Source organism: Fringilla coelebs (genome assembly GCF_963513975.1).
Source record: "Fringilla coelebs genome assembly, chromosome: 18".
NCBI classification, from domain to species: domain Eukaryota; kingdom Metazoa; phylum Chordata; class Aves; order Passeriformes; family Fringillidae; genus Fringilla; species Fringilla coelebs.
In genome coordinates this window covers 336,402-454,026 of record NC_140044.1, presented here as the reverse complement: position 1 = coordinate 454,026, position 117,625 = coordinate 336,402, and the positions used below count along the sequence as shown (strand labels likewise).

The 117,625-nt window shown below is 44.3% G+C and overlaps 4 protein-coding genes across 12 annotated transcripts; all 4 read right to left on the bottom strand.

The window, feature by feature from the left end:
• Positions 1-7,527: 7,527 nt before the first annotated feature.
• LOC311160741 (somatomedin-B and thrombospondin type-1 domain-containing protein-like) lies at positions 7,528-10,636 on the bottom strand (the record flags this gene model as incomplete). The annotated part of the gene is made up of 5 exons (XM_084217791.1): positions 7,528-7,645; positions 8,187-8,351; positions 8,850-8,928; positions 9,864-10,058; positions 10,276-10,636. 5 exons carry the CDS (start codon positions 10,634-10,636, stop codon positions 7,528-7,530), a joined length of 918 nt encoding a protein of 305 aa, XP_084073917.1.
• A 9,486-nt stretch (positions 10,637-20,122) lies between these two features.
• On the bottom strand, positions 20,123-46,848 carry STAU1 (staufen double-stranded RNA binding protein 1). 5 transcript variants are annotated; one of them, XM_084217986.1, is made up of 15 exons: positions 46,732-46,848; positions 38,530-38,806; positions 37,608-37,732; positions 36,713-36,869; positions 35,679-35,817; positions 34,834-34,999; positions 29,994-30,092; positions 28,423-28,653; positions 27,727-27,870; positions 26,375-26,521; positions 25,482-25,554; positions 23,758-24,077; positions 22,898-23,020; positions 22,505-22,590; positions 20,123-21,831 (listed from the first exon to the last, which is right to left on the bottom strand). In XM_084217986.1, the coding sequence occupies exons 2-15, from the start codon at positions 38,720-38,722 to the stop codon at positions 21,744-21,746; spliced, it is 2,091 nt and encodes a 696-aa protein (XP_084074112.1). In that variant the 5' UTR covers positions 38,723-38,806; positions 46,732-46,848; the 3' UTR covers positions 20,123-21,743. The 5 variants fall into 5 exon arrangements, with proteins under 5 accessions (XP_084074112.1, XP_084074114.1, XP_084074113.1 ...); XM_084217988.1 differs by having other exon boundaries at positions 20,123-21,817; XM_084217987.1 differs by having other exon boundaries at positions 28,423-28,635.
• Positions 46,849-48,352: 1,504 nt separating this feature from the next.
• Positions 48,353-68,992, bottom strand: CSE1L (chromosome segregation 1 like). 3 transcript variants are annotated; one of them, XM_084217801.1, is made up of 26 exons: positions 68,897-68,963; positions 67,901-68,025; positions 66,618-66,713; positions 65,932-66,074; positions 64,821-64,922; positions 64,266-64,411; positions 63,883-63,973; positions 63,514-63,621; positions 62,527-62,619; positions 61,185-61,352; positions 60,961-61,090; positions 60,215-60,280; positions 58,501-58,703; positions 57,417-57,501; positions 56,615-56,676; positions 55,772-55,908; positions 55,511-55,614; positions 54,818-54,915; positions 53,797-53,947; positions 53,054-53,262; positions 52,445-52,542; positions 52,152-52,237; positions 50,993-51,074; positions 50,421-50,567; positions 49,400-49,631; positions 48,353-48,865 (listed from the first exon to the last, which is right to left on the bottom strand). In XM_084217801.1, the coding sequence occupies exons 3-26, from the start codon at positions 66,700-66,702 to the stop codon at positions 48,776-48,778; spliced, it is 2,916 nt and encodes a 971-aa protein (XP_084073927.1). In that variant the 5' UTR covers positions 66,703-66,713; positions 67,901-68,025; positions 68,897-68,963; the 3' UTR covers positions 48,353-48,775. The 3 variants fall into 3 exon arrangements, with proteins under 3 accessions (XP_084073927.1, XP_084073926.1, XP_084073925.1); XM_084217800.1 differs by lacking the exon at positions 67,901-68,025 and having other exon boundaries at positions 68,897-68,992; XM_084217799.1 differs by lacking the exons at positions 67,901-68,025; positions 68,897-68,963 and adding an exon at positions 66,939-67,032.
• A 402-nt stretch (positions 68,993-69,394) lies between these two features.
• ARFGEF2 (ARF guanine nucleotide exchange factor 2) lies at positions 69,395-104,165 on the bottom strand. Of its 3 annotated transcripts, none has more exons than XM_084217760.1 (39): positions 103,916-104,165; positions 97,381-97,411; positions 96,444-96,567; positions 95,730-95,876; positions 95,266-95,445; positions 94,583-94,850; positions 93,868-93,939; positions 93,451-93,599; positions 92,936-93,066; positions 92,148-92,382; positions 91,789-91,888; positions 91,426-91,565; positions 90,836-90,944; positions 90,128-90,329; positions 89,349-89,460; positions 88,542-88,747; positions 87,582-87,666; positions 87,319-87,490; positions 86,054-86,205; positions 85,737-85,865; positions 85,248-85,406; positions 83,995-84,142; positions 83,054-83,153; positions 82,250-82,290; positions 82,010-82,179; positions 81,231-81,382; positions 80,909-81,081; positions 80,333-80,493; positions 79,398-79,528; positions 79,160-79,289; positions 78,595-78,730; positions 77,670-77,808; positions 77,474-77,528; positions 77,106-77,220; positions 76,705-76,835; positions 75,519-75,687; positions 74,992-75,130; positions 73,922-74,039; positions 69,395-73,253 (listed from the first exon to the last, which is right to left on the bottom strand). In XM_084217760.1, the coding sequence occupies exons 1-39, from the start codon at positions 104,052-104,054 to the stop codon at positions 73,077-73,079; spliced, it is 5,427 nt and encodes a 1,808-aa protein (XP_084073886.1). In that variant the 5' UTR covers positions 104,055-104,165; the 3' UTR covers positions 69,395-73,076. The 3 variants fall into 3 exon arrangements, with proteins under 3 accessions (XP_084073886.1, XP_084073887.1, XP_084073888.1); XM_084217761.1 differs by having other exon boundaries at positions 80,333-80,397; XM_084217762.1 differs by lacking the exons at positions 69,395-73,253; positions 73,922-74,039; positions 74,992-75,130; ... (2 more) ...; positions 77,106-77,220; positions 77,474-77,528 and having other exon boundaries at positions 77,704-77,808; positions 78,609-78,730.
• Between the last annotated feature and the right edge of the window lie 13,460 nt (positions 104,166-117,625).

The following is a 117,625-nucleotide window of genomic DNA, read 5'->3' as shown; positions in this document are numbered from 1 at the left end:
CCTGGGGAATATCTGGGATTTCCCTAGACTTCCAAGTCTCAGGCTTCTGTTTTAACTATTAAACATTCTTTCAGGAGAGGGAAGCTAGAAAACCTCTGTTGGAATACTGAGCCCACACACTGGATGTATTAAGTCCATCCTGCCTATTGCGTATCTCCCTCACTCACTCTCCCTTCAGAGGAGAATCTCCCAGAAGCTTTACCAAAGTTTTTCTCATATCATTCTCTGCCTGGAACAAGAATTTTCTCCACCATGGGTGACAAAGCCTGGTAACTCTCCTTTCCTGGCTGTTACTTAAGGTATAAGATCCATATCCCCAACACAAACCATGCTGGGACTTCTAATTGGGTTTTCCTCCCACTGTAACTCCCTCTGCCATCTGTTCCTCTTTTTCTCCCAGATGATGCATCCCTCAGTCACTGAGCAGTGCCATGGCAAGCCACCCAACCCTGGAGGCTCTGCCAGAGCAGCACCTTCCCCTTCCCTGGGCCCAGGGGAGGTGGGACAGGAGGGGATCGTGTGCTGTGGGTCACTGCATTCCAGCCCCCATTCCTGGCTGGGCTGTGCCTCCAGATTTGCCACAGGGTTTCTTCGAAAAGCAGGCAGAAACCTCAGTGCCTCTGAAGTCCAGAGCAAACCTGGTTTTAAGCAGCAGCAGAGCTATTTAACCTCTGACACAATCAATTTTTCTGCTTAGTGGAAATTGCCCATCCCCAGCGCTAACGAAGGGCTCTGGAGCCTCTCTGCTGAGATAATTGGTAGCCCCAGGCTTCAATAGGATGCAGGAACTGCTTTCCACTGCTTCATCTGAGGAGACAGTAATCTGTTGGAAACATGGCAACTTCTTCTGGCCTCTTTCCAGACCTCCAGTCATGTTAGAGTTGAGCTACAGCAAATGAAAACACATTAGAATTTTAAAACGGTACATAAGTGATTCTTGCTCATTGGGAAACTTGAAGCTAATGTTGCCTGCAGCTCATACTAGTGTTTTCAGAAATAATTCATTAGCTGCAAAAATCTTCTCTTACTTCTTGGAAAATGAAACAAAAAATTAGCTGTTTCACTTTCCTCGTGGATCGCTTCCTTTCCATCTCCTTCAGCACTCTCCAGGCTGCAAAGCTGAGACAGGAGGTCTTGGAGGCTGTGGAGACACAGGTGAACTCTCAGCTACCATGAGCCAGTCCCTTCCAGCAGTCCTCATTCTCCCGTGGTGTTCTGGGCAGGTTTCTCAGCCCCGCCTGGCAGAGCAGCAGCAGGAGTGTCAGAGGGGGCTCTGGCTGCTGCAGCTGTGGCTCAGAGACAAGCACTGGTGGGACCGAGCAGACTCTCCCAGCAGAGGCACACGGCCAGCCCTGAGCCTGGGGCACTGGGGAGAGCCCCTGCTTTCACCCCAGAAATTCTTACAGCTCCATTGTCATGGGCTAAGGCAGACACAGGAAGATTCTTTTTCTCTGCGCTTCAGTGCTTTTCGTTTTGGTCCCAGAAGAAAAGCAGTAGATGCAACTCAATGGGAGAGCAAGAGAGCAGAGTTTTGTAGATTTTTTCTCAAAGGAAATAGATGAGGTGTTGGCAAGCTTCACGTGCCAAATGTTTCGGTCAACCTCATAATCTCTGAGAAACACAAAACTGCATTTATTGTATTCTCTGTAAGGCTCTGAAGAATTGAAGGCCTTTCTGAAAGTTGTGGAGAGCACCAAAAGCTCTGAACTAACTGCACCTACCCTGGCTGCCCACTGCAACCCTGGCTGAGGCCCCTGTTCTGCACAGAAGGGCGCAGCTGCCCCAGCCCTCCTGGGGAGAGGTGGGGTGGGAGCTCTGCCCCGCTGTCCCACTCACACAGCTCAGCTTTGCTGGCAAATTTAAGGAATGCTCTTTTTCCTGGGATGAGGAATTGAAACTTCAACATCTGAGCAAAACCTGAAGAACGTGTGAGTGATTTGTTGTCTGGGAGAGCACTTGGCTGAGCTGCTCGTGCAGCAGTCAGGGCTCCCAATGCCACCTGCAGACGGCCCCTCTGGGGGCTGCTCCTGCAGAACCCCTGGCAGAGACACAGCCCTCTGCTCTGCTCTGCTCTGCTCTGCCCTGGGGTGCCCACCCTCAGGGCTCCCTGCCTGGGCTGCCTGTGCCCCCTCCCCACGCAGCAGATGTGTCTGGTGGCATCTGGAAGAAACTCATTTTTTCTCCTTAGTGGTTTGACACAGCAATTAGATTGGGTTCAATTGCTGGGACTTTACCACCTGTGCTAATAGCCAAAATTGCTTTCAAAGATAGACTGCAATGTTTGGAATTTGGAGAGAGATTGCTATCCCTTTTAATTACATTTTCTGTCTCTAATGAGACAATTATAAGCATTTCAATTGCTCCCAGTCATCAGCTTTCCACTGTATGAGAGCACAGGAAAAAAAGACATCCTCACCATCCCTTTTCTTTCCTCTCCCACCCACTAAGCTCTTTGAGCAATTCATAAGTGTGTCCTGGATACTCACCTCCATCCTGGCAGAGTCCAGCAGCACTTAGGCTGCCCAAAGCCACTCCTGGAGCCACTGCACTGCCCCAGCTTTGCACCTGAGCACCAAACTCCCAATTCAGTGACCCTCACACGTGTAAAGAGCAGCTGCACACCCCCCCTCATCCTCTTTCTCAGCTCAGGTCAATCAAAGACCCTGTCCCTGGCATGGAGAGCAGATTGTCTGAGGAGCAGGAGCAGCACAGGAGGTGCCTGCTGCACCAGCACCAGTCTGTCACTCCAGGGATCTTCTCACAAAGGTCAGAGACTTGAGTGTTGGAAACGGTCCTGGAAAATGAACTGGGAGCTCAGGTTCCTGCTACGTGGTACCTAAGCACTGAAGGGCTGGTTCCTTCCAGCTAGAAATCCTTTCTGCCCTTGAAACCAGAGCCCTTTAATCTAAGCAGCCTCAAATGTTATTGTAAGATTGCATAGCTCTGCAGATAAACACTGTGTTAAACATTACTGTAAAATGAAGTAAAACACTCTGGTCAAGAATGGAGGTTTATTCAAGGCAATATAAAAATATTGCCATTAATCCAGGATGCTTGTGCCCCACAGACCAGGATGCTGGAGAGCAGCCACTGTAAGCAGGACTGGTTTAAGGGCTTCCCATGTGCAGCTGTCGTGGAGCCCCAGGGCATCCTGCACCAACAGCAATGAATGGCACACAGACAGACAGACAGACACCCATGCACTGGGGTACCCCAGCCTGGGGACTGCAGCCAGCAGAGCACAGAGCAGGAAAAGCAGGAGGAAGGTGAGAACTTGACCAAGATTAAGCTTGGGAGTAGGAGCAAGCAGAGAGACAGAAGCTCTCGGGATGCTTGCCCAGCCCTGCGCCCCTCTTGCCCCACACACCACAGGGGAGGTGCACATTCCTGTGGCTGCAAACATCACCCACATCTGACATTTCTGCACTGAGAGTCCTTCAGGACTGGCATACCTGGTTTGTGATGCCAAGAGACCAGGGAACAAAGAGCTTGGACTTCTGGAAACAAGGAATTTCCAGCCAACCTGGAAATACCAACTGATTTTCAAACCAAAATAATTTCCTTTATGTTTCTTTTTTGCTTTTTTCCTTACAGCTTCTAGAAAATCAGTGTGAAAAGCTTTGTTAAGGTTCAGAGCTGTCAGCTGCAGCCCTGACACAAACACAAAGGGTGTTAAACAGTTTCCATCACAAACCCCAAGCAGTGGGGCCCGGGTGTGCAGCTGCTACCAGCACCCTGTCCTTGGGGAAGCTCCTCCAGGCACCAGCAGGGGCTGGGGTTTACCTTTACCTAGTTGAACATGAATCACTGCTGTCTGATTAGAGATGATCTTCCCGGTACTTTTCTGACTAGATCATGCTGTTTTGACACACTAGTTCAAGAGCTGTCACTTTAATTATGAGTGGTGATGCAGAAAACCAGCAGTAGCAGCAACAACAACAAAAAAAATTACAAATCCCCAACTGCTAAAACCAGAGCTTTAATGAGATCAGGGGAGAGGCTGGAGGAGCTGCTCACTGCACATAGATGCAGGACTGGATGAGCATCCAGAGCATCTTCCTGAGGGGCCCTGAGCCCTGCACAGGAATGGTGAGGTTTGACAGCTGAGAAGGTGAAACAGAGAAGAGCTGCAGTTTGTAAGAGGACAGGAGCTGAACACGGCAGCAGGGCCCCAGCCTTGCCACCCTGCTGCACTGCTTGTGAGACATCAAAGTGCTGAGCCTGATATCAAATTATTGACATTTTCAGATAAGGCCAGGTAGCAATAAGGAGCATTTGATACTCAAACCTTTTGGGGGATGAGTGTTGTTTAAAAAAAAAAAAAATTAAAAAGGAAAAAGAAAAAAAAAAACGGGGGAAAAAAAGGAAAAACAAAGAAGAGAGAATCAGTGATCTTAATATTTAAAGACTCAAAATAATCAAAATTAAGAATAAAGGACAAAAAATGTTTAGAGAGCTAGAGATAACAGAATAGTCTTGGTTATGGAGAAGGATTGCTAACTCCTACCAGTCCAGCAGAATATGCTCAATTTGCAAAAGGAACAGTTTGTCATTAGAACAACACAGCTATTTAAGAAAATTAAATTTTTTGTTGTTCTTTGTCTTTACCTTTGGCTCCACTTCTGGGGATATTTTATCTTTTGTTTCTAAATGTGCCAGGGCTCTTTCCTTATGGAAGGAAGCAGATCCTCATTCTTCAGATGAATGCAATCCCACATACCAGGACACTCAGGGAGTTGGTGGGCCTATGAAGGTGCAATGTAAAAAATGGTCTTTAAACACCTTCTGTTTCAAATGCAGAAGAAAACTGCTTAATCCCAGGCTGGACATTACAGGGTTAGGGTGAGGAAAAGCACAATTCCCCCACGGCCTCTCTCTTTATCCATCCCATGTCAGTGAAAGATTTCTCTACAAAAGAAAATCACAGGGGCTCCTCGGAAGGTTGTAAAAGGATCTGGATTTTTTTACACGACTTTGCATCATTAAAAATTGAGATCCTTAGCTGGAGAGCAGGAGGAAGTGTAGGATCATCAGCTGAGTTTAATTTTGCTTTTGCACGAGCCCGACCGGGGGTGCCGGCGTTGTTTGCTGCTGTTGTGCGGAGCCGGGCGGGTGCAGGGGGAGCAGCCCGGGCAGTGCTGCACCCCAGGCAGGTCTGGGCACGGACCCAGCTCCTGCCTCGGGGCTGGCTGTGGGACCTCTCCTGCCGCTCACCAGCGATGCAGGGTTCTCAGCGTTGTCATGGGAACGGCTGCCATCCTCCAGAACAGCCTCTGCTCCCGGCCAGCCTGCCCTGCCTCTTTACAGCAAAGACATTTTCCAGCAGTGCTTTGCTTTGGATTTCCAAAGTTTCACTTTTTCAAAAACCCAGGTAGTAGAAATTATGGAGATCATAAAGATGAATGGTGAAAAAACTCCTAAAGGGAAGCAGGGAGGACCCAGTAAGTGTCAACACCATGAGCTGATTTTCACTTGCAGGGAGAGGGATCTGACAACTTCATTACCTTCTACTCAAAAGGCTCACTCCTGCTCTCTCTCACACACTTCCCGCAGGAATTTACCAACAGGACCTGTTTATACAGTCACAAGGTGTGGAGGTGAAGCCAGCACACTGCACAGCCCTTTCTAGGCTGTGCTGATGCAGAGACGTTTGCAATGCCTCGTGTCATCAAGTGACAGTCCGTGCAGGAGCACAGCTGCTGTGAGGGTCCCCTGGGGGATCAATCTTTCATACTCCTGCATCTGCAGGCCACAGTGAAAGAAGGAAAGGCCTGGAAGTCCTTCCATGCCACCAACAGTAGCTCTTGATAAAACCTTATGTTGTCAACTCTCAGAGATGAGGCAGCAGCAAAGAAAACCCTTGGGGAAGACCAGTTTTTAAAAACTGCTACACAAAAGCTGCATCCTTTTTAGCCTCAGTACTCAAGTCTGAAAGAATGTGGTAAAAGCAAGGTTTCCCACGATCAACAGTTTGGGTAGATTTTGAAAGTGAAAAACTTTTCCGATAGCTGTTTCCATTCTGAAATAACCACCTGCCTTCTTTAGGAGCTGATGGCTCAATAAGGGGCTTCTGCAGGACAAAGAAAATCTTCACTGACAAGATGCTACTGTCATTACAGATCGCCAAGAAATGAAACTGGCTTTCAGCTGGACAGAGATCCTCAGTGCAGAAACCAAAAGTACATGCTCCAGTGATTTATTCCCAACCCACCTCCAGGGTCCACACCCCTCTGCTCGCACACCAGCAAGTGTTCCTGTGCAGGCCACAAGTTAATGACAGGTTATGTTACACAGTGAAATACAAGACCTTTTGGTTTTTTCCTTAAAATCTTCCTCCCCTGGGATGATATCCACCCCTGTGAGTCTTCAATTCACAGACAGCTTGTAGCACATAATGAGAAGCAGAGCCTTGCTCTCAAATCCCTACTGCACTGGCCAAAGGCTCCAGGTGCTCCCAGAGCTCTCCTGGCCCCCCACACCCCTCAGCATCTGCAGCACAAACCCACAGTGCCCCTTGGTGTCTCCCTGCAAGACCTTCAGCATCGTCACTAGTGGGGTTTGTGATCCAGTTCCAGACTAGAGGTGGAGCTGAGCATTAAAACTCTGCTGGAGCCAGCCCCAGCCTGGGTGTGACAAACAGAATGACCTCGATCTCACCCTGCAGTGAGTTCCTGTCTGGAACAAATTAGGTTAAGAAGCTAAAGAGATGGCACCATACAGATTAATCAAACAGACAGACATTGGGAGAATATCTCCAGTCTCCTTTATTTTCATTTATAGAAAAGTATGAATATTAGTAAGCAGAATATAAGGAAAATATTTCAAGTATTTCCCTGTCAAAAACACAAGCCTATAGTCAGCCCTCCTGGCACAGCTGAGCTGACTTCCTGTTTAGAGCCCCAGGACTGCACTGCATTTTGGCCAGCTCAGAGATGTTCCTTGAAGCTGAAGTCCAAGGGCCAGTTTGTCCCTATTCTCACAGCTTTGACAAGCACATTTCTAAGTTCTGTCATTACCTCAGCAGCACAAGATCAACCCTCTGTAAGACTGAGGGCTAAATGAAATTATGAGACCAGGGAGGATGAAAAGAGAAGGAACAGGTACACAAGCACGAGCAGGAAGTATCCACAAAGTGCTGTTGCCACACAAAGAAGGCACTTGGATTAATTTATTTTGCATTGTTGATTCTTCATTAAGACTTTAAAAAAAGAATAATTAAACCTGCCTTCTTATGGCCTTTTTTGTTTGATTTGCTATTTGGTAAATTCTCATTCCTTTCAAGAAAGGAGGAATTGCAAGAAGTCATCAAGGTCAGAAAAGATTCTCTCAGGAAAAAAAAGAGATTGGCACTTCCCAGCCTGATTTTCTTGGAAATTGAGGAGCACACACAGACAGGGAGGGTTCCAGGTGCCCCTGTGCAGCCACCTCTGGGAAGGCAGGGAGCAAAGCCTCTGACAGGGAGCAGTCCCTGCTCCGGCTGGGCTCGGCTGCTGCCGCACCCGGGGCTGCTGGCACTGCCAGGGGCAGTCAGATGAACAAGAAGCTGTGACCAGAAGGGCAGGAACAAGTGTCCACTCGGCGAATTCTCCTCCAGGTTCCCCTGCATCCAGGGCTCCCCAGGGCCTGCCAGTGCAACAGCTGATTCCTGAAACACAGTCATTACAGGTGAGAGAAAATGAGCTGCAGCTCCACTGCAGGGCAGTCACCACGAGGTTCAACAGGGCTTTAATCACCCAGCAAATCCCATTTAGTCTGATAGCATCCATTTTTACTCCATGAGCCTGATTCTGCCTCTCTGCACTGTAAAGCAGCAGCAGCCACAGTGAGGCCCACAGGTTGTACTAATGTGAAGTAAAACCTAACAGTGACAGGAACAGACATTTTTCTGTAGCACTGTGCCCCTTCCTGGATTTTATAATTTAAGGATTTGGATTTTAGGATTTAAGGATTTATCACTTAAGGTTTAAAGAAATTTTTCACATTGGTATCTCCCAGCCCTGATGTCAGGAGAAGCACAGCTACCACAACTGGATCAACTCTTGCCCTGTGCAGAGAGCTGCCCACAGAGAGCCCAAAGACCCCTAATTTCTCCAGAGAGCCGCATGCAGTTCACTGTGACCCTGAAACAAGTGGCTCCAGGGAGAAGAATAAGAAATTCAACATGAAACCAAGGGCAAAGCTCTCACTGCAGGCTGCCGGCGCCGTCCCCAGGGCAGTGCTGTCTCGGGGGGTGCAGGGCTGGGTGCTGGCACTCCACGCAGACCCTCAGCCCCTCCCTGAGCTGGCTCATCCAGGGCTGGCTGTGCAGGCAGCCCGGCGCCAGGGACACCAGCTGGAACTCCACGCAGTACCTGCAACACAACAGCCAGCTCAGCTCAAACGCCAGGGCAGGCCGGCACGGGCTGCCAGGGCAGCACACGCCTGCAAGACCACAGACCCCTGATTAAGAAAAACCAGAAAAACCAAAAAACCCCTCCATCCAAGGTCATTAAGAACAGAACATGTCACATATCTGATTTTTGACAAGGTCAAACGGAATAAAACTACTCTGCTGAGGCTTTCAGCTAACATATAAAAAGTATCAGGTGTGACTGGCGTCTGTTTTTACCAGGAGGGACACAGACTGGTCAAGCATTTGACTAATCTAATTCCGAGTCTGGTATCCACTTGCTGAGCCACATTTCCTCTATTGTCTCCCCTCAGTTACTTAGAATGGATTTTGAAGAGCAGGTTGTGATGGGAGCTAAGATTTGGTCTGTAAAGTTTTTCCTTGTGATGCTCTCGCACCTGCAACCAGAGAGACGCTGTGGGTGGGTACAGCTGAGTCCTGGGCCGAGCCTCCAACTTACCCCGCGCCTTCACTGCCGTCAGCTGCAGCTCTTTTCTTCCTCGCTTTTCCAAACCCTCCTGTAGTTATTAATGCTGGGACTGTGTATACCAAAGAGAGAGGGTACAGAGCATCAGTGGCAATGCTGCTCTAAGGCTCATTATGTCTGCAAAACAGAAAAGATGGGCTTTTAATGTCATAGGGTTTTATCTTTAGCCGGAGACAAAAACAATTCTAACTTTGTATTTTCAGACTATTTACCACTGTCAGCCATTCCACTGAGAAGAGAATCTGTACAGCTGCCAGTTTTTTTTCTTCCTGAGCAGAGTAAGACTACTTACAGGAACACCCAGAGACAGAGAAGGAGGCAATATCCATTTAATGCCAGCTCTCAACAGGTTTGAAGAAGTCACTTGCAGCTGACATCCAGACTGGACAGATGTTGACCCCAAAATACCAACCAAAATGACAAGAAATTCTTCTAAAAAATCAGTGAAGACATTCCATGAGAATCTGATTTGAACAAACTAAACCCAGGCTTTATCTGCAGAAATTATCTCCCTTGCCTGCACTGTGCTCCAGTGCAGGGAAGGTGTATCTCAGCATGGAGAGGTATCACTCCTTTGCAACTTTTTGTAGGCAAGTCATAAAACAAATAATTAATTAAATAAATAAATAGATTTTTAAAAACTGTGCAACACCCACTTAGGGAAGTTTTAAACAGACATAAATCTGCCAATCTCACCAAAATTTCCAGAGATTTGCACTTGTATAAGTGAGAGCACAGCAGACCTGTAACATCTCACTTTTGAGACACAGCGGATTACAACAAACGGTAGGCACCACTTCCACCACTGTCCTGGAAAGGACGTGCCTAAGCTCCTGTGTGGAGAGCTCAGCTCTCAATTAGCCCAGGCAGGCCCATGGAAAACATATAAGGTCTAAAAACCATTCTTCAAACAGAGGAAAAAACAGCTCTGGTGACCCAGACCAGAGTCCTCCCCAGGACTCTCCAGACACTTTTCGGTGTGCTTACTCAGGGCCTGCTGGCACTCTGTCCCTTGCCGAGTCCAGTACTCCACGCAGCCAGCCCTCTCCTCCAGAGCAGGACACGCGTCTCCCCCGTTCCTTGGCCCCTGGATGATGTGCCTCGTCCGGACTCGATAGGTTGTCTTGCAAGGCTCTGCACAGCCGCTCCAGGCGCTCCACTGAGATACGACACAGGGCACAGCTGGAGGAAGAACAAACGGGGATGTGGAAGGTTACAGGAGCGATGCCAGTGAAATGCCTGCTGCAAAATAATGCTCTTTGACATAGCTCAGTAATCCTTCCTATTTCAGAGCTGTCCCATGGATGTCTTGGGCAGTTCTCAGCAGTTCTGCTCCAGGCTCCCCCGCCTTCCCCACAGGCGCCGCTGAGCCCGGCGGGGCCAACCCGCAGTCGCTCACCTGGGCAGGTGTGGGTGTAGTCGTGGCAGCAGTCGAGGGTGCGGGCGCAAGCCTGGTCGCAGTAGCAGGGCCCGGAGGAGCCGTCGGGCCGCCGGCCGGTGCTCAGGCAGCCGCGGTCGCGGCCGGGGCAGCAGAGCCCGAGGGCGGCGCAGCCCGAGAGGCGGCGGGGCAGCGCCGGCGGCAGCAGCGGCAGCAGCAGCAGCGCCGGGAGCACCGGCAGCGCCGGGAGCCAGCGGGCACGGCCGGCCATGGCCCCGGGCGGGCGGGACCGGGCGGGGCCGGCGGGCGGCAGGTGCCGCTCGCTCCCGGCGCTGTGGTGCCTCCATCTCCTTCCCCATCTCCTGCCCCTCCGTGTCCCCATCTCCCGCCCCTCCGTGTCCCCATCTCCTGCCCCTCCGTGTCCCCATCTCCTGCCCCTCCGTGTGCCCAGCTCCCGCCCCTCCGTGTCCCCATCTCCTGCCCCTCCGTGTCCCCATCTCCCGCCCCTCCGTGTCCCCATCTCCCGCCCCTCCGTGTCCCCAGCTCCTGCCCCTCCGTGCCGCCCCACGCTGGCCGCGCACCTCGCAGTCCCTTTCTGTGGACTCCTCAAACCAAAAACTCTTCAGCCCCGACTGCTGCCATTTACCCACCAGATTATCGACACATTATCATCAAAACAGAGGAGAGAGGACACCAATTTTTTTTGCCGGATTTCACTCCAGCACACCTCAGGAGCCATGAAAAATGGAAAAGTGCTTCACTGCCAGTACAGCAGCTCCTAAGGAGAATGATCCAGCTGGCTATGCTAGCTCTCTACAGAATTACCCTGAATTTTCTTCTTAATTCGAAATGCAAGAAGCTTAGAGAGATTATAGACACTCCTGTGAATTATTTAGCTATTCAGTACAAAGCAAAGGGCTTTACTGTAACTTTTTAATCAAAGAGGCTTGCTCTAAAATATTGATCACAACAGATGTTATACCTTGCTGAACACTGAACTGGGATTTATAAAACCCACCCACTTTTTTTTTTTTTTTTTTGCAAGTGATTATGCTATTGTACTAAGACCGGGTATGGACAGAGTGTTCCAACTTCAGGGAAAGTGCAGCAAAGATGTTTCTAGAAAAACAGAAAATAACATCAGAGGACAGGTTAACACCTTCAGCATGTACAATTTTGGAGGCATGGGCACAGAGGAGACTTGGCACTGCATCAGTTTGGGCATAACATGGTAAAATGTTCAAAAAGATAAGAAATAGAATGTTAGCTTCTTTGTATATCACTAGATACCTGCAGCAAAGAACAGGCATCTCATTTTCTTGGCAGTGGTCAGATATTGTCAGCTTGGAAATTGCACATGTGGCAAATCCTTCAGTGAGCAAGAGGCATAAAGGCTAAAGACTGGGAGAGGAAAGAGAAGAGCACTAGAAATCAGTAGCTATGGGATCCAGGAAGCTGGAATTTAAAGACACCATGTTAATTCCTGCCTCTGCCAATAAGTCACTGTGTGACCTGGGTAAGTCATTTAACCAAGGCATGTTTCGTTCTTTATCTAGAGCAGGAAGGACATTCCCAAGGAGATTGCATTACTCAGCTAATTCCTTCACACAACGCAGAGGAGGGCGCGGCTCTGGTGCGATTCCCTGAGGGGCACTGACAGAGCACAGCTCCCAGTCCAGCTCTCCTGGGGCACTGACAGAGCACACTCCCAGTCCAGCTCTCATGGGGCACTGACAGAGCACACTCCCAGTCCAGCTCTCATGGGGCACTCACTGACAGAGCACACTCCTGGTCCAGGCTTCAGTTTAGAAAGTTACACAAGTACCAACAGCGAGGTCTGTTTCTCTACAGCTGATGGAGCAGAGAGACGGGCCTGGCCCCGGCCCTGGCACACGAACTCACCAGCTGACCAGGGCCAGCAAAATCAGGCTGCTTTAAATTCAGAGTTAAACCTCCTCATCCCCAGCTCTTACCAAAGCACTGCAGTAAGAGATTTTCTACCGGGGTTGTCTATCCCCCATGGCTGGTACAGCCCAAGCAGTGTCTGTACCAGCTCCCCATGCCCTGGGAGGTTGTCACGGCTGCTCTGAGACACCGCGGCAGATCTGGGGGGCTCTGGGGGCTCCGCGGACACTCCGGGGACACCACAGAGTCTCGGGGGGTTCCAGGTGCCCCTGAGGGTCAGCAGCGGCAGCACAGCGCCCCCTGCGGGCCGCGGTACCGCTGCCCAAACCCTGCCCCACCCCGGGGACCCAGACCCTGCCCCCGGGGACCCAGACCCTGCCCCACCCCGGGTACCCAAGCCATTCCTCCAGCATTCAGGGGTTGCCTGGAATTAGTAACCTACCAAGTTTCAAATTTCATCCTGATGCGTATGTGCAACAGCAGCAGAGCTTGAAACATGACCTGAGCCAACTGTTCTTGCAGAGGCAATAAAACATGCCAAGAACATGTTTCAGCTGCATCCGTCCCTCCAGCTCCCACTGGACAAGCACTCGCCCCTCCCTACAGAATGTTTGCTGGTAGGTCTGCTCATTACATTAATGACAGTAATTGCATCAGCAGCAGTTCTGGTCCCTCACCAGTAAGCAGTTTTAAGAGATCAGGCAGCTCCAGCACCACACTGGTGCTGGGCTCTCTTAACTCCACAAACCACTGGGAGATCAAGGAATGAGCTGTTAAATGTGAGTCAAGAGAATTTCAGTTACCAGCCAAACCAACCCATTACTCAAGATTTTATTAAAACCAGGCTTCCAACAGTACAGAAACACACTGTGCTGCAGCATCCCAGACACTCCTTGCCCACTTCACAGGCTGCCAGGGATCCACCACTGCAGCTTTCTGGATGGCAGGGGAGAACCGAGCCCTGACTCCCCTTCACACGAGGCCATCCTCCCAATACCTGACAGCTGCTCCCAGGAAAGGCTTCCTTGCCTTGCATGACTATGGCAGGACACGAGCTGCCAGGCAGGGAATGCAGCCCCTGCAGACAAAAGCATCTAACTGCATTAAACATGCAGCAAGTTCCAGAATCCATTCCAGTTACACGCCTTGTACTCAGGGAACAGAAAATGTAACACCCTCCATCTAAGCTGGCAATACACAAATTTATCACTCCTGACAGCTTTGAGAGGTCAGAGCTATTGCAGGGAATGCTGTGGCTTGAATGAGGATCCCAGGCAGCAGCATGGGAGCAGCAGAACCATCCATCTTCTTCAGCAGAACACTCAAACTCCAGCAGGGCCCAGGACAACTCTTTATAAATCTCAACCTGTCAAGAGAACAGACAACATTTTGTCTATCCACTGTATCACAAACAGCAAATATACAGCTTTCAAATCCACCCCAGCCCCCACAAAAACCACTAGACAACAGCTACTCTGTGAAGAGAAGGAGTTTCCTCCTTGCCAGGCACTCCAAACAGGATGAACTCAAACTGCACTGAGGGAGCTTTTATGGCAGGACTTGACAGGAACTAACAGAGCAGAGAGTGCCAGAGAAATGTTCAGTCAGCTCAACCAGCTCCACCATTCGATCTGAGTACTTCCATCCTTTTGCTCAGAGAGGGCACAGTCCTGCTCTTGGGAGACTTCAGCCTCCCTGGAGACAGAGCAGCTGCTCCTAACAGCAACATGAGGCTGGAACTGGACAAGCCAGTGGCAACAGCTTTTGATCTGATGAAGTTCTGTTACGCATATTTTCTAAAAAAAATTAGTGAAATGCTAACTAGACAGACAGGTTTTTGGATGTCACATAGTTTACCTTCAAGTAACAAAAAGAACACCAAAAGCAATCCCTCTATCCCTCTCTTGCAAACAGACACATTGCTGAAAGTATTATTTTCATCCACTTCTCAAGACATTGAGAACTTCCCACTGGGGGGCAGTGAACCCAAAAACTGTAAAGAACAAAAGCTCCCAGACCCTGCAAGAAGTACCTTGTTTTAACACTGCTCAAATAGGACAAGACAAAAATATTACATTTATGCCCTTGAAGTTGAATTGAAATCTTTCAGACCTTTTTGCCCTCAATTTGAGATCTTTGGAAAAAACTTTAATAGGAATTTCCCTACAGGAAACCAAAATTTTTTAACAGGGATACTCAGGTTTTAGCACTTACAAAGGTCCCTTCTGCAATACTAATCCCCATTCTGCCAAACCTCCAGGGACTTTAACTTATTAAGGCACTGCAGAAGCAACTTCCTTGGAAAAATGTATTCTTTTCCTTTCTCTTAATTAAAGCCAGTGAACATAGGTGAATTAAAGACTTACCATTCTCCCCTGACAAAGGGGCACACATGTTGGAACAAACCAGACAACATCCTCATCCACACCTCTTCATTGTCAGCTGCAGCTTTAACTTCAGGTCTCAACCACTAAGGCTCAACTGCCCATTTCTGCCTTCACAGTGCCCTGGGGGTAAAGCAAAGGGAACTGTCAGCACCAGACCCTGTCAGGGTGTGAGACACAGCAGCATTTCCCTGCTGGTGCATCAGACACGATCTGGCTTGAACAGCAAGTAATCAACACTGTCGCTCTGATGGGGAAAAAATTCAGTCATCACTTACACCAGCAAGTCCCTAGGAGCTGTGGCTGCACACCCACAGCAGCTGTGCCACACTCCCATGTCCCTGGTAGTGCCACAGGCACCACGACCTGGTAGCAGAGGAAGTGGCAGAGCCATGCCCACACTGGCAACCCTTTGCATTCCCCTTAACCTGGCCAGCAAGGCTCAGGGCACAGGAGCCTTGCCAGCAGCACCTCCCACAAGGACAGCTTCAGCCAGTGCTTCCTGCTCCTTACTGGGGCAGCTGCTTGGGGCTGCCCATCACCCAGGGAGGTCCATGCACAGTGCCCTTAAAATGAGCCCTCTGAACACAAGGCAGCAGGGAAGCAAACAGGACAGAGCTGTAAGCCACCATGCTGTTCCAGCTCAGCTCACACAGGGGCAGCTGGCAGCTTCCTGGCCTGCTGGTTCCTATTCACTTTGGACATGATGGAACAGGAGGCCCAAAGGACCTCAAAGCAATGCTTCTGCAGGTGGAAAATCCCTGTACTCTCACTTCTACAATACCTAAGCTAACACTCATCAGTATGGTCTGTAGGGATAAACTGGAAGCCACTCCCTTGCAGAAAAGTATTTCTTCCCCTTCTCCCCCATTCTCCTTTATAAATTTAATTAAACGTGATTCACGCCTACTTTAAAGACTTACCATTATTTGCTAGAGATTCAGGCATTGTAGAGCAAACCAGACAACTGCCCACATACCACACCTCTTCACTGTCAGCTGCAGTTTGAACTTCAGGTCTCCCCAAGGCTCAACCCCCCACTTCTGCTTTCAGCGTCCTGGGGGGTAAAGCCAAAGGGAACCATCAGCATCAGGGCCCCGATTCCAATATTTTGGGCATTTGTTAACACCAGGGTGTGAGACACAGCAGCATTTCCCTGCTGGTGCATCAGACACGATCTGGCTTGAACAGCAAGTAATCAACACGGTCGCTCTGATGGGGAAAAAATTCAGTCATCACTTACACCAGCAATTCCCTAGGAGCTGTGGCTGCACACCCACAGCAGCTGTGCCACACACCCACCTTCCCTGGCAGAACTTTAGGGAGTTAATGTAAATTCTTGCCCCAAAATGCGGCTGGTTTGCATTCTCTACAAGTACACAGGACAGGGAAATAGTCCCCCAAAAAATGAAGAACAGCAAAGTATGGGTGTTCTAGAGCAGAGTTCAAGACAGCCAAGACATTGAACAGCCAAGGAGGCGCCAGGAAGAGATTAACATATTATTACTGCCTTTTGCAGCCCCAGGCCTGGTGTCCACGTGGGGCTGCCGTTCCCCGCCGGCAGGCGCCGTGCTGCCCAAGCCATGAGCACCGGGACCGTGCGGTGCCCGGCGGAGGGCAGGGCCCGCACAGCCCCCGGGCCGGCACCCCGGAGCCGCCCCGCACCGCCCGTCCCGCGGCCCCTGCAGTCCCTGCGGGAGGGACCCACACCGGGTACTCTCCAGTGACACCACCCAGGCAACGCGCGGCCCAAGTAACTCCTTTGAAAGAGCAAATCTAAATACGTGCGTTTTCAATTCGGTACGGAACAGTTATTTTGCAGACTTACCGCCTGGCCCCGGCAGAGGCTCGGGCCTGCCAGCGCACGCCGGGGAAGTGCCCTCATCGCCGGCCTGGTTCCGGGCAAAGGGGCTCCCGCAGGCAGCTTGGGCTCCGCCGTCCTACGGGGAAAGAAAGCGCAGTGAGCACCGGGAGCAGCGGACGGTCAGCACCGGCCCGCGGCCGCTTCGCTGGTGCATCAGACACGACCTGGCTTGGACAGCGATAGTCAACACTGCCGCTCTGACGGGGAAAGAGTCATCACTTCTACCAGCGAACGCCCGGGGAGCTCCGCGTGAGCTCGGCGGGAAGAGCGGTCGGAGCCCGCTGAGGCGCCCTTGCGGACGGGCCCGGGGCCGAGCGGGAGACAGGCGGTCACACGGCGCGGCGCTGCCTCAGGACGGGCGGGCACAGAGACGCCTCTGGCCGGCCGCAGAGGCCCGGCCCAGCCCCAGGGAAAGGGCAAAGGGGATCCCCGAACGCTCCCTGCCCGCACTACACGCACCCACCTCGGCCGATCCGGAGCAAGAGGCCCGGGAGCGCCGCGAGAGGGAATTTATGGGCTCCGCAGGCCCCGCCCGGGCCCGCCCCGCTGCCAGCGCTGCGGCGCCGCCATCGCCGCCGTGCCGGGCGGGGCCTGCGGAGCCGCTCCTGCTGCATCAGGAGCTGGGGGCCGGCTCACGGCGAGGGGCCGGGCCGCCCGTCCGCCCGCCGCTGTGGCGAGCTCGGAGCCGCTGAAGGTGGCGGGAGGCGCCGCCATTTCGCGGTGCCGCGCGGGGCGGGCGCTGCGCCGCATGGCCGGGCCTGGCTGCGCTGTGGGCGGGTGAAGGAAGGCGGCCGGGGGCAGGCGTAGGGGGCGACCAGCGGAACCCGGGCTGTTTTCTTTTACAAACTAAAATAAAAAACAACAGTGAAGAGATACTCAGTGCCTTGTCCAACGGCTGACATCCATCACGGCCGTGCTCCCCCGAGCTGCCAGCCCGCAGCCGCAGCAGCGCGGTGGGTGCGCCCGCTCAGCCCTAGCTCGGCTCGGGCCTTGTCGGGGGCCCTGCCCCTGTCTGGGGTACACAGCACAGGTACTTGGCTTTTAGGCGCTTTAGAAAAGTAAATTATGTTGCGTTAAATAGTTTGCCACTGAGTGACGTGAGGAATGCAACAGAAAGCAAAGGCTGTGTCCTGAATGAAAGCAGCCCAGTTTCTACCCCAAGTACCGGCGCGAGCGGTGATTTTTGTAGCTAAAAATTGGCCTTGGGAAGGGGGTGTGACCGCAGTGCCGCGGCTCGGGGAAGCCGTGCCAGCCCGCAACACTGCAGGTGCTCCCGAGCAGCGGCGTGTGCAGCCCGGGCTCGGCGGGCTCAGCCTCCAGGGCTGCCCGCTCTGCAGGAGCTGCCACCGCCCGAGCCCGAGCTGTGCCCTCCGGGGGAAGGCAGGAACTTGTGGCTGTGGAATAACACCAGCGGCAGAGACGGGGTTGAAATGGAGTCACGCAGGCGCACGGGCAGGGAGAGGAACAAAGCCAGAAGCCTCTACAGCAGCTGGGGACTAAACGCAGGAGAGGTAGAGCTCTGTCCTGCAGGAGGAAGCTCTAGTCCAGACTGGCTCAGAATCCTGTCATGGCTCCACGCTTTGCTTTTTTTCTGTTTGTAAAATACACACTGTTTAATTCAGCTCCTGTTAAAATGCTTTTTCCAAATTAAGTGTGTTTGTAGGCAAATAATTTTTGAAAGCAGCTTATCAAACAAGACTTGTGGAATAAATCTCAGTGCTGTTAATCCAAGTACCAGAACACCAAAAGATGAAAAGACAATCAAAGGAAGGACATTTTAAGAGGATTACAGGGAAAACTAATCTTGTTACACTGCAAACCCCTGTCACATGCGCAACGCAAAAGGAACTGTAAACGTGATTTGTGCTGCCTAGCTTGGCAAGGAAGGGAAAGTGTGGGGGGGGGGGGGGTCTGAGATAGTCAACAGCTGCAGCAGAACTTAGTGTTAAATTTATTCAAATTTATGTTTGGATTTTATTCTCCTTGGCAAAACCAGGTGGAAAATATCTTTAGCTAAATGACTTCTTCAGCTCAGTCAGGCTCATTGGACTCAGGAAGTTCCTCAAGAGGTGGCAAAAGTCTCCAGTCCCAGTTCTCCTTGCTCCTCTGCAGTGCACTGGGAGCTCTGGTGCGCCACAGCCCATCCTGGGACATCAGGGGACACTCCCAGGCCCTGCCCAGCCTCACAGGCATGCCCAGGGTTAGAGTAAATGGCTAAAAGACACATTTATTTCTTTTTAAAGTACCACAGCCCCGAAGAATATATTTGTATTCTCTGCCAGCCCTCACAGGGATTCTGTCAGCACCTCCCATGTGCCAGCTCACGAGTGCCAGCACAGAACCATTCTTTTCTCTGGGCAGGGGAGACGGGAAAAGATGAACTGTTCTTGAATTGTTAAACAAATGTTTCATGTGCCATCCTCTTAACTGCTACACTTTTATGTTCAGGGTTCTTTTAAAAACAGAACTCACTATGAAGAAATCTAAACTTTGGTTGGGATACAACCTCTGCTTTCCCAACATAATAACCTAAACCAGAAAATCAGCACCAGATGCCTACAATATTCTTGACATTTCTAATACAGACTGTGATTTTCCAGCAAATAGACTTTATTTTAAAAAAAGGCATTAAGAAAGCCATTAAAAGATCTCCCTGAACTGTTGGGTCAGCAGCTTCACTGTGATAATCAGAACAGTCAGCACACTGATGGGGGCTGGAAAAACAGCTTCATGAGCTTCTGCCACATCACACACACTGTTCTTTTAGAATAGGAAAAATCCCAAACACAAAATTCACAGGATGGATTACTGCTATGCTTCCAGGCTGCTTCCCATTCCCATTCAGCTCTCCTACAGAGCCTTTTATAAGAATTAAAAGGTGCATTTTAGCTGTCTTGCAGGCCAATATTCCCAAAAAAATTGGCACAAATTCCTTCAGATCTTAATCCTGAAACCAAGACTGATGGATCACAAAGTCATATTTCTTCCTTGGGGAGTCAGGCCTTCAGGCACTGAAACCAGGAGTGGAAGATGGTGAGCCCAGCCCTCCCTGCCCTGGGCAGCTCTGCATGCAGAATGGCTGCAAGGTTATAAGGCTGGGGCAATGAGGGGGCAGTTCTGAGGAGAAACAAGGACACTTTCACCTGTGTCTTCTGCCTTCACTGCTTCAGGCACAGAGGAGACAACAGGAAAAGCAAGGGACTGTAGTACTCAGGCAAAGTCCCACTTTTATCCAGAGCTCATGTCAGCTTACCCAGAATCCACACGGTGCCACGGAGTGTCCCACCAGGAGGCTGTGATTGCAGCAAGGTCTGGGAGAGGAGACACTTCTCTTACACAGGCCCAAGAGGGGATCAGGGTGTTTAACAGCACTGAACAGCTCCCTGTGCCAAAGTGCCTTAATCCAGGTTCCTATAAAACACATCATTAGCCACAAGTGACTGCTGCAGAAGAGTCCCAAGAGCAGGCTCTAGTCCCATCCGAGGAGAAAAGTCAAGTGCAGCAGATGAAGGTAGGGAGAACCTGGGCCCACAGCCACCAGTGTGCTCCCTCCTTTCCAATAGGAATGGTTTAGTAAGGAGTTTCTGAGTTGGAAAAATTTGCAATACAAAGCCTCAGCCTAGCAAGTTTCTTTTAATTTTTAAATGTACAGCATTTTAGTTCTACAAATGTAAAAAAAATTAAAACCAAAAAAACCTTTACAATGTTTGGGGGTTTTTAGCTTATAATGATCACACCCAACGTGATTCAATGCAATCTGGTCTGCAGTTCCTGTGGCCCGATTGCTTTTGATGATGCAAATAAAATGGCCAAGACATTTAGCTCTGAGACAGCACCTGCAGGAACTACCCTCTGTGGCAGAAGTTCCCATGGGCACTGCACACAGGTGTAGGAACTGCTCCTGCACGTCACAGGTAAGTAAACACTGACCGTAGCTCACACTGGACGAGACACTGACACATGTCAGCCTGCGGGGCCAGTGCTGGGGCCAGTGCTGCTGCAGGAGCCAAGCTCTGCTCTGCAGCACTGCCCCCAGCATCGCTGAGGCAACGCAAGGCCGTGGCTCAGCATACAAGCAAACAAGGAAACAGAGTTTAAGTCTCTACTTCGAGGAAGTCCCATCCACTGGCTGTGCCAGGTTCCTCGTTTAAGCGAACTTTTAGGTTTCACTTTAAAGTCCAGTTTGAGCTCCCATTAATACAGCTGCACTAACACTGTGGCACAAATAACAAACTGTACCCACATTACTTTGCATTCCCTTGCCCTGCCAGGTCTGCACACCCTGCACAGCACAGAACATAGAACATTCTCTATGCACTCGAGCACCACTGGAAGTTACTCCACAGCTCAACACACTGCCCAGACTAGAGCACAAGCATTACAAACCTATAAAAAAAGCAGCCCCTGTGGTGGTGTACAGGAATAAACTAACCAAAAAAATTTAGTATTACCATTTATTGGTGACAAACACTACGTTTTACTTACATTCCATGGGGAGAAAAAATTCCAGCGTAAACAATGAACGGAAGCAGTACTGAACTCGCGCGGCTATCGTGCTGTACCTGGACCAATGCAAACCTCAGCGCGCACCGACCGTGCGCAAGAACACAACATCAAAAGCAACACAGTTATATATAAACATAGGTAATTTTTTTCAGCCCTACATGGAGATGTAATTAAACAGTATAAAGCACTCAAGGAAAATCAATCTGCAGTTTTATATGCACTACATTGAGATCATATCCTGTGCTGTAGTGAGCTGTGAGCCACCAACACACAGTCCTAAAACACAGCTCAGAGATCACTGAAAGTCACGTTGCATTCGAGTTCCCCTACCCCACACTCAAGAAAACTAGAAATTAACCAAAAATGATCAAACCAAGTTTAAAATTCCTAAAGTGTTTAAATTCATTCAACCATTAGATAATTAGGGTTGGTTTGCAAAAATATGGGGCTTTTTAAAATGGTGGGACACAGCCTGTTTCCAGTGAAACGCTGCTATTCCAATAAAACCAAAATAACCACATACATGGATATGATCTTCCCAAGTTAGTTCACAGGTAACATGTCAGTCTCAGAAGACAAAGTTTCTAAACTGTGCTATGGTTCTAGATACAATTAAGAAACTTTTAAATGAAAAATGTATAGTGTCATTTCAATCAAAACAACATAATGAAACTAAAAATGTATCACTGTTTGAAGAAAAAGCAACAGTTATGATTTAGACACTACAGTAGGTTGTAGAGACTGTAGCACTCCAACAGTTAGGTTACATTAAGAGGAAGCATTTGATTTTCTCTGGTGCTTTCAGGTTTGGGTTCAGTCAAGAGCCTGTTTCAGGCAGTGCTGTCCAGTGTTTGTCCCAAAGGGTTTGCACTCGCCGGTTTGAGGAGAGGGTCACTTTCCATTTCTTGTTTCACACATCTAAAATGAGAAAACACCTGTTACTTAGGGGACAAAACGGTATTTCCACAAATAAGATACTTTAAATTGGATACAAATAATTTGATGTGCCTTTAACAACTTGTTACCATATAACTGTCCTGATTTTTAATCATTTAGCACTTTATTAATCCCACCACTGTTAATTTGAGAGCTTATTATCTCAATGAGAGGCTCAACTTTCTCTCCATCCAAACCCAGCCAAGAGAATAATTTGCACTTCTCCATGCTTCTGCTGAAAATGAGCGTTGACCCCTGCATATCCCTTTACCTGTGACACACAATATTGCAAGAGAGAGAGACGAGCACATGGAACCCCAAGGCCTCTGCAGAGTCACGCTCCTTACAGAAAAATGGGAAGGGGCAGCTGAGCTGAGGGAGGCCAGAACTGCTGGGGCCCAGAATTGTCACGCTGGGCTGGGGTCACACCACAGCCAGCACACTTCACCCGCTCACTCCTGCTCAGTGCTTTGCCTTTTACACATGAAACTGACAGGACTGACCATCCAACCCTCCCTCTGGTCCTGTTGGAGGGCAAACAGCCCTTGGCATTTCAACCTTTCTGGCAAAGCAAACCCCTCACGTATTATTTGTCTAAAAACTCTCACAGGGTTCATTTGCATCAGTGCAAGGGAAGTCGGTGGGAACCACTCACACAGACATTGGTCCATTTCCTGTCCTTGGCATCTCTGTGGTTTGTTGGTCCAACTCAGACAGCAACTTTAATATATTCAATGCAGCCTAAGGAGAAGAGAGAGCACTCAGCAATTCAGCCTCCAGACAGTTCAGTCATGGACTCACACAAGTACTACCAAGACAAAGCAAATGTGCTTTTTGTAGAGCAAAATTGTGATCAAATGTTTAGCACATTAAGCATTATTTAGATTACATTCTGATATTACTGATCATTATTTCTGCAACCTGTGAAATATTAGACAAAAATTATCCAGGGGACCGTAGAATATCTAATTGCTCCCATCAGAGATATAAACCTTGGAGTCCCCTCAGGGAAGACCCAAGAGCAGCATTTCAGCAATGTTCATCATACCATGTCGTGGCAGGACTCCACATCCTTTCCAATCCCATGACTGATCAGCGGTGGCTGAGAGGAACAGTTTATAAGAGATACAAACTCGTTCTTGTTATTTTTTGGAAAGTCCTTATATTCAACCTGAAGAAAAGAGAAGGATTTACTTCTTTTCAGTTATCCAATCAGAAGTATATCACAACTGCTACAGATTACTGGCCCATATATGACACTGAGCCTTTTTTCTCATAATTCTCTCAGCCAGTAGAACCTCTCTATTTGAAGTTTAACCTCACTTACAATGTTTGTTAGCACTCACAAGAGCTTGGTAAGGCTCCTGAATGCAAGTGGCTACTTAATAATGATTGTTACGGGAACCTTTGTTCTGATCACTGCTATCTGCATTTCAAATTTCTATATTATGCTTTTTGATCCACTGAGCTCATCTGTCATATGAATATAGGAATTTAAATGCAATTCCCATTAAAGGGAGCGAATGTGTGAAAATGCAGAGCTTACAGCAAATGTTAATGTATGACAGATTAGTGAAAAAACCTGATTTCACATCAGCCAGGTTCAAGTCCACAATGTCTTCCTACATTGGGATAATTTTCAGAAAATGCTGCTTTAATTTTGTTCTTCCAAGACCTCAGAGTAGCACTGAATTGGAGCTGAGAATGATACAGAAATGCAGACATGAATATTAAATTTAAAAAGATGTAAAATATGGCTCGTGTCATAGGTAAGGCAAAACTGTTACATGAATTCCAGCAAGCTCAGAACTCATCTCTCACCAACAGAACTAAAAAGCTTCGGAACAAACAAAAGGTTAGAGCAGCTCGGATAGCTTTGGAAGAAGTCCTGTGAAGCTGAACATCTACCTGGATTCCTTGGACGTTGGAAAGATAGTCCAGCTGCTCGGAGGGCCGGGTCAGAGGCCCGTGGGGGAAGTGTCCTGAGGAGCTGCTGTTCTTCAGGATGGTCTCGGCAGTGGGAGAGGTGCCCCCGTAGAGCAGCTCCCGGGCGATCATGGCCGTCACCGTGGCCTTGGCGGGGTTGGGAGCTGCCCGACTGAACTCTTTGGTGTGGTGGCCTTGGTTGGCTCCTACAGCCTGTGCAACCTCAGGGACCATGGGAAGAATTCCAGCAGGAAGCTGCTGATGGCTGAGATAAGGCATCCTAAACTCATCTTCTTTATTACCTGGGAGAAGAGAGGTGCACACTGAAGAGCTGCTGTTTGAGAGTCCTCCTGCAGGCACACACAGGCACCAAAAGTCACTTTGGAAAAAATAATTCATTTCAAATTACTTTTGACATACTAACGAACTTGGCGAGTTCAATCAGCCTTTGGAGGGTCAGAGCTTCAGCAAAACAGAGTTTTCTTACTGAATTACTGACTCAGTGCAACAGCTGCTTCTGCCAAAGGGGACACCTTTACCTCCAGGAGGAGCTTCTCCAGGTCAGTCAAGCTCACAGACACCTCAGCTGCAACCATATTCTAGATATATCTTTTGCTTTCAGAATTTTTTATTCCATCATTTAAACCGTAGGAGCAAATAAAGAAACCACAGAATGGCCAGAGCTACCATTTAATGATGCAAAGAGAGTGAAAGTCCACAAAGTTTAAACTGTATATTGTGAGAACAAGCAGGTAGGAAAGGTAAAATGGAATGTTAGCACAAAGAGGCAAGACTATTTACATCAAATGGCCAGCCACAGTCAATTGACAGCAATTTGCTGACATTATGGTATAAGTTAAAGAGGGATAAGAACAACTTTGTAAGGGGAACGTACATAGAGCTATGGATGAAACTTGCACAGGTGTGCTCAAGAAAGGTGGGGAAGATAGTGCCACCAAAATAAACCAAGGAGTCATTTTTATGGCAGAACAGATTAATGAAGTTCTGCAGGACTGAGCTGTTTCAAGTCTAAGGATGAAAGCCAAAATTTGTAAACGGAAGAAAACAGGGATAGCAAAATCTGAATAGGAAGTCGGGAAATTTACCTTAGATCTTTTGGATGCAGTAAAACAGTACTAAAGTTCAAGTCAATTAAAACTTACTATAATTTAAATAGCAAAGTTATGCTTAACCACACAAAGTACCTGAAATATGCTCTCCAGAACAGCAATCTGTGGTGATAGACAAAACTTTCCATAATGATTCCTCCCACCAGATGACATTCCAGAAAGCAATGTCTGTGTACAGGGTGGCCAGGTTTGAAGTGTTTTGGTTCCAGCCTGCTACCCTGGGTGTGACTATTCACTGCCTGAAACAAGGGCAGGCACAGCTCCTGCCCTCAGCCATCAGAGACCAGGCATAGACTGAAGTGGTTCTGGACAAGGCCATTCCTTCCCTCTCCAACTCTGCCCGAGGCAGACCAGTCAGTACTGACACCCCTTCCCATCTTCATGCCAGGAACAGGGCCCTTGGGAGGATTAAGCCCTTTGGGGTTTGAACCAAACCTTTCCAAGGGCTCCATTGGTTTGCAAGGCAGCAGCTGCGCAGCTCTGCTCATCCCAGGGTGCTAGATGGCACTGCTGAAGGGACTGGGAACAGACCTGACACCCCCTACAGGGCCCTGCTGCTTTCACCAGGTTACTCACTAGCTGAAGTCTCTTCAGAGCCCGGCTCAAAGAAGGTTACTTTTCTTCCATCACCTGGTTTCTTCACTGGGGTCTTAAAAATAAAAGGAAAAGAACTCAAACACACAATATCCCTTTAAAACTTTTTTTCCCCCCAAATTCTAAAGTTTTCAAGATGCAGGTGATTTGACCAACCAAAATTTTGCTGAAAAAGTTATTATTCAAAAACATCAATGACTACATTGCTATCAAAAAAAGAGAAGTTCAGTAATTCTTATTCACTGACGGCCTACAACTACCACATCTCAGAGAAGTGGTATTAGGAACAGAGCTACTCAGAACCAGATACCAGAATAAAGCCAGTTTAACTGCCATTAGTCACTGCTACTGCTGAGGGGAGCACAGCAGACACCAATGAGCACATGCGTGGAAAGGAGAAAACGAACCCTGGATTTGCTGTTTGAACTCCCTGGTAGCATCTGCTGCATCACCAGCAGAACACAGAAGGCTCCTTCCCTAAGGGACCCACCAGAGAGACCTGGAACAAACTTTTCACTGCAACTGTGATAAGGCTGTGTAAAACTATTGCTAGCAGAGGACTGTAACCTACAGGTCTGCAAGTTTCTAAGACCAACACATCGATTATCACAGGTTCTGAGACATTTCATAAAGCATGAATACATTAATTTATTCTTCTGATGAGACTTCAATTTACCTGAAAACCCAAACGCTTAATGTATCCAAAACACTGGATATTTAATTTTTTTTTCAGAGAGCAGTCCCCCCAATACAATTGTTTCCTGGCTAGGGCAGAAAGAATGAACTACCTATCCTGTTACTGTCTTGCAAAGCTGCTTCTGTTCAGCTCAGCCTTTGCTGCAGCATTAACCAGCTGCTGCTTCCTCAAGACTCACCTTCTCTTCTGTCTTTAATGCTGGTTTTGGAGGCTGAGGTTGAGGGACTTTGAAACCTAAAATTTCCAACATATTTTCCGCTGCATTGCGTTTAGCAACCTTTTTGTTCGTGCCCATTCCTTCAGCTGTGTGTATACCAACTTTCACCTGGACAGAAGAGAAAGAAAATTCAATTCTTAAGCAGTAGTATGGGGATTCCCTTATTAGTGATCTGTGTCTCCAGCATGCCATGAGTCACAAAACAGTTCAAGTGATCATTGTTCTGAGCAAGTTGTCATTTATTATCAATAATCATTGGCCTTCAAGCACAAAAAACCCAAACACAGAAGTCACACAAAGAATTGCATTTCATCATCTCACCTTGGGAGCCCAGGTTAATGTTAATAAATCCTACATTATGAAATATAAGCAGCTTAGTACCTCTTAGAGTATTAATACTCCTGTTAATTAAAACATTAGGTAGTTACAACATAGACTACTGGTGCCCTGTGCAATTTTTAAAAAAAATTACTCAGATCAATTTTCTTGAACCTTTATCTTCTGTGAATGGAGCCCACTAGATATTTTGTTAAATTATGTCATGGAAATCTGTTAAGCCTGTATATCATCCTGACAACCTGACTGCCATAAGAAAAAAAAATGAGGTGCCAGCCACACCTCCAGCTGTGTGCCACTGTCACAGCCACACCTCCAGCTGTGTGCCACTGTCACAGCCAAAAGCCACACCTCCAGCTGTGTGCCACTGTCACAGCCACACCTCCAGCTGTGTGCCACTGTCACAGCCAAAAGCCACACCTCCAGCTGTGTGCCACTGTCACAGCCACACCTCCAGCTGTGTGCCACTGTCACAGCCACACCTCCAGCTGTGTGCCACTGTCACAGCCACCAGCCACACCTCCAGCTGTGTGCCACTGTCACAGCCACCAGCCACACCTCCAGCTGTGTGCCACTGTCACAGCCACCAGCCACACCTCCAGCTGTGTGCCACTGTCACAGCCATACCTCCAGCTGTGTGCCACTGTCACAGTCACACAGCCACACCTCCAGCTGTGTGCCACTGTCACAGCCACCAGCCACACCTCCAGCTGTGTGCCACTGTCACAGCCACACCTCCAGCTGTGTGCCACTGTCACAGCCACCAGCCACACCTCCAGCTGTGTGCCACTGTCACAGCCACACCTCCAGCTGTGTGCCACTGTCACAGCCACCAGCCACACCTCCAGCTGTGTGCCACTGTCACACAGCCACACCTCCAGCTGTGTGCCACTGTCACAGCCACCAGCCACACCTCCAGCTGTGTGCCACTGTCACAGCCACCAGCCACACCTCCAGCTGTGTGCCATCACACCCACCTGCATGACGAACTCCCTGCGCCTGGGCAGCCCCCGTTCTGTGATGAGCATGTACTCGGGCTCCTTCTCCTTCTTGGCCTGCTGTATCTGGGCAAGTCTGCTAATGGGATTCATTCCTTGACCGTATTCTGGACTTGTTTGCAGCTACATAGAACAGTGTTTAGGAAATAAGCCAAATTTTATAAATATTTGGTTTAATAGAGAGAATGCAGCATGCCTCTGAATTAATTCATCTCTAGATTTTAAAAATACTAAAATAAAAGTTTCTTAATGAAATACTGTCACAGCCAAAGAGAAATACTGAATTTATTTGGCTCCACTGGCACACTTGACCATATGTAACCTACCCTGCTAATAGCTTTACAAATTCTAATCCTGCTATATTAGGAGGGACAAGCTTGCAGGAGAATTTGTACAAGCAAAATCTGAAGCTGTAAAGTCTGAGGCTTGAAAGTCAGAGCTTGATTTTTATGTGGTGCTCTTTCCTTTATAAGGTTTCTCTTTCATCCTGAATTTACTGATAAGTGCTATAAAAGTGGTGTCAGAACCCCATTAGAGTGGGAGCAAAGTACCAGCTCATTTGTTGCACCAGAGGGTTGGTAAAGGCTGAACAGCTGAAGAGTGTTTACAACTGACTCAGAAAAGCCTCTCTGATGACTATTTGCACAGTAAAATTTCCAATCTTTCCCCCCTTACCTTCACTATTGATTTTGTTTTCTTTTTGATTCGTGGCTTCATTTTCTCAACTGTAGGAAGGGGTGGCAATTTTTTCAGTTCTTCTAGGACTGCTATTGCAGCATTCTTCTTTGAGATCTTCTTGCTCTTTCCTTCACCTTCACCCATAAATTCTCCAACTGTTACCTTGGTTACAAAACTCTTCATATGGGGAGGACCACTTTCCTTGGTCACCTGTTTCAGAGGGAAAAACTGAGTGAAAGCGTGATAAACACTTATTAAAAATGGCAGGGCACATTGTTTATAACAAACTTCTCTCAAGAACTAAGGATAAAGAGATTTTAGATTCTCATACAATCCAAAAAGTAAAACATACTCTAATAACATATTCCCACCCAACTATGCATATATTTTAAAAAGATCATATGCAGCAAGCAGTAAACAGAATTTACACAAGTCATTAGCCCATCTTATTTAATTTACTCATTTACTGTTTCAGTATAAAAATAGGACTGTTCTATTTCACCAATGTGTGCTTCCCCAAAGTTAACAGCACCTCATTAAATATATATCATGGTACAGCAATAAAACATTACAGAGAAAGCAACTCTTTGGGATCTAGCATTTTAGTCCAGAAATTCTGATTTCTGAACTCTGAAGTTCTGAAGACATCCAAGAGACAGCTGCCCACTACAGATTTAGGCTTTTAACTCCATTCATAACACATCATGCTCCAAAATATCCATAAAGTCAAAAAGTAAGAATTAATTTTAAGAGCTTCCACCCACAATTGGCTTTGTGTGACAGTGTATTTTTACCAGTGATACTCAGGCTAATCTGCAATAATTGAAAGTTTTATGTAAAATTTCATAGAACAGTTTCAGAGGAAATTTAGTTACACACAATCGCATTTTCTTACTATAATAATTCAGATGGTTGGCTTAAATGTTACTTTGCCAGCTCAGAAAAGCAGCATGATAAATTAATATTTTAGTGAAACAGAGATGCTCCCGTGGAAGCTCCTGTTTTAAGATAACTGAAATGATCAAGAGGGGCAAAGAGGCAGCAAGCAGCCAGGCCAAAGGGAAAGGAAAGTCAGATGCACATGAGGTCACCTCATGGCAAGAAAAGAAACCTACTTATGAGAGTCTGCACTCATGGGTAGTCCAGATCAGTGCTTAATTAAGCAAATACTTCCATATGTGTCCTTCAGAGTGAGCTCTACTCTTTTGCCTCGACTCTGCACTTCCAGGTTCTAATTATTAATGCAGGGTTGTCTTTTGGTTCTTCACTATAACAAGCTTTTCTCAAAAAGCTTGGAAAAAAGATTGCACAGACAACCACAGTGTAGCTGTTCACTCCATGTGATCATTTCAGGGCATGAATATGTGAACAGGTGGATTTTTCCTTTTTCTTCCCTTCACCATATAAACTCCAAGACAATTAGGGTGACTGTCAAAGGTTAAAGTGTATTCACAACTAACAAGACGTGTTAAAAGTCAGTTGTTTGGGTTATCAAGGAGAGACTCAACTTAATGTGCACCCTTAATAGTCTAATAAAAACAAATCTAGAGCTTGTAAAGTAAACATACCTCAAAATTCACAGGCAAGTTCCTTTTAAGTGCAATCTCAAAAACTTGGCTTATTTCAGATTTATTGAGATTTTCATCATCTGGTTCTTTTCCGTTAACCTAAAAGAAGCATACTCTATTTAAAATAAAGATCCTATTAAACTGAATTTTATCCATTCAAACACTTTACTGAACTCTCCAAATTTTAAATACTCTAACCTTTACTGTCATGTTACATGAATGTGGAGAAAAGCAGCCCACATACTACAGAACTGAATCTTAAAAAGCTCATTAAGGTGTATGTGTAAAAGCTTTCAAACCTTCATATTTTCATGTGCTCATTACAAGAAAGAACAAATGGAATAAGGGCCAATAGGTTTAAAAATGTGTTTATAGAAAATGAAACTGAAGTGCTAAGTGCACTGATTTCCAAATGGAAGTACCTTTATGAAATACAATTTTCATATACTGATTGGACATTTGCACCAAAAGCACTAAGACAGGATCAGGTAAGAGAAAGGGCAGGAAAAATAAAGATTCTGAGAGTGGGACCAATGTGAATGAGGGATGGCTAACGAGCCCCTGGCGCAGTCGTGTATTTTCACATGCTCCCTTCTAAGTGCTTCACCTGCAGCTTTGCTTTCTCATGTCAAGAACATCCTATCAGGAGCTTGCCCTAAATCAAATGCTGACCATCTCTGAGAACTCAAACCTGCTGGGACAACACTACCAGTGAAGCTTTCCTACAGGCACATCTATGTATCTCCAGGTAAAACTTTGACTGGGACTCCAAAAGCATCTTCACTGATGCTGGCATCAATATGAGCTAAGGCATGTCAACAGCAACAGAGAAAATTTAGGTGTCCAGCAGTGATATTGGATAAATTATGATAAAGATGAACAGCAACAATATCACTGCACAATATCATGCCACAATACTAGTTATGCAACCAGGTAATAAAAATTATTTAAGTATCTTATTGGAGCAGCAGCAGGCGAGCTGAGCTAGAGAGCTTTCTTAATACAGTAAAACTTGTTGGATGGCAGCAAGCATCCCCCATGTCTGCTACTAACAGGTTAGTTTAAAACACAAAGGATTTTTTTATCCCACCAGTTAAGACAGGCTTTTCCCATCTTAGACAAAAAATAGTTGACTAAATTAATCTCAAGTTTTCACTCCTCCCACAGTCTCCTCAGACTTTGCACTGTTCTCCTCGGCTGCCTCTGTGTACCAGGCTGGAGTGCCATGGCAGGGCAGGGCAGCTCCCTACAGAGCAGCTCCCGGCAGGGCAGCCCCAGAGCCCTGCTCTGCACCACACCCCGATCCAGTGCAGCCCCCTAAGGTCTCCATCACCGTCTGCCACCAAAGGAACAGCAGCATATTCCCAGGAGGAACGTGAACTCCTAAGGCCACGTTCACTCCAGCACTGCCAGGAAAGGTCTGTCCCTGCCCTCACTCACCAACACTGCCGCAACAACTTTGAATACAAGCACTTTTCCTCTCCTTTTAATTTCAGACAGATTCTAGTGTTTCAAATTCCTACGTTTTTCTTTGTGAAGATGACTATGACTTCATTGGATTAAATTTTCCCACTTAATATCCTCTCCAGAGAATACAAATAAATAGAATGGAATTATCTGCTCTATTGCCGTGTATGTTCTTAATACGTTCCAGGTCTGTATGCACAGTGCAAAATGAAGGATCTCTTCCTCAAAACCTTAATCTAAAAAGAGTGAATTATTAGCAAAATAACCCTGAACTGACTACAACTATTTTACGGATTATTTTGACTCTACTTGAGTTCTGGATCAGTTTACTTTATAAATCAAAAATAATAATGCACACACTCTTCCCCCTTTCCCTGCACACTTCAAGGCAGATGATGCATAAAGTTTGGTTTTGAGGTATTTTGCCTGATTAAACTCTCCAAGAATTATGTGTCTCTAAATCTGAATGAGACCCTAAAGCGTTTACCATTCTTAGCTCTCATCACATTGTTCAAGCAAAACCCACAAGTCCTGTACTCCATTACGAGGGACTTGCCCTCTTCCAGGAACTCCTTCCAGTTGCCTTCCCTTCCTCAAAGCTGCTTGTGAGCAAATGCTGAACACCGAGGAGGTGCTGCCCAGCACTACAGTGACAAACTACAGCCATCAGTCTGAGCCTGTCCTTCCACATTAAGGGTATAAAGAGCAGCTGATATTTACCAAGTGAGCTGGCAACAAACACAGAAGCAAATTTTGAAGCAAAATTAGAATTCCTGCCTAAGAATCATGCTAGGAAGCCCAGCTCTCCATGTTTCCTAAGATTTAAGTCAATGTTTTATCATCTGTCTTTGTATATGCCAAGTAACCCATCCTGCTCCTTCAGCAGCACATCCAACCCCAGCCACAGCTTCCCCTCAATGCTCTAACACTCAGCTCAGCTCTTCAGGCATGGCTTGGTCCAGCCAAGAGCCAATATTATTACATGTTTTTTTACTGCCACTTGCTCCTAGATTTGCACCTGAAAAGGTGTGGGAAATGGTCATTCTTTCCCTTAAAGTCTAATCATTTTACTCAATGATTTCTTCTTAGAATCACAGAATCATTTAGCTTGGAAAAGATCTTTAAGATCACTGCGCCAAACTGTTATTATGCACCAAATATTTTCCAATTTAAAAATACAAGAGTAAAATGACATAACAACAAAATAATAAGAACATGTACAAAATTACTCCCCCTTAAAACACGTGAGTTCAAACATCAGAATAATGTTTACACAAGCGTACACTCAAATGGGATACACCAAAATAACTACATTTAAAAGGAAAATTACTGGCAACATCAAATGCCTGTTAGGAAGTATCAGGATTATGTCTGCTTATGAAATCTTCATTTGCCTCTGTTGTATACAGGCATTTTTAACAGCATCTCCCATGACCTCACACTCCTGTATGCTTTCAGGCCCTTGCCTCACTGGAGGCAGGAATGAACAGGATTCACTCAGCACCACAACCTTCCTCATTCTACCTTCCTCTTGGCTATGGTGAAATGCTGCTACAGAAACAATTCCCTCCGACACTCCTAAAACTGCAACAGTTGAAAGACTAAATATCAATGAATTGAAGTACCAAACTTTAAATGAAAACTTGATTATCCAAGTACTTGCTATAAACCAGCACACCCTGTTCCAAGGCCCACTCTCCTCTCCCTAAACTGTATTTCCTACTGTTCCTTCTACAGACAAGTCAAATTTAAATTGAAAAATAAAATGACAAATTCAGTTTTCTCAAGGTCAAGACACCATTCAGGTCCTGTTTTATTAATAAAATAATTCTCCCTTCTTGCAGTCTCCTGCCTCATTTACTTCTGCTACCTCTGGATTTACACCCCTCACACAGAATGAGATATCCTGCAACAACTGCAGTTTGTTCTGAAGACCTCACACTATCCAACTCCACAATTCTATGTATTTTCAGAAAGTGACCTGTATGAAGCATTCCTAGAAGAGTGAACAGAGAATAATTCAGTGACGTGCGAGCCTTGCAGAGCTGCTCTTCCCGGGTCTGTGCTCCCTGAGGAGGAAAAAGGCCCACCAGAGCAGCTCATCTGTTACAAGGGTGGGCACAAAAAGGGGATGTTCTCCACCACTGTCACAGAAAAATATTCCAGAATTTGGGGTTCCTAGAACTGAAGGGGAACATCCTCCTCTGCTTTGACCTCTCCTGCATGACGACCAGCTGGCCCCTGCCCACACTGTGCCAGTCCCCAGTTCAGATTTCAGGGCAGGGCTCAGCCCAAGTCCCAGCTCCTGTTCCCAGCATCATGCTCTTTTCCCAACAGCATCTGCAACCCCTAAGAGCCTCCATCTTTTAGTCTGCATTCCTCCAGAAGAGCCTTCCCTTCAGAGAAGCACCTCCATCAGTGCTTTCCAAGCCTGTGCCCTGAACTCTCAGATCCAGTGCTTTTACCCAATCACCTGGGCAATGCTCACTCCCACACACACACCAAGTTTAACTCAGTGTCCCTTGGCTTCTCGCTTCCTCAAGTCTCTTGCTCTGCCATTCCTGGCAGTTCCCAGAGATTTTTTTGCTCAGTCTGAGACCCCTTGTTACCTTCTTGTCCAATTCTTCATTTTCCTTCTTTCTCAGCACACAGCCAGACTCCATATCCAGCAAGCTCTCACACTCCCCAGATTGCAAGTTACAGTTCTGTCTTTGCCCAAAGCAGCCAACACACACGAAGGGGTGCAGGCTCCCAGCCAGCCCAGCAGCAAAGCAACTCCTGTGCTCACAGTGAGACCTTCTGCCTAAAGCCACTCAACAAAAAAGCACGAAAAACACAATAACGGTATTGGAATGGAAAGTGCTGGGCAGCCATAAATACATGAAGGGATAAAATTTGACTTATTATATTCCTATCAAAATGTGTGTTTGAGTCTACTATTTCTATGCATTTCCTGCTCCTCTAGAACTTCCATGGTTCTTTCCAAAATCATGCAGGAATTTGTCCTAGGAAGTTAATCCATGCCTGAGTTTTATGTTGCCCATTTATGCACTTCTTCAGAAGTTTGTGTATGATCTGTACCTGGTAAGATATTAATTCCTATCTATGCTTCCAGTGCTCATATCTGACAGAGGTCTACAGCATTGCTGTGGAAAAATATGACAGTAAAAAATTAACATAACTTCATCTGGGAAAATTGTAGTTCCATAGAAATTTATGCTTTTACATCAAAGTGTTTTTTCTATTGACATAAGTCACCACTGCTACACAGAATTAGATTTCCCAACTGTCTCCTCAACAAGGAGAAAAATCTATAATAATATCCCAGTTTATTCTAGCAATTTATGCTTACAACACTAAGATTAATTCCCACCTCTGGTTTCTCAGGCAAGGGCTCATTCTGCAGAACTTTCAGAGCTTTAGCAGCTGCATCATGCTTAGCAGCTTGTCTTGTTCTTCCCTTCCCATGAAACTGCTGGCCTCCAATTGAAAGCTCCACTTGATAAAGTAAAGGCCCAACAGGAAATGGGTAAAAGTACCTGCAAAGAGAGAGGGGAATAAGCAAATGATTTGGCCTACAAAGCAAACAGACACCTAAGTCACATGTAGGTCAATCTCTTGGATATCAGTAACCACACCAGCCCTGAAGCACTAGTTTTAAAAAGCCAAATTTTGATTTAGAGCTTAAAAGAATTTAGTGAGCTACCATTGAAACAAATATTGACATTCCTTGCTTTACAACAGGAACACATTAATGACCAAGTGCTACACCAAGACAACACAACAGACTTGGCAAGCCAGGAAGTTTTGAATTTTAAGTTCCTATGCCTACATAAAATTCTTTAAATTGCAACTTTAATTTAAATAGTTTCAGAACAATCAGCATCAACGTGTTTTCTTCATTTTTGCTTTTATACAAAAAGGAAATGCAAGAAATATTTACCTAATATTTAGCTATACATTTAGCTATTTGCTTAATGAAGCCGGCTATACCTGAACACTCTCAAAAACACTTCAACTTTCAGTCCAGCTGCCTTGCCCCACCCCAAAGAAATAAAGCATTGGAAATAAGGCAAGTTACAGATCCTGGTGGGTGGACTTCTCCAAAGCTCCTGCCTCACGAGGGGACTGTCCCTGGGAGGGGGACACAGGCAGTTTCCAGAAGGCAGCAGCGAGGCAGGGGCGCTGAGGGGAGCTGCACCCCGAGCCAACACCTACCGTGGGGGGTAGGTGCCACCTCGCATGGTGTAGCTGTAGGTGGATCTCATCCCCGTGTAAGGGTCGATGGGTTTGTACATGGGCTTCTTCCCCAGCTTCATACAAAGGGCATTCAACTCCACCGTGGGGGTTACACTGTCTACAGAAAAAGGAATAGAAAGGGTTGTCCACCTATCACAAGGAACTGAGACAACTTAAATTCTTATCGCTGGCTCACAGCAGAGAAAAATGAGCTCAACTTTTGCCACATGCAGCATCTTAAATGACTGAATTCCAAACATAACTGCTAATGAACAAAAAGAGAATAAGTCTATGATGCACATTAAAGCGGCCTAATAGAATTGTGACAAATCCTGTTACAAAAAAGTGAATTTTCTGGGAGTTCTTATTGGATTTATTTTGGAGGGTTCTATCATTTTGCTTTTAACTTCTGAAGCTGCTAATTTACCCACGTTTACAGTGTATCTTACAAAGTGCAGAAGAAGAATTTTCTGCAGTGAGGAAATTTCTCCAAATATACTTTTAAGTTACCAGACACGCTACATCCCTTCTGTGTCTCTTGCTTACTGAGAATGATCAAACATTTCACTGTCCTCAATGACCTAGAAGGGTTTCCATGACTCTTCACTTTCATATTGCAACTGGCCTTGTCAAAAGGCAGGGAAATTGCTACTGAGGGCTAAAACATTTCTCTGAGTGCTAGTATTGTGGGCATGAAGAACTGACTCCTAGTCCATTCTGACTGGACAAACACTACTCAGTAAGTGTCACTTTTTCTACCACAGGTCTCACTGGCTCAGAAATCAGCTGTAATCCAGTACATGAGGTCTAGTGTAAAGTAATTGCCAAAAGAAAATGACCTATGGAACAGATGCACAGACAAAATAACTACTTCCTAGCTGACAACTGCCATTGTTAAACAGGCAGAGTCACAGTTTTTATTTATCCTTAGACAACTTCAATACATACCAAAAGCAGAAAGGTATATTCTCTCTATGTATGATTATTTTAAATCAGTTTGTTGTGGCATATACCTGGATTCTTGCCTTCACTACGAGACGGACGAGCCGTAGGTTTAGGGAATTTTGTCCCTTCCAAAGCTTTGGCAGCTGCTGCATGTTGCGCTTTTTTAATACTGGTTCCTTCAGCTTCCCAGTGCTGGTCCCCAAGAGTCAGCTGCACTGTAAATACCTCAAAACCACAAACAAGTATATTGTAAAAGGCTTCTTCAGAATTTATGCAGTTTATCAGACTCTCTTAGACAAGACAATAAGTTTTTCAGTGATGCACAAGTTGAGAATACAGTAATCCAATCTCTCCTTAACTCCCAAGTCATCTCCAGGTTTCCATCACTTAGGACATCAACAGGATTTTCCTGATTACTGAACTAATAATTTCACAACAATTGTAGCTGGCAAGTATCCTGCACGAGATCTGACAGGCTAAAAACTCAGAGCAGGGTGGGGAGAGGTGACAGCCCCAGGAGAGCTGCTGTGCCCATGTCACTGAACACCAAACTGGAAACTCACCCTTCTCTGTAACACATAAGCCCATTCTTGCTTTAATCCTCTAAAAGGTTTATTTAAGATATTTTTCAGCAGTTTGAAGAAAGTTAAGTTCAAAATGTACCATAAAAGCTTCTACATGCCCATAGATCAATGAAACGCAATTGAACAGATGTTCTGAATGTTATTCCAACAATTTTGTAAACATCAACTCCTTCACACCTTGAAGCTCATGTGACATTTTTTGGAACTCAACATTTTACTTCCAAGGTACCAGCTTCATACTTCCCTACCACTGATGCTGTGGGGGGCTTCCCTTTCCTCGCCACTGCTCTGGATTATTGTGCACCAAAATCCCACACATTGCCTTCCCACTCCTGAAGGAGATGAGCAGCAGCAATAAGAAACTGGTATGAACATTTACCTTAGAATGAGCTGGACCTTGCTCACTCAGAAGCTTATACTCAGGCTGAATCTTGTTGAAACGGGCTAATTCATTCACAAGACACATGGGGGTTTTCTCTTTGGGGTTTGCCATGTTTGAAGGAGCTGAAAGGTTACATAAGATCCGATAAATGAACTGATAACTGTGGACTTTATTACAAATTTTAATTAAAAAAAGAAATCTCAGCGGCTTAGCATCTAGTTGTCTGCAATGCTGGAATAGACAGCTCTGCTCACTGGCCAAACTGGTAACAATCTATTGAACTCTGGGTTTTCCTAGCAATGCTCGTGCCTAAAAAGCACCGTCATTAAACTCCAGCTTTTAACGCAAGCCAGAAGCATGAAGTCAGAAGACTCCTGCAAACACCTCGCATCTTATCTAGTATGTGTCAAAGAACAAATCTTCCAAGTATTCCTCATTATCACTTGCTGTGAATAATTTCAAAAACTGAGATAATTTCATTTCCCTTCTCCTATTTTTCCCCTATTAGCTATTTTTTATTACCCTTTATTTGTTCTGTTGCATTTTGATAGCATAATATATATATCATTAAATTGATCAAAAAAGAACTAAAGATAACAGAACTAAACAAACTATTTCAAACAACATTTTTTCATATTTAAAACAAGCTACTGGAAGAAAAGATTGATAGTAATGTTTCAAAAAAATTAATGAAATACAAATAAAAAAATTCTTTACTATTAGAAACATATCAGTTAATTGCTGCAACTTTATGTAAAAGTATGCTTCTACCTGTCTCCAACAGATTTCATTCCATAGGAAGCTACTGCAGTTGGATAAATATTACTTTTAAATTACATGTAGGTGCAAGACATCAGGAGCTTATCATGCCAAACTATAAGCATTAAAAATATATAGAGTTACTGATCCTCTATCTTACCTGCAGCTGCATTGGTGGATGTAACTGAAGCAGAGGGCAAAGCAGAGTTCTGGATAGGTCTGCCTGCATTTTCAGAGGGCAAAGAACTGGTAGTAGAAGGAATACTCAAAGGCTGTGAAAGAGATGGGTTTTTATTCAGTATTTGGCTCCCTGCAAGGGCAGCAGAAGGATTCTGAATCTGAACTTGAGACATGTTCACTTCCAACCAGAGCAGATTACTGTAGGCAAACAGCTTTGAACGCAGACAAACTCCAATTTTGGAAGCCAAATTGCTGACCTAAAATGTAAAGATGAAAAATAGATTATACTAAATATTTAGCATTCTCTTACAACCTACTGAAATAATCCTCCATCAGCGAAAAGGGTAAAAGTGTTCAACCAAGCACCCATTGTTCCCATTTTGTCCAGTTAGTCACTCACACATCAGTTTGCACAGCACAGTTCCACCCGTACGCCCCATGGTGTTTCACACTTCTTTCATTCACAGAAGAGTAGTACAGAAGCTTTATTTATGCTTGTTCATTACTGTCCATCTCCTTTCCCCACGACTGAATCCACTTAGGAAGCAAATCCTGTTACTTAGACCCAGAGCCACTGAACAAAGAGCAGCTTCCACGGACAAGTTACATTTCATGCATTCTACCATTTGAAGTTAAACTTTTTCACTTGGATGGCAAGAAATAAATGCAGCCTTTACAAAAAAACTATTTAGAGAATACATCCTTTATTATTATCATAGAGTTTTCCCCCAGGATCATCAAGAAAGCCAAGCTGCTTATGAGGGGAAAAAGCTGGAGTCCAGCAGGAAATGCTGAAGTAGCTCTGGCTGGGAAAAGCAGAGGTGTAAGAGTTCACAAACTGTATCAGCTACATGTATCCTGAAGGTTACTTCAATTTAAGTCAGGGCATGTCTCAGTCACAGTTCAAGCATCAATTTAGAGTCACTTGGCTCTGCAGCACTGTAAGCAAGTGTAGGAAGTGCTCATGGGCACCCATGGCCATTTAAACCCCCCTGGGAGAACAGCACACGCCCCAGCCCATGTGCGCTGCTGTGACAGATCTTTCCTGTGCTGACAAATTAGTATTAGATTTCTCTTACACATGGATGCAAAATTATCTTCGTGTTCAGCCAGTGGAACCTAAATAGACACAAACAGGTCAGCTGTCCATATCCACTTACAAGCCACATATCAATTTATTTATTAAAAATACATTTTACAGCCAAGTACATCCATTTTACACACCAAGGCACTCGCACATGCACACACACACCAGTCACCTACAGGTCAGATTAGGGCAGCAAACAAAGGTTTATTCTTTACTAACTCATAGGTGAAAAGGAGAAATCACTGCCCCAGCTACCACCAGGGGGCTATTAGTAGCAACACAACTCCACTAGTGCTCTGTGAGCTTCAAATTCTGAACCTGTGAATGAATTTCCAAATGTGAGAGGAGCAGCAATGAGTCAGAGGGAAGCTTTTAGCTAGTTACTGACAAAACAAGCCTAAGAGGAGAACCTAGATTAATACATTCATGGACAGAAAGATTTCATTATCTATTAAATAAGAGGTAAGAAACTACTGGGAAACAACAGTTACACCACCAAATCTACCATCTAGAGTATTTTTACTTGGAAAAAAACATCATAAACATGCCAGACTTATCACACTACCACCTGGATAACTTTGTTTTTACTAGAGAGCAAAAATAGTTCAGGTCTCATTAGTCCAGGAGACACATATGCAGATCATACTCAAAACAAGTCCTATATTTGACTATTAAATTTTCAGCAGTTACACATGGGGTGCATCGTAACTGTGAGAGTGGCATTAGAGAATCTCTCTAAAGGACATCTAAGAAATTGTAAGACAAAGAAGAAAAGTATTTAGAATAAGACTCCAGGGTAATAACTTTACAATCACTAAGTTTCTTTCCCAAGAGCATCACTAGAATCCCTGAAAATTTTCAGACATAACACAACAATAGTAATTGCCTGGCCAAGACTATACCAAAGACTTGCAGATGAAGAAATTCAATGAAATCTTGCAATGAGTAAAGCAAATGCTCCTTTCCTGCTGAAGTGCAATGTCTTTCTAAGGAACTGAAGTTACAGTTTTCAGCCACCCGTTTTAAGAGGACAACACCAAAAGTTGTTATTTTGATGTCAGAAACATCAGGATGTCTGAGATCATGCTGGAAAGGAAGCTTGATACTGTTTTCAGAAAACTTCTACAAAGAGTTTGCTTTTAAAGCAAGGCTGAGCTTTCCCACGCTTGCCATTGCCCGGTGTGAGCCCCAGGACGCAGCAGGGCAGGGCTGCAGGGCACGGAGGAGCAGGGCACCAGCCCCGGGGTCTGCCTGCCCAGCAAGGGGGCCCTGACACGGCCAGCCCAGCCCTGCAGAGCCCAGAGCAGATCTCAGGCAGTGCCCAGCTCTCCCCAACACAGCTCCCTGTAAGCAGGGGCACCCAGGACACAACCCAGCCCCTGCTTACAAAAACCTCTGGGGGCTCCAGGGCACATCCCACCACCTGAGACAAGCACGTCAAAAAACAGCCTGACAAAACCAACTGGAATTTGTGTTTGCATTCACAGCTATCTGTGCAGGTGACAATCCTTCAGCTAATCTGTGGGAAGTATTTCACTCAGGTAAAAGAACTCACTGCCATCGTTGCACATTTAACTATAGATTATCTGGGGATTCTCAAAGGGTTTACATTGCTTTTACAAAGAAATATGCTCTCTACCCTATAACAGGCTTATAAAATTCTAACTATCCAAGAATAAAGCACCATAATTGAGAAAGTTGAAGCTAACAAGTCATAAAGGCTGTTTCAGTGGACAGAGGAACAATGATGCCAGAATTTCAGGGCTTTTTTTCACGTGATCAGGGGTTAGATACTTCAAACTTTTCGAGACACCTCCTGGTGCAAGTAGGTGATCCCTATCAATACTCAAGGTGTTGCTAGAACTAAAGCCCACTCAGATATCCAAGATGTCCAAACATTTTTCTTGTTTGAAAGAACAAACATTTTACTCACACAACCTGAGCCAGCAGCTAATTACAGAACGGCTCCTTTCCCACAGTCGCTTTTGGCTAACTGACCCAAGAGTATTTGCAGGGTTACCACAACAGTGTTGCACCGGAAGGTGATCCCCGCCCCGGGGTGGCTGCCATCAAACTCAGTGACCTGCGGGCAATACTAAACTTCACGGATCTCCAGATGAGAGAGGACTGCTCATCACTTGCTTTTAGATTTTCATTTTCTTTTGGTGCATCAATGCCCAGAACATTCCCAGAAATTTTGAACACGTTAAAACGTAATGTTCAGGCGTCACTGAGGTAACCAAAGAAATTAACAAAGATGTGAGCATGGCCAGTCCACTCAGCCAAAAATAAATTAAGATCTTCATATATCAAAGAATGTAACATTTTTAGGTAAAAGCTTTCTTGGGGTCTTTTTGTGTTATAATTCACACAGGAGTTGCAGATAGAAGACAAAGGACCAAAAAAAAATCAAACACTTCCTATGGATAATTATGTTTTACCACAACTTGTAATTTTTTTTAATATGATGCAAATAGAAAGGTAAGAAACTTTAATGTTTTAAGTAAGTTTCCAGTACCTTTAGGAGATCCAGAGAGTGCAGATTTGTATTTAGTTCTAAATAGGATATTTATGATGGAGAATGCCTAAAAGAAAAAACAGAGTTAGCACTTTGCTTCCTAAAGGCTCAAAAAAATCTTCTCTAGAGAATCTCTCACCCTGAACCGAGTTTGCCTCATCTATTAGATCACAAGGACTTGCATGACCCTTCCATTATCACTGACAAACTGCCCTACACAGCTGCTTTTCCAAGCAGAACTTCCAACCTGCTCCAAGAATCTTCCTTGCTCTTTTCCCCAACCAAGTGATGTTTCTCACCCAAACAATGGAATCTCATAATAGTGCTCTTTGCAGAATTACAAGAGTCACTTGCCAATTTTCCTTGTGTAGTGAGGTTTCCTTTCTGTAGTGAAGCTCTTCTTCCTAAGAGTCGTAGAGATCACCTCCCAAAATTAGACTCAGACTTTCATTCACAAAGCCAAACAAAACAAGCCACAAACTGAGAAACTCTGGTAGTTATTAATCACAGAAAATTATATAAATTCTACCTTTTGGCTACATTTCCAATCTAGTGATTTCACTCACAAATAGGCTGAAACCATTTCAGAACAAAATTATCTCAGTGCTGCATATGAAACCTGTCACTGCACAGACTGCTCTAGATGGAAATCAAAACCTATTTTATTCTGCTTACAAATATAGCACAAAGTGTTTAATCCTTCTTTTCCATGCCTAAGCCAACTGCATGCAGATGCCAGCAACATCATTCCCAGCCACAAAATGGGGGAGACCAATCTTGATCAGGGTTAGAAGAGGACAGAGCTCCTGAATTTACTTCAGACAGGCATTTCAAACTCTTAGGCTGACTCCTAGGACTGTGAGCAGTTCTCCTGCTGGAACCAAGGAGGATGCAGAGCCTGAACCAGGCTGGCAGCACACCTGGCGTTTACCAACAGGAGAGTGAAGAGGGAACACAAGAGGATTACACTCAGCTCAACTCCTCTTCTACAGGTTTTTCTGGAGGCTAAACTAAGCATCTGAAAAACAAGGAAATGCATCATATTTGCAGGCAGGGTCAAGACCAAGTTGCATAAAGACAATAGGATTTTCTCCCCCAGCCACTCCTGGTAACCCTGCCAAGAATGAACCCCTCCACCTCAGCAGAACAAGCCCAAGGGGCTGTGCACGCACTGCCCGCTGGTCACCATGGCACAGACACATCTGATGGGCGCCAGCAGAGTGGAGAAGAGCTACAACCAACACCACTTCCTAGCACAAGCTGATGCTGCCAGGCTGCTTCAGAAAAAGCCCTCCCCATCCTGAGGTGCAGCAGTAAGAACCAGCCTGAGCGAGGTCTGCACTAGTCCAGCTCTGCACTCCGACACTGAGCCCTCAGCTGGAGCCCTGCACCCACTGGGGACCAGGCTGCAGGCAGAAGCAAAGGGGGAAAAGCCCAGAACACTCCCTTCAGAGAAATATAACCTAAGGGAAAACTGCTAAAGGATCTGAACTTGTGTGTTCTGAAGAGGAGAGGGCTGGCTGGGGCCTGAGAACCAGCAGTTCACCTACTCGAAAGGATTTTGGAGTGGAAAAGAACAAAGTGTTCTTTATGGCTAAAGTGACAGGACAAGAGGCAAAGGGCTTAAAATGCATCAAGAAAACCGTTCCTGGCAGCCACCCTGAAGTGTCCTGCTCTGGTGACAGAGGTTCCCCCGCCGGCAGCAAGCTGCAGGTCCCTGACAGCCGTCCCCGAGGCTGTCACACCTGTCACCCTCCGGCACACCTGGCTCCGGGGCTGCATTCCCAGCACTGCTCACACCTCTGTGCACCTGGCTGGCACGCTGCCACCTCTTATCCGAGGGACACCAGGGCCTGGCTGCTGTCAGACAACAGGCCTGGCAGCACAGCATCTCACGTGGGTCCTGCCACAGGCTGGCCCTCAGCTCTGAGAGCCCCTAGCAAACGCAAGAGACTAAACCCTGAGAGGGACGGGTCTCCCTCCCTGTGAGGACTAGCACACAGAAAAGTTCCTGCTCCTCGGGAGGCTGCAGCTCCTGACACTCTCCCTGTGCCCCTTGCTAGGAACCAGCCCTGTCCCCCATTCCCACCCTGGGTGCACACACTCCCCACTCTGCTCCACCAGCACCTGGCAGAGCAGCCTGAGAAGCACGACAAATGCCAGACACAACCATCGACTATTTTGAGGCACAAAAAATAAATATCCACAAACTCTAGGAAATTTGTTGAGATGCTGTAACCTAAAATACCTTTGAAAAACACACATTAGGGGTAGCTTTATAACATACAACATAAAATTCTCAAGCTGCTGCTACAGTGTTTAACAGCATCTATTTACAACTGGAAAGTGTCTCACTGTAAATTGATAAACAATGACTAATTTTACAGAATTAAGGCTATCTGCACAAAATGTAAAACGCTGGTTGAACAATGTTTTCTTCTCAGATAAATCTGCAACATTTCCACAAGACAGGATCCTTCCCAAAAGTAACACTGTAAAAAAGATGCTGCTCTTTTTGGTAAGGGCACAAACACTAAATGTTATGCAAAGTAGTCTTGGAGCCAAGATATGCATTATTAATAAGATGAAAAAAAGGTAAAATTTGAAAGTAAAAGTTGAATGAAAAGAGGTACCTACCAAACATACACATAAACCAGACAGCTCCAAACAAAGCAAACTGATAAACCAGGAAGTGATATAATGAATAAACACCTAACTGATACTTCTAGCTCAATTAGTGTAGTGACAAAACAGTTCACGGGTTTTGGCTTTTTCCCTGCAGTAGAACAGGTCACAGAACCACACACACTGCTGAGAGCATCATGCTCAGATCTCCTGCACTGCCCCGGGGCATCTGTAGCACCTCTACTGAGAGGGCCAACCCTGCCAAGGAGCCTCGCCAAAGGAGCCAGAAAAAGGGCTTTTGGAATGCTCATCTGTCTCCAAAATAAAGCTGCTGTTCTTCAGGAAGATCTGAAAGGCACAAAGCAATTTCCATTTTGTTCTGATTTTGTACAGTCATATCACTTCAAATTTATTTCAACCTATGAATAATTTTGCCACAAAACACATTCTGACTGACTTGTACTGATAGTGCAAAAATGATTCATGATGTTATGAAAAACTCTGGAGTGGCTGCTTAAAATAACATAAAAAGGAATTGTCTCTTGCATGCATCCTTTTAGAACAGTTTGGAAATAAGTTTGTGATACAACTTCAGAAAATAGAAAATATAGTAAAAAAATCAGCTTTTTACTATATTTACTATAAAAAGCCCCTGGGCTTTTTACATCCTCATCCAGATGTGACAGGCCTCGAGTGAATCTCTATAAAAGTCAGAACACACATTTGTTGCATGTATGAAATAATCAACAGACAAAGCAGAAATCACTTTATTACCCTGAAGCCATAGCTGCATAGTCAGAACTCAAATTCTCATGTCCACTAGTATTAAAAAAACAACAAACCCAAAACATTGCCTCCAGTTTGAGCGAGGGAACTGTGCAGTACATTGCACGTTCTAGTTAGAAGAAACAAGATTTTATAAATAAACCATTCCAAAAGCAGACCGCAGACTTCATTCAGATATTTCAGTTCACTGATATATGTGTATGTATATACACCTAGCCTTCACTGACATTCCAAAGGATGCTCCTCCCAGGTTTGCCCTAAACCTGCTGGGAAAGTAACAACAATACCCAGCAGATGAACGCATCATAAAAATGGCTCTGGCACTTCCAGGTCCAGCATCCCCTGGACGGACAACCCAAGGCTGCGCTGTCTCCAGCCAGACAGAGGCAGGGGAGGCATTAAACGGGACTTGTTGCTTTACACCCCGGGAAAAACGAGTGTTCTGCTCAGGAAACAGGGAGAAGTGATCCTGGAGAGCGCCGGCTGCCAGCCCCGGTGGGAACGAGGGGAGAGCCGGGGTTGCCCGTTCAGCTGTGCCGGGAGGGGCTGGCGCTGTCCCCGCTCCCGCACATGCTGTCCCGGCAGTTCGGTACCGCCGCCTCGGCCCGGGAGGATGCCGGGCTCTGGGCACTCGGCGGGCACGGCCGCAGCCGCGGCCCGGCAGCCGAACTGGCTGCGCTGCCCCGGCCCCTGCGCCGGGAGCCGCCGCTGCCGCCCCAGAGTCGCGCCGGGAACGGCGGGCAGGGGGCAGCGAGCACCTCCCGCCCGCGGCACCGGGTGCGCTGCCACCGCTTCGGGACGCCCGGAGCGCCGCTGTCACTGCCCGCCCGGGGTGGCGGCAGCGCCGACAGCCCCGACGCTTCCCCCCGGGCCGGGGCCGCGGGCGCCAGTGCCGGGCCCATCGCGGTCCGGTCCCCGCTTCTCGCCGGGGCGGTCTCCCGGCCCCGCCACCGCAGGAGCGGGCACAACCCGGCCGTGCGCAGGACGAGCCCCGGGCCGGGAATGGGCACAGGGCGAGCCCCGGACAGGCAGGGGGTTCCGGGCCGCCCCCTCCCCACGGCCCCGGCCCCGGCCCCGGTTCCGGCTCCGGCCCGGTGCGGGCCCGCCAGGCCCCGCCGCCCCCCGCCCGCGGCCCCGCCTGGCCCGGGCCGCCCGCGCCCCCTCACCTGCGCTGGGCTCGGCTCCGGGCCGGGGCGGGCGGGGGGTCGCTCAGTCCATGGGCCGGGCGGGACCGGCGGGGCGGCACAGGGCAAACACCAAAGAGAATGAGCGGGGCGGTGCGGCCCGCCGGAACTGACGGTACAGCGCCGGGGGCGGGGCCTCCGCACAGCCAATCGGCAGCGAGCTGACCCCCCAGAGACCCCGCCCCTGGCCGGTCTCCGGACCAATGGGCGCGTAGCCCTGCCGGGAGCACCGCCTTCTCCGCGACGACTACGAGTCCAAGCGTGCTCCGCGCGAGCCGCAGAGCGGAAAACTACAACTCCCGGCGTGCCCTGCGCGAGGCCGGGGCCGAGCGGTACCGCTGCGTCCGGCGTCACTTCCGGCCCCGCCCCGCCCGTTGCCCGCCCGGCCTTCCCCGCACGGAGAGCGGCCGCGCTGTCCGGCCCGTGCTCTCCTCGCGTCGGCGTGCCGGGACACGGAACGGGAGACGAGCGGGCGCAGCCGTCGCCGGGGCGGTCACCCAGCGGGGCCAGCGCAGGGTCGAGGCAGGAGGGAGCGCGGATGTCACCAACGCACGCACGGATGAGCGTTTAACCAAAATGTCACATTTCAAAACACGGGTGGGAAGGAAAAGTGAATGACCCACAAGTGATCCCGGTAGTCACAGAGCTGCCGCAGCCCGCGGACAGACGCGGCTCAGCAGGCTCCAGCGCCGGCTGCACAGCTGCACACGGCTGGCAGGGCACTGCTCCAGCGCCGGATGCACAGCTGCACACGGCTGGCAGCGCACTCCTGCAGCGCCCACAGCTGCACACAGCTGGCAGCACCCACAGCTGCACACAGCTGCACACAGCTGGCAGCACCCACAGCTGCACACGGCTGGCAGCGCCCACAGCTGCACACGGCTGGCAGCGCCCACAGCTGCACACAGCTGGCAGCGCACTCCTGCAGCGCCCACAGCTGCACACAGCTGCACACGGCTGGCAGCACCCACAGCTGCACACAGCTGGCAGCGCACTCCTGCAGCGCCCACAGCTGCACACAGCTGGCAGGGCACTCCTGCAGCGCCCACAGCTGCACACAGCTGCACACGGCTGGCAGCACCCACAGCTGCACACGGCTGGCAGCGCACTCCTGCAGCGCCCACAGCTGCACACAGCTGGCAGCACCCACAGCTGCACACGGCTGGCAGTGCACTCCTGCAGCATCCACAGCTGCACACGGCTGGCAGTGCACTCCTGCAGCATCCACAGCTGCACACGGCTGGCAGTGCACTCCTGCAGCGCCCACAGCTGCACACAGCTGGCAGCACCCACAGCTGCACACAGCTGCACACAGCTGGCAGCACCCACAGCTGCACACGGCTGGCAGTGCACTCCTGCAGCGCCCACAGCTGCACACAGCTGGCAGCACCCACAGCTGCACACAGCTGCACACAGCTGGCAGCACCCACAGCTGCACACGGCTGGCAGTGCACTCCTGCAGCGCCCACAGCTGCACACAGCTGGCAGGGCACTCCTTGACAGTCCTACTATTTCATATTCTATCCTAAGCGTAAAACATCTTTTTTTAAAACAACTATATTCTTCTGAAACAGTAAGAGCACAGTGACAGGCATTTTAAACAAGTACTTCTTATTTATTCACAATTCAGATAAAGTTTAAGGAAAGACAAAAGAAATACAAAGGACAACATTAAAATGAAAAGGAATTTTAGTGACTGAAGTGAGTTTCTACAGCCAGGGCTCTCCACACATTTCCAAATATTATCCAAACACTGCAGATGCAGATTTCAAATCAATCCCATAACAAACTGCTATGACTATTCCCTTGAAATTAAACTGGGAATGGAAGTTAGCCAACTTTATGAGTACACAAACCATCAAATTCTTCAGTTTCAGCTTAAAGCCACACCTATCTTTTACAAGATGGAATCTGCAATACAATTTCAAGCAGCTTTTTCATTGTCTGAGCTCTGCTATAAAAAAGTCAGTGTCGACCTTCAGCATAACCAACCAGCTTTTGATCTTGCTTGTGGAGTCTGTGCAGCTCAGAGCAGACTCACACTTGCAGCCTGGAGGTATCCCTGGAGATACTGCAGTGCTTCTGCGTTCAGGCTGGTGCTCAGCATGGACAGGACCTGAGGCACAGGGGAGCAGAGGTGTCAGTGAGTGCAGCACGAGCCCCCCGCTGCTGTCACCCACAGTACAAACCCAGACACAGAGCAGCCGTCACCCACGGGGAAAGCGGCAGGCAATCTTTACTTACCAACATCCTGGGGGAAACAAACATGATATGGGCTAAAAGAGTTAACTGTAGATTCACCTTGTCTAATTTTATATGAGCTGTCTGAATTCAACAGGTGTGTGCAACCAATCAAACTCAAGACACATATGAGTTATAGACCATCAAGTGTGTAAATTTTCTTTTTAAAAATGGCATATTTAAGCTTATTGCAAAACTACGTGCTGTGAAAATAAAGCCTAAGGCTCCTGAAGAAAAACCTTACAAAAAGCTATATTCCAATGAAGAATAAAACAGCACGATCTTGCATTCTAGTTATGACCCACTTCATTTTGCTCATGATCAAACATCAGCAAAGGGCCCCCTTCTCACGAAGGCATTTCTTCTGTGCACAATGCAGCATCAGCATGCAAGTGCACAAGTCACCTACCCTGCCTGGGCACGCTGTAGACAGTTTGTGGAGAGACTGTGCCAGATGGATTCTAGGATTGTTCACCATTTGACCTACAGGATCGTGTTCTTTCTTCCCAGCAAAGGCTAGCTGGGAGAATGCAGTCTGATAGCCTGGAGTATCTTCTATGTCAATGAAGTGTTCCTCGTCAGGGATCGTGTCATCCTCAGGCAACTCAAAGAGGCCAATGAGGGCCTGCAGCAAAGGAATCCTGGGAGCAAAGAGGGGAGGGCAAAATTGGAGTGCTTAGAATATGTTAGGACAGGCTCAAGTTATTTGGGAGCCCTTATAATTTAGTCTTTGCAGGTACTTGCTTGGCTACTGAAATTGTAAATGCCCAAGGTATGCTGGACCAGAAGAACTGGGGGTCTGAATATTTTACAGGCATAATGTGGGTACTCCTATCAACAGCATGAGCAATGTATGTATTTATCAGATCAAACGGTCATGAAACCTACCTAAAAAGAGCAGTGATTTTCCAGATCACAACTTTCCTCTGAGTATATTAAAAACAAAGTTCTAGTTCAGGGATCTAGTCTGAGATCCAGTGATTGTCATCAAATTCAAACTACCAGGCATGCCTGACTGGTTCACAGTCAAACTTCCCTGGTACCTTCCCCCAAAATTCCACTCTCAAGCTAAGATATTGCAGTTTCTCTGCAAGGTTATGAATATGCTCAGGTCTCCTGACTAGAGAGCTGTAAGTCAAAACTGGGCCTAGCTTTTCAGAAAGAATACAAGCTGGAGGAAAGCAGACTATTTCCCTAAATGCAGGTCCAGCTAGCCAAATCCATGCCATCTCAAACCAGTTCTGTCATCCTCTCTGAAAATACAGTTTCATTTGTTGAGAAACAGAAGCAGCATGAAAGGCCTGAAACAGCCTTGTGGGTCTGAGGAGATCACAATGGAGTTTCCAACAAGGATGTATTTTGGTCTGAGCTCCCATTTTCAACAACTCCAACAGCCTCACTAGCACAGCCTGAAGAAGTGTGTTACCTACCACAGCTTGGTGTACTCAGTGTCCATCATGGGAGGACATTCTGTTAATATTTTTGTAATGCCAACAGCACAGATTTTCTTTTCAACTTGTCCAGACACTTTCTGGATTTCAGGAATTATAATTTTCTCCAACACCATTCCAAACATCCTATGGTGACATTGAGAGAAAAAGTATTAGAAAGCCTCATCAGTCTTAGGGTGACAAGAAAACCAGAAACAACATGAATCACTAGGGAATAGAAAAAACAGACAATTTGTTAAGATGTTGCCCTGTTGCAGTAGACATTTGCACATACAAACTTTTCACGAAGGATAACGACTAAAAACATCAATCTTTCCTTTTTATAATCTTCTTAGATTAGTAACTTGAACTATCAGTGAGGTACTGTGGTCAGAAATTCAGAAAAAAAGACTTTCTAGACAAATAAATGAACCACATTAAGAGAAACATCTGGCCACTCAAATTAGTGATAAATGTAGTCAGATAGTCTAGCTAAACAGACAACTCTTTCTTACTTTAAAAGATAAACACAGCCGTATTAAATATAACCCAAACAAACAAAATATACTAACTTTGGCTGTATGCTGTCAAATATTTCTTGCAGAGCTAAGGCCCCATATCTTACACAATACAAGTTAATGAAGACAAGGAAACCTGTAACAAGAAAAAGGGCAAAGTAAAACTTAATGTGAAAACAAAAGAATAGCTTTAGAGTAAGCAGCAAAATACATTCCATGTTTTTCAAGGGGATAGAAATGGCAGTCTTTATACGTGTTCAGTTTAAGTGAAGTATGTGAACTTGCTGCCTTGAAATTTGTGTGAAAACTGAGCTTTTCACATACCACGACACAAAAACAAGGTGGTAAAACAAGACAAGAGTTATTCCTTTTTCCTCTCATAGCGGTTATAAAAAGGCATTAGAAAAGCCATTTGCAATTTTTTTCAGATCAGGAACCAAAGAATCTCTTCCAAAAACTGTACTTTTAACAGAAAACTTCACACAATGCAGACTCTGAGGTGAGATATGAGCCCCTTTGCACAGGTGCAGTATATTAAAAGCAGCACTTTAACTTTATTTGTGGAAGATCACTATAAGCAACTTTATACTTCTTGTTCCTATCAGATGGCATTAACCAGATTTCATAGGGCTAAGTAATGGACACTGCATAATTTGGGCAGTGATAGTATCATTAAAATAATTTAATAACTGTGACAATCTTCTTGTGACAGCCTGAATAACCAGAATATGCATTGCAATAATCTGTCACAGCTTTGCCAGTTTAACATAAAACCTTATCAATAAATTTAGTCATACTAAGGCCAAAATGACACAAGCATGGAATATTTCACAGGACTAACACAACTACAGGTAACTACAGGACATGTGGTCAGTATTGCTGTGCTGCACGAGAGGGAGTTTGCTGCTATTGGCTGGAGATTAAATGTAGACATTTTCAATAATGACATCACACACTAGGAAAGGAAGAGAAATACAAATACGCAAGTCCTGTTCATTATTTTAATTCCATTCCCTCACTTTCATGAAGTGTCACCTGCTATGGTGACTGCCCCATACACCCCTCTTGATGACAAATAATTTGCAAAAGTCCTAGGAGTCAGCACTGTCCCTGCGTGCGCGGATCCGCAGGGCGCGACAGGGCACTTGTTCTGCACAGCTGCACCTTTGAACTGCTGCTGTCACCAGAGCTTTCCACAGAGCAAGGAACTTACTTTTGATAAATTTTGTTGTTTTGGAATTTTGAAGTCTTTGGAATAGGAGAATGAAGATCTGTTTCCTGTACTGGTCAACTGATTCACTGGAAATTAAAAAGGATAGTTATTCAAGTCACACAAGGATTTTACTAATGTCCGTTCACAGAAAACATATATAGAATTGTTCAAATCTATCTGACTGAAAAATGTGATGTTTTTAGTTGTTAAAAATTAGCATTTGGCATGTTCATACACTTCATAATTAAAGTCTACAGAAGTTAGCTTTAAATGTAATTTCAGCTCATACTCACGGAGGCATATGCTCAATGATACTGTTTAGAAGATAGAACCCTTGATGATCATTAGCTTTAGAGGCAATCAACTTCTGGAACACACCTAACAATCCAGGCTGCAAGAAAAACAGATATAAAATCCTAGACAACAATTCTTCATGTGACCCTACAAGAAAATTAACCATTACCACCTAAGGCATAAACCACAGCAAAAGCCTTCATAACCTAAGCCAGGATTCAGTTTTATGGTTCAGGCCAAGGAAGACACATTTTGGCTTCTTCTCACTCACTCTTCTCAAGACTGTTCTGAACAGAACCTGAGAGCTCTCATTATGCACATGTTTAACATGAGGCAAACAAGACAAGAAAACTGTGGAAACTTACCTGCTTGCAAGAATTAAAAGCTGGAATTTTTCATCTCAGTTGACAAAAGCATAATAGCCTAGAATTCATCTTAGCCATGTAATAGAAAAACACCCAAAAAGCTACATTCAGAGTATTAGTCTGTCTTTGTAAGTAAGCACCAAACTCTGCACAAACCAGCTGTTTGCTGGAGTTCCTCACAATGTGGAACCTCAGATCACCATGTCTCCAGGCCAACACTGTGACTCTGCCCCAGGAACTCACGATTTTGTCAGCGGCAGCGCTGGCGATGGTGCTGGCACCCCGCTCTAGGTAAGCCTGCAGGAGCCTGACCAGAGGGGGAATGTTTCCTGTCCTTTCCCAGAGAACTGGCTGGAGCAGATGGGGAAACAATGCCATATAAGATGATGGGATTTCATTCTTATGCATTTCCAGAAGTAGTGACATCACTTGAAACACATAGGGAATGAACTCTGGAAGAGAAATGGTGACATTTACAAAGTAAGACAACATGGTCACTGTCAGTTCCCAGAAACCACGTATCTATGGATTGAACCCACAATTTAGATATTATCACAAATATTTCAATGAATAAAACTCTGAAGAATCATATCTTCCCATATGTAATTATTCCAAAAATTAACAAGCATTGCATCTATACAATCTTTTTTATGTTCTGAAATATCAACGGGTAGAGGAATTTCTATTTCCTCTACCCCCGTTAATGTTCCAGAACATAAAAAAACCAAACTACTAGAAAAAAGGCAATAGAACTAAGAATAATATTAAGAGGCTTTGGAGCAGTGATTGCTAGGTATTTTAAGAATGCAATTTAAAATAAGTGAATGCTGTTGACGTACCCTATGAACAATCTAAACACTTTCGGACTGTGAAAATGTTGTTTCTCCCCTTGAATTTCCTGTGCTACAAAAAGCCTGCCATAGAAAAAGCCATCCTAGAAGCCAACCCCAGTGCAGAGAGCACAGGCACTCACTGACTATCCTTACCTTGCACATCATTCTGCAGGATCTCTGTGAACACCAGGAACAAAGCCTCCTCAAAGCTCCCCACTGCCTCTGGGTTTGCCTTGCACGTTATCCTTATCGACAAGCAGATGGACTCAAACATATAATGGTTAAAGTGAGGTTTGCTGGGATTCTGAAAACAAGTTATAAACAGATAAATCAACCCAAACTCGCAGACAAGTCACTTTTTTGCTAAATATATTTTTTTCAACTGAAGACTAAATAAAGTAGCATTTCGGACTAGGGATACTTGTAATTTGTGTATTAATATACATAAATTGCTTACAAAATTAATTCCATAAAGGAGAGGGTTTTTTTTTGTAGCAAGTGTTTTTCAGAAGCTCTATATAAACTACCACACAGTTAAAAGACCACAGAACAAGAACCAGAAAAAGATTATTTTTTCATCTTTCAAGTGTCCAGTCAATTCTCTATTGAATACTCCTTATAAGCTGCAGCTGAGTTTAAACTGTACAGAGAAGCAGTTTTCTGGACAATCAATGAAGGTATTCTAAGGCATTCCCTATTGTCAATGGTTAAGAATTTGACAAGTCTAAATAAAAAACGAAGAGAATTTTACCCACCTAAAGCAGAAGGGTAATGTATTTAATTCAATCCCACACTTCAATGCCAATTATTATTAGCTTCAGAAGTTTCATGGACAAAGAACACAGCAGTTGTGATAAAACCAATTATTGTACTGGTGGCCTCTGCACAAGCAAGAATTTATACTACAACAAACTAGCATTACAGAAAGAGCTGTATGCTGCTCTTCATATGATGCTTCTAAATTCCAGATCAGGAGCAGAAGAATGAGAGCAGGAAGAATGATCTATGTTCTAAAAGGAAGCCAGTACCTCACTGCAATGCTATTTCAAATTAACTGCATTAGAAAATACTGAACTATTTAGAGTATTCTAACAGAACACCACCAACAGGACTTAGGTCCTCAGCATGACTGCTCTAAAAGGTAAAAGGTGACCCTTTTGCTCTGTTTCTTTACCTTACTGACAGCCAGCAGTTTCTGTGTGAGCTGTGTGATGACAGAAGGGATGTATGGAATGATGGACTCCTGCAGTAGAGAAAAACTCCTCATGATGGCTGCAAATAAATGGAAAACTTTAGCTTCTGAAGACAAAATACACTGCCACTCAGAATACGCCTAAATCCTTTATCTTTTACTGTTAAAACAGGATCCAAAGGAATTAGGTACGGAACAAAGAGCACCGGCTGCAAGAACATTCCATCTATAATTGTGACAAAGCATAAAACAAACCTTCCTTATTCTCATTCTAGAGATGAACACAGGAGATCAAGTAACTTTACAGAGGCCATCACTTGTCCTGGGCAAGTCTCAGATCTCAGCACCCCCTTAGCCATGATAAATCTATCCTTTCACTAGCCATGGCCACATGTCCTCGCCATGACCAGACCTCGCCCTGACACTGTCCAGGGAGCTGTCCTGACTACAAGAGTACCATTAAGAAATAACTTAGTACCATTATGTTTAGCGTTTCTCCTTGGTACCCTAAGTTTAGTTGAAGATGACTTGACACAACTGATAAGCAACTGCAGACTCTTCAACATTTGCATAAAATAGGCTTTGCAAATAAAAATGTCAGGAACCTGTAACTGTAAGCCTTTACCTCAAGTTAACCAAATTATTCTTATATTGCAGGACTTTTTAGGCATTTACCTTTCATAATGTATTCATTTTCAGATGAGCCAGGAAGTGTCAGAGCTTTGAAAAGGTTTGTTAACAGCACTTCTACAAACGGTGCCATCTCTGCAGCTGTAATGCTGTTAAATGAAACACAGCTCTTCAATGATGAGAGTCCCAAACTTCAAGCCTTATACAATACCATAATATATGACACAAAGGATCCCCTACAGGTATTTCTCATCCTTAATACACAAAATCTATTAGTAATGAATTTATTTCTGCTTGAAAACTTACAGGGTAGCATTATTTGTCCCTCTCATGGTAAACAGTCTTTCAAGAGCATGGGCTGCATAGGTATGGACCACAATACTTTCTGCTTGGAGATGATTGATTAAGAGAGGAATAGACACCAGCAGTTGTTCTTTTGGTACCTACAAAAGTATAGCAACAAATCATAAGTATGTTAAAAAATACAGATGGTTCAACTCTAGAGCACAGCCAAGCTCATCAGTGACACGCAGAGCTTGGCAGAGGGAGGTATCTTGGGAGGCTCCTCCTGTTGCTCCTTCACATCTTGACAACCAGGAGGTACCTACTTCTGTCATGGCTTGCATACTTCCCCTGAACACTAGTGGTACAATGGATTTTACTTTATATTAATAGGTAATTAAAAATATCAAGGTTTAAAAAAAAACAGTATCACATATATTGCCTAAGAAATTAATAAAGGTAATCCAGAATTTAGAATAATATGCAACATATTTTCTCACCCAATCTCATGAATCAGAAAATATTAAGGACAAAACTGCTGTACTCTGTAACAACTACTGCAATGATACAAGCAATCAAGGGTCTTTGGATTAACACTGACTTGGAAACATCTGAGTGTGTCACAGAATTAAGCAGCTAAGATATTCAGTGTTCCCACAGCATATGGACAGCAATAGACTACATGTTAATTGGATATTTATAACAATATCATTTACTTTCTAAACTAAAAATTCAGCATGAAGTGTTGTATATGACTATCAAACACCTGTTGAGTTAGCATATGGCCAAGTGCGATAAATTAGGCTTGGCAAGTATAAAGTAACAACCTACAATATGTTTTTCCATAAGAGTGAAAGAAAAACTTACTTGGTTTCTAAAAATCATGATATATTTGATACCATCTGCTTTTAGCACAGGGAATTCATTCACTGAAATAGAAAAAAATGCAAACTTCGTTGATACTCCTCATACAAATGTGATTATTGAACATGTACTACATACACAAGTGTCACTTGACTCTACGAAATAATTTTCCCCTGTAGAAAATAATACAGACAATGTTTTTCTACATTTCTTAGTTCCTGCACTTTTGTATGGGCACTGTTAGAATATCAGTTTTAGGTACAAATCACATCCCAGTACCATTAAAAGTACAGTCCAGCTCAGATGAAATTCATCTTCTTGTTTCAATTTCAGCAGCCTTCAATTACACATTTTGAGACAACCCACTATGCTTCAGCTGTAGTAAGATAATTGTTAAAGTGTAAAATAAACCACGTGGTTTGAATCTAGACATCCACAACCTCATAATAGGGCCTCAGTATTTTAACTTCTCAGGGTTTTGTAGAGCATAGAAGTTTACCATAAGATCTCAAATACAGAAATAAAATTACTTTGATTCAACAAGTTTAAGCACATAGCTGATAGCAACCATGTGTATACATGCCCTGATCTTGCAGAGAGCAGGTGGTGAGGTGGCAATCCACCTTGCTGCAAGAGCTCCTTCAGTGCTGGCCAAACAAAAATGAATTACTCTGCACCAGGTGTTAAGAGCCTGTCCCAGAGATTCTGCTAATAAAGGAATGCTTGAGACTTCACAAACAATGGTCGCTGTCAAGGTTATGATAAATATCACAAAAATACCCTACCAAAATTAACATTAACTTACCAGTAGCAGACTTTAAGTCAGGTTGAATGTGATTCACAAAGAATTCTGTCAGATTAACGAGTTCATTGGCCTGTGTTATGCCGTGCTGGAAGAAGCAAAAACAACTTACTTTTATATGCTGACATATAAGCTGCTAGTTTTCTTACTTATTTTAAAAAATTACTATTAGTTTTCTCTTACAAAAAATGCAACCTCTTTTTAAACCAGGATTTTTAGATGGAGATTTTACAAGTGTTCTAAATTAGTCCGTATTTGCCATTAAATAGCGTAGAAAAAGACACAAACTTTGCAGTTTCCCAAATGCTACCAGACTGGTTCCCATTACACATCACTAACAACTGCTGGGCAGCAGTATACACCTGGCATCAGGAGAAGACTGAGAACCTTTAGCAAAATTGCATAAAATGATGCACACATTTTACTATGTTTGCCTCAAATCTGTCTTCTAAAGACACTGAGATTTGAACTGTAACAGCATTTAAAATATCTAGCAGTACATCTAAACTTGTTCCATAGGACATTTGATACAATGCTCCTGTTTCCAAATACAGGTTAGCCCAGCTGTTCTTTTTCAGCGTCTCCACCCTATCAGCAAGTAATGAGATCCATTTCCAGCCATTCACATTCCATTAGCATTCACATGTCATTCAAAATCCAACATTGAAGTCGCAGGAAATATTGTGAAATATCAAGAACTCCAAGAGTCATTTAAATTCCTTTTAGTCTGCTTAACACGTCTGATCATTTTCTGTAAAGCTCTATTTGCCTTCCATGGCTTCCAGAGTGCCTCAGGACCACTCAGAGCTCAGAGGCTCCAGAGTTGAGGCAGTTTTGTTTCTTTGCCTAGCTGGATCCCACATGCCAGTCAGGCCTGCCGCAGGGCCACACTGCGCCTCATCTACCTGAAGGTCAGATAGCACCAACTGTGATAGGATCATATAAAGAGCAGCTTTTCACCTCATCAAGGTGAGCTACTGCACACACAGTTACTCCCTTTCTGAAGCAGCTGAAACGAACGTCAGGCCTCATCTGCACTGTAATATCTGAATGCAGACAGGTTACAATGAATAAAATGTACAAATACCTTCTGTGTCTGAGCTTTGGATGCCAAAGATGTTACAAGGTAAATAGCTGCATCTTTGTGCTTCCAGTTAACAGATGGATTCTTTGCATATTCTTGCAGCATAGAATTAACATATCCAGAAAAAATCCCTGTTACAGGTCCTTCAAAAAATTTGCACAAGCCTCTGACCAGATCACAAGCTGCTCTGCGCCTGGTGTCAATATCTGCACAAGAAGCAAAGATTCTTAGGATATGAGAAAGCAGACAGCTTTTCATATTAATAAACAAAATAATCAAAACAGTAACAGCTTCTCAAGTTACAGCCCCACCCCATGTTAATTATTGCAACCGTCCACACTGCTGTGTAAGAACACCTGTAAGCCTTTTATTTACTGTCACAACTGGACAACTCGCACAACAAGGAGAAGGGACACCTGCCCCCGAGCAGCGGCAGCAGGCATGCGGGGGGCTGGTACTGGCTGGACATTATGCACCCAAAGGTACTGGCTCTGGCTGGGAGGGAGCTCTTTTTTGCCCTAGTGGCCCATTTGGTGCCGTGTTTTGTACCAATGACTGAAGCTGCTGGTAACACCCAGGGTTTGGCTGCGGCCGAAGAGCACTGTCACAGTGTCAGGGCTTCCTCTTCCTCCTGTGCTTTGCCTTCCCAGCAAGTGGTTTGGGGCAGGCAAGGAGCTGGGAGGGGACAACCTGGGCAGCTAATCCAAACTGACCAGCAGGACATTCCATGCTGTTATGACATGTTCAACAATAAAAACCGAGGGGGGCGGCTCAGGGGAAAGTAGCCATTGCTTAGGGAGAGGCTGGGCAAAAGTCTGCCTGTAGGCAATGGTGAGTCACTAACTTCTCTCCCCTTTCCTTACTCTTTCTTTCACTTAAACTGTCTTTATCCATGAGTCTTCTCACTTTCAGCCCTCCTTCTCTCACCCCCATCAGACTGCAGCAGGCTGGAGCACAAGCCAGCTATTGGCCCACCACATCTGACAGTGGATTTTTTTTAAAAACTTCACAAATACCTATAATACAGCCAATCCTGGATAAGTATTTCTCATCCACTAATAATAATTTTCTCCACCACTGCAAGCATACAGTAATCTCTTCAATCTATTACGAAATGCCATCGCTTCCAAAGTGTCTGTCAGTGAACTGCTGACAGTCACACAGAGCCAGGTTTGGCTCGCTCGGGCTCTGGCCTGGCTGCAGAGCACAGCCTCCCCCAGCACTCCAGCAGCTGGGCTGGCACAGCCGTGTCCCAGGGCAGGCACTGCTCTGAACACATGCCATGTCCCAGCCTGGCTGCTGGCCAGCTGGCCCGAGCACAGTTTGTGTGCAACCCCAGGCAGAATTTCAGCCTCAACATCAAGAGTCTCTCCCTGTTACTTCAAACTCCACACACAGGAACTAAATACACAACTGGCTACTACTCAGCATTGACTTACAGGCTGTATTTGCCGAAATGAGAATGTGGGCAGTGCAGAAGACATACCAATCCAATTAAGGAAAAAGCCCTATAAAAACATTGTTCAAACCAGAAAACACTATGAGAAGCATATCGTGACAGTAGGCTTGATCACAGACTGGATAAAATCCAGCTGGGGGTGGTGTGTGGAAACCTTCTCAATTTCAAAATGAAGTTATAAAAGCTTCAGTAAATTGCTTCAGCTCTTTAGAGCTATATTTAAAGACCAAGTATTCTTAGTATAAATCTGTGGATTACCAGATCCTTCCAAATCCCTTCTTATATACTCTTCAGAATTATCTTCAAATGCTTCTTCATCAGCCGCTGAAAACACAAAATACATGGAAGTTGAAGTACCGAAGTCTCTGTTTTTTGTAGTAAAAGGATGTATCATTATCAACTTGCTATTTCTTCCAAGGATCTTTCTATAACATTAATATTAATTAACAAGAAATATCCAGCCAGACTAGTCTCTTCAGATTCCGTCCCACAAATTAGTTTTTCATACCCATGGGCTGATGTATTGATTCTAAGAAAAATCTCAACACATTTTCAACACCAGGTGTATTTGAAGAGGCTTTCAGAGTCATAGACTTAAGAGAGAGAAGCTTCTTATCACTGCAATATATTTTCACTGCATTTTAAATAGAGGATCAGTGTGAGAATCAAAACCTGGAAAACTAAACACCACAATTTGGTAGGCCTGATATTCCTGCCTATTTAGGCTCCTTGAATTACTCAAGATACTCACTTTAATTGTAGAAATTTATTGGTGGCACATGACCTAGACTTCCTCCACTGGGATTTCAACATGAAAAGTTAGATATATTCATACAACTCTACAAAGCCCACAGGACAGCAATCTGCTGCAGAAACTTGGGTTTGAATCTAGCACTAAGGTACACAAGAGGGAATCCTCAATTCTTAGTCCTGTAAAGTAACACGTCATGATAATTAGTTAGATTTTTGTTGTGTTTTTCAAAATTTAAGTCTCAAAAAGTTACCTCTAAATTCCATATTGGGAACAATAACTTTTTCACAGATGCTTGTCAATGTATTCTGGTCTTCAAACAGATGCTTGTAATGTGGTCTCTCGCAAACTGAGGCCAGAAACTGGATCGCGTTACTGACCAGCTATAGCACCACAAACAGAAGGCAAAACTTTAGTACGACTGATCCATTTATGATTTATTATTAAACTTGACAAGATCAGATTTTAGCAACTCACCAAGTCATACTTCACTTCCTGGCCGGTTGTGACTAACAGATTCCAGATTGCTGTTACAAAGCGTGGCAGGTAGGGCTGAAATTCTTCATCATATTTTTGAGCATACAAAGCAGCATTATCACAAATTTGTGATTTCAAGAGCTCCAGCAATCCAGCTTCCTCTTCATCCTCACATAAAACAAAACTAAGAACTTAAACATCCAAACCTCAACACTACTTAAACATTAGAAGTATCAATGTATTTACGTTAAATATTTAGATCACTATTTTAGCATGTCCTAAACAGGTGTCCCTAGAACTACTGCATTTGGCTAATCTGTACCCAAGCTGCTTTTCAAGTTAGAAATCATACCTACATTTCATATCAAGTACTTGAAAACAGACACAATAATTCACACAAAATTAATTTACAAATGTAATATGAAAAAGACAATACAAGGCATTGAAAAATACACTTAGAAGCCAGTACATCATGATTCTTTAATTGGAGCAGTTGTAGAAGTTCCTTCCCCAGATCACAGATGTTTATGGAACCACAATGTGAACTGGGAAATTGAACTGGAATTAAAAAAAAACAACTCAACCGAACACCACCCCACTTCTGTCTGCCCCTCTTCCCTCCACCCCCACTTTCCAGCTTTACTGCCTGTCCCAGTTCAGCTGCACGAGTGCTTGTGCTGGGAGTTGCCCACAGACACAAGACAAAAGAGCAGCAAAGCTTCTTTTAGCAGAAGGGTAACCAGAGCACAACATACACTTAATATGCCTCCCTATGTGTTGTCAAGAAATTCATAGAGTTGTTTTGGCACCATCAAGTGTCAAACTACTGTGTTGTGATGATGTGATGATGGAAGACATCAGCACTTAAAATGCAGAAAACATGCACAAAAGCAACTGGAGCTTTGCTGACCTGGTATCAGCTTTCACCAGTGAAATTACTGATTCTTTAACTAGACCAAGACAGCAAATACTGAAGTACTTAAGAGATGTCCTGCCCTCTACGTTCAATTGTTTCAAGTTCTTTAAGATACCCTGTTTTCTAGAACCAGCTGACAGATACAGAAAACCTGAGCCCTGTGATGCTAATGGTCAGGTTACTACAGCAGCTGCTCTTGAAAGAATCAACTCAGTGATGAGTACTGGTAATTTGATTTCTGTGCACAGCTGGGTATACCTGTAACTGTCATACAACTTGAAGAACTGAACCTCAAATTCCTTAGACAGCAGAGCAACTTCTCTTAAACTCCATTTTCTCGCAGTCCTTTGTTTGCCCCACAAAAAAACTGCATTGTTCAGAATTAGAACTAAGTTGTCAGTCCACCCTCTCCCCTACAGTACTTACATCAGTCTGCAAGAGTTTATTATCTAAAGTTAAAAGGCTATGAAAGTTTGTCATCCATGTTTCCATGTTATCTTCAAAAAACTCAGGAAGATCCTGTGAAAGAAAAGCATGTATCTACATTTTAATTTCTGACTGCACTGCTTAGATAACATACCTACACTGGGAGTAGTGCATTCACCTTATAATCTACTGAGAGACAGTAACCTGTGGAAAACAATCTTCAAATTGAAACAGTGCCCCTTCCTCCTCCCAAATAAAAACTGTTCTGGCAGAGCCCTGGAGTACAACTAGCTCCAAATAAACTAGTTGCATAGGCTCTAAACAGCTCACATTTTTATAATGAATGAGCCTTATAACCTCTGAACTCTCAGAACAAGTGAGCACAAGTCTTTTTTAACTCCAGCTCATTCTTCTGCCCCCTACAGAAGAGCAGCCCAAGGAATCCAGGCACAATTGTACTTCACAGACTTGTGTTCATGTTGAGACACTAAATAAATGTCACCTCAGCAAGGGAGCTTTTTACTGTTTCCAATAGAGCACACTTAGTAATGTCCAAAATGTGTATCTGATTCCAAACCCAGACAACTCACAGTGCTCCCAGAATTACTGCTCCTGCAGTGCCACAGAGCTACATGTAATGGACTCTCACCCACATGACCCAGCTCCTGTCAGTACAGGCACATTTATAAAGGGGCACAGTGAACAGAAACTCAGGCACTGGACTCCTGCCTTTCTCTGCTCCTACTCAGAGGCCCCATACAACACCTCCTTGAAGCAGTGCCAGTTCAGACTCTCTTGAACCTTTGCTTTCAAAGGGCCAAGGTAATGTCTTAAATAATCCTTCCTTACTGTGCTTTTACTTCGGCAGATGCACTGGTGATATTTCTTTTTGCCATAAAGAATGGCCTTAAAGGCTGCCTCAAATGATTTCTATAGTACCAGCTTCTTCAGACAAAGTGAAACTATCCCAAGAACAAGGATATTCACCTGAAAATTTAAACTGTAGAACAGCTTCGCAATTAGAATGAGAGAAGAAAAGAGAACCTTCAGGGCACTGGCATCATTTGCATGTGTGCTGCAAAGTTCAATAGTTGCCTAGAAAAAGATGCAAGACTGTCAAGTACAAAACCCACACCAACAAAAAATATTGAAAAGTGTCATGAATGTATTTTTTAAATCAGAAAATACAGTTATTTTTCATCCTCTTATCAGTCTTGTTAGATCTCACTTCATGCCTTGAATTTGAACCCCTTTAAGAGTTTCGAACAGCAATTATTGAGTTTTAATTTTACAGGTATCCAAAGCAAGCAATTCAGAACATGAAACTTGTTTTAGAAATGACTCAACAAGAAATACCTTAAAGAGATTTGTCAAGGGTAAAGCAAAGGCATCAAGAACAAGTTTGATCTCTGTCCATAATTCATTTGACTTAAACTCATGGCGGTACCTGACAAGTAAGAGAGAAACACATGAAAACAGAATAGTCTTCATATTTATTACCAAATTAATTCACACAGAATTTTGTCTTGTGCTGAACCTTGAAAAAAATACAGTAAACAAGAACTAAGCAACATGGTTCAAAACCCTGCAAGGCGTACAACTTGATAACTACTTAAAAGACGTATGTAGAAGTCACAACTATAGGCTTTTGTAAATGTCCAAAATGAAGTCTAACAGTAAAACATGCCAGCTGAACAGAACTTTTACCATCCATACACAAACTCCTTTATTTGCAGTACCTTTTAAATAGAGAGTGGGCAGTGCGCAGAACCCCATTGATGACGTGGAAATCTCCACTCTGGAAGCGATTCACCATTTCTGTCAGCAGGTCTGGCCACTTCTGAGGGAAGTCTTCCCGCCCAATAATACTGATGGCATCACTTAACTGCAAAGGAAATGGAGCTTCACTGACAGAACAGCACACAGCAGTCATGCCAGATGCTATCAACATCCCAGAAAATCCTGGTTATTCTTGTCTGATTCAAAAATCACTGGATTAAATAATATACTACTTTCCACACAAATACAAAAATCTCACCTTTAGCTTACATAGTCTCACTTTCTAGAATTACTGTTTAACTGCCTAATGTTAGAACTTAGCTATAAGATTACACAGTAATCATCTTAAAGAAATGTTGAAGTAGGTAGAAGTACCTGTAACAATATCCTCAAAGTTATTTGGATAAAGTTGAGCTCACTGGTAAGGGAACTGAGCTCTGCCAATAAGCACAGCCTCTAGACATGCTTAGAATATTCCCAAAGTTTCATGGATACAACCAGGAATGACATATTACCTGCTTTTGAATTTGTTCTGGGCTGCTAAGCATCAAGGGCACTATGTTGGCTTTAATGGCTATTCTGTCCGATTCACATATTTTGTTTGGTTCATCCTCAACCTAAAATGAAAACAATAATTAAGTTATGGGCATATCAGCATTCTCCAGGCAATGAGAGATGATCAGCATTTTAGAGACCAACTGTTTATACTGATTTATGTAACTATTACAATGCTGAAGAACCTATGAAGGAAACCTGTTAGAGACACTGCCTTCAATGACAAAATGAATCTGGAACAGCAGTATCTGAAAAAAGCTGAAAGAAATAATATCCTTCTGTAAAACTTTGAAGTTTTTTTCTCTTCCCTAAGGGGTAACTTTTCAGGTCAGCAGATGAGCAGTAGTGAGGATGGGTGCACATGGCAGTAAAATCCCCACATTTAACCAAGTCTCCTCTTCCATCACACCAAACAGCACCTCTGCCAACCCCACAAATTGATTTTGTGTGAGCTGTCTCGAGCCATCCTTTCTAGAGACCATACATGAAGGCGCAGGTTACACAATCAAAACCCTAACACTGACTTTAAGTTATCGAACTAGTTCAAAATACTAATCAGCTCCAAGTCCAGTCAGTCAGCAGCTCCAAGCAGTAGCAAATTGCAAAGTTGCTACTAAAGACATAAAATAATGAGGTGGCTGGTCCCAACCAGTGACAGCAGTGACAGTCACATTATCTGTGATGACAGCACTGAAGTTCAGACCTAAAAATCATCCAGCAATTAAAAGCGAAAAGCACCTCCAAGGAGACACTCAATCTTGAGATACCATGAACCTGATGGTACCACTACCCTTCCCACATCCCTTTTACCATCTTTCCACACACTTAAATCAAAAGTTAGCAATTTCAGAAGTTCAAGGTATGCTTATCTATACCATCAGTCACTAATGGGGTTCCCCCGGGCTCAGTACTGGGGCCAGTACTGATTAATATCTTTACTGATGATCTGGATGAGAGGATCAAGGGCTCCCTCAGTAGGTTCACAGATGACACTGAGTTGGATGTGGATCTGCTTATTGTACCTTAAAAGGATGATTAGTTCTTAGCACATTTCCTCACTAGAATACCTACAATTCTCCAGTTCCTTTTAATATAATTCTTGAACGTTACAGAAGCACAAACTTTGATGACATTTTCCTGTGATTTCTCCAGCAGCGTTAAGAGTAACAGCGGATAGTTCTGGCTTCCTTCCACAGATTCAAGGAACTTTTCCGCTGTAAGGGAATACACTGTGGTTAGCAAAAGCTCAACTGCTTTCTCTAATGGGAATCCTATGATTCCTCAAGTGTTTGTTAAAAATACCCAACACAAACACTTCCCAGAGCTTCACAGGAACATGTCTGACAAAAGGTATCACAGCTTCTTTGCTCCCCAGCTCCTCACCACTCTTGCTGTCAACAACAGCTCTGGACCCCCAGCAGGATGGGGAAATACTGCCTCCTTGCCCTTCCATAACCCGAGAAAAGTAAATCTTCACTTGTTGGGAACAGCAGCACTGTTTTAAATAACAACAGTGCAAAAACAAACAAAAAAAAAAGAGCAAGAATACAGAAAAACAAAATCAGAAAAAGCAGGTAAAATTATTTCTATTTATATCCACCCTTCAGTAGTTTTTTGGGGGGGTTTCATTATAAATGGATACTGAGAACTTCTGTAAAGAGGTTATTGCATAAATATCCACTGAAGTTTGCTACACAGAGACAGGAGAGACAAACAGAAACAGAACTTTTTTGCTCTCAATCGTGAGAATCACTTACCAGGACGCCTTATGGCAGGATCCGGATCTAGTGTTTTCTTTAGATACTCAGTTAAAGTTTGTAAATTGGCATCACTGAGCTCCATTTTGGCAGTACCTGAAACCCACAAGTAGTTTTGTTACAACCAGAGATCAGGAAATCTATGCTGAATCTACCCATCTAACACCAGATCCCAGAGAGGCAACAGCAGCTCTTTTGGACAATACCTCACAAGCACAGTCCCAACCAGGGTGCACCAGGCACAGCAAACATTCCCCTTCTCAAGCTACAGGTAACTGCTAGTGTCTGGTTTATGGACCCCAAAGTCCAGAAAAGGCTTACGCATCCCGCAGACATGAACCAGGTACAGCCAAAAGATGATCTCCTGTCCTTTCAGGACAACAGGAACTTGGCTCTGCTTTTGTTCTGATGCCAGCCCCAGAAACTGCTCCTGACTGAAATAGCTGAACAGTCCTGCCCTACATAATTGTAAACAAAACAATTCGAAGTGTGTTGAAGAGTCAAAGTTTTTTCAAGAAATCAAAACCTCCTTATTAAAGAGAAATCTCAAAAGAAAATACTTTCTTTAAAAAAGAGACAAAAGACTGGGCAAAGCCAGTTAGTTTATCCTCCCTGTAAAATTAGTTCAGACTAGGGTGGGAGCTAATTTAAATGCAATACTTTTTACAGAATAACTCTGCAATAAGTCCATACTGCTCCTCTCTAGTTATCCTCCCACGCATATTCTTATCCGTACCACAGTTATATATTTACTTCACAGCCTGCACTGGAATAATTAAAATTACAGCAATACAATGACAGTAAGATGTGCTTTAATGGATATGTTCCTCTGGACATCATCATCAATCCTGCCCGTCCTTCCCACCACCAGCAGCACAGTTCACTCCCTACAAAGGTTACGAGGAAGGAAATGTTTCCTTTTTTCCTCTGGAGATTCTATTTAGCACAATTGACTGAAATTTACCTGTCCCACTTTGGAGTTGTTTCACGCTGATCACCAGTGCAATAAACAGTTCTGTATAAGCATGCTTGCAAAGGCAGTGAGTTTTAATGACACAATTTTTATGTCAGTTATGGCGTCTATATAATTTAAAACGACAGCAGCAATATCGTTTTAAATTAAATGAATGTTAATAAGCAAATCAGATCCTAACATATTTTGCAAGAAGTAAAAATCTATTTGAACAGTCCTCTTCCATGTTTCCCTGTGCTTTTGGGATTTACTTGTCCATAGTCTTGTTCACCAATTCACACCCACCAACATATTTTGACCTGTTACCTACATATGCTTATTTCCTTCTCTTCTCTAGCTCTTCATGTTTGTTTTCCAGCACGTAAAACAGTGGTACTTTGGCTGGAGTGATATGATGCCTTGTGTTGGGTTGTAGCATGCATCTGCAGAAAAGGCCTCAGAAAACCCATAAAGTGTGCTTAATAAATCACCGACTTTAGTCAAATTAATGCAGACCACTTACAAAGAAACCCAAACCCAGCAGAACGCGGCCGTGCCCCTGGGGCTCGGACCGGGAAGAGCTTCACATAAGTGCATCCCCTCACCCAGCACTGCCCGCACACCTCCCAGCGCCGAAGAACGTTCAGGACCCAGATCCGATGCTAAAAGCCATCCTGGCAGGGCTCAGAGGATGCCGGGGGCATTTCCCGCTTCCCCAGAGCGCGGGCCTGAGACAGCAGGGCCAGGGCCGGCGGCAGCGGGACCGGCCCCGCTCCCGCGAACCGCGGCCGTACCGGAGCAGCCCGCGACTCCGCGGCGGGCCCGGCCCCGCGCCCTCCCGCGGCCCGCCGGGCCGTTCACCCGCGGAAGGGTCGGGGCGGCTCCGTCCGTCCCGGCGCCGGACCGCGCCTGCTCCGCTCGTGCAGCCTCCTGCGGCGGCCCCTGCACAGAGCGCCGGGGCCGGGCCGGGCCGGGCCGGGCGGTGAGGGGCGGTGAGGGGCGGCGGGGCCGCGGCGGGGGCCGGCCGAGATCCCGAGCGGCCCCAGAACCCTCCGACTAACTCGGTCCCCCTCCCCCGCGGCAGCCCGGACTGGCAGCTGCCACAGCCAGTGAGGGGCGCGGGCTGTGCAGGCCCAGCGGCCTCGGACCAATCGCGGGCCGCGAGAGGCGGGCGGAAGGGCCCAGCATGGTGCGCTGCGCCTGTGGCCGCGCCGCGGGCCCAGCGCCGAGCGCAGCGCGGAGTTGGCAGGCGGGCGGCCGCGGTGCCGCCGGTGCACGGGGCCGCCCCATCCCTATCATCGTGCGGAGCAGCGCGTCCCGGCCTTACCTGGCGGCTCCCCCCCGGCGGCGGCGGCGGCGGCTCCGAGCGCTCCGGCTGCGCTTCACATTCAAACCGCCGGGCGAGGGCGCGGCCGCGGCTCCGTGACCGCATCGCGCGGGGCGGTGACATCGCTCTGCCGCCCGGCCAATCAGCGCCCGTGACAGCCCAGGGCGCGCCGCCGGCAGCCAATCCGCGCGGCGCTCAAAGGGCGGCGACCAATGGCTGGGCCCTTCCCACAAGGCCCCGCGGCGCCTCTCGCCGCGCGGCGGCCGAGCCCCGCCCCGAGCCCCGGAACAGGGGCGAGCGGGGCCGGGGGCGAGCAGGGCCGGGCGAGCGGGGCCCGCCGGAGCCCCGGAACGGGGGCGAGAGGGGCCGGGGACGAGCAGGGCCGGCCGGAGCCGCGGAACGGGGGCGAGAGGGGCCGGGGACGAGCGGGGCCGGGGGCGAGCGGGGCCCGCCGGAGCCGCGGAACGGGCGCGAGAGGGGCCGGGGGCGAGCGGGGCCCGGCCGGAGCCCCGGAACGGGCGCGAGAGGGGCCGGGGCGAGCGGGGCCGGGTGAGCGGGGCCCGGCCGGAGCCCCGGAACGGGAGCGAGAGGGGCCGGGGCGAGCGGGGCCGGCCGGAGCCGCGGAACGGGAGCGAGAGGGGCCGGGGGCGAGCGGGGCCCGGCCCCAGCCTCTGCCGCCTGGCCCCGCGGCGGAGCAGGGACGAGGACGGAGCGTGCGCTATAAAACGCGAACCCGAACCCCCCAGCGCCGCAGAGAAGCCCGAGTGGCGCCGAAGCCTCTGAACCGCTTAAGGAAGCACCTGAACAAAAAAGGAACACTTCGTAAAACTTTATTGATTTATCACTTGATTAAAGCATGGAATATTATAACTATTATACATCGTATTTTCATGTAGAAAACTTTACATAGTTTTTGATATATAATTTTGGTATTCTCTCAGAACTCTATACATCCATTGGCAAGGAATAGTTTTTAAATTATTGATAGTAAATGCACTTAATACAGAGATATTAAAACTCAGGCATTTTATATATGTGAAAACATACGTTTTAAATAAAGGTGCTAAACAAACTGACGTCACAGATTAAAGGGAGATGCACTTTTGACAGAGTTAATATTTTTAATATTTTTCCTGAATATTAAGACTGAGCTAAGATGAGGAGGTGTCAGTTGTGGTACTGGACATTGTTTTAGATTGTTCTGTTTGCAGTTTAGAATGTGAGGTACCAGACATAGATAACAAACTGCCGTAAAAACAACCTTTTCCTGGACGGTAAGACACAACAGAAGCAACGTGAAGGGAGTTTTTAATCACCACAAAAGAGCGGGTTTAGGGTTTTCCTTCTTGGCATCCTCTCCTCCCTTCCCTCGGGAGGCTGAAATGACTCATAACAACAAAGCACAGAGTCTCCAGGACTTCTGCCGTTCCAGCTGGGTGAGCTGCAGATCCCTCTGAGCCCGTCCAAGGGGTGACTGTCCCTGCCTGCCTGTACTGCACCGTCCTGCTCTCCACACAGCCAGGGCTGAGCCGTGCTGGCATGCAGGAACCAGCTGGCACCACTGCAGGGGCTGAGCCGTGCTGGCATGCAGGAACCAGCTGGCACCACTGCAGGGGCTGAGCCGTGCTGGCATGCAGGAACCAGCTGGCACCACTGCAGGGGCTGAGCTGTGCTGGCACGGAGGTGGGCTCAGCCCTCCCTGACTGAGGAAAACCCTCAAGCTGAGCACCCCCTGGTTATTGCTGTGCTGGGGACAGGGCTGGGCTCTGACAATGCAATTGCATCCCAGGCCCCCTTCTCCTTGATGCTCTGGCTATCACATACCCAACTTCAGCAGTTCCTAACCGGTATAAATACAACAAAAGCTTTTCTTAAGGAGAACAGTCTCAGACCAAAGGCTGAAGGGAAGCATGGGTTAAATATCCTTATCCTATGTGCAGAGAGAGACTACAAATGCTGCCCCTTACACTAAAGAAAGCCCATGAAGCAACTGTGGAGTCATTAAAGACCTCAAAATTGAGACTTTTTTCAAGACACGACTGTAGGGCTTTCAGACCTATGACATGTGCAGCTGGGCCAGGTGTGTCTGATGGGACATGAGGGAACACATTCTATGAGGCAGTGACACATTCCAAATCTGAAAAATAACGGTTCAAATATTTTTCTTAGGACTACCTACGACCAGAAGAAAAGGAATAGCATATTATTACAGATTTAAATAGAATTAAAATAAATACTTCATTTTCTGCAGTACTCAATGCAGTGACATTCCCAGGGAATGAGCAGCCACACGAGATATAACACAAAAGGGTATTTCAAATGCAGCAAGTTAAATATCAGCATTGCTTATTTTTCAGTCTTCTCCTATTTTCACATATAGCCATTCACTCCCTTCTACTAAATAGCAGTGTACAGATTTAACCTAATGGGCATATAAAAGTAAAAGAGCCACAACTACCACTCTTCTTTGGTTAAAATTAAAAAGTGAAAATAAATTGTGAACGCTTTGTCTCTACTACTGACTGTAAAACCTTTCACAAACAATGCTTACACAGGACAAACTGATGTATTGAGGAGCACCATAATAACCCTTTGGGAAAAGATCACAAAAACAAACCAAACAAATAAACAAAGAACAACAACAAAGAAAAAAAAACAAACAAATGAAACAACAACAAAAACAAACCACCAAAAAAAAACCCCCACAACCAAAAAAGCCTTCCAAAGACTGCACATTCCCAGCAGCTCAGAGCAGCATATCCGAAGACAACCTCACCTGAGGCCATCCTACCAAGAAACTCAACTCAAAAAACAAAATAATGTAATACACTTAGTTCCATTCAAGTAGGTAGGTTGTTGTTGCTGTTTGTTGGTTTGTTTTTTTCTTTCAATACTGTTAGTATTTTTAGTTTGCTACTCTGGATAGCACAGCAGTTAATGCACTACTTTGCATTATTTTAGCAAGCGGAGCCTCTCCTACCGTCCTGCCATACTTTCCTGGTTTAGAGATTTAAAATTATTTCAAAGGTCAAGACAGCATCCTCTCATAGAAACATTGTCACAGACACGTGATGCATTTCAAGGAAAGAAAATTCTCCTGGGCAAGCAAAGCTGTGGTGTCATGTCACATTTTGCTTCACAGAAAGCCTTCAAAGCACAGAATTGTGTTGTTACCTTAGAGCATGTGAATGAGCTCGTTTGATTTTGCTAGAGCAGTTTTTTGGAGATTCAGGGTTTTTAGATACCACTAGGAACTAAGAGTTGAGAACAAAAATCATTTGCACAAAATGACAAATCAGAATTTGCAGATCTGCAGTAAAAGGAGACAAACTTGTGTTAAGAACTGGACTATTTGCTAATCAGTCACCATTACTGCTAAATTATATTAAAGGGTTAAAAAGGTAGGTTTATTTCTTCTGAGCCTTGTTTTGATGTTCCTGTGTATGCTCTATGATCTGCCAATGTATGAAAGGAAAAGGAATGCCTTTTCTTTTTCTTAAATGCCTTTAACTCAAGCCTAATAAGCTAAAGGAGTAGATGCTATTGGCACTCCTGATGTAAAGTCTTCCATAAAACTAAAAATAAGTCTCAGAAGATTCAGTACTGATATTAAAAAAAAAAATTAAGTAATTTGCTAAACAGGAGGAAAACCTTCTCTGAATGTCCTCCAGGCTGTCCACTTCAACAGCCCGGTGCCCTGCCTGGCCTGGTCCTGGACACAAAGGAAAACCCAGAGGGATGTCGGGTGGTCACTGGCCACCACAGTCAAGTTTATTATGAACACTTGCCAACATCACAAGGCTACACAAATACAGTCATTAGTTCCAAGGGGCATAATGTCTGTGGAGACATCCAGCTGATTTATCAGCTCTAGCTGGGATGAAAGACTGAGCAGTGCATAAAAGACTAGAAGAGACACTGGATCATACAAATGATTAGCATTGAAACAAAGAGACTGCACACCTACTGTATTGACTCTGTAAGCAATAATTTAAATAAAACTGCTGACACTTCTGTAGGGTGGACAGAACAGGATTATTTTCCTTGTTCCCAAATGCCATTGTGGTAAGAATTACTTGCTCCTGCGGTGATACACCAGGGTCCCGTTTTTTCCCATCCACTTCAATCCATCTCTGGACACAGCTTTACGTACAGGCCGGTGTACCAGCCTCACTGGGAGCTACCAGGAAGGCAGGTTGGTGCCAGCTGCGCACGCCTGCTCGCCCATGGTGCAGATGTTGAACACCACCCCGATGCGCAGGAAGAACTTGCGCAGCACCGCCCGCAGCTCGGGGATCAGGTCGAACTGCATGATCTCACACAGGTACGGGTAATAGGTGGAAGCATGTGCCCTGAACTAGCCAAGAGACAGAAACAGAATGTCATTCTCGAGTGCTAGAGCAAAATAAAGTGTTGACACATTCATGGCTACAGCAACTTGTTAAACCAGCAGGTCTCACCCAAGCCCTCCCGATGGCCCAAGGGCACCGAGCTCCGTGTTGTTTGTGGCAGCAGCGCACGCAGGGTGTGCTTTGCGGTTACCCCCTAAACAGAGTCAGGGTTTTGTGACTTCTCAGCCCAAAGGTAGTACCAGAGTCTATTTGTAGCAACATGAATATTTGGTTTTCCTCAAAAGGGCCAAGATCCTGAAAATTACTCTTGCCAAGGCTGTCAAGGAAACTGGAATTTCAATTTTACAGGGGTGAAATTCACCCTTACCATTTCTGTGCGGCTGTAATACAGCATAAGCCTCTCCCTTACTGCACACTCCTTGTGCTTTTATATGAAAACTGTTCAGTAATTCCGTCCACATCCCTACACAACTGGGAATTGCACGGATGCAGCCCCATTTCCACAGTGCAGAATGCCTGCAGACAGGGGAGCTGCCACTGTGTATTGCAAGGAGAGCGCTCACTATGAGGAATGGCCCACCTCCAATCTGGATGAAAATAAAGTCTGAACTCAGGCGGAAGCAGGAATGAAAAACATACCCAAAAGCAGACATGACTTCCAGTCCCTTCTTACCTTATCATCACTGATTTTTAGTGTTTTTGTTAAAAGCAACAGCAGGAGACTGGTCCAGGCTTCTCTGTGGCTTTCTGAGTTGACAGTAATAAAATACGCCAGGGCTTCACTGCACACACTGCAGAGATGGCACAGTTCACACAAACCATAAAGAAAACCCTTATAAAGTTTTTGATTACATGCTCTGTTTGTCCTCTCAGTGTACTTTGTTTTCAAGCAAGATGCACATCCATGGGAAAGTTTTCAATCCCAGGCAACAACTTTAACTACACAAATTTGCTTTTTCTGGTACAGGAATTGTTCCAGATGACTGAATTGAAATATTTTTCATGTAACTGAACAGAAATACTTGGTGATAGAGAAGGAAAAGGAAAATTAATCTGCCTGATAAGGTGCTGTCACCTTTAACCTGCAAGCATTATTTCCTGACCCTGACATTGGGACAGCTTAGGCAACAGCACCACCAGAGAGCTCTCCCTCCAAATTTGGATTGGTTTAAAAAAGATCTGCACTGCTCAGCATTATAGATAAAGGAAGAATTATTATTCTATTAGTAAATTTTTGGTCCCTGCTGCAGATTGTCAACACAAGGTACAAACTGTACCACTTACTATGGTTATTTTTAGGACACTCTTTTAATTAAAGAAGGACTAAGCAGATTTACACGTCCATACGTGCTGGTAGATCAGAATCCGTTGATTAGTACCAAGAGCAAGTTGGGAGATCACATTTGATAAGAGACTAGTACTTTCAACTTTTATGTACCAACTCACCCAAATATCTTTTTTTATTAATTTAGAACTATTTTCTACATTTGTTTAAATTCCAGGTGCACAGCAGCTTATACTGCACTCTTTTTCAATTAGTGTATCCTATTACACCTCTATCACCATGTACTCAGCTGGGAAAACTATCCAGACACCAGCACTTCCATAAAGAAAAGCCTGTGTCAAGAAGAGGGTGCTCCCTCTATTCCAGGCAGATTGATTCCTTACTGCTAAAGTGAACTAAGAGAGCAGAGTGGCCACAGCCCCGGAGGGCTGTCCCCAGGCAGGGCAGGGCTGTCCTACCTGAGCAGCCGCCGCTGGACCGCATCCCAGGCCTCCCGCCGGCTCTCGTCCACGTACATCCGGAACAGGATCCTCAGGCAGCATGCCAAGCTGCTGGTCTCTTGTTTTAGGAGATTGGGTTTTGATTTACCCTTGAACCCTAGAGATCAGTCCCACACAGGACAAGAGGGAACATCCAAAGCTGGCATTACTAGCCAAAAATAAATTTTATCAATAATATCTGCACTAATGACCAGTAATGATTTCTTGCCCAGACAGTATTTCCTCCTCCTTGATTTTGATTGAGTTCTGATTTATTTATAAAGATACTTAACTACAGCAGTACCAGCTGTGCAGTTCTACTTTAATGAAAAAAAAATGCAGATAATTTAGCAAACTGAATTATTCAAGTCATCAGGAAGGAGACAAGCAATAAAAGCATGCAACTTTCCAATAAACTCTAGAGGTGATTGCAATGGCACATTGTTGTGTAATGATACTTAGAAGTGTAGTTCAGCATTTTTATCAAATAAAAATAAAAGCCTCACCTGCTCTCCATAACACAGTTCGCTGCTCATAATTTGAATTAAAGGCTTTTGAAAATGAGTGAGACTCTTGCAGACAATCCAGTAACTTAAAAAGGTGATGTGAAGACATATATTTATACATTCCTTGGTCTTCTGTGTCAATGTGGATAACTGCATCCAATGTGTCTCGCTAAAGAGCGGGGGGAGAGGGACAGAGAGAGAGCACATGCCGTGAACTCCAGTAACTCTAATTCCATTTATAGGTGCAATGCAGTATTAGTGCAGTACAAGACAGCAGGGTGGTCTGTCAAAGATCAGAGTTGTACTTTTCTTAGTGGGGTACTTAAGAAGAGAGAAGTTATGATCTATCCTAGTTACTGATAAGAAAATAAGACTCAAGAGTGAGGGAACAACTTCCTTATTGAAACATTGCAGTCACAGCAATATGGTACAGAATATTTCCTCTTCTCTACAAGCTGACTGGGTAGGTCTGTTGAATCAAAAACATCAAAATGAATCACATCAAAATGAACAACTAAACCAGTGTGGTTTTAAATGCCGCCTAGTGCAGAAATTCCTCAGCTTTGGCTCATGTAAAATTTAATAAAATTGGCCAATATTTTCAGCTAATTTCACGAGGAATTTAACTATACCATCCCCAGAACACTACCTGAATGCACTAGCCAGAACTTCCACCTTATGGCATTATTAACAGCTAAGCCAGAGCTACTGTACACTACTACCCAGAATCAGATCTTTCAGGGACAGGGACATCTCTGAGGCCAGCAATGAATGAAATCTTGACCATTGACCTTGCTGAAGTTCAACTTCTGCAACACTTCCATTGCAAACACCCAGAGACTGAGCAGAGCTTCAGCTGTGGCTAAATGAAGACACTCAGTCTAATGAGCAGAAAAGAATGCTTTCCCCCAAACAAACAAGAACCATTTTTGATAGTATGTATTATGGTAAAACAACTATAATCTATTACATTGATAATAAAAATTAAGGTAATAGAATACTACAACAGGCAGAGCACCAGGCAACACTGGAGGCAGATAAAAAAATCACAACTTAAGAGTGGTTTACACACGCATTCAGGGTAATGCTAAAAGTCAGAAGAAGACTCTGTTTTGTGAACAGGTCAGAGTGTTCCATAGTTTGTACTTTACTGTCACCACAAAGTAACAAGTAAATCTGATGGTACCTGAGCTGCAGCCATGTGCTCAGCATCTTCCTTCTTGCTTGTTGCTGGATAGAACACTATGTTGTCAATGGTCTGTATCAACTCCAGCTGTACCACACACTTGATCAGGAGGCCAGCAAATAGTTTTTGGTCTAATGAAATGGAGCAACACAAGTTTCAGAAGTAATTAATGATGATTCACTTACAGCAGGCTAGCAAACTATGACATTCTCCTTAATAATTTGATATTTAGTAATGCTGTGAATTATCTTCTAAAGAGAAAATCTCACTGCAAGGCATAAACACAAATTGCAAAGACTTATCCCAAGTTTAACTGCCCCAAAACTTTCTGTAGAGAGCTACAGAAGTGAATTAAGATTGGCTGTAAAGGTACATTGAAAAAGTTTGTATGTTTTCCTTACTTGTGTAAGGACCACCTTTCCAGCTCTCATCTGTTGGATTTGAATATTGGCTTTGTCCTCTTTCAGAAGCATTTTTATCCATGCTGCTTAAAGACTGGTGATCTAGGTCCAAATCCTAGAAGAGAGTGCAGAGCAATTCCAGCAATCTGAAACACTAACTCCCAACCAGCCATAGCTTTTCAGAGGACTAAGCTAATCCTAGATTCAAAGGCTTCCTGCATCCATTCTTTATGTCATTTTTTTACAGTAACACCAAATACAATCTACTATCAATTCCTTGACATGTGTATTCACTACAACAAATATTTCAAAAGCTAACCTAACACAAAACCCTTCAAGTCAGTTTATCACCCAGAGTTAACTCTTACCAAGTGTTTTTCAGATGAATCTTCCTCCATTCCAACAGGCTTCCATGTCAGCAAGCTTCAAAGAGTTAAAGAAACAAAACAACAACAAAAGACATCAAACAAAAAATCAAGCAAAACAGAAAAAAAACCCAAAAAAAGGTAAATATTGTTGCTTTAGAATTGGGTATCAATATAAGAATTAAACTTATGAACTTACACATGAGGAATAGTTGTTTTGAAAATTTCTAGCATACAATTGCATGTCTGGCCCCAGACTTCGGGGCTGAATTTCTGTCCATTGAGTATTACCAGGTTTTCTAGGCAGTTTGTACCTGATCGTGCCAACTGCTCATTATCTGTAAAAGAAATGTTCCATATTTATCAACTTCTACAATATCAAGGAAAAATTAAGTATTCCCTATTACTGCTCCATTGAAATTTTTTACCAATACTGTGAAATGCACAGTCTCTTGGCTCAAAGCCTACCTATACAATATGTTACAACAATATGAAGCTGAAGAACCTACTGAATAAAAAAGACAGTTTCAAAATACCCTTCATGAGATGAAAATCCAACCAGGGAAGACGTAAGACAGGGCAGAAGCAGAAGAGAAGCACAGAGTGAGAAAAAAGAAGGAAAAGCAGCAATTGGAAACTTATGATTTGCTGCAGGATTTCAGGTGTAAGACTTGGAGCCAGAAAGAGAACATGTTCTTTACAAAGCTGTATTTAGAAGTACTCATTGGCTGGGAGAAGGGGGAAGAAGCAGGTGCCAGAAAATAAGAAAAAAGAAAAAATCAGAATGCATGCACATATCTCTATGCGTAAAAAAAGGAGGTCGTGTATCGCTGCAAACTACAAAAGGTTGTTGGCAGAAAGTTCAGAAGATTGACGCCATTCTCCAAAAGCTTTTGCTGTGTTACAGTAACACCATGAGCCCCTTATGAACACAGTAACCAAAAAGTTGCCTAACTCAATAAAAAGATTTATGCTCAGATATTCAAGATACTGCATCAATCTACTGCAACACATATTGTCCTAATGGGAACTTTTATTCTTCCAAAATTCAGTTAACCTTCCCCTTCTTCAGTAATAAACATTCAAAGCTACATTTAATCAAAAAATACAGGTAAATAAGGTACCTTGTTTTACACACCAGTGTAACTGTGCAAGTATGTCAGGAAGAAGGATCTCATGCAAAGCTTCATAGAACTGTGTGAACACATCACAGATGGCATAAAGGGCATGGTTGCACGTCGTGGTCATCCACTCTGATTTCTGGGACAGAAAATGAAAAGTCTTTGGTTTTATGGGGATTCTTCCATGATGACATCACTTGGCTTATACATGGCTGATCAACAATAGACACAGCTCTGAGGAGAGGGGAAGTCAGAACGAAAGGCTCCTGACCACAAATGTCTTGTCAGAAGCACTTAGCTGGCCACATGGACACTAGTCAGAAAACTGTACATGTTCACAACACAGGGAGAACGTTCTCCTTGAAAATAATCAGATGGACACACACACAGGTCATTGGACTGTGGCAAGCTTCATTCATGCCACAGAGTTTGAAGGAATACAAAATGTGTTTAGTTAAGTCTGGGGCAGTATGGGGTGGCAATAGCTGATGTCAATAAAAACTGGTGACTCAGATGTGCAAGTTCTTAAAAAGACAACTCTGCTTATGAGGTTTTTTTTTGGTTTTACCTCTGTTTGTTGCTCAGGGAGTTTCATGTTATCAAAAATCCGAAACACAATTCTAAACAGGTCTTGCCACCAGTGCTTTTCAAAGGTATGCCCGTAACTCTTCATGATTTCAAACATCACTGTTAAGCCTCTATAAACAAACCCAAACAAGCATACGAACAGATGTTAAAATATGTTCCTGTGATATCTTCACTAGACAAATTAAAAGAAAAAAGGAAAAAAAGAAAAGCTTTGTTACCTTGTACGAACATCTAACTTGCAACGATTGATGATACAAGAAAGTTCAAACAAAATAGGAAACCATCCTCTGACCCATACTCTGTCCCCAGGAGCCACATTCATGTCATCACTTGTGTATTCTCTTAATACCTTGAAGATCAGTAGGAAAAAAGATTTAAAGAAAAAATTATCTTAAAAATCTTTACATGTAACAAATTCAGATACTACCAACGGTAGTATCTAAACTACCACAAACTTGGAAAGTTAGCTTAGTTCCTACTGTAACACTCCAATTTTGCAAAATATAAGTACAGCAAAAATACTAGAAAATAATATACGGAAATAAATACTTCAATCTGTTTTTACTTCAGTCCAGGTAAAGGCCTTACAAATTGCTGAGGTTTGGACTTAGAAAGCTACTTTAACAGTGACAGACAATTGTTATATCAATACATACAACAAGGAAATATAAAATTGGCAGAAACCAGTTCTACAAGTCTCTGATACGCTGAATGCAGCATGCACTGGGGACATACAATTGCAATGTAACTCCAGGCTCTCCTCAGCTGGTGATTATTACATTCAGTATTCACACAACAGGCTGATGGAGAAGAATACACCTTTGTAACCAACTGAACTAGACATGACTAGGATGACAGAACAGGAAGCACTGCTTTCCAAGTCATCTTAACACCACAAAAACAACACAAAAAAACCCCAAAGGCTATTTAATTCAGTTATTTTCCATTTGGACTTACACTACTTAACTAGCCCTAGTTTACCCAGTATTTGGTATTACTTATATAATACCAAAATTTCTCCTTACTCCAAATAAGCTTTGAATACAAACACTTGCAATTGAAGTTTGTGTATGAAAGCTCTTTCTTAGTAATTAATCTCCATTTAACAGTAGAAGAGAGTATGAAAATGCAGCAGGGGTAAAAATTAAAATACCTGTGGTCTTTCCGAGACATATTTTGCACAATAGCGAATAAGCCTGATGGCTTCCATGCTGGTGTCTGGGAAGGCAACATTACAGGCAAACTCAGAGAGGCATTTTACTGCATCTTGAAATGAGTCAATTGCTGCTGGAAAATGCTGCTGAAAAATATTTGCTGTGAAGAACAAACAAATACACTTTTTAAAATTTACTGATATTAAAATGCATATATAAACTGCATCAATCCAGGCATATCACTTATGGCATACTGCTATGGAAGAGACAAACACAAAAGGATCAGATCTTCTACATTAAATATGGTTCTTTGCCCTCTCTTGCATTCTTCCTTGTCCCACCTCACCAATCACATTCCTACGTTCTACAGCAGAATATCTGTATCTAGTTTGTCCTGTCCATAGCATTCAGGAGACTTAGAGGGTATGACCCAGCTGCAGAGTTTAAACAGTCTGGCTGCAAGACTGTGTGCTATTTGCCTGGAAATACAAAAGCCTTATTCAGATGAGCCTTTTGAAGCAGACTCACAGCAGCCAGGCTAATTTGGGTGCATGCATCTGTCAAGCATTACTTACTAACTATGTGTGCTGTAGTCTGAAAGGCCAGCTCTACGATATTCCCATCATGGTCTGACGCTGCTTGATGAAACACAGCAAAGATATTTTTCCAACCTGAACGAATGTTACCAGCTTGAGAGTTCACCATCTGAGCAATACAGCGGATCACCATGTCTCGAATAGTCGGAGATCTTAAAAAAATAAAAAGAGAAAGAAAAGCAAGACTACTTTACACTGACACAAAGTAACTCCCCCACTTCCCTGCACATGACCATGACCCATACCAAGTGACATCCTTAAGTGGGACTAAAGCTAAAGCAGAAATTGCAGTGCCTCACACCTGTTTTTCTTCATAATATGCTCAAAAGGCCTTAGGAAGTCTTTCTGGAAGCGGAAGTTGGCTAACTCTCCCTTCTCAAGAAATTTCATTGACAGCTGCCTTAATGAGTCTACAGCAAAGATGGCAACATCTTCGTTAGGGTTACACCCAACCTAGAAGAAAAGCATATTTTCAAACACTTATCAATTAATGTTTCATTTATATGAGTAACAAATTTGTCACTCAAGTTCCATCTCATCCCATTAAACACTGCTAGCACATTCTACTGTTCTGATGCTTGGGAAAAAAGGGGTTCTTGTTGAAGGGGGCTTTCTGTTATTTCATCCATCCAGACAGACCCATGGATTTTGAATGCATCAAGCAGAATTGTAATAGCCAGCCAGATGCTAAAATTAAAATAGTAGAATAAAATAAATTGAATCTTTGGTTTAAAATCTCATCCTAACATGATTCAATTTCCTAAGGAAAACAGCTGTTGTTCAAGGATCACCTGTGTACATTTTAGAGGAAAACTAACTTGGCATTTTATCCAAAGGAAAAGACAAAGAAAAACTACAAAAACACCAAATGATATAATGAAGATTATATAATGAAAGATCATTCCTATAAACCTTTATATTTGTACACTTTAGATTTTTAAGTAGATGCTTCTTTTAGGTGCCTCAAATGGAACGTCTTTTCAATATCAGAGTTCAAGCCACTAACAACACAGAAGGGAAAAGCTGATTAAAGAAGTCCCACTATTTATGCATACTGTGTAACTTGATTTTAAAAAGTACCTTATTGAAGTGATCTCCAATCACATGCCAAATCCTCGACCACTGCAGCCTGATGCGGTTCATGTTGTAATAGGAGATCTCCACGATCTTCTGCAGGCTGAACATGCGCGGGTGGTGCGGGGACGCCAGCTCGTCCATGGACACAGCACACAGCCACCGCACAAAGTCAACTGCACGGGAGAAGCCGGCTGTGAGCCAGGCTGCTCCTGTGCCAGGGGCCCTGGAACCCCCCATACGTACCTATAGCATTCCCATCCAGCCTCGTGGAGCCCGTGAATATCCTACAACAAACACAGGAGTTGGAGTTTCAGCTGCACATCCACAAGAATCGATTACAGCTCAAAGCCGCAACAAAAGGTCAGCACATCTGGAGGTACTTCACAGTCCTCCATGCCATGAACTCGGCACCTCTTGTATTCTTGCTCCTTGGCAGCAGTACATGCATCTTTCCTTAGCCTAAGCATCGTCTTTCCGGCACCAAGTCACAGTCTACCATGCTCCTGGCCCCACTGCAGCAACAGGCACAGGCTCACAAGCTTACCCAGGCCAAGTTATACTGGAACACTCATTTAGGTGACAGCGTGTTAAATTTCATGGGGACAATAAACAGACAGAAAGCTTTGCTACAAGACTTTACTGGTTATCAGCCACCTTTGATCTTTATATCCTCTAAGAATATGGTCGGCTGTGACTGTCAAAACAGACAGGACAAAGACTATGGATGCACTCTTGTCCCTTCTTGCCCTTCAGCTGTTTGATCTTGAGAGGAGTTCAGACTGCTGATAGTGGTCCATATAAAACACTGATAAAGCAGATTCCCAAACGTCCTGGACTTTGATGTGGTAACAGACATGTTCATGGTTAGAATAAACACTGCAAATCTGAATATATGATTGTGCAGACTTGCACCATTGCATCAGTAGTTAATAAGTTACATTACAACACATAGTTTAGGAGAGAAGCATGTCTTTAGACAACATTTCAGAAGGGCAGATGAGAAAGATGGTGATTTAGGTAAGAGTACAGAGGTTACATTGTCAGTACCTGTCTACTGCTACCACCACACTCTGCGAGCTGGTCTCCCCCACAGATTCCTGGATGCTCGCCATGTGCCGTTTGTCAGCCCCACTCCCAACGAGGTTCCCTGCCATAAATCCATTAAAAAACAGTATTTACCATTAGGAAATAAGGACTTTATATTAACTCCAACATCAAACAAGTAGACAAAGAGAAGTGACTACTGCTTCTAGCTACCATGTAATTTATATAGAGCAGATACTGCCTTTGCCAGATCTGTGCCAGATTATTGCACAGCTAAACATCATATTTATTAGGTTAAGGTGATGATATTGTTAATGAAATTGAACAGATAAAATTCTATTTTAAAAGATGAGCTCTAAGTCAGCTACAAATCGTTAATGCTGAACACAGTTCTGTATTCATTGTAATCATCATTATAGCATCCACTCCAAAGTTTTAAAAATTAAATTGTTTCCTTAGTGGTTTTACAAAGATTAACGCAACTTGCCTTGTCCTTCTAATTTAAGACAAAAATCTAAGATTCGTTTCTTATACACACTGCAGAAACAATACAAACTGAAACAGCAAGCCCAACATGTAAAGATAAGAAATTCCTTTGGAAAACCAATTGAAACATCTATTAATTCCTAAAAATAAATGGCTCTTTTTTCTATTAATTAATACTTTAAAGAAAACCATGAGTTCATATGGCAAAACAGTTTTGACAACAACATATTCCAACAAATAAATGTTGAGTAGTTATTAAATAGCTTAACCTAATTCTGTAGTTACAACAGATTTGGTAACTATAAACACATATTGGAATACACAGTTTCATTAATCCAACACAGCTTCTCCTGGAAGCAAGCGAATATATTCGAGTATGTTATAACATTGAGGATTCTTTAACATCCTTACTCCACTCGTATGTGCATCGTTGTGAAGTTCAGAATTAATAATCTCACCTAATCCCAGGCTCATAAACTCTTCTCCTGCAGAGGCATAGCTCTTAATGCTGCCTTCCCTCTCACGCCCAGAACCAGACAAATATCGAGTTTTCACGCCAGTTCCGATGAGCTGTGCCAGTTCCAGCTGGCTAATACATTTCAAGATCTAAAATCAAAAGAAATTTAACATTGTGTTTCTGCACACCACCATTTTTTTTATTCTTAACAGATATTTGTATTAAATATCTTCTCAGGTTCTCCAACCATTCGAACAACTTTGGCTGTTATAACAGCTTTGATGGAGCTAAAACATTACTAATAAAACTAAAAATTAAGTTTATTGCATTCAATATTATCAGCCACCATGAATCATTCCAATATAAGAATAAAATAAAGACTGCTCCAAAATCCAACTTGGATCTCTAATACTAAAGGATACCTTTTCATAACTTCTTACACCATCAGCTTTCAAGACTATAAACAAGTTGGAGCTGATCTTCTAGAGACTTCATTGTCCTAGAGATGAAAAGACTGAAACATTGCAGCTATCACCACCAGAGTAACAATATTACAACCTAAAGAGTTTAAATGTCAAAGCTGTGCTTGCCTCCTTCCTCCTCCTCCACAGGCACATCTCTTGGCTGGCACAAGCCAAGACTCAACTGAGTGTGCTGTGAGCCAGGTCTGAGGTATCTGTCAGCTCTAGCACATTTAGGCTCATATCATGTAGCCCAAGACTAGAGCCAGAGAACATAATGCAGCAAAAATGCTCCTTTTAGCAACAGCACAGATTTAGAGCTGATAAAATTCCTCCTGGAAAAAAAGCTTTAAGAAAATGTATGTAATCCTGATAGCTCATCTTTACAAATCATCCACCAAAGTATTTTAGCCCTAATTTTTCCTGTGCTTATGGCGTAAATATTGCCAAACATTGCACAGACAAGTCTGGACCTGTGAGCTAGAATATTTTTGTTTCCATGAACAAGAATACAATAGTTTATATAAGGAATTTTCTGAAGCCAAATGAGATCTTTTTATATCATTTAAATCCTACATCAAATGCAGCCACAAAAATCACAATATTGTCACACAGTTTCCACAGGGTCTTCAAAAAAAATGCAGCGCATTATTTTTATCTACATATTAAATAAAAAACCAAAACACTTAACAATATAATGCACTTTCTTCACATTTTGGAGTGAGTTCTGGGAGTTGACAGTAGTAGAAAAAATATGACACCATGTTCATTATTTAAACTAATAAAGATTTACCTCATGCCAAGAATTGCCAAGATAGTTGCCATCTGTGTGAGCAACTGTAATGAGTGTCTTAATGGTATCGATGTTCTTCTGTTTCATTTCTGTAATGCTGGAACTGGCGGTCAACAAGGAAAAACGAGCAAGGGCCTGTACATAAGCGTCTCGTTCAAGCTACAAGAGAGGAAATAAGCATGAAAATCAAGTCCCCAAAGACCCAGAGAAAGCAATGTGACTACTAATTTTCCTTCTGTGGACAGCTGGCGCTGTCAAACCACTTTCCAGCTAAACGAGAGTAGGATGCCAGTTAGCAAACGCTCTTAATAGAAGATTCAGCAAGAAAAGCAGAGTTGAAGAAATGCTTGATTACATCAAGACCTTTCACCATTTCAAGAAAGCAGATGAGACACTTCATCTTCTCTGTATAAGCTATTTGTAATTCTTCACCTGCCTCCCAGAGCCCACATGGCCCTCAGCAAGTCCCAGGCTAAGTGTGGCACCAACCTGCATTCCAAAGATACAGGCTATTCTAATGGCACAGCGTATTCCTTCCAAACACAGCGACGCAACTTCTGGGTCATCACAGTTCTGCAAGCCAACACTGTAAGCTGCCAGCAGTGGAGTCCAGACAAGCTAAACAGAGGAAGAAACTAAATTCAGAGGTCTCTTACAGCTTTAGCCCAAAACACTGGGTAACTGAAGCCAAATATATCCAAAGAGTCCACATGTTTCATTAGCAAACTCTTCAAAGTAATTTTCCACTTATTTTCCCATGCTTTAAACCCTTCACAACAAAGACACAGTGAGAACCTGACACTCACTTTGAACATGGGTCTGACATGATCCAGGTGAGTGGCACTGGTGAAAGGTGCCTTAGCATGGCTCACTGCCTCCATGAGGGCTTTGGCTGTCTTTGCCATTTGTTCCATCTCCAAGTTGTACAACAACCTCCGCTGCTTCTCATTAGCTACACCTAAGGGGAACACCACACACAGACATTGCTTGCTTTTATTACAAGAGCATATTCCTTCTCATCACACTGAGCATCACAAAATGTTAAAAAAAGGTATTGCAAATAAAGTCTAAAGATAGAAATATTGCAAAATCTTAGAAGTCAGGAGGCTGCCCCAGGCTGCAAGCAAGGAAATCCAGAACTAAAAACCACACCCAAACTTAAGACTTCATTCTGTACAAAATAACTAATTCAGCCCTTTACTATATAACACATGCTATTACCTAATTGCTCCAAGTCAGAGGTGCATAGTCTATCAAGTCATTCTGCTTGTAAAAGTGGATGGAAAATCCTGTGTCTTCTAAGGCTCACATCCCCAAAACAAAACAAGCCCTCACAACCATGGTAAAGAAATTAGTAACTTAGTGCTTCTTTACCCTTTTACTACAGGGTGCAACTTCAATATTCAAGCAAATTCATTTTGTTCCTATTTTGATTGAGAAAACCTGCAAACAGCACAAAAACACTGGGAAAACCACTATGCTGAAGATTCAGAATTCACTAATTTGAATTAAATTAGTACCAGCTATTCTGAGTAAAAGTAGGGTACAGCTGGGGATACTGGTTTCAACTGCATGCTACACAAAGAAGCCCTCATTTGGTTTGTATAAGGAGAGGTGACTATAGATTACGACAAACTCTCCAATCTCTCTGGTTTCAAACACTGTCACAAGGCCTATGACATCTCCCAGCCACTGAGCTATGGAGAAAGACAAAAAACCAGCCCAAATCAAGCCCTCACTCGTAGTCTAGCACACAAAAACAAGTTAATTGCAAACTAAGTTCTCCCTTGAGTTATTCCTCACACTCGTGTTTAAAAACCCCAAGAGATCCAGTTTCTAGTGCTGCTCTGCAGTGGTGCCAGAGGCACCTACGGCTCTTCCTACCACAGAAGGCAGTCTTAAGGTGTAACTGAGCCAGTTTCGTTCCATGTACCTCTATCAACCATTCCAAACACTTTATGTATTGCCCAAAAGCATTTTCACAAGGACTCTGCACACCACTATGACATCCCTTAGCTCCTGCCACAGTTCAAGAGCACTGCGGTCTTCCCAGTTTCTAGTTCCTTCTTACTTGGTTTACTACACTTGGTTGTAATTGCATATTCTTTTGTCTCTTTCATCGCAATTTTCTTTCCTTCTATTTCTTCATAGATTGTAGATAAATACTCTTCTGGCAGGTCTTTACTGTCATTGATTCCTCGATTCATTTTAATGTATTGCTCCTTTGTCATTTTATTTTTTACCTGTAAGAAGGAATAAGTTGGGTATCAGATTTTGAATGCAAGTTCCAGGGACCTTTGGACTTTTGTAAGTCTGGATTTTTTAAATTTCTACCTGTGGACTGTGCAAGTCTGTAGTCAGCATTATAATGGAGTATGCCAAAACATAGGCAGTGTCTGCACTAGCAAATAGCGTTTGCCTGAGGGAAGAAAAAACAAAACAGGTTTATAGACTCCCAATGCCTCAATCCATTAGCTCTAGTTCCATATGCAAGAAAAATACCCAGAAGTGCTATGGACTCAACCAAAGAGCCAACAAAGCCTGAAGCTAACCATTAGAAATGCATCAAACCCCAAACAGTTTAAAACACAAATAAAAAGGGTGGGGAAGTGCATCATCTTTGCACTATTGAAAACTAGACTGAGATTTTCAAGTACATTCCCTACTGATTACCCAAAGAACAATAATGTAAAATCTCAAAAAAGTTAAGTGACAGCTTATTTTTTACTCACAGAGTTTCATAATGATTGATATAAAACCAACCCACTGATACACCAACTGGACTAAGGAAAGGGAACTAATTAAGCCTGACTAAACTTCAGTGTTGATTGCAATAGGAACAAAAGCAACTTTACCTATTTGGTATCAAATAACACATACATAACACATTTTGTTCCACATCTAACAAGCAAGCAAAAGCACTGTAACAGGTTATTAGTTGTTTATGTCATGAATTTTTTTAATTCTATCCATTTCTACTGCTTAACACAGTTTTTTATACTTGACTGATCTACACTCGTCTAAAATTGTCTCTGCATTAGCTGCTTGATTTTAATGCACTTTGGCCTTTCCTTTTCTAGCATTTCCTTTTAGCAAGAACTTGGGATTTAAAGAAAAGACAGCATCAGTATCCTTCCTATCCAATATCAGCAGCAAGATCTCCTCCTCACATAAGCCTGCAAAAGTTCCTGGCCTGGTATGGGCTTAATCAATCCCCTGCCCCTAAGGGCCACACAACAGTTCAGCCAGGGAATGTTCTTCGGGCACTGATCTGATACAAAGGGTTTGAATTACCGTTGGTTGCATTCAATATATCTAGCAGCAAACTTCTCCATTAATCTATCAATCTTCTGGGCTTCACCTGGCAGACGAAAACCTTCCAGAAATATACGCAGAGCAGAGACAAAGTCTTTTCCACAGAAATCAAGCTGGTCTACATAGGCATACATCACTTCCTTGTTAAACTTGCTGCTTTCCCCAAGAAATTCTCCTACTTGAGTCTAAAAAACACAAGAGACAGTTATTACTGTGCAATCCAAGTGCCAGCTCTGCCAGAGGGTTTCTATGCCTAGAGTTGCACAGCTGTCAGCTCTGTAAAGCTGACACGCCGCCATGCGGGCAGAGCAGCCGAGGGAGGGACAGGGGTCCCAGCTATGCCCCCTCAGTCTGCATATTCCTGCCTCCCTCACTGCCAAAGGCAAGACCTGCCTTACTGCAGTGTCAAGGAAAGATGGACTGTGCCCAGCTGCACATGCAGCAGAGAATGCTTTGCCACTGCAGCACATGATCCTCCCTTGCTGGCAAGGGACTACCAGCAACTAACACTGCTCTGTCTCCCTCCAGCCTCCAGGGACAGACAAAACGCACATTCCATTGATGGGGAACCCTCCAGCACTTTACCATACCACAGTGCTTTATGCTTTACTGAGAAGCCTGGGACAGCAAGTAAGCAGCAGGTAGCTGTAGCATTAGATGTGTCCATGAAGAGCCTTGCACGTTCATTTCTCTAAGATATGAACTCCAGAGCAGGGGCACACAGATACCAGGGGCAGGGCCAAAGGTACAGGGGCAAGGGTATAAATGTGCTGCATGTAATCTTACAGAGCAGAGGCGTTCCTCTTGGTGCAAGAATTGTGCCAGGTCCTCTGTTGTAGTGCCAAGCATTCCCTGCTCCTGTAGATACTGTATTCCTCTCTTTGGCTTTTTATTAAACCTATTCAGACAAAAAATGGGAAAATTGACATACAATTAAAAACATAACAACCTATAAAATTTGAGTTTTACAGAGTCCTCATAAATCAAAGATTCTGTGCTGTAGCTCCATATCTTTTCTTTCTAGTTAGGAAAAAAGCTAAAGATTGTGCAACAAATCTATTACCTGTATCACACCATAGGCTCCACCTCATAAGGTACATTGAGTTGCTGATAACCTTAGAAGTTATTGCTGAAAAACTCAAACTCACCTTTTTGAACATGAAAAATTTGACATTCTACATGAAATGTTAAAAATGTTGCTGTTCAAGACTTTTTTCCAGCATTTACAGACATACAGACCTTCAAATTAATGAAAAAGAAGTAAAGCATAGCTGTGCAATGATTTAATTCTTCAAACTCTATTTCAATAAAGAACAAATCATGTAAGAGCTGCAAGACAACTGTGTTCCTCAAACCAACGTCTCTCTAGACATACACACTTGTGGAGCTGAGCCAGCAAAAAGGAAAGCTGTGAAAACCCCCTCCACTCCACCCAAGATTTTATGAAATTCCTTTAAACTACAACAGCCTCCTGTAAGTGTCCCTACAGGTGTGCCTGTGAAACCATAAGAAACAATACATTTTATTTAAAGTGAACTTTAGTTTTCCCGTCATACTGGGCTTACAGTTCTATCCCATGTTCAATTATTTCCTTTTGTTGCTTGATGACTTCAAATTGCTCTGGATCATCTGGGACAGCAGTCTGGGTACCAACACTCCCGACTCCCGACGATACAGTGGAGTCCAAGGAACTGACACTACTCCGTCTCCCTCCAGTGTCCAGGCATTTACCTTCAGCCATTTCCTGGTCAGATGGTTTATATGAACCTATTTACAAACAAGGTGAGGCTTAACTTATCCTTGTTCAGTCAAGACTTTTTAGTTACAGTACTTTTAAGCAGAAATCTATGAGTTAATATTCTTATTTTACCATGTATACTTTTTGTCAGTCTGCACTACACTACATGAAGATATTGATGAAATTCTAAAATAATCCAACAACAGGTAGAAAAGCAGCAGCATCTATGGAGAAATTCCAGTACTTCAACTTAGTAACTTCAAGACTGGTCGCATGCCTTGTTCTACATCAGCCTTTATAATAGACAAGGGCCTGGCTAAAGCTCATCCACAGAACCTGGTTATTCAAAACATACACTTGGAGAATCAGTTACTGCAACAGCACTAACAGCTGTTTGTAAAATACCTCACTTGTGTAAACTAATTGTTAAGCTACAAACCTGGCACTCACACTTCTGAATAGCTTCTAAACAGTAAAAAAACCCAATAATGAACTGATTAAATAAATCAGTCTCTCCATACAGAAACAATCTTACCCAAACTAGCCTGATGATTAGGGTTCACATAAAGGTCTTTGCTCCATTCTACCATACATTTTAAAATAGAAACCAAACATTCAAGTCCTTTTTTCCTCAGGCTTAGCTCCTAAAACATGAAAAAGAAGAATAAAATAAAAAAAAGAAAAATGAAACCAACAAACCATGCTGAACAGTCTCTACAACAGTCTCCTTCTAAGGACTGGAAAAGTATCATCTTAAAAATAAAATGCATATGGTGGAGATATGGCATAAAGTCTGTGCAAAGCAAACCCCACAGATGGTACCATTGGTTTATAAGCTCCAGAAAGGAAGCAATTTAACTGAGGCAGAGGAAGGCTCGTTTGGCTCTCTCTCCCTTGGCAGTCAAACTAAAAGACCAGAAGCAGCCTGGTCTCACAGGGCAGCAAAATCACCAAGTAATTAATGGCACTGCTTCAGCATCCAATTGCAAATTATAAAACTAATAAAAAGTAAGTAACATCAGTAGGTTACAGACAACATGAACCTCTGTAACATATCTGTAACGATGCAAAGATAGCACTGTTTATGAAACAATAGTACCTTATCTTCAAAGCTGTTTTCCTTACCTGTAAAGGTGTCATTCCCAACTCATGCCCACTTCGTCCCTGTGCAATTTTGGATAAATCATTTACAAGACGTTCAAATATATTAGCAGCATTTAAATCACAATCATAGTTAACATAAATATCCACTACACACTGGGCATCTGGAAAATAAAAGGAAATGGAAGTATTAGGATTCTGTGCAATAGAGTTTTTGAAAGGAATCAGCCAGTTGGAGCTGGCACTGCAGATGAATCCAGACATTTAACCCAAGCACTCTAGGATCAAATTCAAATTTTCATACTTAAACATTATATGTGGCATTTCTTTTCAAAATAATTTTCATCTGCTGCCAGAAGAAGTGATTATTTTACACAGTGGGAATACCTGCACAAATTCTAGTTAAAGTTTGAATCACCATCCATTTGTGTTCAAAGGAACTTGAAGAAGTCTCTAGAATATTCAGGAAGATCTCTTTGAAGAACACCTGCAAAATAAATAAGATTAAGGACTTGATCTGAAACTTATTAGAACCACATCAAATGTACAGATTCATTTCTGTTCAGTAATTTCTGTTCAAGAGTAATATTTCATGCATATTAGAATTTGGATATAGCAGTAATATATTAGTTTAGTAAGCAAAGCAAACTAAGACATGAAAATGGAAGTGCCAGGTGTCTTTTTACCTTGCAAACAGTATTTTGAGAACTAGAGCATATGCAATTTATAGATTAAAAGTCTCTCACCTCAATCTGCATTTTTAAATGGGTCTTAAAATTTGAAAGCAGTGTGAGGAAGATGGCAAGCGAGAGCTCAAACACATCAGGAACAGAAGAGACTCCATTTTTAGATAATGCTACACAAAGATATTGCTTGATTGCATTGATGAACATTTCATGTGTCCTGAAAACCAGACCAGCATTCTGCAGCACTGAGAGAAGCAGCTGGAGAGACACAACCTTGGAACGCAATTCATGGGATCTAGAAAAAAATTCAACATTAAAAGTATTTCTATATTTTCTTAGTACTTGCACTCAACATCATTACTATACTTGCACTCAACATCAGCACTGTAGCATTTCTTCTACATCAGGAAGAAATTTTGATTCACTGCTATTTTGATTCATTTAAATGCAGGGGGCAAAAGGGGTCAAAATCAGCCAAGTGAATTTTGAACTTCTACCATCCAAATCTGAAATTTTTTCAGTAATATTAACATATTAGACAAGCCTAATAAATGCAGCTCAGTGCTTCTTAAGCACTTCCCCACTCTCCCACCAAAAACTTCACAAATACTATAGTCAAGGCCACTCCAACAGGTAAGATTAATAAGCCTTTTATACAAAAACAAAAAATCTCAAGTATTTAATTTTTAATAATTTGAAGCTATTTTCAATCCTAGATTCATCACACTAACTAAACCAAGGGAACTAAAATAAGTGGATTTTGAACACCTGCTTAACTGTACAGCAGCAACTTAACTGTCTCCAAAAGCTACCAGGAGAGGACAGAATATTAAATCCAGTCACATTACTTGGGGTCTGGTGGTCCTTCCCCCAGTGGTTTCATGGAGAGCTTGCACAATGACCTGAACACAAGGAAGGCATCCTTTTGTAGAACGTGGGAAAATCTGGCAGCAGCTTGATGGCCAGATACATCTGTTTCCTTGAGAATAAGAAACACAACACAGACCCTCAGTGAGACAAAGAAACAGAGCAATTAGGAGATTCTACAGCTCCTCCGAGAATCAGCTACAGTTTAAACTAAACCTAAACAGGATCACAAGGATCTGGATCTTTTCACAGATGTCGACTAACCCTTTGTCTCTGTCCCCACTCTGTATTAAAATACAACTAATATAACAAATTTTAGTACAGGAATTTTCAATATGTGCTTAATTGCAGCTGCTGCTTCCTTTTTGAATCTGAGTAGGACACACACATTAGAGTTTCTGTCCCTTTCTTCTGCCAAATCCCACTCTATTAGTTGTCACAATAAAAACATTTCTTCTCTCGTAGATGTGTACTTGCATCCAGTGCAGTTATTTACCAGATTATCAGTGGAGGAAACAGACTGCCCATCATCTGGAATCCCATTTGTTTGCACATTTTCATTGCTAGAGCCAGAAAGAAGAGTATCTGTAGTCTCTAATGCAGGCAAAGCCTTGACAGGTTCTGTTACCTGCTTTTCTTCAGCCACTAAAGGGGAAAATGGAAAGATGATTAAAATCATGCAAGAGTTTTCTACGCCATGACTTTGTGAAGCTTTGTCACTGAGTCGCACAGAAGTATCACTGGTAAACTAGAAAGTTTCTCAGCTATCAGCAAAAGAATATTGTGATACAATCAAAACCTGTTCTTGCTGCCTTAGTAGATATTCTTGTCAAGATACTTAGTAAAAAAAATTACTTCCATGCTTCTATAAACAATACATACGGAATTATTTTACTTTAGAAGAATTTACTACCTTTCACAGCTGAATCTACCACATCTTCCAAGATGTCTTGAACCATTTCCTTTCCTCCATCAATTGTTTCCTCTAAGGAAACACAGAGAGAATTTTAAATTTAGTATCTTTGTTTAGAAAGAAGACTAAAAGAAAAACATGACAAAGGCAGAACCATAAAAATTTATCAGTTTTCTTCAGCAGCTCTCATTGAAAGTAATTGGTGAGAAGTCATTCAAAAATACTCATTGATGTTATTTACATTGTTTGAATCAGAGCCCTGATATTTTTAATGCAGTTGTTTTGTCATTTTTATTTATCAACTGTTAAAAACATTCCTAATTAAGATGCAGTATATGGTGATGATACGGTCTTCATAATATGCACCATTTTTACCACAGGACTTCAATCACCTGAGAGCGGTTCTGTCACATCCCACATACCACGACAATTCTCTTCCTTTCCTTGCCCTTTATCAACCTGTTCAAGTCAAATTCCATTACAATCCTCTATAGATGAAGCACACATGGTTTAACTGGAATTCTAAGGAGAACAGGAACCTTTCTGCAGCAGTTACAGTGTAGACACAAGCCAAGGATGGCAGTGCACTCGGGAAGTCTATCGAGGAGAGCCAAGGGAGCCAGTCACCCCATCACTGCTCCTCAAAGCAGCCTCCAAAAGCACTCTTCAACAGGCTGGCTGCGCGCGAAAGCAACAGACCCCGTGTTGTGCTCACCTGCTGCCAGCAGGGTGGGGGCCGGCTGCAGCTCCCCAGGGCCAGACTCTGCCCGGCCGGGCTCCCCAGGGCCGGGCTCTCGGTGGCCGGGCTCCCCAGGGCCGGGCTCTCGGTGGCCGGGCTCCCCGTTGGCCAGCACGGCGCCGGCGGTGCCAGCTCTGCCTCCCCAGGAGCTGTGCTGCCGCTGCCCCGGCCGTGGGGACCGCGGCCCCGCCACCGCGGGGGACTGCGGCTTCTGCGCTCGCTCTGCTTCTCTGGACTCCTGCAACTTGGAAACGCATACGGAAAGGTGCATCTAAGCGCAGAATACACTGAGAGAAATCCTCTCTATGATGACTGATGTTCCTTTGTGAACTCATGTCTTAGCAAGAAACAGTGAAACTACAATCACTTGGCCAATAAGATAAAAAAGATACACTTCAAGTTTATTTGAAAAGCGTCATTTGTTTATCCAATGCCATTTGGCAGAAGCTATGGTGTGAAACCTTGTTATCAGCAGAGCACATCACCTTTTATTTTCAACTCAGTATGTCTCACTGCACAATTCGATGGGTTATCTAACATGACAAATCAACGGATATGCAACTACAACGACAGATTCATTAAAAACAATAATAGTAAAAAAGTTTTCAGTCATTTGCAAGCCTAAACATTTCAGATGAGAAAAAGTAATAGCTACTTACAGCTTGATTTTCCATCCGTGTAAAAATTACATTTAACATCTGTGTAAGGGTAGCTTTGGCAGTTGTCTGGTTAATAAGATTTTTACTGGCTAGATAGATGTTGTAGCAGGTTCTAACAGTTTGAAGAATTGTTCCTTCATGAATTTCTATATATGGAGATGTTACTGCAGTGAGAAGAGCCTAGAAAAGTCCATAACACAGTAAAAATGAAACCTAAGCAAGTAGACAGCAATGCTCCTCATGCATGTCTTCCAGAATAATCACTGGGTTTGCTACAAAACACAAATTTATTTTTTTTTAGGCTTTACAAGCAACAACATCTCAAATCAAAGAAAGTTCAAAAGGACAATATAAGAAATGGAGCAAATGGGCCCTCAGTAATATTTTGCTTTTTTTTTTCAGTTACAAAATGAAAGAGAGAGAAAACAAATTAATGTTGCACCAAAATTAATTGAATAAAATACCTTAATTATCTGCAGTTGTACTCCTTCATCTGTTTGAGGACCCTGAAAGCAATTGCAAATGGTTTCCACTATTCGGTCAATCAGTCGTTTTCCAGGAGCTCCGCTGTCTGGAGCATTGCCAGTGATATGCCCGTATGCAATGAGTTTCTAGATAGAAAGAATGCAGCTTAGATGACCATATATTGTTAAGAAAAACACAGTTTAGCACAGCATAAAAAGGTGTGTTTAGATAGCATGTCTCACTTAACCAGTTTTAATGTAAAAATTTAACACCACCTACAGTCTGGCCAGCAAATACTTTGACTGCTCACATATGTGTACAAAACAGATTTTAGTATGACAAAAAAGCTTTTTTTCATACCATAAACAGAGGAAAAATTTTTAACGCCAGTCTTTTCCAGAGTGTGCCTTCCTCTGTCACACCAGCACCACAAGAAACCCCTCGGTAATACTCCTTGTGGAGCACGGCAGATGAAGCACCTTTACTGCCCGGTGTAAGGAGCCCCCAGCCCCAGCAAAGGGGCTAGAGCAGGGCAGCCACACTCCTTCCTCCCTGTGCCCAGTGCCCAGTGCCCGGCCGAGTGTGCCCTGGGGCAGGGGCTGCCTGCTCTGACCCCGGGCCAGGGCTGCTCCTCGCTGTGGGAGCTGCGCGCCAGATCCGGTCACTGCAGCTTTCTCCATCTCACTCGGACCAAGCTTACCCACAACACCTACCTGTAAACAATCCAGGGAAGTACTGACGATACGTGGAGACTTCGACTGGCAGGCCAGCTCAAATGGAAGGAAATATTTATCTGCTTCAATGAAATTTGCTTTTGGTGGAGCAGCAGTGCCTTCTCTAGGTCAGATACAAAGAATTACTAATTTTTCTAAGCATGTATATCACAGTAAATTACACTTTCTCCTTTTTCTGAATTTAAAGCTAAATAATGCGCAGCAGCATACAAATGTACTGCAGCTTTCTTGCATATACTTTTTTAAACAAAGATCAACTTTCTTTAAAAATCACACAAAATCCATTTTATATTTATTTATATTCTATCTGATCTTTTTCATATCCTTTTCAGCTTAACTTTTCCCTCACTATACTCCAACACTGTCCCACTATCTGAAATACTGGAAAACTCCTACACAACTGATATATATCTACACATGTTATTCAAAATGGATTAAACATTGCCCATAAGCAGAACACTAAGCAAATAGAAACACATCTGGAGACCCATTTGCTCATTTTCAATTATAGCACAGTGCTGGAAAACTTTTTTAAAACTTTTATTGCACTAATATTTAAATTGGTGCTCTTGATCTAGGTAATAAAGAGCACATGCTATCAAACAGAGGGTATGTACTGCTCCCCATAACTTCCTATCAGGCTATTGAGTCCAGTAAAAGGAAGCAAAAAACCAGCACCTTTTAGAAATTTCACAATTTTTCCTGGTGAAATTCATAGGCAGTTATGGCTTGAGTACCCACAGCCACAAATATTGTGTAAGTGAAACACACAGGCCAGGCCACGTGTTCTTGGCAGAAAGGTGGGTCTGGGTATTCACCAACTCACTTCTATAATGTATATACACTCTTACAGTTCCACAAAATTATTCCATTTGTTCTTTTCCCACCCTTCTGTTCAGAGTAATTAATCATTTACCTTTGTTTTTCCAGCTCACTCTTTATTTCATCTGGAAGAGACAAAAAAAATGCAAGCCTTAGTTATCATTATCAATAACACAGTAATAAAGCAAAAATGTTTAAATCCAGTTTTGCACTTCAGTATTTGCTAGTCCATTTCTCTAACACCTCAGCTTCAGAGATCAGAGTTTCACCAGTTATTGAAAGGTGTATCTCTCCAATTTTACATTTTAAAAGCTAGTTTTTCCAAACAAAAGGTATCTTTCTCAACAAAAGGTATCTTTAGAACTCTCAGGCATAGTATGCAACTTCTATTCAAGTGTAAGCCCACATCACAGAGTGCTCAGGTCTGCAGAAGCCTTTAAGCTACTGCATAAACTATGAGTTCAATGCATCCAACCTTCCCTTTACCTGCCGTGCCAGCCAGCCTGCTCATCTTAAGCCTTACAACAAGAATCAGCTGGGCAAGCTCCCAGGAGATAGGAAATCTCAAATCCACTCTGTCCTTTTGCTAGCAGATTTTTTTTTTTTTAAACTACACTTTCAAAGAGCTTTTCATAAAACTTAAGACAGGGACGAAGAAAGTTCCTTTCTCATTTCTCTTGTATACACCAGGAGATCCCAAAGATTCTAATAAGGCTTTTTGAGGACTTCTAAGGTGCACAATACAGACCAGCATAAGCAACCACTGTGAACACTGACAAATTCATATCTAAACCAGTACCCACAGTAAGGCTGCACAACTACATCATCTGTAACACCAGTAGAACCTTCCATCCCATCCTACAGCACATGCTGCAAACTACCCTGACTGCAAATTACCACACTTACAAATCTTGTTTCAATTACAGGTATTAGAAAATGATCATTTATTCAATACTTGTACTCCACAACTCTGGAGAGACACCATTGTTTGTGATCAGATGTCCACAGTTCAGATGATTTCAGTGCTGTCTGTGAACCTCAGGAATTTCTTCTGTAACAGGAGAATCAATACACAAATCACACTAAGGAACAGGGACTGCAGCAAACAGATTACAGGGTTTTGTCCAGACCTGCTTGTCAGTAAATGGCACAGGAATTAATCCTCACAGCGTGTACTGATTTTGTAAAACTACTACCCACACTGGATAGAGAAAATGGAAGCAGAACATAGCGAAAATCTGTATAACTATAAGCTGTGAGTAATAAGCTCCATCCAGGATTGCTATTCCCTCTGCCATATCCACTCGTTAATGAGCATCAGTCTGACATCCCTCAGTTCTCATGGCACACAATCATGTCACACCAACTGAAGTAATGTTATCCACCCCAGAATCAGCCAAAGAGACACCAAAAAATGGAAGAGCCTGAGGTGCACAGTGTTCCCAGCTCTCCTCAAGCCCACCACACTAACAACCATATCCAGCAGCTTTAAAGAACAGTTGTCACTTGCCAGCCCTGCAGAAGCCAAGCCCAGCACTCAGCGCTGAGGTCTGGGGGCTTCAGGGTCAGTAGGAACTTTGCAGCTTTGCAGGATCAGTAGGAACTTTGTGACAGCCCAAAGCCAGCACCACCATCCCCTGATGCTTTAGGCTTCAACTGGAGAGGAGACAACAGAATGGAGGCTGTTGGTAAGAAATGACCAAGGTTTTCTGTGCCAAACAGACAATGTAAATCTTGCACAGCACCACTTCTTAAACACTGTGTTTTTCATTCCAGGATCCAGCTGGCCTATCAATCAGGTGACTAGTCAGAAATTCAGTTCAGCATAATTTCAATTCAGGCCTTTTGATTTAATTACCTTCCTCACCTTTAACACCATATAATCCAAAGAGCTACTGAGAACGTAGGTGACCCACCAATGCATTGTGTCCCTGTTTTGATCTGCCTTGCTCTTAGCACAGCACATTCCCATAGCATGCAGGAACTGCTGCTTAAAACACAGAGTCTTCTGGGTAGCTTTACACCTTCAGAACGCTTAGTCCTGCCTCCAGGTCTTGGAAGAGAAAGGCATAATTTAGCTATAGCTACAATCCCAAGTACAGCAAGATGCCAGGGTCAGCAAAAACATAATGCTGCATTTCAGACACCCTGTAGAACTAAGGTGTACAGAGCTTTTTCTTAATGAAGAAATTTTTCTAATGCAAAAACTCCACTAAGTTTCTCTTTCTTTCAAGGAGATAATTTTCCCCCCATACTGATTATTTTGCAGAGTAAAAAAGATGTTGAATTGAAAGATTAATAAAGATCATAGCCTTAAGGAGACATGATCATGCCCATCTTTACTGATACTTGTCATAGATCTTGGAAAAATAATGTAAGAATAATATCCCATATTAGAGCAACACAATTTAACTCTCAGAAGTACTCTATAAACAGCAACAAAAAAGATCAAACCAAGGCATGACCAAGTTCCCCAAAATTTTATTATAATAAAAGCTTTTCTAAAGCCATATGAAAACATCTTCACCACAACAGTATTTTAATAGATAATACTGGCAGAAAAGAATAAATGAAAGGACAAAAGGAAGCTGCAGGCATACTTCTGCTACTGATTGCATCAAAACAGTTTGAAAACCTCCACATCTGAAGTACTCATTGGGGGCCTGACCATCGCAAGTGAGTGAAACAGAAATAGTTGCCTCATTGAAGTCTGCTGCCAAGAACAGCTTGCCAAGCCCTAACCAGACACAGCCAGCTTCCAGAAACCGCCCGTCACTGGTCCTGTTTTTCTCCAGCCCCAGGAGTAAGGGGCACAGCTCAACTCCCTCCTGTAGCTACAGAACACAGCCCAAATTTTGGTCAACATCTAGTCACCCCAGCACAAAGCTGACCCCTCACCTGGTGCTTCTGGTACCAGAGCTCCCTGTCTCTCCCACGGCACCTCCTTCAGTCAGAAATATCTTCAACCCCTGCGCTGCCCATCTAACGGAAGTCCAGCAGCATTCCTACTGGGCAACAGACCTGGAACAAGAACGGCCTTGCAGCAATTTCTTCCAGAGTTTCTGGCCATAAAAGTAGGATGGCGCTCACATAGGGTAGCTGCCTTTCTCTAGCAGATGGATGGGTTCAGTTCACTTGTACTGAAAACTATACATTAAACCAGAGAACATTAGTTTTCTGCCTGCAGCTCGATGCCTGCTCTGTGGCCTTAGAGTCAGGTTTGTGTCAGGGCAGCAAGCGAGCCCCTGTGCAAAAAATGGCTCGTGCTGGCACAAGGACACGGGCCATGGTCCCAACAGCAGGCAGCAGGGCCAACACAAACACGTGGAGGAGCAGCCAGAGCTTCCCTCCCCCAGGCCAGTAAAGCCAATGACATTGCCCAAGCCCAGCCTGCCTTGGAGTCCATGCAAAGCCCAACAGGTATGGATCACATGTGGCTGTGCAGAGCCCTTAGAAAAGGGCCGGGGCAAGCCACAGTGCCCTCTGCCCCAGCGCCCTCTGAACACACTGGCCAAGAGGCCAAATGAAGAAACACACCTTATTTTGGACATTCATCATTTATGCACAGAGACTTCCTAAACACATGAAAACACACAACCAGATTCCTAAGTGAAGGCAGGGTTGAAAAGATTTTAACTTGTTAACAAGCTAACTAAACAAATTCTGTTGCTTAGAAAGCTTGAAGATATGTATGTGGAGCTGCCCAGGCTATCAGAGAAGGCTGCAGGACCAGGGTGGCTGCACAGTATGTCATTAAAAACAGCCCCAGTAGGGCTGTAATAGTTTATGTGAGTGACCCAGGTGCACAATTAGCATTAGTCAAATATGAACTGCTGGGATACAGACTGTCAGTATTCCACTGCAAATTTTTCAGGACCGTTTCAGCAGATTTATTAAGAATCATTTGTACCTGGAGCTTCATGTAAATGCAAATGCTTATTAAGCAACTATTTTTATACATAAAATGGTCAGTCAAAAACAAATTTTCTTTAAAACACAGTTTTCTAAAGCAGAGCAGAACAGCTTCTCTGTTTAATACCCTCAATTTCTCCCAATCTCTCCTGGGGTTTACTGGCACTACAACTACAGGAGACAACCGTTACACCTACTGATGAAGCAAGAGACTGAATGAAGGAATCTATTCAAAGTCTGCTTACTTAACATTAATGCCGTGTATTTCAAAGGAGGGCATGGAAAGAGGCAAAAAAAACCCAAAAAACACCACTGTGAAATGGTTTTGTTCCTTTTCCTCCACGCTTGTGTTTCTATCCTATTTGCACCTATGTTACTTCTGATTTCTACAAGGTGTATTTTGTAGTCCAAAACTGATCAGTATTAGCCCAGTGATAGGACCGAATTACAGGGAAAAAAGGGTAAGAAGAATTTAAATTTAGAAAAATTAAAGCAGATTAAAATTAGAATCAAAGAATTCCTACATTTTCTACAATAGAGAGACAGCAACATTCAGTAGTAATTTACTTAAATTCTCAGGAGTTACACACACAAACCAATACAGAACTCACGTAAGAAAACAAAAGCATCGTTCCCACAGTTAGAAACTTCTTTCTCTCTCACCAAAAAACAAATGTAAAACATAGGTAAGTAATAGAAATACTACTGCCGTAACACCATAACAGAAGCCATAAAAACTGTTCATTTCTATTAGGCAGCTGTAGAATACATCCATTTCTCCCTATTTGGAAAAAAAAAAATTCATCTTAGACTTCCCTCATCTAAGGTATCAGCTACACGTGTTCCATGTCTGTGTTGCCTGGTTTATAACTGGCACAATAACACAAGGCTCCAATAAAAACACCGCTGCATAGAGAAGACTGCACAGCAAAAGGGATTTAGTAAGTAGAAATGGATTTTTTTAAGTATTACTTGGAGAAGAGTGCAGCAGACAACAGCCGACACAATGACACTTTCATAAAGTAACTACATTTCTTTCAAACAGAATTATTTTTACTCAGTGTTAACTGGACTTTTTTATTATAATTCACAACACTGAAGCTTCTTTCATTTCTGACAGTTTCTGACAGGTTACAAAGTTTGACCTGAATTATTCAGACTGCCAGTAACATTCTTCCAACATTTCCTCACATATTTACTATTGCATAGAGCTTGAAAATTTAAAGTTGACAGTTTTGGAACTGTCATAGTCTTAGTTAATACAAAGTATATGCTTAATTAAAATTAAGTACATGGAAATAAAACTGATTTTTTTCACTTGAGAAAATAAAAAAAAAGGCTTAACCAAAATAGAATGAAGTTTGGGGGAAAAAAAAGTCACACGTAAATAAAAAAAACGCCATTCTTGTTAGCAACCTAAAATAATCAACTAATATTCACCAAATGTAACAGAGATCCTCCCATACAGTCACCCTGGCCCCAAAGAGTTGGTCAACAGAAGGTTATCTCTTTATGCTGACCTCTGCTTTAGTCCAGGAAAGCCCATGGCCTCCTTTCCAAAGCAGGTTCATTATGTCCACCATGACAAGCATAGCTCCCCTCCCACATGCTGTACCTTAGTACACGCAGGCACAGCCATAACCCAAGTGGCAGGCACCAACGGGGGCTGTTGCACAACACTCCTCCCAAAATCATCTCCTGCAATCCCTTAGCAAGCACAGGCCCTCACCAGGCATCTTACAAGTTCCCTTCCTCAGCTTCTAAATATATTTGTCTAGCAGCAAAACAGGCTCTCAGCCCTGTAAATGGGTTCAGTGCATGCGGGGGCAGCTGGGGAAGAGATCAGGAAAAGGAACTCATTAGGAAAAGCAGTCTGACTGCTGGGGCATATGTGTTTACACTACAGGTAGCTCCTACAGATCCCCTGTCAGTAAAGACTGCTGGGAGGAAGACAACATTTCTTTAAGCTCACTCTGTCTGGGACAGAACTTGCACCTGCCTCCTTACATATCCAACCTGCCTTTTTTTCTGTCTTCGATACACTAAATGTTCCCAATTCAAAGGAAAATATTGATGGGAAGCAACTAAAACTGAAAGAGAAATGTCACTTTTGCAAATTAAGAAAGGGTCACAGAGAACTCCAGCTGCAGAGCTCTACTGTTCTCCTCAGTTTATCTTTTCCCTCTCTGTGACACACCGTATGTTGTCAGAACTTTTACCGCAGAGACCTTTACATAAGCTTGTACTTGCAGATTTCAGGACCAGCCCACCAACTTCACAAGAAGCGCTGCCATCTCTGAAAACATCACAGATATTACGCGTACTTGGCCAGTCCGAACACGACCTGAAGATCAGAGGTCAGATTTAACACCCCGAGAAGCTCTGGGGCTCCGTAAGTCGAGGGCCTTAAAAACTCTTGTTTCCTAGTCCAAAAGTTGCAATTAATTTTCTCAAAACCGAAGTGGCAAGACGAAGTCCCTCCTGTTTCACACCGAGACCAGAACTTAATAAAACGGGTATCTGGGGGTTTTCCCCTCCTATTTGCACTCCTGTACTGGAGGGAGAACTCTCCCTCCGCTCCGGGGTCCCGAGAGGATCTCCCGCACTCTGCCGGGACGCGAGGCGGAGGGGACATGTGCCGGAGGGCTGGGCCCCTTCCACCGCCGCGCCCCGCGTGCCCTGCGCGGGCCGGGCCGGGCCGGGCCGGGCCGACTCACCCAGCGCCACCTGGCAGGCTCTCCGCAGCTGCCCGTGCGGGGGCCGCTTCGCCTCCTTCTCCGCCAGGATCTTCTCCAGAGCCCGCGACACGAACATGCTCTTAGTGCGGGCGTCCTGCTCGTGAGACGGTGGCTGCATGACGAGGCCGGGAGCGGGCGGGGGCCGAGCAAGAGACAGGAGGGCACTCGGGGCCCGCGGCACCACCCGGAAGGGACGCGCCTCCTTCAGCGGCCGCGCCGCCGCCACGGCGCCGCCATGTTGGCACCGTCACGTGACTCGACCAGGCCCTGGCCCCGCCCACAGGGTCGCGCGTGACGGGGGCGGAGCGAAGGGCGGAGCCGAGAGAGAAGCCGGGGGCGGAGACAAAGGTGGAGCAAGGGGCGGAGCGAGGGCGGAGACGGGGCGGAGAGAGGGGCGGAGTGAGGGCGGGGTGAGGGGCGGAGAAGGGGCGGAGATGGGGCGGAGCGAGGGCGGAGATGGGGCGGAGAGAGGGGCGGAGATGGGGCGGGGTGAGGGGCGGAGATGGGGCGGAGCGGGGGCGGAGCGAGGGGCGGGCTCAGAGGCGGAGCAGAAGGCGGGGCGGGGGCGGAGCCTGAGGCTGAGGGCCGGGGCCGTCGTGCTGCAGAAAAGCTGGAATTCCAGCCGGGGAGGCCGCGTTGGTGGAATGCTCGGTTTTATAACGCTTCTAGCCTAAGTATCTTGCCAGTCGCATTATCCCTGTAAACTCTCACACAGTCCTGTAACAAGGCATGGAGAGAGAGCACGTCTAAAGCCAAAGTCGTACATTAATGAGGATTCACTAAAAATTAAATTTTCAGTCACAGAAATTAACCCTCCGTTAATAACCTTAAATCTTCTCCCTTTACCCTTTGCCTAGGTAAAGCACCTCGCAGCCGAAATCCAGTTCGGGGCTCCAAAGGCCGCAGGACGTGTGGCAACAATCCATATTTACTGCTCTGACACCCTCCTCGCTCTATTAACCACCACTGCACACAGATGGCACTTCATGGAAGTTCCACAAAGCTCTCCTTCAAATTCAGATGGCCACATCTAATGGAGAATACAGGAGCACATTCAATTCTCTAGATTGCAATTTTGCTTCCTTTTTCTCAAACAGCAGGACTCTAACTCTTTAAAATGTCGTTAATGAACTTTCAGTGTTGATTTGTCAAGAACTGCAATTTTTGTCCCCAAAGCCACTAACAAAGGCTCTGAACACCTGTGCAAAGCATCAGTTTAGTATTATTTCCCAGGGAAAATTGACCGCTGCTTGTATTTTTAGACACATATTTTCTAAATACGCTCCAATCAGAAATGTGACTACAAACCCAACCCCCAATGTACACGTCTGGATGCTCCTTTCACTTACACTACTGCACATTAAGGGTAATTCTACTGTTATCACTGAAATTACAGGGATGCAGAAGTGACATAACTAAAAGACAAATAAGGCCCTGAATCTTTTTTGAGAGTTGCTGACTTAGTTATTGACACAAAAGGAGGCTGTAATTACTGTCAGCAGCATTGCAGAACTAATTAAGCAGCAGAGCTCTTCATATATTGTCAGCCAAATTATCAGTTCTGATTTTAGGGTTTTTATCGTGGGACAGGATTAGTTCTCAGGGGAGAAGCAAATGGAGGCAGGCTAGTTTTCAGAAATAGATTGAACAGATGGTTTAACGGAGTTTTTTTTTAATTTATCTCAGACAAAACCCCTGTTTTTGAAAGCATGGAGTAGTATCTGAATCCTTAGGTGTAGGGCTACACTGAGGTGATGGTCTGGATTTCAAAGAGCTGAGAGAGAGTCAGTAACAGGCCCCAGTTTCAGAGAGCTCTCCCCCTGCCAGGGGCAGAGCACTGAGCTGGTGGATGGCACGCTGCCCTGGCTGGAGTTTGGTGATGGCAGGGGCTCCTTTCACCAAATGCACCTGGGCGTCCCGGCACATGGCATAATGCCTCAGTGTCTCCCAGCCCACACATCTCAACCACCAGAGACAGACAGTTCTGAAGTCTAATTAGGCTGCTCAGCAGACAGTGCTCTCCTGACACTGACATCACTGTGTAACTAAATGCAGTGAAAGAATAATAGGGTTGAGATCTTTCTTAACTATTTTCAAATATTCTTTTCCTCAAAGTGTTTTAAGATTACAGTAGATAATTTCTGAGGGAAGGATGTGAGTCATTTGGCTAATTCAAAGGCAACGTAGCCCAGTGCAAAGCTGCTACTGAGCACAGCAGCATGCTGCAGAGCATAGCTGCATGGTGTGTCACTGGCTGCAGGCAAACAAAGAAAGAAAGCCTTTCCAGTGGGAGCGAAGGCAGACCAAGGGAGAAGAAATACATGTATCTGCATGCCAGTGGATTCGGTGCCAATTACAGGAATTACTATTAAACTGCTGTAAATAACTCATTGTGGCAAATACATCTGTAGTGCGAGACATAAATCATGAGCAAACAATCCCTAACAGGTGGACAGAGTTCACAGTTTGTACAAGCTACTTCCTTGGCAAGAAGCTCTGGATATCTGCCCAGAGGCCAGGTGCTCTGTACTGACTGACAGGACTAACCTCACAGCACTTTCCCACTGGCATGTTGCTACATAGCTTGTTTTAGGAAGGAAACGACAGTCTAAAAATAGATGCAGAACGGACAGGAAAATTCTTGGAAAACCAGCACTGGTCTGTAGTCACTTAGTTCCCAGTCCAGCATTAGCATAGAACTTCTTTTCCCTTCTTCTGCCCATTATTAATAACTTCCTTTGGGACTGATTCTATTTATTCTGTGTGGCTTCCAGCCACTTTTCCTGCTGTCCAGTAATGTACTTATTAGTGGATTTCCCAGGGGGGGTCCTCATTTGATTCACTGTCTCAACTCTCTAACTTTTTCCAGTTCAACACTGCATGTCCTAAAATCAATAAATCCACATAATAAAGCATTCTCCCACTGCTAGCAATATAATTACGTAACTACTAAGTGAGTAACTATACAAGTATTTATGTGATATTAGCAAGGCATTTCAACATGATCTGTATAGACAATGCTCTCCCTTTCCTCCCCACTATTTTCCTCAAATCCCAGTCTTAGACCTTCTGTGTCTTCTGACCATCTTACTGCCAGCAGCCTCACACAGAACTTGCACTCTAGCCCAGAGAAGCTCTGTAATGTGAAAAAAGGACAGACAATATATCTAAACAGTACTGTGCAATGTCATGAGATTAAAAGAAAAATCACTCGGCAGGAGAGGCACTGGAGCTGTTTGACCACGGAGCTGGGCCAGGCTGGGCAGGAGCTGCTGCAGCCAGCCCTGCACCGCTGCCAGCCCTGCACTGCAGCCAGCCCTGCACCGCAGCCAGCCCTGCACCGCTGCCAGCCCTGCACCGCTGCCAGCCCTGCACCTCAGCCAGCCCTGCACCGCAGCCAGCCCTGCACCGCTGCCAGCCCTGCACCGCTGCCAGCCCTGCACCGCTGCCAGCCCTGCACCTCAGCCAGCCCTGCACCTCAACCAGCCCTGCACCGCTGCCAGCCCTGCACTGCAGCCAGCCCTGCACTGTGGCCAGCCCTGCATCTCAGCCAGCCCTGCACCACGGCCAGCCCTGCACCGCTGCCAGCCCTGCACCGCTGCCAGCCCTGCACCGCTGCCAGCCCTGCACCTCAGCCAGCCCTGCACCGCTGCCAGCCCTGCACCTCAGCCAGCCCTGCACCGCTGCCAGCCCTGCACTGCAGCCAGCCCTGCACCGCTGCCAGCCCTGCCTTCACTGTGGCCAGCCCTGCACCGCTGCCAGCCCTGCACTGCAGCCAGCCCTGCACCGCAGCCAGCCCTGCACCGCTGCCAGCCCTGCACCGCTGCCAGCCCTGCCTTCACTGTGGCCAGCCCTGCACCTCAGCCAGCCCTGCACCGCTGCCAGCCCTGCACTGCAGCCAGCCCTGCACCTCAGCCAGCCCTGCACTGCTGCCAGCCCTGCACCACGGCCAGCCCTGCACCGCTGCCAGCCCTGCACCGCTGCCAGCCCTGCACCTCAGCCAGCCCTGCCTTCACTGTGGCCAGCCCTGCACCTCAGCCAGCCCTGCATTGCTGCCAGCCCTGCACTGCAGCCACTGCCCAGCTCTCAAAGCTGATTGCAGCATTTCTGCGGGCTGCTGGGATTCACCTTTTAGCCCAATATTTTACCTTGAAGTAAGCTATAAAAGATAAGAGCATATTTTGAATAAGTGAGATTTATACAATTTTAAGTAAATACAAATTAAATTCGTCTTTCCTTATGAAGCCATCAGGACAGATCATATTTGCAGTTCTCTCTCTCACAAGAGAACTTGAACTTTATTATAAAAAAACCTGAAATACATACTTGGGCTACACTCCAAATCTGCAGTTTTCATTTTTTTCATATTTCAAGGGATTGGCAGCCTGTCCAAAGAAAGCAGACACTTATCCCACAGAATAATTTTCTTAAATTAAATAAATTTTGTTTTGACCTTTCAATCAAAACCAAGTCAGAAATTTTTTTCACTTGTCCTGGCAGAAGGAGCGAATCCTGAGATCAGCTCTGGTACCAGACTCACATGAAGGTATTGCAATGAATCTTGTGCTGGACAGAAGCAGACACAGACCCTTCGATGCTGAGCTGCAGCCTCTATTCCTTGTTATAATAACAAATAATATGTAACCATAAGAAGATGTGTTAGGAATATAACAGTGTTCAGACAAGCAGAGATGCAATGGAATCGGAAGATCAGACTTTAAATCAAAGTGTTCACATATTCAATTATTATTAACTTCATGGCCCATGGTACTGAACAGCCACTGCTCTCACTGATAGCAGCATGTGTTTCTGATGAGCAGCAGCCCTAAACACAGTCATTTTAAGAGCTTAACATATTCAGGCTTGAAAATTTCTAACTATTTTCCTTTTACAGTGTTTAGAACCATATCTAAGCCACAAAAGTCTGCAATTACCTAAGTACGGCGAAACATTAGAAACAACATATTTTGAAAACACGAAAAAGTGCATTTATTTTTAAAGGATAGCAGCCAGAGTGAAGGAGCAGTTGGGAAAAATATTTTTGCCCACTCCTGCTTTTGCCTGCAGAGCGAGAAGTGTAATTGTTTGGAAAGATGCAAATGCAATTGAGTAGCTCCCACACCCTGAGGTGCTGGAGAGGTGGAAGACCCGGGGCTGGATAATCAACCACTTGCAAATTTCCTGTCTGAGAGGTGATAATGAGACTTTATTTGCCACACAAGCAAGTGCTAGTTAGAGTTGTGGCACAGAGCTGTCTGTTCCACCTTGTATCTGTGCACAGAACAGCCTGCTTTGCACAGAACTCTGCTTTGCACCAAGGTAAGCGTATAATGAGGCAGACTTTGTTGACACAAACCTTGTACTCAGTAAAAACAAAGGAAACAGATTACTAAGCTACTGAAGATCCTGGTTTTCGATTGTAGTGGGTTTCGAGCAGGACAACTTCAGTCAGAAGATATTAGTAGCTCTATGAGGAATTAAAATTATAAGTGACCTTCTCTCTGACCTTTAATCTGGTCTTTATTTCTCATAATTTCTTGTAAGAAACTCAGGAGTGTCATCAAGAAATGTCCCTAGCTTTACCATACAGTATAGACCTTATTCATGTATGTGCAGAACTCTTCATGTCTTTCACAAAGCCAGGTCCTTGGCTCCTTGATTCAGATTTAAGAAGGCTTGTTTCCTTTCTCCTCAGCAGGAAAGGCTTCCTGTCTCTGCTCATTACTGAACTCATTTATTCTTGAGTTGCAGTTGGGTATTCTTCAGAGGAATCTTCATTGAGACAAAAGGAGCTTTGTCTTGGTTTGGCTTATTGTATTTCCTTCCTATTGAACTAGAATTAAAATGCATAACTCAATAGGTCCAGGGAGCTATCCAGTCATTTATTTTATTTGAGCTTCACTTTCTTTGTCCTTGCAATATTTCCCAAATGCTTTATGAGACTAAATGTTACTGGATCAGAAGGAACATATTGAAAAAACTGAAACGTGTATGTAGAAATTGGGTCTGTGGAACTGATCCTTTCTCTCACCTTCCAGAGTGGTTCAGTTTATAAAGTGCAAAAATATTTTTCTATGCTGTTTTCAATGGAAACTTTTCCCCAGTCTTCTTGAAAATCTCGGTCTCATCTTTATATTACATCTTTTGGCCTTCTTTCCAAAACCACTATTTTGTTGCTCTAGTTTCCTCTTGTCTCTGTACTTCATCACTTGAGTCCCAGCCATCATTTTAAGGAAAGTTACAAAAAGCAAAGGTGCAAAAACTGAGTTGCAATATATTGAACTGGCACAGAGGAAAGAACCTGTTATCTGTCCTGGTCTGGTGTTCTAAGGCAGCATGTTCAATTTGAAACAGAAATGGTTCTGTAATTTCTTCAGCCAGTAGAACAGAAAAACAATTTCCATGTCATCATCCCAATGAAATGTGGAGTCTCAGACTGGCTAACCCACTTCTTTCCAGCCTTTAGCAAGCGGGCATTGTCAGTGAGTGCAGCTGGCGTGTTTGTGTGAACACTCACACAAGCGTGCTTTGCTGCCCTGGTGCATACCAGACAGAAATCCAGCCAAAGCCCACACTTCACACACAAACCACTGCCTTCTGCCCCTCTAGAGGAGCACAGGAAACATGGGACCCTGTGGAGCCTTTGGTGCTGGAACCATGACAATGCAGGCTAGTGCAAGCCATGTCCAGAGCATCAGCCACTCCAAGAGAAGGCTTTGTCTGCCTTCTAAAGAGCTGCTCTCTCTCCTTGTGCTTGGGAGAAAGCAAGCATAAAAGACATTTTGCCACCTTCCCTAGGGACTGACAGAACTCAGGGTTGCTGACAGAAGTCTCCAAAACTCCCAGAAAAGTCTCCGTTGTGGCAGTCCATTTGAGCACTTGGGTCTATTGATGTAATAAAACATCACAGAGGTCAGCAATGGATGTAAAGCTGTAAAACTGTCTGTGCAATGCAGTTCAAAGCATCCTGAGAATGGGAAAGAACATTCTGCTTAACCCTGTACGCTTTATACTCACCCCACACTAGGGTGTCCCTATGAGCAATAAAAGCCAAACATCATGCAGGCCAGAGACAGATACGTATGACTTTGCTAAGTAGTTTTTGTTTAAACAAAGCATTCTATATCAAATTATCTTTCCTTTTTTCCCTGAAAGCAACCTCAGCATAGCATTGAGCCTACAGTTCCATCTTCCATGGCAAAGTGCATGAGCCTCCTCCTAACTCTGTTACTAATGGCTTCCTGTTAAGACTTGTACAGCATTTACACTGTAATCCAAATGAAAGTGTTCTGTGATTTAACGAGTGACACTGTCAGTTTAATGGCACTTTTATTGCTACACTTTTAATGTTTCTGCGCAAAGATCAACCAGGGAAAAAGAAAGAAGCCTATTTTGAAAATATCAATGGTACAAAAAAGTCTGATTCCCCTTCCCTAGAGGGACTGCTGTAGTTGATTAGTATTCTGTTAGAGCTGGTGATGATTTCCTAGAACATCTTTCTCCCCCTAATCTGTGAGCTCACAGCCCATGCACTGACTTTATACAAGTGGTTATAATTCCAAGGACTGCATCCAGTGTTGATGCAGGCAGTTGTGCAAGGCTATAGTTTTACAAATGGCTTTAAACTGATCTGTAGATGAGTTACTGCCAAAGGAGGCAATCCCATCCTTCTCCCATCTCTGCCCTTACCACATGACTGAACACCTCTCACGCCTGCAGTAACTCTTGAGGGTTGCACACTGAGCTTGTCAGGGAGCAAATCTGATTCAAAAAAGGACCTTTTGTTTGTTTGCCTTCCAGTTAATTTGATCTGGATCAGCTGATCAGTTCCTGATCCTGTTCACCACAGTGTCACAAAGGAAGTGGTGAAAACATGCAGCTATGTCAAAAGGGAAAAAAGGGTAGCTCACACTTCAGTTAAGTTCAACAATAAAAACACAGTCCAAGCTACACCAATGGCTAAATGTTTCCAGGTTACATGAATTCAGCCTTATAGATACAAAATGTCTGCACTACAATAACCATGGAGAGAGTTTTATAGTGGATAGAAGATGCACAGGGAGCCTATAAATGGCAAAATTATGTATTATGACCAAGCTCTCTATTTTGTGCTGATGTAATATGAAACTGGCTCAGCCCATCCTTAGCAAAGATCTTTAGTTTATCAAATGCAGACCTCTATCACTCTTAGTATTTAGTGGAGAAGAATTCACATATCATCTCAGAAATGCATAGTAGTTTACTTATATACTCCAGTATTAAAAAAAACCTGTCCAAAATTGCAGGTGCAGACAGTAAATCCCAGTAAATGACACCTCTGCACAGCTGCATTTGGAACACCAAGTGTCAAAGATGCAGGAGGTGCAGCGTCACATTCTGTGATGTGTGCTCCTCTTCCTCACACAGCACACGGAGTGGGCCCCAGCCCAGCCAGTTCCTCAGGCACAGTGTGATCTTAAGCTGGGAACAATTCACCAAAACCCCTTCAGCTGGCGACAGACTGCTGAGCTAGTGCCAATCCCTTGCCCCAAAATCATGCTCTATATCTTCAACACCACTGAGGTGTGTCAGGAAAAGCAAAGAATAGAACTGGAGAAAAGAAGAGCAGGTGGATAGATGCCATGTACTCCAGGTCTATTTATATGCCATAAAATGTTTTTTCCTATGATCTTCTGTTCTCTGTTCCATGCAGAAGATTCTTTCCAGCTTTAGTTGTGAAAACACCACGAGTTTTGCACCAGCCACAGAATTCCAGCCTCCACCTCCTCATTACAATTTCTCTACATCGGTTGTGCTGACACAGGGTTAGGTGGCTTTTCCTGTTCAATGTACTGGCAGAGGAAATAATGCAAATGCAGTCAGGAATAAGCAATTTATAGTAAAACAAAAACAAGCACTATTGTTCATGTTATTTTTACTTCATATACTTACAGAGAACAAAATACAGAGAGTGAACCTTTGCTTGATTGTATTAGGGCAGAGCAAATACTTATTTGCATATAATCTGCAAATCTTCCAGCAGCCTTTTTTAGTACTCTCTCAAAAGAATAAATTTTGTAAGAATGTTAATTTGTCACAAAAATGTGTAAGGAGTTGCAAATTCGTAAATGGTCGCATATGGGGAAAAATCACTTGGACCAACCCCAATTTAACTGACTATTTAATAAAAATCTGACAAACTTCCAATTTACAAAAGAAAAAAAAGAATTTGAAAAATTAAAAAAAAATCATCCTATGTCAAGCATATTGAAGTTTGATACATCTTCTTTTCTTTAGATAAATATACCCGAGCCTGTTGTCAAGGCCATGCTTCTCCATTCTTGGCTTTAGAGGGTAAAGATCAGATCATATAGCATTATGTCAGGAGTAATAGAAACACTTCCTGCACCTGACTTCAAAACAAAACTGCTTAAAACTACCCTGAATTGAGAAGGACCTTTTGATTAATTAAACCAAAAATCTTCTCTCAATTCAAGAGCTCAGTGAGAACCCTTAATTGCATAATCAAAAATTATGTCAAGAAAGAACATAATGAAAACCTAATTATGCACTTTTTAGTATGTGATTAGTTTTAAGTAGGTGGGTATGATTGAGGAAGAGCAAAAGAGGGGAAATATGATTAAAGAAGTGAATCAGACAGTGGAAAGAGAAGAAGTATCAGAGGAGTGAGTAATAGCCTTCTCCCAGAGTGTCTTCCAAAGCTGAATGTTTTGACTTGAATACAGAATGTATGAAATAACACATGCTTCTTCTCCAATTATATGTGTTTAGGATTTGACACAAATCTGAAACCTATGAAAAGGAAATAAGCTGCATTTCCTATTAATTAGTGAGTTCAATACCAGGAATATTTTCAAAAAGTTTTGTTTGTCTCTCCTGAGCTCATGGGAAGGCTGCAGCTCTCTGTTCTCATGGTGTTGTCCCTCTGCCAAGTGAGACACTGATGAAACATTTTACAAAAGCTCCTGCGCAGGTCCCATGATACAGTTTATAGTATCTCCCTCTCTCTTCTCAAATCCAGAATCCTTTATGGCATGAAGTGGTGTTAACCTTCAGTTTTCCCTAGGACATTAGGGTTATCGAGTAGGTGGGGACGCCAAGGAGAAGCACAAGCCTTGGTCACTGTTGTCTCATCTCACTCACAGGTGGCCTAACAACCCCACAGGTAAAATCTGACTCTGTTTTGCACATATTCACAGTATACTCTTGGGCAGCCACTTCAGACACATGCCTCTCAGTTTCCCTGTTTTCAAATGGACGTAATACTTATGTCCTTCTACCACACACCATGGGTCTAATTAAGTGCTTTCAGAGTTTCACTGAATGTGTGTATTATATTATCTTCTAATCACAGAGAATTCCATCCACCCTTCCTAGCAATTCTTTTTCTTTGTTCACCATGTTCCCTCTAAGCCTCTATTTGTTCCAAGTCTCTCTTTTGTCAAGTTACCTGAGCATTTTTATCTTAAACCTATTTTTAGGCTGATGTTAAAAAGAGAAATGCAAATGCTCCACTGGCAGTCTAGGTTCCTGAAGAGTCAGAAGCTAAGAAATTATTTCTGCAAAGATCACTGTAAACTACCTCTATATATCTTGCTTGAAGATTAATAATTTGTAGAAATCAAAGGGATTAGTTCTTAGCTAGAATAAATCAGCAGTGGCTTTAGCAAAATCAGTTATCTGAAATGCATTATATATGGACAGGTGGAAGCTGATTCATGACTGCTGCACACAAGCCAGAACCTGATTTTAACCACACACATGGAAATCTCTATTAACTACATTATTTTCACTGAAGTTTCTGGAATTACTCTGTATATCTACAGATGCAATGTTGGAATTTAAATTAGCTGCTGCCATTCAATAAACAGGTTCTGGAGTCAGGGTTTATTCTGTGCTCAGCAGCAGCACTTCCATGCTCTGTGGAAGCAGCACAAGCAGCACAGTCCCTCACTGTATCCTGAACACATTCTTTTTCTTTAAAATAAAAGTCTACATTAGCAACTAATAGAATATCCATTCAAAAGTAAGGATTATGTGCATGTCTGCAATTATTTGGACTTTGCCAAAATGAATTTTCCTACAGCCAAAAGAAAACACTTTCTAAAAAAGAGTGAAAAATCTTCCTTTAATTTTAATTTCCAGTCGCAAGTAGCATCCTTTTTAAAATCTTTATGCAGTGATGCTTTCAATATTGCCATTAAAGCTAGAGGAGTGTTTTGAAGCAATGTAGCTTGTACACCATGGTGACAAAAAGGCAATTGTCCTCCAGCGGTGCAGGCATCGCTCCGGTAAACATCCTATTTATGCTGTGATAGGCTCCTGTCTCAGCACTTGCTACGGAAATAAAATTCTTACAGGATTTTTGAGGAAAACACAGGAGACAGAGATAGCAAATTAACAGCTTTAAAACTAACAACTTTCTCACTCAGCCACAGGGTGGGGGCGTAGCTTTGGTGATGGTGATTTTTCCTAACAGGGTGTATTGTTATCTAATTAGGATATTTTAAAAGAAAGTCTTGCCGCCTGCCTCTTGCTCCAAACTGAAAAAAAAAAAAAACAAAACAAAACCATTTGATGATTTTAAAAGAGACACAAAATTAATAAATAACTGGACACAAAATGAATAAATAAATGAAAATGCTGTAGTGACTTTCAGAAGAAAATGAAAGGTTAAGTGTAAAGAACTTTAAAGAAAACCAGTGAATTTAGAGTCTAATCTGACCTTCGAGAGATTCTGCTTCCCTGTCCATGTCTCAGAGCCGCTCTGCAGTGACCTCCCGCAGCCCGGAGCGCTCCTCGGCGCAGCTGAGACCGGCACAGAGCCCAGAGTCGCCCTGGCCGGTCCCTGGCCTCGGTGCTTTTCCCTCGGACCCCGACACTCAGGGCGATGAGGCCTTTTCCCTTTTGAACACCTTCTTTCCCCTCCTGAACAATGGTGTTTCGGACTGACTCAGGGTGAGGGGAGCGTTTGTGGCTGATGAGGATGCAGGAGGTGCTACAGCAGGGCAACACGAGAGCCATGATAACCTCACACCTTGACCGAAGACTACCTCATTGGAGACACGGGGAAATAAAATATTGACATTTAATAAAGACAATTTCCACATCTAGGGCTGAAAGCATTTGAGATATTTTCTTTACACTGCAGACCTGCAGCCTGCTGCAACTGTGTCTTGACCCAAGAGCTGTTTTTTCATTCTGTGTAATGCGATATCCATGAAGCCTTGAGATGATAATTTGGTGTGTTAGACTACCAACACTTACTCCTAAGTAGAAAACTTAAAAACCAGAATAATGATCAGTGATAAAATAAAAAAGCTAATGTTGAGAAAAAAAGAGTTCAAGAGATGTTTTGGTTTAGCCGGGGGAAGATGACAATTATTGCCTTATTTGTTACATTTTGTTTTGCTAAGTTTACTTTTTAAGATAGTATATCCAATAAGTGTTTCTATTATTATGCCTCTTAGGAGTTCATATTATTAACATTTTTAAATCTTCCTCTTGAAACTTTTTTCCTTAATTAAAAAAAAAAAAAAAAAAAAGAAAAGAAAAGAAAGGAGGGAAAAAAGTATTTGTAGTTTGACAAAAGCCTGGCAGTGTTCTTATGATGGAATGAATGTATTTGGGAGCATCTCCACCGTTATGAAACAAGTTAGCCTTCTAGGAATGGAGGGAGTAGTGCTGAATTGCAGTCCTCAGCCTGGTTTTGTGTGCAGTTCGCCCTGTTTGTCTCTGCCCTTATGCTGCACACTCACTTTGCACGAGCAATTGCGACCAGCTTAAAACCTCTGCACTTTGGATTCACAGCGATGAAACCTGCTTTTGTATTTATTCTTTGCTGGCATGGAAGTCTGTGATTCCTTGTTTCTGCCCGTTTGTGTCTATTGTGCTGCGTGCATTCCTGCGTGAAACGGCGGTGTCTGTGTGACCCCCGCTTAGGGCCTGTAGGGCTGGGGGCAAGTCCCTGCTCGTGCGGGAAGCCGCGGTGAGTTCACCGCGCTGTACTGTGTTCGTGTGCCGTGGGGTGAGCCCCGTGGCCGGCCACGCGGTGTGACCGCGCTGTGCGGGCTGTGACCACGCTGTGCGGGCTGTGCGGGCTGTGCGGGCCGTGTGACCGCGCTGTGCGGGCTGTGTGACCGCGCTGTGCGGGCTGTGCGGGCTGTGTGACCGCGCTGTGCGGGCTGTGCGCGCTGTGCGGGCTGTGCGGGCTGTGTGACCGCGCTGTACGGGCTGTGCGCGCTGTGCGGGCTGTGCGGGCTGTGTGACCGCGCTGTGCGGGCTGTGCGGGCTGTGTGACCGCGCTGTGCGGGCTGTGCGGGCTGTGCGGGCTGTGCGGGCTGTGCGGGCCGTGTGACCGCGCTGTGCGGGCTGTGCTGGCTGTGTGACCGCCCTGTGCGGGCTGTGTGACCGCGCTGTGCGGGCTGTGTGACCGCGCTCTGCGGGCTGTGTGACCGCGCTGTGCGGGCTGTGTGACCGCGCTCTGCGGGCTGTGCAGCAACTCAACACACGGTGAAGTGCGGGGGGGGCAGAGGGCGAGGTGTGCGGGGTCTGCAGCGAACGGGGGTGAGGGAGTGCATGCGGGAGGGGATGAGGGAGTGCGGATGAGAGGCGATGAGTGAGAGGGGCTGCGTGCGAGGAGGACACGCGGCTATGAGGGTGTGCTGGACGTGGAGAAGAGGCCAGACG

Bases quoted from the DNA above. Each gene is read 5' to 3' on its own strand.
- STAU1 (XM_084217986.1), bottom strand. From the start codon at position 38,722: ATGTCTCAAGTTCAGATTCAGAATCCTTCTGCTGCCCTTGCAGGGAGC. The intron at 25,555-26,374 runs GTGAGTCTTGAG...TTTATTTTTAAG, and splicing joins CATTAAAGACAGAAGAGAAG to ACCCCAGTGAAGAAACCAGG. The intron at 24,078-25,481 runs GTGAGTAACCTG...CTCTTCTCCCAG, and splicing joins CTCTGAAGAGACTTCAGCTA to GTAATAAAGAAGATGAGTTT.
- CSE1L (XM_084217799.1), bottom strand. The intron at 60,281-60,960 runs GTAACTTTTTGA...TTGTGTTTTCAG, and splicing joins TCCCAATATGGAATTTAGAG to CGGCTGATGAAGAAGCATTT. The intron at 55,909-56,614 runs GTAAGTTTTTCT...ATACTTTTGTAG, and splicing joins TCATGATTTTTAGAAACCAA to GTACCAAAAGAACAACTGCT.
- ARFGEF2 (XM_084217760.1), bottom strand. From the start codon at position 104,054: ATGCAGCCACCGTCTCACGAGCAGGACGCCCGCACTAAGAGCATGTTC. The intron at 96,568-97,380 runs GTAAATGATTAA...TATCTGACCTAG, and splicing joins AGTGAGCTGGAAAAACAAAG to AGAAGGCACTGCTGCTCCAC. The intron at 91,889-92,147 runs GTGAGAGACTTT...TTTATTTTGCAG, and splicing joins ATTTAAAAATGCAGATTGAG to GTGTTCTTCAAAGAGATCTT.